Below are 144,179 nucleotides of genomic sequence, written 5' to 3'. Positions count from 1 at the left end.
GATGTTGTGTAGCCCCTAACCAACCCAGGACTGTCACTCAGGAGCGAGTGCTCCCTGGCATCACCACGGCCCCCGGCTGGTGCCCCTCTCTCCCAGCCTTTCACCCTCCTGGTGCAGCCCACTGGAGACCACAGGAGCGCGTACTCCAGGCAGCTGGTGCTTTCTCTGCATTCTTCCATTTCATCTTCTGGATGACATTAGGAGGTGGACCACACTGTCATTCTCATGTTAAGGGTACAGGACTGATGTTTGGAAAGTTCCCCCAGATACCCCTGGTGTCAGCGTCAGAGGAACAATTTGAGTCCGGTTTTACCATCTCGGACACCTAGCTCTAACCACTGTGCCACCCGGTGTGCATGGGTGAGAGTCCGCTGCCTGCCCACACTGGAGCATGAGACGTGAGCCTCCCAGACATGAGGCATCTCTGTATGCCTCACAGTGCCTGGCACAGGTTGGCATATGGTGAGAGCAGGTAGCTAGAGGAGGCTCGGTCAGGCAGCCCAAACTACACTGGAGGCAGAGGCCCGCCGCAGGGGCCCCAGGACGGCCCCTGGCCATTTTTCCTCCTCTCCGGTTGTGCCAGCCACACCAAGCGTAGCTTTTCCCTGCCCCTCCCGGGTCCTTCCTATCCTGGAACAAATCATTGGCTCAGACAACAACGATGTGTTTATCCCACAGGATGTGACTCTGAATATTAGAATGTCAGAAGCAGCTGCCTTCGCAATAAGTTGCTGTCAGCGAGGAAATAAAAGGGGAGTTGCAGTTATTTAATTTGGAGCATGCTGGCGACAGGCTGGGCCTGAAGACTCACTGCTACTCTCCCAGCGGCACCTGCAGCAGACCCAGTAGGACCCTGTCCTTGGTTCTTGTCCTCTCGAGTCTGGGTGGGGCTGCTCACACCTTCCACCAGCCCTTATGTCCCTCCCGGATGCCCAGCGCTGAGCTCCTCTCCTCCGGGGCCCTGCCCTCCTTACAGCCCTCCTGCCCCATGTTGAAGAGAGGAAGCTGGGGCTCAGAAAGGCTGAGTAGCCAGGTCTTCTAACTCCACACACAGAGATGGGGAAGGAGGCCGGTACCAGCGGCTCCTTACTGAGTGCCTCCCATGGGCTTGGCCCAGGAATATCAAGATGAGAGAGATGCAAGGTTTGGACTCTCACAGTGATGGGGTGTGTGTGCCTCTGAGCTCTTGTTCTCAGGGGATACCTGGGAATGGGGTGAGCATCTGCTGGGGGTGGGGGGGTACTGGGGGTGGGGCCTCCCTGACTGGTGAATATTTGGAAACTGAATCTTCCTACCTCCAAAAGCAGGTCATCTCCTTCCTTTGACTTTGACCCCAATCTGCTCTGTGGGATACGGTGTAGGGGAGGAGGCCTAGGGCACCAGAGGGGGGGTGGGGGGATCCAGGCAGGGACTCAGGAGTTGCTCTGGGAGAAGACCTGCCCCCAGCCCCCTCGGGGGAGGCATTTGGGGGCATCCTTGTGAGCAGATGCCCCAGAGAGGGAGAGAGCAGAGCACAGGCTTTCGAGTGGGCCACGTCAGGGTACAGATGCAGGCCACCAGCTGTGTGAACTCCGATTAATTCCTTAACCCACCTGGGCCTCGATTCCTTATCTGGAAGGCATGGGAGTGGAGCTGAGAGTGCAGGGTTTGGGGGTGACTCTCAAGGCAGGGCCCAGCCTGACTTTCAGCCAGGCAAAGGAAGAGGTCACCAGGCCTGGACCCTGAAGGGCTGGCTCAGCTAATGCTCCTGGAAACCCCAAGGTCACCTAGAATCAGCCTCTCTAACCCCAGTCCCTACCCGGAGAGCCCCTGTGGAGGGGTGGAGGGAGGGCATGCAGAGTGGGACAGGCATCCCGGAAAGAGGCCTCACATCTCTGTGGAACGAGAAGGGGGTGCTGGAGGCTCCTAGCCACCTCGGCATTCACCCCGTTTCCTCTCCGTTCCTTCCTGAACCCCAGGCTCCGTCCTGCCGCACTGTTCTCTGGTCCTGCAATCCAGGACCTCAGGAGACCCCAGCATGAAGTCCACCGGAGCAGGCGAGTGTGAGCTGGAAGCCCTCAGAGTGCGGAGGAGAAGCGTGAGGAAGAGGGAACGCGGGTTCCAGTCCCAACTCAGCACTTGCTGGGTTTGTCACCTGGGCGGTTGCAGTGCCCCTTGGAGCCTTTTCCGCATCTCGAGAACCGTGGCTATTGGCCGGGCTCACAGACTGTGGTGAGGCCAATGGGCAGACTTAAGTAGCAGCGTGGTGCCTCGCCACCGTGGGTGTGGGTCCTCCTGGAAGGGCAGCTCTGACCACACCCCTGGCAGCCTCTGGCCTTCCTCCGCCCTGACGTCACTCCCTGACGTCCAGAGTGGAGCAATGAAGGAACTTCGAAATTGGAGGCAGTCCTGCTCTTCAGTTAATTCTGTGCCCTTTCTGTCCTTCCTCTCCTCCTGGGTCTTCCATTGAAGGTGTGTTGGGCTCCAGTTGCTGTCACCCCACAGGTCTCTGAAGCTCTGTTCATTTTCTTTGGATAATTTTTCTTGCCGGGGTTGTTTTATGGGCGCATATTCAATTCAAGTTCACTGATAGTCTCTTTTGACATCTCATATCTGCTTTTGATCCTATCTAGTGAAGCTTATATTTTCAAACTCTAAAATTTCCATTTTGTGGTTTTTCAGTTTCTGTTTCTTTATTGAGATTCCCTATTTAATTAAGTGGTTGTCATTATATATTTCTTTAAGTTTTGGAACATGGTTTATTCATTAAATGCAGTTATATTTTTAATAACACATTTATTAATTCATTAAGCACATTTATAATGGTTGCTCTTGAAGTCTTTGTCTCCTTCATCAATATCTATGTCTCCTTGGAGAGGTTCTATTGACTGCGTTTGTCTAAGTATGGGTCAATTTCTTGTTTCTTTGCATGTTGTAATTTTGTGTTAGGAACTGGACAAGTTAGATAGTATGTTGTACAAATTCTGGAATCTGATATTTCCCCCTTGGGAGGTATTGCTGGTTTTTTTCTTTTTTCTCTTTTTTTTAGTAACATATTTGGACTTAATCTGGGGAATATGTCTCCCTAGCGGTGCATAGCTACTGATGTCTCTGCTCAGTCTTCTAAAAATTATTTTTGTTTTTCATCCTGGCCTCCTAAGTTTGTCTTTATGTCCATGTGGCTTGGTGGTCAGCCAGTAATGAGTCAGAGGTGTGTGCAAACGCCTCAAGTGGGAAGGCCCCCATCCTCTGTGTGTGTACCAAGGGGGTGCACGTCCCAAGTGCAGGCAGCTTTCGAGCCTTTCCTGCCTTTGCTTCCCACCAGGCCACAGGGTCTCCCCTGCATTTGTGCAGCCTCCCAGGATGCTTCGGCAGCCCCTGGTGCCTCTCTGATCTCCAGAGGCTGATTTGTTCCTCTGCTGTTTGCTCCAGTTGAGACTGTCACCTCCGTCCTGCCAAGCTGTAGGCCCTGCACATCTGCTTCCCCACTGTCAACCATTGGACACAGACTCCAGGTCTTCTGCTCCAAGTCAAATCAGCCCTCCCGCAGTGAAGATCTGATTTTATAGTTGGCCTCACTCAGAACCACAGGTGAGTGCAGGGATGGGAGCAGCCTCAGCTCAGAATTTTGCAGACTCTCTCTTTTTTTTTTTTTAAAGATTTATTTATTTATTTGAAAGAGTTACACAGAGAGAGGAGAGGGAGAGAGAGAGAGAGAGAGAGAGAGAGAGAGAGAGAGGTTTTCCATCCGATGGTTCACTCCCCAGTTGGCTGCAACGGCTGGAGCTGCGCTGATCCGAAGCCAGGAGCCAGGAGCTTCTTCCACGTCTCCCATGTGGGTGCAGAGGCCCAAGGACTTGGACCATCTTCCACTTCTTTCCCAGGCCACACAGAGAGCTGGATTGGAAGTGGAGCAGCTGGGCCTTGAACTGGCACCCATATGGGATGCCTGCACTGCAGGCCAGGGCATTAACCCACTGCGCCACAGCACTGGCCCCTCTCACTTTTCTTATTACAAGTTCAATTTCTCATTAAGAAATGGTTCTTGATTCATTGTTTTCCCTCTGGTTGATTCCCAGAGCCCTGAGCTTGCTTTCTCTGTTTTCTTCTTCCCTCCCTCCCTCCCTTCCTTTCCTATTTTGTACAGTTTTAAAAGCGATTTTGTGAAAAGGATTTGCTGACCACTGCCAGAAACCCTGTCTTTGTTCTTGATACCTTTTCAGTGTGTAAGTGGAAGAACACGGCCTGCGCAGTGTCTCCTAACCTCATAGCCTTTGGTGATTGGGAACCTCCCAAGCAAGCCTGATTTGGAGATTGAGAGTCCTGGTTGCCACCTCTGAGTCCAGTGCTCCTTCCAGACGGGAAACCAGGCACCTCCCCAGATCTGGGTCTGAGGGTCCATCAGCCCTGCCTGCTCCGCGTCACTGATCAAATGGAGGGGAGTGGTCTCTGGCTGGGACCTGTGAAGTTGCAACCTTATGTGGTTTATCCCATTTGCCTCACCCCGCTAGAAGAGGGGCGTCTGTCTGGCCTCTTTACCCAAACTACCTCCAGGACCCTGCAGCCTGCAGAGCTGCAAGCTTTGTTCTCTTCATGGATCTTTCTAGAACATGTGGTGGCCACCTCACACTCTTGCTTAACTGCCTAGTGGCTCGACACTTGTTTTTGGATAGTAACATCACCTTCTATCCTGGCATTCAAAAGCTTCCCTGATCTAGACCCCAGCTCGCTTGTGGCTTTAGCTCAGATGCTGCCCACTGAGCCTTGGCCCAGTGGAATGGTTTGCCGCCTTTGGTTGAGCCATGCTCTCTCCCATCTCTGTGCGTTCACCCGTGCCATTCGGATGCCCTGCTGCCTTTTCCATCTGTAGACCCCTCCCCATGTGGCCATGGCCATTGTCACCTTGGCAGGAAGCCCTCTTTAGTTCCTCGCTGGAGGCCCTGTCTTCAGCTCATCTTTATATCCCAGCGTCCGGCACGGTGCTGGGCGCCCAGCCGGGTCCTCATTCGTCTGTGCTGATGCCAGGGTGATCTTTCTACAACCTTTCCCGCCAGAGGTGAGTGCACTCGACAGTTCTCGGTAGGTTTTGAAGCCTTTGGAGTAGGATTTATAATCTGATTATATGCAGAAGTAGGATCCACATGACAACATTCAATTAAATTCAGTTCTAAAAATCATTTTGGGTGGCTTTTAGCTTACTTGATATTCATCGTCAGTAATGCTTGGAGCCCCTCCCCGCCAGCTCTGTACTCAGGCTCTGTGATCGCCTAATTTAGTTTTGTCCATCTGTTGTAAACAGTTGTCTCTGGACCCTGCAGAAACAACCCCCCCCCAGCTTCATCCCACCTTCACCTGTGAAGTCAGGGGTCCTGGTGCTCATTGCTGCCACCGCGGCTTTTCTGGGAGGCTGGCGTGTGGGTGTGCACGAGTGTGTGAACAAGTAGGTGTGCCTGTGTGGGTGTGTGCATGTGTGTGTGTGTGCGAACAAGTAGGTGTGCCTGTGTGGGTGTGTGCATGTGTGAGTGTGTGTGTGAACAAGTAGGTGTGCCTGTGTGTGTGTGTGTGTGTGTGAACAAGTAGGTGTGCCTGTGTGGGTGTGTGCATGTGTGAGTGTGTGTGTGAACAAGTAGGTATGCCTGTGTGGGTATGTGCATGTGTGAATGTGTGTGTGTGAACAAATAGGTGTGCCTGTGTGGGTGTGTGCATGTGTGTGAACAAGTAGGTGTGCCCGTGTGGGTGTGTACATGTGAGAGTGTGTGTGAGTGTGTAAACAAGTAGGTGTGCCTGTGTAGGTATGTGCATGTGTGTGTGAACAAGTAGGTGTGCATGTGTGGGTGGTGCATGTGTGAGTGTGCATGTGTGAGACAGTGTTTGTGCTTAGGAGGAGGGAACTGCGTCGCATGGTGTGGGACCAGCCTGTTATTTTATTATTTCTTCTTTTTAATCACCAAATTACTGGTGCTGGCGAGTATTAAGATTAATCCTGTAAATCCCTCCTGAGCCGTGGCGATCCCTTCACCAAGCCCCTTCCCGGATGTCACACAGTCCAGAAAAGAGGCTCCTGAATGAATCCTGCCCTTGCTAGAGGAACTGGTGACTTTGACTCTCCAGCCAACTCCCAGTACCCTCTGGGGGTACTGGTTGGGACCCTGCCCTCTGCCCGCTTCTCCAAGCCAGTGGCTCCCTGGGTGAAGTGGTAAAGGTGCTGTTGGCCACCCCTCTGGCTTAAGGGATTGGACGTCAAGAGCTTTGAGAAAGCCCCCAAGGGTACGGCGAGGTCTCCCATGTCATTCCACAACTTCCAGAAAGATCCATACTCAATCAGTTCCTAATAGAGAAGTCACATCTCCAGGGATATTGATAGGATGGATAAAAGGCACCCTCCTCGTGTTCCCCCCTTCTCAGGGACAGCTGGACAAAGCCCACTTCACCCTGGGAAGCCCCTTCCCACAGCTTCTCCCATTCACTGTAGTCCCATTTCTACACAGGTCTGACCCCACCTGCCTGTGTCTCACTATTTTTCTGTTTCAGTGCTTATCACTGTGCCTAGAATGTGAGTTGGAGTGCGCCCATAGGAGATTTATTGAATGGAAGACCGAATGGGTGGATTGTTTGGTTAGAGAATGTTATTGATAGAAGTTTGGTAGGTTAAGGAAAAGCAACAAAGATGGCGAAGCCCTCTAGGGCATAGTGATGGGGTGGGGCCTGTTACCACCCAGGCGTGGCCCACGCAGCAGAAAGGAAGGGACCAGCAGGTTGAGAGCTGAGCTGGAGGAGTGCTGGCGTCAGGGAGAGGTCTGGCAGGAAGCCTCTTGTTGTGTCTCCCCTGGTGAACTCTGAGTTACAGTAGAGAGAAAGGGAGCTGGGGTGATGCGACATACCCAGGTGGGCTTTCTGGGACACAGAGCAGCTGGAGAGGGGCACAGGTAGGAGTCGACGGGGAGTTGTGGGTGCCTGACTCTGGGAACCTGTGAGAATCCTCAGGCCTCTACTCATCCAGGGCTGGGCTGCAGGTGGGGAGGTAGGCAGGTGGGTCTCTGAGTCTGTGTCCTGGAAATGCAGAAGTGTGGCCCAAGCTCCGCCAGCCAGCCAGCCAGCCAGCCAGCCCTCCACCTGCTTACCTGGTCTCTGGTTGCAGAGCCCACCAGCCGTTCCCCTTTCTGTTCCGTCCTATTAGACACCAGGCAAGAGTCAGCGGCTGTCAATGAGACACCAATGCAGCATACTCTCCTAATCGATACCGGAGTGGAGAGGGAAACAATTAGTGGCTTCTTATCTTCCAAGAAGTGGGCTGCTCTTGTGCAGGGCAGAGGTGGAGGGTACCTGGCTGGGGACACTGAAGTGCTTCATAAATCAACACTGGGTCCTGTGGGATTCCAGGCCAAGGTGTTGATGGACAGTTGCAGGGCTGGTTGTCTGGGTTTGGTTGCAGGTGGGGAAGGGTCTGGGAGATGGTCTAGATGTCCCTAGGGAGTGAATCTGGAGTTGAGGGAGGGAGTGAGGCATCGTCAGGCTCCAGGAGCTTGGCCTCACAGCCTCCGAGGGGAGCTTTTCTTGGTCCACTCCAGGCTTGGCCATGAATTCCCAGGTCACAGAGCCGAGCCTTCAAGCCTGAAGAGCTTCAGTCATCAGATGGACAAACCATGTCCTCTTACAGAGGGGGACACTGTGGCTTCATGAACACAGTAGCCTACCCAAGATCGCACAGAGTGCCATGGCTGTGCGACACGTTATCTCATGAAATCCTTTTAACAAGTCTGCGAGGTGGGCTCCATCTGCACTGCATCACAGCCAAGGAGGTAGAGGATCAGAGAGGCTAAGGAATTGATGGAGGCCACACAGCCCGAGAGTGGAGAAGCCCAGGTCTGTCTGGCTCTCCTGTCCGTGCCCCTCCATGAGATGTGCTGAGACAGCACGCATCATCAGCCTGGGGTCAGCTCCTCCTCTCACAGCCTGGGAGGATAGCGCGGAGGCTGCACTGCTCTGTGTTTGGGATGGTGCATGAGGGTCAGTAGGGGGATAATTACTGGGACCACCTGCCTTTCCTTGGCTCCTTGGAGCTCAATGTGGGTGACTTTCACTAGTCCATCTGTAGGGCTGACCTCATGCAGGTGCAACTAGTGGGACAGACATACCCGGAGGTCCCAGGTCCCGGTGAAGGGCGGCCCACGTGGAAGGTGCCTGCTGTTGGGAACAGAGGGAAGACACTACTGGATCCTGCCCTGGGCACACCCTGTGCATGGAGTAGCTGTGCCCTCCTCCTCTTGTCTTCCCTGGTGGCCTAGAATCTTGGAACCCTAGGATGAAGGGGACAAGCTTGCTTTCTAATACTTGGACATTTCTGCAGTGCCCTTGCCTAGTCTTTGCATAGCCATAGCAGCAGGAAGCTCACTTCTGTCTACATCAGAGCTTCTCCAGGGTGCTGTCAGTGGTCATGTTTTGTGAATTCATCAGGCTGCCAAGTTGGGTGCCCAGTACCCCACGGCTGGGGGCGCCCTGTGGGTTCCTTTTCCTCAGGGTGTGCTCTCTGTGAACCACAATGTGGGAAGTGACAGGAAGCACTGCTGGGTGACACAGTTGTCAGCCCTAACTTCTGAATCCTTGTGTGGGGCCCAACCCGTCTGTCTGTCTTTTTTCAGATTTATTTTTTTTTATCTGAGAGGCAGAGTTACAGACAGAGAGAGGGAGAGACAGAGAGAAAGGTCTTCCATCCACTGGTTCACTCCCAAAATGACTTCAACAGCCAGAGCTGGGCCAATCCGAAGCCAGGAGCCAGGAGCTTCTTCTGGGTCTCCTATGTAGGTAGAGGGACCCAAGGAGTTGGGCCATCTTCTACTGCTTTCCCAGGCCATAGCAGAGAGTTGGATTGGTAGAGGAGCAGCCGGGACTCGAACCAGTGCCCATATGGGATGCCGGCACTGCAGGCGGCGGCTTAACCTACTACACCACAGCGCTGGCCCCATCCAAACTGTCTTGCATCTACAGCTGAAATTTTATCCTTTATGAGGCAAAGGGTCGAGTCCATTCCCTTGCAGCTCTTTCAGTATTGGAGAGTTTGTCCTTGTGAGTTTTCTGCAGGCTCCATAAGCCTGTTTCCTTGAATCTCTGTCCTCTGACATGATTTGAAGTCTGTCCCCATCCTGGTCACCCTCCTCTGTGTAGATTTCTTAGGCTAGGAACCCAATTCTGCAGGGAGGATCGCCTGCAGGGTCAGACGGGACTGCCGCTGTCCTCATCTGGGGCCTTGGGTCTCCACAAGGGCCCCACCCCATCAGGGTGGACGGCAGCCCCTCCTCAAGGCTGACTTTCTGTCATCAAAAAAGCCCCAAAGTCCTTTGCCCAAGGACTGGATGAGACCGTATTCCAGGATCATCCCTTATGGCCATGGAGATGCCTGTTGAAGGCTGCTGCCATCTCCACTCTGTGCCTTGGTTAAGAAGAGCCAATTAGGGGCTGGCGTTGTGACGTAACGGGTTAAGCCACCACCTGAGATGCTGGCATCCTGCATATGGGCGCCAGTTAGTGTCCTGACTGCTCCACTTCTCATCCAGCTCCCTGCTAGTGTGCCTGGAAAGGCAGTGGAAGAGAGCCTGAGTGCTTGAGCCCCTGCCACCCTCATGGGAGACCCGGATGAAGCTCCTGGTCCCTTGCTTCAGCCTGTTCCAGTCCCAGGTTGTTGTGGCCATTTGGGAGAGTGAACCAGGGGATGGAGGCTCTCTCTTTGTCTCTGTCTCTCTATTATTCTTTCAAATAAAAATTAAAAAAATCTTAAAAAAAACAAAACCAGAAGAGCCCACTGGCAAATGTTTCTGGGTGGTAGCTACATGCTCAGCCTTTTGGTTCCTCTTGTGAGAAGAGAGAGGCGCCGTGAGGGTGCCGTGGCCACCCAAGGCTCCCGAGGGGACAGAGCTGTCGCACTCGGTTCTTGGCCTCTTGGTGTGTCCTTCCACGCTCCCACTGCCCCTGGGATCCTGCCCGCGGCCCTGCAGCTCTGTGCTCGCGCTCTTTTCTGCTTCCTGCTTGCCCGTGGGTCCTGCCCAGCCTCAGGGAGTGTGGAGGCGGCTGAGGTCTAGCCAGCCCTGTCCTCCATCCTCAGGGCAGGCAAGCTGCCCAGGGTGGATGGGTTCATCCCGAGCCGGTGGTCAGACGCTGGGGACACAGGTCCATTCTTTTGGCCTTCAGAGGCTCCTCCCAGCCTGGGCCAGTGGCCAGGGCAGCTGCTGTGTGTGCTTTGGCTGTGACACCCTGAGCTCGAGTCAGGCAGACCCGAGGCCTAACCTAGACTTTACTTACTGCCTGTGTGACCTTGCCATTTCCAAGTCCCAGTGTCAAAATCTGTGATCTGGGCACGGGACATCTACCTCCCAGTGCTGATGTGCCACCATGGGGCCCAGTGCTTACCTAGGGCCCTGCGTGGGGTCAAGCTTCGGTCTTTCTACTGATGACAAAATCTGTGCTGTCCAGGGTGAGGAGTCTGAGCAATGTGGGGATGACTTGAGAGCGGGTTGGCTGTGCACGGTGTCCTCAGCGGTGCCCCTGTCGGACGGCAGGGCTCCCTTCCAGGGCTGGCCTGCCAGGCTGTGGAGCCCGGGAGCTTCCTGCGCGAGTTGCTGTCGCCGCTGCCGCTGGCACTTCAGGTCCTGCAGGAGCTGTTGCCTCTGCCCCTGGCTCTGGTGACACTGCGAGTAAACAGCAGTTGTCAGAGTCGATTTAACGTTGATATTTTTATCACATATCAGGGCCTGGCGCCATGGCAAGGAATGACAGAAACAGAATGCTAAGTAATTTCTCTAAATAATGTACGCTCCCCGGGCTGCCTGGAGGGACAGTGGGGGCCTGGGCTTAGTTTTCGGGATTTATGCAGGGGACACATTAAGTCCCCTGTGCCCAGAGTCCTGCTGCTGACAGCCTCATTTGGGCTAGCTCCTGGGAGAGTGCAGACAATCACCACAGGGCAGCAGCAGGAGATGGACAGAGCCAGGGATTGGGGGGAGGGGGAGAGAGAGAGAGAGAGAGAGAGAGAGAGAGAGACTGTGACTCAATCAGTCCCTGTTGATGTGATTTGAGGTGGAGGGTGCGGTGGGGAAGGGAAGACAAAGAAGCAGAGGGAGGACCTGAGAGTTAGAGGCAGAGGCTGGAGAGAGAGGAGGAGGTGCAGGTGGAGGGAGACAGAGAGTGAGAGAGAAGCAAAGTAGGAAAGACAGAGATGGATGGGAGGGAGGATGGCCTGGGACGGGGGTGCCGTGGGACCGGGCGAGGACAGGGCGGGCAGATTAGGCAGATGGCAGATCAGCACCGGGAAGGCCACGGCAGCGGTGCCAAGCCAGCCCAGGGCCCCGGAGTGTGAAAAGCCTGCCATTTGCAGACCTCTGCCGTCCTGCTCCCCCAGCCCCTGATCCTCAGTTTCCTCTGAGCACCAGGGAATCCCTTGGGTTTCAGGGGAGACAGGGAGGTCAAGATTGTGCAGAATCAAAACGTCCTGAGTGGATTGAGCCACCCAGCCCAGCAGCCAGGGAGGGGAATGTCCCACCTCTTCGCCCCTTCACACTGCCTGGGGTGGGGGTGGGGGGACCAGGGGCAGGGGCCCACCACAGGCCAGTGCCTGGCAGCATGAGCAGCAAGACATCCAAGGGCACTGCCTTTCACCAAGGGGCGTCCCTCTGCAGCCTCCCGTCTCCGGACAGGGAGAGTGTCTTCCTCCTCTCTCATTCCGGCGCCCAGCGAGGTGTCTGGAATACATTAGGTGGCCAGTGCATGTTCATGGAAGGAAGGAAGGAGTAAATGAGCCATCTCAGGGTGAAGGAGACGCAGAGGCGTAGGGAGGTTAAATGACCTTGTCCCCAGCAGTGGAAGTGGAGCTGCCGGGCTGCGGAAAAAGGTCTTCCCATTTTTCCTTAACTGTCTCTGGAGCAGAGAGAAGCTGAGGCCCTGTAACCCTGCTTACACTGGAGCAGGAAAATCTGGGGTCCGGATCCGGGTCTTCCTGCATTCTCATTTCCCCCCGTGTTCCCTCAGCCACTCTTCTCTAGCTCCCTCCTCTGCCAGCCCAATCTGCCAGGGAAATAATGCAGCTGATTCTCATGGAGACCTCACGGCCAACTAAATCCCCCGCAGCCATCATTCATGCATCCTTGGCTCTGTCAGAGACCAGGCCGTGCTGCAGCAAGTCAGCTCCAGTGCACGCACCCAGCGCCACAGGGCTGAGTTCCTGTTTGCAGCAGAGTCTGTCGCGGGCTGGAAGCTCGTCTTCAAGGGATGAGGTGGGGCTCTTGCCCCTTCCGTGGACAACGCTGCCATATTACCAGGGCGTCTCTCAAGGAACCTCGGAGGGGGAAGAGAGAGAAGGAAGCAGCACACGTGGGGCTGCTAGGAAGTGGCCTGGATCACTTCTGCTCACACGGATCAGCCGGGACCCACTCTATCAGCCCCTGTCTGGGTACACAGAAGGCTGGGGAATAGTTTTTCTGTGTTCAGGGAGAGGTAGATGGTGTGGGGTCTGGTGAGCACTGGGGATGGTCTCTGCCACACCACGTGAGATGCCACCTCTGTCCCCACCCTCCACACCATTCCCTCTGCGTTGGGACCCATCCCACGGTGCATGCATCCTCCTGGGTCCTCCACATTCTTCCTGAATGTTCTCTCCACCTGCTGGCCTGAACCGGAGCCAGGCCTCTTCGGCTCACACTGTGCTCACAGCTACATGCTTCAGGGCTGGCAGGTGGAGCTGGTGTCCTCCTCACGCTCCAAAGCCCAGTCTGGACTTGGCTCTCTCATAAGGAACTCAGTTCTGAGGCTGCTGTCCTCCGGCTCCACCCTCCTTGTGGTGGCCACTCACCTGTGAGTCACATGCCCTCATTCACTGAGCATCTGCCTCAGCCTCCACTCACCGGCCAAGGCCTCCCGAGGCCCTGGGATTGTCAGTGTTCCTGTGGAGGACTCATTTAAAATCCCGACCAATCCTTCCTCTCCTCCCTTCACCAACTTCAGATAGTCTATGGAAAATGTGTATTATGAAAAAAATGCGCATTTATGAAAAATTGTCATGGATTTCCAAAAATGTTTTCACCAGGATAAACTTATCTTTTCGTTCCATTTCCCTAACCTTTAAAAAATGTTTGAGAGGCTGGTGATGTGCTATGGCAGGTTAAGCTGCCACCTGCTATGCTGGCATTCCATTGAGCTGATTCAAGTCCTGGCTACTCCACTTCCAATCCAGCTCCCTGCTAATGTGCCTGAGAAAGCAGCAGATGCTGGCCCAAGTACTTGTGTCCCTGCCGTCCACATGGGAGTTCTGGGCTCCTGGCTTTGGTGTGGTCCAGCCTCAGCTGTTACAGGCATTTGGGGAATGAGCCTGTAGAGGGAAGATTTTTCTTCTCTCTCACTTTTCTCTCTCTCTCTCTTTGTCTGTCATTCTGTCTTTCAAATAAATAAATCTTTAAAAAAAAATCCCCTTATCTTTACTGCCCAAAACTGATCACACAAATACTGGCTCCTGAAAATAACTTATTTTGGTACAAAATTTTTGAAATCCATGCATATGAAGGTCTTCAAAAATTTATGAAAAATGAATATTAAGAAAAAATATGCATGGATTTCAAAGTCTTCTGCATTATAATAATCTTATATTTTAATTCCATCATTCCATGAACTCTTTGAGATGCTCTTACATAACAGATGCATGCACACAAGATGGGCACACACATGTCAGTGAGGAATTGGCTCACATACATATGGAGGCCGAGAAACCCAGATCCTCGGTCAGCAAGTTGGAGCCCCAGGAGAGCCAGTGGTGCAGCTCCAAGTCCAAGTCCAAAGACCTGAGGACCAGGGAGGCTGGTGGTGTGAGGTCCAATCTGAACGCTGCAGGCTGGAGGCCCAAGAAGAGCCGGTGCTTCATTTTGGTCTGAGGCAAGAAAGAAGCAACTTCCCATCCCAATGGCCATCAAGCAGAGGGTTTTCCCCTACTCTCGGTGGCTGTCCTTGCTGCTCGTTCAGGCCATTGTTGCATTCGAGAGGACAAGCTTCTTTGCTCAGCCTAGCAATGCACATACTAATTCCATCCAGAAACATCTGGAAAGTGGAAATCATGCATCGTCTTTGCATAGTGTGCATTTTCCATGACCTATTTGAAGACTCCTCATATGTGTAGATTTCAAAATTCCTTACACCCAAGTAGAACCTATCTTTTAATTCTAGTTTCCATGAACTGAGGGTGAGTAAATGCAGTGGGCAGGTTGATCCCTTGTCCTGCTTGACTGTTCCAGATCATGGGATCTGGTGGATACCCTTCTCATGATCGCCTTGCTTGGCTTTTGTGGTACAGTTTCTTCATTTTCTCTTTCTGCCTTCCTGATGGCTTTGTCCTGGTCTCTATTGAAGGCATCTGTGCCTCCCCCTTTGTTTACATTTTTGATATTTCTCAGTGTTTAGTTCTCCGCCTCCTTCACGTTTACCCAGCACTCTCTTTGGGGGTTCGAGTTGAATCCGTGGCTCTCACTAGGATCTGTTGGCTGATGGCTCCAGGGCTGGCATCTTCCCAATGCACAGACCACTTGCACAACTCCAAAGCTTAACGCATTGTCCCTGTCTTCCCCAACACACCTGTCCCTGACCCCTGCTCTGCCCCTCCCCACCCCAGTTCTCTTCCTTTGGTGATTACATTTGTTCAACACACATTTACTGAGTGCCTCTGTGGTCTGGGCACTGGCCAATCCCTACCAGGTGGCCAAGGCCAGAAATCCTCGTCAACTTTGACTCTTCTTTTACCCTTGATCTTCTAAAACACCAGTCCTGCTGAATCTGCCGCCATAGCAACTTTTAAAAAGACTTATTTTATTTACTTGAAAGGTAGAGGGACAGAGAGATGGGAGAGATAGAAAGAGATCTTCCATCTGCTGGTTCACTCTTCAGATGGCCCCAATGGTCAAGGATGGGCAGGCTGAAGCCATGAGCCAGGAACTCCATCAGGGTCTCCCACATGGCTGTCAGAGGCCAGGTACTTGGATCATCATCCACTGCCTTCCCAGGTGCATTAGCAGGGAGCTGGATGAGAAGTGGAGCAGCCGGGACTCAAAAGGGTGCTCTAGTATGGGATGCGGTTGGCATTGCAGGTGGCGGTTTAACCCACTGTGCCACAACATCAGCCTCTGTAGTATCTTGAAAACACCTGCTTCTCTGTCTATTCTTACTGCTTCCTGGATTATTACCTGAACCCCAAATTTATCTCCCTGTTTCTCTGTTTGTCCTTTTAATTATTCATCTCTATTAATAACAGATTGTTTTCACTTAAGCAATTTACCAAAACCTTTGGTGTATTCCCATTGTCCTTAGACTTTGCATGCCACCTGCTTATCTTTCCGACTTCATCTCATGGTTTGTCCCCAGTCTGGCCTATGCTCCAGCTGGGGTGAAATACTTGCTATCCCAGACATACCCTCCATCTGGAATGCCGCCCTCTCCTCCCTGCCTGGCAAAGCTTCCGTGGTGTGGATCAACATCTCAGGGATCTCTTTGCTCAAGAAGCCCCGTGTGCTCTAAGACCAGCCAGGCATTCTGACCTATGTACCCTGTGTTTGCTTTGTCTTGGAAACCACTGCAGTGTGAGGTCACAGCTGCTTTGCTTACTTAGAGGGTCCTCACCCTCTAAGAGGGACCGTGTGTGGCTCACCATTTGTATTTCCAGTATTTCATGTTGTGCCTGGTGCACAGTGGGTGTCCGATCTGTGTGTAAGTGAAAGAGTGCGTGCAGCAATGAGAGAGGCAATGCAATCATTGATCCAACACCTGGCTACGACTGAAATGCACAAGGCCTTTCTGGATGAGGAAGGATTCTGAGGGTAAGACATGCAAATGTGGCCTTCACCACAAATAGATGACTGCTGGCCACTTGTGTGGCAGCGCCACTGGTGGAGGAAATAGTACTGAACTCTGGGTCAGACAGTCTGGATTCAAGTTAGATTTCTGCCATTTCTTAGCTATTAGTGACTCAATTTCCTTAACCTTTCCCAGGCCTTGGTTTTCTCTGTTGCTAATGGGGATATACATGCCCACCTCATAATATAATTAAGAGATGAGCATTTACGGTAAGTGCTATGTAGTTTGTAAGCGTGACAAAGTCCTTCTAAGCATCTGCTAGGGACTTGGGTGAGCAGCAACCTTAGACAGGAGCAACTAACGCAGGGTAGCTGGGGCCTGGGGTGCAAATCTTTGCGGAGTTAAGAGTGGCAGCTGCTTCAAGGCTCCTGCAAGCCCCATGGCAGAAGGAGGCAGCCTGGACTCAACTCCTGCAAGACCAGGCTGCTTGCCTATGAATGGATCCCAGGGTGTGTGCTCCTGGAAGAGGACAAGATCTGAGTGGCTCCCTGGGTACCAGGACAGCCAAATCCTGGTGGGAGGTGCAGCCCCTCTAAGCCTGGCAGGCCCCCAGACACTTGCCCTGGTGTTACCTTCTCCTGGAACTGTACCTCTTCTCCACAAACCTCACCACCCCAAGGAGCCCACCTCTGAGCCTAAAGGGGAACTTGAGCATGGGCTGAATGGGAGCTGACAGGAAGGCTATGAAGAAGTGAAGAGACTTAGGTTCCTATACCAGCCTTGCGCCCTGCAAACTTTGGAGTCTGGGCAGCTGTTTCTGGGCTTTTTCTGCATCTCAAGAATGGGGCTGGGGCCGGCGCTGTGCTGCAGCGGGGTAATGCCCTGGCTTGAAGCGCCGGCATCCCATATGGGTGCCGGTTCTAGTCCTGGCTGCTCCTCTTCCGATCCAGCTCTCTGCTGTGGCCTGGAAAAACAGTAGAAGATGGCCCAACTCCTTGGGCCCCTGAATCCATGTGCGTGGGAGACTTGGAAGAAGCTCCTGGCTCCTGGCTTCGGGTCGGCGCAGCTCCGGCCATTGCGGCCATCTGGGGAGTGAACCAGCCGATGGAAGACCTTTCTCTCTGTCTCTACCTCTCTCTGTAACTCTGTCTTTCAAATAAATAAAATAAATCTTAAAAAAAAAAAAAAGAATGGGGCTGCAAGCCCACCACACAGGCTGTTGTGAGACCAGTGAAATAAAAGCGCTAAAATGACTCTCTGGATCATAGGGATGATCAGTGAGAGCGGGCGGTGGGAAGACTTGTGTGGGATTGGGGCACTGGTCCAAAGACGACCTGGTCACACCTGTGCTATCCTCGGCCCTGCGCCAGGCTGTGTGGATAGGGGATTCATGAGAAAGGCTTCCAAAAAAGAGAATTTTCTCCATATGTGCCTCTGCTATTGGGATTGCCTGGGATGCACCTGTCGGGGTGAGGGGCTGCTGCCTAGTTTTGGGAAGGAGGTAGGAAAGAGGGTGGCCCTAGGAGACAAGAGCCCAGGAGGGCTGGAGGAGGGGGCCCTGCGGAGCTGGCCAGGCTGATGCCAGGACTCGGCTGGGCCCAGGTTTTAAACTGGTTGCTTAGAGTTGAGTGTTCAAAGCAGTTTGCTTGTGGTGCCAACTGTTCTTGGATGATTTTCCCTAAATGTTTTATGTTTTGTACTTGTGCCCAGAGGCAATTCTATCTGGTAGGGGCTCTTCTGTCAATCTGTCACCATGAATGATTGGAAGAAGGGAGGAGGAGAGGGAGGGCACTAAATAGGAGGAAGAGGAGCCTCTGTTCTCCCAGAGAACAGGGGGCAGTCCAGGTACAGTCAATGCCAATCGCCCATTGGTCAGTCCACCTGCTGGACCGAGAGCCCTTAAACTCTTTGGATGCAACCAGATGGGGGTGGGGGTGCCTGAGAAACAGAGGCTAGAGACTTTGCCCTGAGGGTGCTTAGGATTGAGCGGGGTACATGCTGTCTTTGTCTCTTGCTCTCCCTCTCTCTCTCTCTCTCTCTCTCTCTCACACACACACACATGCACACGCACACGCACACGCACACGCATAGTCAGTGCAGCTCCTGGGCCGACTGGACAATGGTCACCAAAGGCCAGGGTGTGACCTCCAGGAGGTGTGGGTGTGTGTCTGGTTTGCCCTGTGCCTGGAATGGTGTGTGTACACCGTTGGCACATAGCAAGTCTTTGTTGCTGAATGGATACAGGAGGAGTCAAGGTTTTCCTGTGTGAGGGAAAGCAAATGCCCAGCGAGATGCAGGGCCCAAGAATGCCCTGAGTGGTGAGAAGCAGCCATCCTTTGAGCCAGACAGAGCAGGGTTAGATTCTCAAGCACTCCGTGTGTGGCCTCAGTTTCTTCCCCTGTGAAATGGGACAAGGATCTCAACGTGGCAGAGTTGTGTTGTGGATGACACGTGTATAGACGTGGGAGTGGGGAGGGAGGGAAGGCCGACAAGAATCCAGAACAGATGCAGGACCGGGAGGAAGGAAACGTATCTTTAGGACACTGCAGCTGTGGGCCGGTGGCAGGGAGCCCCTGAGGTGGGACTCACGCAGCCTGGGGAGGCCTCGATCCTTCAGTGTGGGCGTGCCCGCAGAGCCCACAGGCAAGTGTTCATCCGGACTGTTTTCTCCTCTTGTCACTCAGCTCTGCCTCGCTGCCTAAGGGCTCGCCGTTCCTTTCTGACCCAAGCAATAGGCTTTTGGTAAAGTGAGGGAGAGAAAGAAGGCTTACTAGGAGATCTGGGGTGGTGCCCCAGGAGGCTTAAACAGGTGCGCAGACCCAGGAAGGCCCAGAGAGGGCAGATCACCAAGGAACGCTTGGGAATGGAAAAATCAAAGCGTTGTGGCACTCCACAGATGGCTTTAGAAACTGACACTGTTTCATCTGATTTCCACAGGAGTTCCGAGGGATTTTTCCGGAAGAGACTGTATTCCCACTTCGCATGGGTAAAGCTTCCAGTGCGAGGCTGGGGAGAGAGTGGAGCGCAAGCTTGCTTTGTCGAGGCCCTCTAGTCCCTGGGAAGCATTTCCAGGCTGATGGGGCTGTCCAAGAGAAAAGACCCAAATGACCATTTGGGAGCCTTGGCCACTGACACATGGGTTCTTCCAAGATTGGTTTAAAAGGCTGTCAACAGTGGGGCCAGGGCACACTGGGACAGGCTCACCTCCAGCTCTGCCAGTTGCAATGGGGGCAGCAACAGGTGGGGTAGGTGTTGTGTCACAGATGACACTGAGTGGGGCCTGCGACCAGATGCTCTCAGGGCTGTCACCAGGTCCATCTGTGCCTCTGCCCGAGATGGCCTTGTGATGGTGTCGCCTGCCAGCATGATGGCAGGGTGTCTTCCCTGCTCTGGGGGCCCGGCTCTGGGGTGCAGTCTGCATCCTGCAGCCTCAGTCACAGCCTCTGGGTCCTCCTCAGGAGAGGGAGAACTCTGGGGGAGAGTTTGTGTCTGGAAGTGAGGCTGGACAGGCAGAAAGGACCACCTCACGGAGGCGCTCCTTTGACCACAGAGGTGCTGGGATGTTGGGGAATACCCTCAAGCGTGTGGCACATTGTATAGCTACAGAGAGCAGTGCTTGTGGAGCTGAAGTGAGAAATACCCTCAACAAGACCAGCTTCACAGTTTGTGGGATCTGTCAGTGCAAAATGAAGAGGTAGGTGCTGGCGTGGCTTAGCAGGTAGAGCCACTGCCTGTGATGCCGGCATCCCATATGGGTGCCAGTTCTAGTGCTGGCTGCTCCACTTCTGATCCAGCTCCCTGCTAATGTTCTAGGGAAGCAGCAGAAGATGGCCCAAGTGCTTGGGCCCCTGCTACCCTTGTGGGAGGCCTGGAAGAAGCTCCTGGCTCCTGGCCTCGGTCTGGCCCAGCACTGGCCATTGTGGCCATCTGGGGAGTGGACCAATGGATGGAAGATCTCTTTCTCCCCCCTCCCCCTGTCTCCTCTTTTTTTCTCTCTCTGTGTCTCTCCCTCTGTCTCTGTAACTCTGACATTCAAAATTAAATAAATGCATCTTTTTAAAATGAAACAAAACAAAAAATGAAAAGACAGGGCCCCAGTTCAAAACATATTGAGAATTTCACCCCGATGACAGTAAATCATTAAGCAAAGCACAAGGCCCTCTGAGCAGGGGCCCCTGAGTGACTGCACAGGTCTTAGCTGGGGCAGCCAGCCCTGATCTTGGGGGCAGAGGGCCAGGGAGGGTCTCTCCTTCGGCCTTGGAGGTTTGCATTTTCTTGCAGGTCTTCAGCTTGTCTAAGAGCCAGAGGAGGATGGTACACACTTTCCTTGTAGCCCTTCCTCCCTGATGGCCTGGGTGTGGAGTTGGGGCAGAGCACTGTGGCGGTCAGGGCAGGGGCTGCCTCTGCACCCAGCAGCCGTGGAGGGAACCCGCCCACCTCCTACCCAGCCAGCACTGTTCCCTCCCCACCCCAAAGCTGGCACAAGGTAATAGTTTTCGACACATTTCATTGAAATATAATAAAATATTTGCATGGCGTTATTAGATAAATAAGGGCTGACTTGAGGCAGTGCTTATTGGGAAATGTGATATGAAAATTCATTTAATATGAAAGAACGTGGACGCTTAAGTTTATGGTAATGGATTGATTGCAGATAGTATCTAATAACTCCATACAAATACATTTCAATCACAATATCCGTCGGCCTGGTCCTCGGCTCCGGAGGCGTCAGGGGCTGATTGTGTGCCCCACCTCTCTTCCAGGCCAGATGAGAATTAATTAATTACGAATATGGTGACATTACTTTTGTAATTAAGAAGCCCCACAATTCCCAGTGGCTGTGAGAATGAGAAGTATTTATTATTGTCTCAGAAGGGGCGGGGGAGGAGGAGAAGCAGGAGAGATGGAACACAGGGAGAGTGCAGGCAGGGAGATGGTGGAGTTTTTTCACCGTCAGTGTCTTGTGGCTTTCTGTCCTGCCTGCAGAGCATCGGACCCCAGAGAGGAGGCAGGGGCCCAGGCTGGGCTTGCAGTGCTCACACAGAAGGGCAAGAGCGACCTCTCTCAGACTTGCTGATCCCAGGAAGCCAGGCCCAAGAGCCAGCTGAGCGAGCGGGGTCAGGCGTGAAGTTGCGGCTGTGACCGGTGCAGGGGTGGCAGAGACCAGAGGTGGGTCATGGTTGATGAGCCGCTGACACGCCCCTTCTTCCCTTGATAAACTGTGAAATCCATTTGTCCTTGGCCAGGATGAACTCAGCCAGGCGATTGCTGTCACTTTTCTGGGCGTCTGCAGAGGGGGCTGGAGGAGGAGGAGAGGTGCCTGTCTAAGGCCCAGATGCTGGCCTGTCTCCCAACACGCGACCCCGGGAGTTTGCTTGTCTTTCTGCCTTTTCCCTTCCTGGGGAGAAAATGGAAATAATTTCCTTTGAAACGTGACATTTCCTAATCCGGCACCCGGCCTGGCTGACAGCAGGATTAGCGCACGGGCTGCCGAGCCTGGCTGGCCATATGCGGTTGCTCCTATGGGGCTGTGGCGGCCAGCGCCAGCCCCCTCCCCTGGCTCTGCTCCCATCCCCAGCCTGCTCTCAGCTGCACATAGGGAGCTGGTGGGCTGCGAGTCAGCTGGGGCCCCTTCCTGTTCTGCCGTGGAGGTGGGTGAGGGTGAGTTCTCTATCTCATCCAAAGCTGTTGGTGTTGTTGTGAGTGGAAAGGGGAGTGAGCAAGCTGGAGACGTGGAGATAGGCTTGGGTCTTGGCTGTGAGGAGCAGCCACGTGGCCCGGGTTGTAGTCTTCTTACCTTCAAAATGCAAGTGCTGCATTACACTGTTGCTACCCGTCTGGCGTGCAGGGGTGTCTGACTCTACCCCTTTCTCCAGGGGGTGTGGGATGAATTGGCAGGTGGTGAGATAGCTCCGTAGAGCTGGATGTCCTACAAGGCCCATGTGTAATTCTGTCCTCCCACTTGTCAATCAAAATGCCCCCCCTTCCCAGGATGCACCTGCTTCATCAGGACCTAGAGGGGATGCCACGAAAATATTAAGCTCCATGTGGAACGAGCAGAGGTGCCATATAATTCCCAGATGGCTTCACGCCTGCAGAGGCACTCACACCCCCACCTCATAGAAGAAGCCGACAACTGGGGGGAGCCCTCGTTCTCTTTTGCTGGGAACCACAAGTGGAGGTGCTACAAGGTGCCCTCTCTGTCTCCCCGCCCCACACCTCCTCCCTTCTAGCCATCCTCTGGCCCACTGTCCAGTCATGAGGGGTATTTCTCCGTGTAGGGCAACCCACACGCACACGGTCTGTGCACTCACTTTGAGTAATCTTGTTATCACTTTTTGCACCTAATGTGTGTCTGCACTTAGACTGCTTGTCTTTGTGTGAGGCAAGAGCCTGAGTAGGATTAAAACACCCTTGCCTACAACAAAAGCACTTCTGTTCGTGTGAGGGCAACCCTCTGCTTCCCCGTCCCTGCCTCCAAAGGTGCCCAGGACTGGGGGCTTTGCTCGTGGGGTCTCCTCATCTGTGTGCCTGGCACCTTTCCTGTCACCATGTGCCAAAGCCCATTAGAATGCCTGATGCCAAAATCTTGTAGATAGTGTTTCCTTTCTTTTTACAGATGAAGCAACTCAGGGGCAGCGAGGTTAAGTGACTTACTCAGGTGAGTAGCTCAAGCAAATCTGAACCCAGAAAACCCGCCTCCCATCCCTGCCCCGCCAGTCTGCCTCTCACACTTCGCCACATGGGCCATTCTTCCCAGCCCCACCTGTACCTCCTGCCAGCTGTAGGGACGCTGGAGTTGGGCTACTGGCCCTAGGCCACCCTGGCTGTGGGTGTGATTTTCATTTTTATTTTTGCAGTAGAGCTTGGGATGCTTCCTGTGGGAAGTGGTCTGCTGTACCCTCAGCTCCACAGTCGGGTGTCGTAATCTCCAAGACTGTGGGACTTTTGGAGGTGTCCCTAGAGGCAGAATGCCCTGTCCCAGGCTCTGTCTACAGATGGAGATGAAAGCTGACAATTCAAGTCGAACAACTCGACTGAAAGCGCCAGACTGCAGCTCTCAGTGGTTTTGCAGGGCTTGAGTCTCCCCAGGCATGTGGCTGGACATCTCTTTTCTGGTGAGGGAGCCTTGGCTTTGAGTGGTGAATAAGCAGAGGGAGGAGAAGGTAGCGAGGTGTGGTGGGCAGAGCTCCAGTGGGCAGGGTTGGAGAGGCTGGCTGCGTCTGTCTGCTGTGGACTTGCTTCCTTCCTCTGGCCTCTGTTTCTGCACTGGCCGGAGACTTGCCCTGGGCCCGAGAGTCCAGGTCTTTCCAAAGTGCCTTGAGGCCAGTGGGGGAAGGCGATCACTCTTCCATCTCCTCTGTGGGTCAAGGTGATAACAAGGGGTTTTAAGTTGAGCGTTTGACTTAGGGGCTGGGATGGAGAGAAGCAGTTGAAGGGCAGCTGTCGGTGTACTTACAGGAGAAAGAAGAGCACACAGCCGGGCCCAGCTTGGCGCTCCCTTCCCCAGCACCGCGGCGAGCAGCCCCACCAGAGCTGCTCCGTTTCAGTTTAGAATTACAGACAGGACAAAGCTTTTCTTGTGCAGGACCCAGGAGTGGAAAGAATTCGAAGATAGAATGCCCTTCTTGGAAATTATTTGTTGGAGATGAGAGCAGCAATGCTGAAAACCAAAGCCAAACGCCAAGGGCTGGGTGAGCTGAGCCCACCTGTGTGAGTGAGGTGTGGTCCACTGGGAGCTTCCATCCCCACTTCTGCGGGGATGTTTACCTGGCCTGCTTCTCTGGAGTCCCCAGAGCCGGTTCCGCGCGGCACGGCTGTGTCTTTCGACATCTGTCCGCCTCTTGCCTTGCCTTTTGCTTGTCCTTTCTTCTCGATGTCAGTGTCTCTTTCTTGGTGCTCCTGCCCCTCCCTTCTCCCTCCCCGATCGATCTCTCGACCTCTGCATTAGCATTCACAACCTCCGGCACCAGCCACTTAGGCCAGAAAGACAGCTCCTTGGAAACACAATTGAAATATTTTTATAAATGACCAGCGGAGTTTGAGTGACATGCCCTTCTTAGGCTAAATAAAATTAAAGTTAAACCTTCTAAAAAATACATGAGCCAAACATCCTCTGCACATTTCATTATGCAAATGCAGCTGTCGGGGCTGCACAAATTAGCCCTGCTTTTGAAATTCGCTGCTGCTTCTCCACTTCCCTTCCCATTCCTCTTTTTTTTTTTTCCTCTGGGTTGTAAGGGAAAAGGCTTTGTGAGTTTTAGGCCGGCAGCTGGAGTCTGGGGGAGAGGCAGGAGGCTGCAGGGTTAGGGGGTGACCAACTAACTCCTTCTGATTTCCTCATTGTCCTCTCTTTGTGGGGCAGGCGGTGTACGCAAAGATGCCTCATCCTTTCTCTTTCCAAACTGCTTTGCAGGGTCTGGCCGGGAGAGGTCAGTCTGGGGTTGGGAATGGGGGCTCCCAGGAGCAGGGGCTCAGCAATCTCAGATGCTGGGGGGTGGCTGTGGTCACAGCTTTGAGGGATGGAAGGATTGACACAGACCCACCCCACCCCAAGTCCCGCACGTCTCCTCCAGGGCCTCGGGCATAACAAAGCCAGCATTTGCCCCGTTGCTGGAGTGTGGGACAGCAAGGTCGGGACTTGGTGGCTGTGGTCTCCTGTGTGCCCAGCCTCTGGTGTCTGGAGAGTTTAGCTCTCACGCAGGAAGGGGGCAGGAAGGGGGAAGGATGGAGTGATTGGGATAGATTGGAGATGGCAACTCTTCCAAGGCCAATTAACCAGTCACATGGGGAAGACTATAACCTTCCCTGCACGGTACTGGCCACAGAGTGAAATGCCACCATTAGAATAACTTGTGTGCCCCTGTCTCCTTTGGGGGTAAATACAGCAGGGAAAGGGGGCCAAATAAGCCACAGGATAGAGCAAACTATCTCCCAGAACCCCAGCATTTAGATTTTGTCTGAGGGTCTCTAGTTTCATGCTACAGGTATAGGAACTGAGATCAAAATGGAGGTGGCGCCTTGTCGAGGGCCCAGACCTGCGTAGAACAGACTCCCTGTTCAGTGTCGTCTCCTTCTGTTCAGGCTGCTAGCCCTGGACATCATGCTGATTGGCAGCTTCAACGTCTGGTTAGAATCTACCTTCTGGTTCATAGATAGCCATCTTCTTGCTGTGTTTTGTATGGCAGAAGGAGTCTCTTTTGGGGTCTCTTTTATAAGGGCAGGAACCCCAAGTATGTCCTTATTACTGCCCTATATATGACCTGGTCTCCTCCCAAAGACCCACCTCCTATTCCCCTCTTTTAGGGACTTCAACATGTGAGGGGGGAAGGACATCTAACATTGCATCAGTTGCACATTGTCTTCTCCAAGCAGACGAATGAAGCATAAAACACAGGAAAAAGACAAAAGGAAGGGGCAGGAGCCTAGAGAGAAAGGGTGGCAGCTCTCCCCTGTCCCCAGACATGGCCCTGCCCTGGCCCTTTGAGTGGGGGCAGCACATAGCCCTGCATCTATCAGTCTTAGTCTTTATCTGTCCTTGGTCAATCCACTCTGAACTTCCAGGATTGAGGAGGCATTCCAGATGACTCCTCCCCCATGCCACCTCGAAACAATTCTGGGCCAGTCCATGGATGCATGGATCCTGCCCTTGCTGTCTGGCCCATCACCTCTGTGTCAACTTCACCCCCTGGGGATAGGGTGTGGCGAGGGGTGGGAGGGCAGAGGTGTGGTGGGTGGAAACAGCCTAGTGCGCTAAACCTTTCATAGCTGGTGTGTGTGTGCCATCTTGTTCCAGCTTTTGTCCAGGTTCCCCTCTATGGGAGCTTGATTTGCTCCCACGCTGAGCCACCCTTCCCTCTGGCTGAGATTCCTTTTCTGGAGCCCTAATTTGTGTCACTCACTCTCATGCTCAGAAACTTGACCTGTCCAGCCTGACACCAACACACAATTACTTTTTATTAATTTTTTAAAAGATTCATTTATTTGAAAGTCAAGGTTGCAGAGACAGAGGGAGAGAAGAGAGAGATCTTCCATCTGCTGGTTCACTCCCCAGATATCCACAATGACCAGATTGAGATAGGGCAAAGCCAGGAGCCAGGAGCTTCATCTGGGTCTCCCACAAGGGTGCAGGTGCACAAACACCTGTGCCATCTAATGCTGCTCTTCCCAGGCCATTTAGCAGGAAGCTGGATCAGAAGTGGAGCAGCCAGGACACAAACCAGTGCCCATGTGGGATGCTGGGGTCATACCTGGCAGCTTTACCTGCTACGTCACAACGCCAGACCCCAACCCACATTTATTGAGTCTCTGCTGAGTGTCAGACATGGACTAGGCATGGGGGTGGAATGGGGACACAGACATGACCCCTCTCTGTATGTCCATCTTCTAGTAGTGGTGAGAGACCCAGGCATGTGGAAGGAGACAGTGAGGGTAGCCCAAGTGGAAGCAGGATGTGACCATGTAGCCCAGACCATTACAAATGTCTCTTCTTCCAGGGGCAGATTCAGATTATACTTCCCGACCTCCCTTTCAGTGAGCTGTGGTTTTGTCACTGCTGTACAGCTCCTTGCTATTAGGGACTTGGGAGGAGTGTAAACTCTGAAGCGCCGTGTTGACCAACAGGAGCCAAATCTCTGGGAATGGGTATAAAGTGATCAGAACTGTCTTGGCCAAGGGCATAGGAGAAGTGACATTCTCAGGCAATCTAGTGATTCCAAGTGGGTGCCTTCCTTTTCTTTCTAGTTACCGGATGTCAGATGCATCGAATTGAGTTAATTCTATCCCACAGTATTTAGCATATGCCATCACTCATTTATTTTATTTTTTTATTTTTATTTATTTATTTTTTTAATCTTTTATTTAACGAATATAAATTTCCAAAGTACGACTCATGGGTTACAATGGCTTCCCCCCCCATACCGTCCCTCCCACCCACAACCCTCCCCTTTCCCACTCCCTCTCCCCTTCCATTCACATCAAGATTCATTTTCGATTATCTTAATATACAGAAGATCAGCTTAGTATACCTTAAGTAAGGATTTCAACAGTTTGCTCCCACACAGAAACATAAAGTGAAAAATAATAGATGATTTTTTTTAAATGATGATGAAATCAGATCAGACCTATTGTCATGTTTAATCCCAGTGAGAGTCAAGTTGGGAATTGATAATTTCTTTTCTTTTTTTTTTTTTTTTTTTTTTTTTTTTACAGAAGATCAGTTTAGTGTACATTAAGTAAAGATTTCAATCGTTTGCACCCCCATAGAAACACAAAGTGAAATATACTGTTTGAGTACTCGTTATAGCATTAAGCCTCAGTGTACAGCACATTAAGGACAGAGATCCTACATGAGGAGTAAGTGCACAGTGACTCCTGTTGTTGACTTTACCAATTGACACTCCTGTCTATGGCATCAGTAATCTCCCTATGCTCCAGTCATGAGTTTCCAAGGCTATGGAAGCCCCTTGAGTTCTCCGACTCTTATCTTGTTTAGACACGGTCATAGTCAAAGTGGAGGTTCTCTCCTCCCTTCAGAGAAAGGCACCTCCCTCTTTGAAGACCTGTTCTTTCCACTGGGATCTCACTCACAGAGATCTTTTTGCCAGAGTGTCTTGGCTTTCCATGCCTGAAATACTCTCATGGGCTTTTCAGCCAGATCCGAGGCCATCACTCATTTATAAAGGGTCTCCTTTGTTTTATTTTGTCTCTTTCAACTTGACTCCTATCCTCGCCTTCCTATTTCTACTAACTATATATCTATAACTAAACCTATATATCTATCTCAGAAATAAACCAAAACATATATATTTTCAAAAATCTATCATTTTCTACTCAAGTCAGTTTTTAATTTAATTCATGCTGCCGTACATACATGATCTGATCTGCCTGCTGCATTTCAGCCTACTTATCCACTCGATAAATACAGCTTTTGACTCTCTTATTGACGGACACCCCGTGTGTTAGTCAGCTTTTTGTCACCATAGTGAAATACCTGAGGCAAGTAACTTTATCAGGGAAAGAGGCTTATTCTGGCTCACAGTTTTGGAGGTTTACAGTCCAAGATTGGGTGACTCCATGGGCTCTGGTGATGGTGTCCTTGCTGACAGAGCATTCAACAGCAAGAGGGACGTGTGTCTGTTTGATTGCATATGAAACCACCAGGATTTAACCACGAGGAGGATTTAATTTTGAGGGCTGCACCCTAATGACTCAGTTCAACCCAATAAACTCCAAAAGGTACCATCATAATTGCATTAAGTTTCTACTGCACCCTTGATACAATGAACAAAAGACTTTGGGGTCCTTGGGCCTTTGGGAGACATCCAGCATCCAAACTAATATCAAAAGCATAACACCCGAATTGCCTCAAATTCTAGGCAGTGATGAACAATTTTAAACATGTCTTCCAGGGTCTCTGCAGAGGATTATTGAGGCCAACACCCAGGAGGGGGTGTGCTGGGCCCTCATCAGTTTCACTGAGTTGCCTTGTGGACCTATGCCCACTGTGCCTGCAGAAATCTGTCTCCCCAGCTCATTTCCAACACTTGGTGTTATCTGGTTTTCTAATGGTTGCTAGGCTGATGGGCTGAAAGGGCTACTTCTCTGGTTTGTGTACTTCTCTCATGATTTTGTGGTTGACCATCTCTTTGTGGGGAAAGACTTGATCAGGTTTCCCTTTGTGTGAATTACCTGAATGTATTTTTTGCCTTTCCTCCTTTGCCGTTTCTTGTTGGCTTGAAGGAATTGCTAATATATGTTAGCCATACACATATTCTTCCTATTAATTGTGGTGAGATCTCCTAGTTGGTCACCTGCCTGTTAACTCTATGGTGTCTTCTGTGAACAGAAATCCTCAATTTTATTCTAGTCAAATGCATCGGTTCTTTTTTGCCTTATAGTTTGTGCCTTTTGGGGTCTTATTAAAGAACTTTTCTCACACCAAGGTCACAAAGAAATTCTTTTTACATTTTCCTCTATTAGCTTTATAGCTTTACATTTCACATTTCAGGCCTTAATCTTCTGGGGTTAGTTCACGTTTTTCTATAGAAGAAGGAGAGATTTAAAGTGTTTTTATTTGTATGACGAACCAGTTTCTCACCATCCTGCATTAAGGAAGCCGGCTCTTTCTCTGGTGCTTTGTGATTTCAGTAAATGTACCCAATCTGAATACACACACACCCTCCCCCACAGAGGAGAGTACTTCAAAAGTTTATGGAAGATGGAATTAAAAGAAGTTTGTTTACTGCCAAAATTTGCAGTCCCTGCATTTCTTTTCATAATATGCATTTTCCACCAACTTTTCGAAGACCTCTTTTTTTGCATCAATTTCCTTTTTTTGCACCAAAATAGCCATGTCTTTTAATTCCATTTCTCACATTTTGAAGTACACTTGCATATTCCACTCCCCTTCCCCTCACCTGATTCTCTCTTCTGTCATATTGGTTTGTCAGTCCCAGGACCAGCGCTGACATTTCCTTTTTAAAAATTTACTGTGCTAATTGTTAGAACTGTCACTAACAGTAGGAAAATTGTAGGACTGCATGTCCCTGCCCAGGTGGAGTCCGATGTGGCTATGTGGAGTGTGGGCATAAGTGACACACATCACCTCTGGGAAGAAGCTCTCAGAGCCCCTGTGTCATTTGCCAATGACCCCTTCCCCTGTTATCACAACCTATCATGCTCCCTGGAGAGCAGGTGCTGCCGGAGTGAACCCTAGAGTGAGGACACCCAGAGCAGACCCTTCAGGCCGCCCATGATGGACACGTAATGCGAGCCAGCAATGAACCTCATTCTGTAAGTGAGTGTGCCTGGTGGGTTTTGTTTCTCTCGCCCATCCGGGCTAAAACAATTGCCAAGGCTAGGCTTGCACCCACCTCCAATGGCTACAGGGGCTGTGCCCTTCCTCTTTGTTCTTCTTTTGAAAGTTACTTGTTTCCTGGTGGCTTTTGTTCTTCCATTTCAGAATTTGTCAGTTTTCTAGGAAATTCCAGCTGGAAAAATCCACCCAGGCAAACAGTTTTGAGCAAGATTGTGATGGAGGAGGGAGGAGTTTACGCTGCTGGCATACAGAGAGGTGTGGTTTTCACAGTCAGCTCCACCTCTGAAAGAACACAGAGTGGTGCCACATCTCCGCGTGCCTCACCAGCCCTGTCCTCATTCCAGCTCTTGCCATTTTCTGGCTCCCCCCCACCCCCCACCGGACTTCTTGATTTGCATTCTCTCTGACACTCCTTTGATAGGAATCAGAATTCCTTCTGAATCTCACGCAGAGAGGCTTCCTGTCTGATTCAGAGATTTTTAAAAAAACAATCAAAAATGTGTTTATTTGAAAGGCAGAGTGACAGGCAGGGCAGGTGGAAGCAGGCATCTCTCAGCTGCTGGTTCACTCCCCAAATGGCTACAACAGCTAGTGCTGGGCCAGGCTGAAGCCAGGAGCTGGGAACTCCCGCCAGCTCTCCCGAATGGGTGGCAGGAAGCCAAGTAGTTGAGCCATCACCTGCTGCCTCCCAGGTGCATTAGCAGGGAGCCTGATCAGAAGCAGAGGCAGGACTTGAACCAGAGCAATCCAATGTGGGATGCAGGTGTCCCTAGTGGCACCAGTACTCACCTGAAGTTTTGGTGCCACTGCCTTTTGGACCTCCAGAGGGTTCTCCTTTCACTCCACATTTCTCTAGAAATCTTCCAATGACAGTTGTCCCCTAGGCAAAATTCTTCTGATGGCAGCTGTTACCAGCATACAGTTACCCACTTTGTTACAAATTAAAAGGTGCTGGGAAAAACTGAATAGCTACTGGGGGTGGAGTGGGGCAAGAGAAGGAGAATTTATTCAGATAACCCATTTTATATCATAAAAGAATGCACTTCATATAAATAAGATAAATAAGGTAACTGTACACAGTAGATCACAGAAAAGCAGAAGAAATACCTGACTCCTGTTTCTAACCTTAAAAGTAATGGTGGACATCATACACACATAACCTGATGGGCTTAACTACATACAAAAGCAAAAATCCTAAATGCCCACACCACAGAAGCAGAATAAACCTGGAGGCCGGCTAGCCTGCTTGCTTTGCTGCCTGGCTTCCTCCCTCCATTCCTGCCTCTCCTCTCCTCTCCTCTCCTCTCCTCTCCTCTCCTCTCCTCTCCTCTCTTCTCCTCTCCTCTCCCTTCCCCTCCTCGCCTCTCCCTTCCCTTCCCCTCCCCTCCCCTCCCCTCCCCTCTCCTTCCGAAAAGCAGAGTGCGAGAGACAGAGAGAGAGAAACAGACATAAAGACAGCTCTCATCTGCTGGTTAACTCCCCAAATGCTTGCAACAACTCAAACTGGGCTGGGACCAAGGCTGGGAGCTGGGATCACAATTCAGATTTCCCATATGGGTAGCAGGAACCCAGTTACTTGAGTCATCCCCTGGTGAACATGAGCAGCAAGTTGGAGTCAGGCGCCAGAACCAGGATTCAAACCCAGGTCCTCTTACAGGAGATGTGGACACCTTAACTGGAGACATTTTTTTTTTTTTATAAACATAACAGGAAAAAGCTTATAACTCTACATAAAGGATTCACAAAAACTTAGTAACACTCTTAAGAAAGAATGCAATCCTGGGAATAGGCAATTCTCCAAGGAGGAAATTGGAATAACTAAATAACTAAGAGAATAAAAAAATCCAGATTCATTCATAATAAATGAAAAACTAATTGTAGAAACCATGCTGGAATTTTATTTAGAATTGTATTGAGTTTATAGATTAATTTGGGGATAATTTTCTCTATTAATTGAGGTCTTATGTTTTACCTTTTAATGGCATCTAGTTTGTCTTCTCAAAGCTTCCTTGCATTTTGTGTGGGTCAGTTCCCAGATACTTTATATTTTTTGGTGGTGCTGTGACTAACACCTTATGTCTGGCTCAGTATTGAGGCAGATGAGCGTGGTTGTCTGCCTTGGAGCAGAAGGTGGGCTTAGCTTCCGTAGTGTTTCTAGATCAGCCCCTCCCTCCTGCTGGCAGACTCCCTAACCCAGTTGGTGCTGGAGTGCAGAGATCACGACACGCAAGGGGACAGTGTTTGCCTGAATGACACCGTCCTAAGCCAGCCTTGTGGGTCTGTGCTGCGTGAATTCAGCTCAGCTAGAATTCAGTCTCCCAGAATTTCCCTCCCTGACTGACTCCCAGCATCCACCACCCGAGAAGGGGTCAGACATTTCCATCAGGCTCTGGATGGTGGGGCTAGGGGGTGATGGTAGGGCAGGCCAGTGAGGCAGTGAGGGGCTCTGGTGGACTGGCTGTACTGTTCCTGTTTGCATGTGTGTCTCTGGTGCAAGTGGCTGTTGGAACAAAGTCCCTCGAATTCTTATCTGCACCCTCACCAGTTGGCCAGTCTGGGCTGAGGCTTGCTGGGGAGGCGTGGCCTGGGCTTGGATGTGGAGGGACTGGGCCTCTACCTCCCTCGGGCACGCTGGGTCTCTGGGATATACCAGGTCCCTCCTCCAGCTGTGGGAGGAGGAACATCCCATCCCCCAGAAATCAGAGCCTTTGAACAGCCTTCGTGGAGCATGGAGCATTCTGTCTGAGTCAAAAAGGGCGATGACCAAGCTGGGAAGGGCATCAGTATGCACCGTGTAGCTGGCATGTGCCCTTGCTTTTAGTCTCAAAGTACTCCCATGAGATGTGTTGTGGAGACTCAGTAAGAAACTTGCTCAGGACCAAGCATCCAGCTGGAAGCAACAACCCTGAAGTCATATAAAATCATGTTCCTTCCAGAACAAAGAAAGCCTGGGTCCCCACATTTTTTCCTGCACAAGGATATTGAATGTTTTGGTATTTGATCATCTGTTAGGTAGAAAATGGTATCATATAAGGTTAATATTTCTCTTATTATGGGTGAGGTTGACCATCTTTTCTGGAGTTTAGAAGCCCTCTTAGGTGAACATCTGTTTGTACTCTTTGCCAAATTGCTCATGGATTTGTAGATATTATTTCTCCTTTCAGAAAATTAACTGTTTTTGGTCTGGCATTGTGGCATAGCAGGTAAAGCCACCATCTGTGATGCCAGCATCCCATACGGATGCTAGTTTGAGTCCTGGCTGTTCCACTTCTGATCCAACTCCCTGATAATGGCCATGGAAAAGTAGTAGATGTCCCAAGTGTTTGGGCCCCTGCTATCCAGGTGAGAGACCCGGATGCAGCTCCTGGCTCCTCACTTTGGCCTGGCCCATCCCTATCCATTGTTGCCATCTGGGCAGTTAACTGGTGGATGGAAAACTCTATCTCTCTGTCTCTCCCCCTGTTTCTGAAACTCTTTCAAATAAATAAATCAGTCTTTAAACAACGTATTACTGTGTGGGGCAGGCAACTGGCAGAGTGGTTCAGAAGCCACTTGGGATGGCTGCATCCTATACCGGAGTGTCTGGGTTCGAGTCCCTGCTCCTGACTCCAGCTTCCTGCTGATGCACGCCCTGGGAGGCCGCAGTGGGTGGCTGAAGGAGCTGGGTCCCTGCCACCCATATGGGAGACCTTGATTCACTTCCAGTTTCTGGGTCTGGCTGTTGCTTGCATTCTGGGAGTGAACAAGTAGTTGGAAGACCTGTCTCTGCCTCTCTCCCTTTCAAAAAAAATAAGTAAGCAAGCAAATAAAAATTTTAAAAGAATTAACCACTTGTGAAGCTGTTTTCAAAAAATTTTCCCAGTTTGTCGTTTGCTTTTTGTGATTTTATTTATGCTGTTCCCTGTCCCACCAGCCCTGTGCCAGGCAAATCTTATTTCTGTATAGTGAAATTAATCGATTTTTTTTGTAGCTCTAGGTTTTGGATCAGAGCAACAAAGGTTTACCCTATTCCAACATTATACTTTTTTTTAAAAAAAGATTATTTTATTTGAAAAGCTAAGTTACAGAAAGAGAAAGAGGCAGAGACACAGAGAGATCTTCTAACCACTGGCTTACTTCCCAAATGGCCACAATTGCTGGCACTAGGAAGATCCGAAGCCAGGAGACAGGAGCCTCTTCCAGGTCTCCCACACGGGAGTACTTGGGCCAGCTTCCGCTGCCTCCCCAGGCGCATTAGCAGAGAGCTGGATTGGAAGTGGAGCAGCTGGGTCTCCAACTGACACCCACAGGTGGTGGCCTCACCTGCGACGCCACAGCACCAGCTCCTCTATAGTATATTTGTAAAGTGCTTCCATTATTTTCTAAAATTGTATGGTTTTATTTTGTAAAAAAAAAAAAAAAAAAAAAAAAAAGTAAAACGTTGATTTTTCTTGAGTTGATTCTGGAGCAAGGTGTGATAGGGATCCGACTTGTTTCCCCCTCAGATGGCTACCCAGTTGTCTAAATGCCACTTTAAAAACTATCTTTGGGGAGCGATTTGGCATGGTAGTTAAGACGCTGTTTGGGTTGCCACCTTCCCCTCCCAGAGTGCCTCGTTCAATTCTGGGCTCCACTTCTAATTCCAAAGTCCTGCTGATGAACATCCTTGGGAGGCAGTGGGGGATGGATCAAGCTCTTGGGTCCCTGCCACCCATGACAGAGACAGACTCAGATTGAGTTTAGGGCTCCTGGCTCTAGCCTGGCCTAGTCTCAGCTTTTGCAGGAATTTGGGAAATAAACTATGAATGAAAGCTCGCTCGCTCGCTCTCTCAATCTCTCTCTCTGTCTCTCACTCTCTAACACATAACATACATACACACACAGAGTCCCTGCCTATCTTTCAGATAAAATGAAATAAATAAATAAAATAATAATAAAAAAAAACCAAAGCTCTATTTTCCACCCATTTAAAACTGTGTGTCTTTGGGTCTCAGTTGTTCCATCCATTTGTTCACCTTTGCATGGCATGTATTAAGGTGTTTTCTGTTTGTTTCTTTGTTTTTAAAGATTGATTTATTTATTCGAAAGGAAGAGTTACAGAGAGACAGAGGCAGAGAGAGAGAGAGAGAGATAAGTCTTCCATCTGCAACGGCCAGAGCTGGGACCGATCCAAACCCGGAGCCAGGAGCTTCTTCTGGGTCTCCCACTTTCGATCCAGCTCTGCTGTGGCCTGGGAAAGCAGTAGAAGATGGCCCAAGTCCTTGGGCCCCTGCACCCACGTGAGAGACCGGGAAGAAGCACCTGGCTCCTGGCTTCGGATCAGCACATCTCTGGCTGTTGCTGCTATTTGTGCAGTGGACCGGCAGATGGAAGAAGACTTCTCTCTCTCTGACTCTGCCTCTCCCTCTCTGTAATTCTGCCCTTCAAATAAATAAATCTTAAAAAATAAAAAGAATTTTGTTTGCTACCTTGTATTTTTTTTAATATCTGTTAAGACTACTCTTGCTTCTATCAACCACAATTCTTATTGAAAAAAATATTTTTGGGGGGCTGGCATTGTGGTACATTGGGTTCAGGCGCTGCCTGTGACACCATCATCCCAAATGAGCATTGGTTTGAGTCCCAGAAGCTCCACTTCTGATCGAGCTCCCTGCTAATGCACCTAGGAAAGCAACTGAAGATGGCCCATGTACTTGGGACCCTGTCACCAATGTGGGAGACTTGGAGGAAGCTCCAGGCTCCTAGCTTCTGCCTGGCCCAGGCCCAGCCCCAGCTGTTGCAATCATTTAGGGAATGAGCCAGTAGATGGAGATCTGTTTCTTTCTTTGTCTCTCCCTCTCTGTATGACTACCTTTCTAGTAAACAAAGAAAATGTTTTCAAAAAATTAAAAAACAAAGTAAAAACTATATTTTCTAGTTATTCTTGCTTATTTATTTCTAGAGGTTGTTATTTATTTCAGAATTATTTATACATATATTTAAAGTATTTATTTATTTGAAAGGTAGAGTTACAGAGAGAGAGGTTGAGAGATTTTCCACCTGTTGGTTTACTCCCCAAATAGCTGCAATGGTGTGGAGCTGGGCCAGGCCGAAGATAGGAGCCAGGAATTTCATCTGTGTTTTCCACATGGGTAGCTGGGGCCCAAGCGCTTAGGCCATTCTCTGCTGCTTTCCCAGGCCATTATCAGGGAGATGGATTGAAAGTGGCACAGCCAGGACAAGAACCAGCATCTATATGGGATGCCGGCATTGCAGGTGGTGGCTTAACCTGCAAGCTTAACCATAATGCTGGCCCCCAGAATTATATTTTTCGTTTCTCCTCACAAAATGCCAAAGAAAGCAAAAGCAAAGCAAAAAAAAATTATAACTCTTGTTGTTATTGTGGAGGGAGAGTTACACTGAATCTGTATATTAACACAAGGGAGTTTGGTTTATTTTGTATATTGGATCTTCATATCCACGTCTTCCATTGGTACTTAGTAGTGTTTCTGGTTTTTTCCCTCCTACATTTCCGGTTTTTTAGTTTTAATTTTATGCATCTTATCTTCTTCTGTTGCTATTCTAAGTATGTTTTTGTCTTTCATTATATCTTTCAACTGGTGGTTGTGTGTGTGTGTGTGTACAGTATTTTTAAAAAAAAAAAACAGTCAGCTTAATACACTTTCTTATGGTTTGTAATATTTTTAGTCAATTATTTTGGCTTTTCCAAGCAAACATATCAACTGAAAAGGATGAAAATTTTTACCTTCTCCTTTCTGATTCTCACACGTGTGGAACAATGTTAAATAATAGTGGTGAAACTCAATGTTCTGGCTTGATCTTGACTTTAATGAGAAGGCTTATAGTGTTTGCCCATTAACTGTTACTGTGGTTTTTATATGAGCATATGTATTTTCTTTTGGAATTTTATCATAAAAAGAATTATGAGATTTTTTTTTCTTTTTGTTTACTCTGAAGGAGTTTATAGAGCATTAAAGTCACATGTTTCTTAAAGGTTAGGATACTGTGCTACTACCTGGGGTTGATCAGAGCAGGAGTAGTGCTTGGACAACCATCCTTAGTTTTCTATACAAATAGATCTGTTAGGTTCTCTAACTTTATTCTGGTCGATTTTAGCAGTTTTTATTTTGCTGCAAATTTTTCCTTTTATCCAGGTTCTCACATTATTTTCTATAAAGATTACGTTACATTATACCTTAAATTTTATCAGCTTCATGGCTATTTTCCCATTACAGTTCTTTATTTGGAGTATATCTGTTGTTTGTCTTTGGTTCAATATGGTTAGCTAACAGTGAATCTATTTGATTAGCTTTTAAAAAGTAGAATCAGCTTTTGTACATACATGTATATTATTTATTCTACAATTATTTAATTCATTGTATTCTTTCAAATAATTAATGCCTTATTTCTGTTTTCCTTGAATTTGTTGCCTTTTTTCTAACTTTTTAACAGATTTATTTATTTGAAAGGCAGAGTAGCAGCGAGAGATCTTTCATCTGCTGGTTCATGCCCCAGATGGCTGCAACATCTGGTCTGGTCCAGGATGAAGCCAGGAGCCAGGAACTCTATCCTAGTCTCCCAGGTAGGTGGCAGGGGCCCATGTACTGGGGCCATCATCTGCTGCATCCCAGGCGCATTAGTAGGAAGCTGGATTGACAGTGGAGCAGCTGAGACTCATTCTGGCACTTTAATATGGGATGATGGCATCGCAAGCAGTGGCTCAACCCACTGTACCACAACACTGACCCCTTTTTCTAACTTCTTGAATAGGTTCATTTATTTTCATTTACTTCATGTTTACTCTTTTTTTAAACAAAAGATTTATTTATTTACTTTGAGAGTCGGAGTTACAGAGACAGGGAAGAACAGACACAGAGAGATCTTCCATCTGCTGGTTCACTCCCCAGATGGCTGAAACAGCCAGCACTGGGCCAGGCTGAAGCCAGGAGCCAGGAACTTCATCTGGGTCTCCTATGTGGGTATCAGGGGCCCAATACTTGAGCCATCATCTGCTGCCTTCCCAGGTGCATTAACAGGGATCTGGATGGGAAGTAGAGCAGCTGGGACACAAATTGACACCCATATGTGATGCCCGCGTCTCAGGCAGTAGCTTTACCTGCTATGCCATACTGCCAGCCCCCATATTTACTCTTTCAGCATATATTTTAACACATATCATTTTCAATAGGATTCTTTTAAAGGTATTTTCCAATTTCAGTTTTGATTTTTTTTTTTTAATTTCAAGAGCTATTTAAGAGAATGAGCAGGGGCCTGCATTGTGGCGTACTGGGTTAAGCTGCTGCGTGCCACACCTACATCCCAGCAGTTCCACTTCTGATCCAGCTCCCTGCTAATGTGCCCAGGAAGGCAGTGGAAGATGGCCTAAGTGCTTGGGCCGCTGCACCTATATGGGAGACCTGGAGGATGCTACTAGGTTTGGCCTGGCCCAACCCTGGCTGTTGTGGCCATTTGGGGAGTGAACCAGAGGATGGAAGCTTTCTCTCTCTGTCACTCTGTCTCTCTTTCTCTCCCTCTCTCTGTAACTTTGCCTTTCAAACAGATAAATAAATAGATAAAAGGAGAATGAGTAAAAATTTCTGAGAGAAAATAATTTTATTTCAAATTTCTGCTTTTTATTACATCATATTCTCAGAATATTTTTTGGTATAGTTTTTACTTTCTGGAGTATATTTAGGCAATTTTTTTCTTAGCCTGAAACTTTCAATGTTTTCATTTTCTAGTTTCAGGGTATTGAGTTAATAAATGGAGTACATAAAAAATTTGTGGAAAATAGAGTTAAAAGACAAGTTTATTTTGGTGCAAAATTTTTGAAATTCATACATAGCATATTCTAGTTTCTCTTCAGATCATATAAACTTTTTACTAAAGAAATCCATACATACGAAGGGTAAAAAGTCTGTGGAAAATGTATATTGTGAAAAAACCATGCATGGATTTATAATATTTTGCACACACATAAACTTGTCTCTTATTTTTTTCATAAATTTTTGAAGTAACCGTATATATTAGATAAACTTTATGAATTAGACTTTGGCCCCTCTTTCCTTAACATCGTCATTTACTTCTGTTATGGCCTGGTTGGTTAACTGTGGTCTCTGATTACTAATACGCTTCTATGTCTTCTTGCAGACCTTGCTTGAAGGATGCTGCTGTGAGGATATTTGAAGCCTGAATATTCTGGACTGTCAGAAGCCCATTGGAAGTGGCGCTCCTCTTCGTTACAAAGTTTCCTTTCCTCTAGTTTAATGCTCCTTTGCTTCCCCCCTCCCAGCCCTGATTCAATCTTGACAGCACTAAACTTGTGCTCCTTGATTTCTTTTGCATGTTACGTCTTTTCCCATTTGTTTGTGTTCAGCCTCCCTAAGTAATTGTGTTTTAAGCTATAGAAGAAATCTGAGATTTTTTTTTTATCCAGTCTGAGAGTAAATATTTTTAGTAGGTAAAATTCACATAAATTAATATGACAGACGCGGTTGGTCTTGGCTATTTTTTTCTTTTTAAATCAAGTTTTACGTTATACTGTCTGGCTTCTTTGCTGCTTCATTTTTATAAAAATCTTTCACCCTATATTCTGTTTGACTTGTTTGATTTTTCTGTACGTATTTCTTCTGATAACTGGGAAGGTTTGCATTTCCCCCCAGTCACGCTCTATACCTGTATGTCTTGTCTTTAATATAGATGTGTCTCTCTGCCTTAGCATCCATTGATTGCTTTCTATGAGAATAAATTACTATATTCCTAACCATCTCCCACTGCTTCATTTCAGTTGATTCCATCACTCCGGTGTTTCTCAGTGTTTTTCTTTAAATGCGTAAGTCCATCACCTTGAAGGCCCATCCTTTACAGCCAGTGCTGAACGGCTGCGTTGTCCGCGGCCGGCGCCTTACCTTGTTGCAGTCCTAGGAAAAGTGGCATTGAAGAAAGCAGGAAGCACAGAGGTGCCAGCGCCAGCCCGCCCTCAGCCCCGGGGCGCGCCGCGTGGAGAGACGCCTCCCGCCGGGGAGGCGGCCTGAACCCCGGGGCCAGGCCCACTGCGCACCCCGGCCCCGGCCCTCAGGCCCCCATCTGTGGAGTGAATGTTTGGCGTCTCCACGGCCTAGCCTCTGCCACCCTTCCCCAGCCACGGGCAGAAAGTGGAACTCCAGGCTGGGAGAGGCAGCTTAGGACTGCAGCACGGAGCTCGGCCGGGCCTGCCTCACCGAGACCCAGTGCCTGATAAAGCCCTAAGGCCTCGAACCCTCGGCCGCCGGCGCTCACAGGCGTGCCTGGCACTGGGCAGAGACCTGCATGCGCTCTGTGGAGTCAGGCTCATTTTGGCGGCTGTCACTGCTGGCCTCCGGTGGCTTTGGCCAACCTCGGTGCTTTGTAGGCACCCATGATTAGGGGATCCAGGTGTGACCAGCCTGGGGCCAGTCTGGGTGGCCAGAGGGCTGCCTTGCAAACAGCACCCCCCCACCCCCGACTCCCCGTGTCTTGGGACTCAGTATCGGGTTGGTAAAGCCCGATGTTGGGCAGATCTTAATGGTTTCTTTCCCAAGTCAGGTACCTGTGGACAGAGTCTGGACCTGCCCCATCACAAGGTGAGTATCTGTGCCCTGGTGAGGCAGACTTGTTTTGGTGCGTATCACTGCTAGCCTCTTACAGGCCTGGTGTGCACCCTCAAGGTTGCACAGGACCTGGTGACTGTGGAGCTCAGGTGTGGCCCACCCAAGGCCTGCCGAAATAGCTGAAGGGGTGCCTCTTTCACCCCTCTTACATCCTTGGGCAGACAGCAAGGAATCACAGCACAGTTTTGGGATTCAGTCTTAGGCTGATGAAACCCAGTATTGAAAAGACCATAACGGCCTCCGTCCCCAGGCCAGTGGCTGTAGCTGGAGCCTCTGGACCCGTTTCAGTGCCCAGAAGAGGTCTGTGGTCCCAGTTGAGCAGTCTTATACTCCAGTCGCCATCACCAGTGGCTGATTAGGCACAGCACCATGCAGTAAGCCCACCGCAGCCCAGACGCTAGGAAGGTGAGCTTTGGTTCTACTCCTAGGCTGCATTGATCTTAGTGGGGCTGAGAACTCTGGGCGTGATCTAGCAGCGTGGCATTCATGGACACAGGACAAGGAGTTTGAACCTACCATCAGCCTACCACAGGCCCAGGAAGAGGCTTGTCGGGATGGAATACCCCTTTTCAGGCACTTCTCCAGTTCATACTGGGTAATACAGCAACTGCAGGTTTGGGACAAATTTGGGTTTGGGGAGTAAAAACATTTCAACAGTGGACCTGGGGCAACCTCTGATTTTAGGGTGCTATCTAGTGCTGAAACAGCAGAAGTATCCATAGGCTCAGAAAAAAATCAACAGATGGCTTCGAATTTCTAGAAGCACAGCCACAAAGTCAGGTTACTGTGACTAGTTCTTCACTGCACAGGTGATGCAGTACACCAACAGCATCAAGAACTTCTCAGAACCACAACCTCACCTAAACAGCAAATAAGGTGCCAGAAACCAATTGCTTTGGGACTGAAATTTCTAAATGCTCAGATGAAGATTTCAAAATAGCTATTTTAAGGAAACTCAATGGAATTCAAGAGAAGGCAGGGAAATGATTCAATATTCTAACAGATTTGATAGAGATAGAATTAAAATCAAGCAGAAATCCTTCAAATGGAAAGCACAATAGGTGAAATTAAAAATGTGATAGAAGGCATCACACAGAATAGAATAGATAAAGCAGAATAAATAATCAGTGGACTCAAAGACAGGCTATTTGAAAATACACAGTTGGAGGAGAAAAATAGGAGGAATGAAGAAAGCTTATGGAAAATATGAGTTAACATGAAAAGAGCAAATATTCAGGTTATTGTATTTGAGAAAGCCGAATGGGTAGAAAGCATATTCAAAAAGCTAGGGACAGAAAACTTCTCACACTTAGAGAAACACATAACTATCCAGGTACAAGTAAGTTCAAAAGTCATCCAGATTCAACCCAACCATGTCTACCCCAAGATTTATTATAGTCAAGCTCTCCAAGCTTAAATAGAAGAGTCTTAAAAACTTCAAGAGAAAAGAAACAAATAACATAACAGTGATCCCAATTCACCTTACTGCAGATTTCGCAGCGGAAGCCATGCAGGCCAGGGGAGAGTGGGATGGCGCTTGTATGGTACTGAAGGAAAATAATTGCCAGCCAAGAATACTTTCAAAGCTATTCTTTAGGTCTCAAAATGCACCAAAGCTATCTTTCAGGTATGAGGGAGAGATAAAGACGTTCCCAAAGTTTGACAGAATTTATCACTACTGGACCTGTGTTATATGAAATGCTAAGGAGAGTTCTCTAAACTGAAAGAATTAGGCACCAGCAAGTAAGAAAAAAAAATATCAGAAGGTAGAAAACTCACTGGTGAGAGTAACTATACACAGGACTGGCACTGTGGCATAGTGAGTAAAGCCATTGCCTGCAGTGCCGGCGTCCCATATGGGCGCTGGTTCGAGTCCTTGCTGCTTCATTTCCGATCCAGTTCTCTGCCATGGCCTGGGAAAGCAGTAGAAGATGGCCCAAGTCCCTGGGCCCCTGCTTCAGTATGGGAGATTCAGAAGAAGCTCCTGGTTTCTGGTTTTGGATTGGCCTAGCTCTAGCCATTGGGGCCATTCGGGGAGTGAACCAGCAGAGGGAAGACCTTTTCTCTCTCTCTCTGTCTCTGCCTCTCTGTAATTCTGACTTTCAAATAAATAAATAAATCTCTTTTTTTTTTGTAAAAAAAAGTAACTATACATACAAATTTGGAATGCTGTAATATTTAAACATCTGAAAACTATTTATATTTATTGTGAAGAGTTAAAAATTATAAGTGCCGCCTTAAAACATTAAGAAACACGAAATACTGAAGGAGATCAAGTGCAACATCAAAAATTCAAAACGGGATGAATGGAGTACAAATGTCGAATTCTTTATTAGGATCTCTTTGTTTTCTGTTTATCTCTTTTTTTTTTATTTTTATAATCAGTGTTAAGATTTATCAGTTCAAGACACCACATTATAGCCAGAAGAAGTTTTATAGGTCTCTTGGTAGCCACAATACAAGAACCTACATCAGACATAGCAAAAACTAAAGACTAAAAAACAAAAACAAAAACAAAAACAAAAACAAAAACCAAGGACTCGAAATGCACCACTAGAGAAAATCTCTTAACCACCTGTGAATATGATAATAGACAAAGAAAGAAAGGAGTGACAATAACAAAACAAGTATTAAAATGGCAGTAGTAAGGCCATAACTATTAACAATTACCTTAAATGTCAATTGACTAAATTCTCCAATTAAAAGAGAGTGACAAAAAGGGTTTGAAAACAAACAAACAAACAAACAAAAGCAGGACTTGGCCGGCGCCGCCGCGGCTCAATAGGCTAATCCTTCGCCTGTGGCGCTGGCACACCGGGTTCTAGTCCCAGTTGGGGCGCCGGATTCTGTCCCAGTTGCTCCTCTTCCAGTCCAGCTCTCTGCTGTGGCCCGGGAGGGCAGTGGAGGATGGCCCAGGTGCTTGGGCCCTGCACCCCATGGGAGACCAGGAGAAGCAACTGGCTCCTGCCATCGGATCAGCGCGGTGTGCTGGCTGCAGCGTGCTGGCCGTATTGGCCATTTGGGGGGTGAACCAACAGAAGGAAGACCTTTCTCTCTGTCTCTCTCTCTCTCTCACTGTCCACTCTGCCTGTCAAATAATAATAATAATAATAATAACAACAACAACAACAGGACTTAACTATATGCTGCTTAGAAAAAACTCACTTCACCTCTAAGAACACCCATAGACTGAAAGTGAAAGGATGGAACAAGATATTCCATGCAAATGGAACCCAAAAGAAAGAAGAAGTCACATTTCTATCAAATAAAATAGATTTTAAATAAAGAGCCGTGAAAAGAGCCTGGGAAATTCATTTTATAATGATAAAATATTCAATCCAATAAGAGGAAATAACACTTGTAAATATATTTGCACCCAGTGTTGGAGCACTCAAATACATAAAGCAGATCTTCATAGACCTAAATGGAGAGATAAACTCCAAGACAATAATAGCAAGGGATTTTAACACTTGACTCTCAGAAATGGGCAGGCCATCTATGCATAAAATTAGCAGTGAAACAGAAAATTGAAATTGTACCCTAAATCAACTGGACCTAATAACCAACAGCTGCAGAATACACAGTCTTCTGTATAGCACATGGAACACATTCCGGAACAGGTCATATGGTTCATCACAAAACAAGTGCCAACAAGTCTAAAGGAATAGAAATCATATTATGTATCTTCTCTGACTGCAGTGCAATCAAGCTAGAAATCAATAACAAGAAAAACTTTGGAAACTATATAAATACATGGGAATTGAGCAACTTACTCTTCATCAATTGGTCTAGGAAGAAATCAAGGAGGAAATTTTAAAATTTCTTGAATGAAAATAGAAACACAGTATGACAAAACCTATAGGATACAGCAAAAGCAGCACAAAAGGATATTTTATAGCAACCAATGAATTAAAAAAAAACCAAATATGTCAAATAAACAACTTATCATTGTACCTCAAAGAACTAGAAAAGAACAAATCAAACCCAAAATTGGGAAAAGGAAAGAAATAATACAACTCTTTGAACAAATAAATGGCAGAGACTATATCAATAATAAGAAATGTAATGAGCTGGTTTTTTCAAAAGATAAACAAAATTGATAATCCCTTAACTAGACTAACCAAGGAAAAAAAGAGGATTCATATACACTGAATAAGAGATGAACATGGAGACATTATGACTGATACCACAGTAATACAAAGGATTGTTAGAGATTACTATGAACAATTATATGGCAATAAATTTGATAAACTAAAAGAAATGGACAAATTGTTGGACACATATACTTCACCATGATTGAATCATGAATAAGTGGAATACCTAAGCAGGATGATAATGACTAATGAGATTGAATCAATAATTTAAAAAAATCTCCCAGCAAAGGAAAGCCCAGACCAGGGGGATTCATTGCTGAATTCTACCAAAATTTTAAAGAATTAGCACCAATACTTAAGTTATTTTAAAAATAAAAGAGGAGGGATTTCTTCTAAATTCATTCTATAAGGCCAGAATTACCTTGATATCAAAACCAGACAAAGACACAGTGAGAAAGAAAGCTACTAGCCAATACCATGACAAACATAGATGCAAAAATCCTCGACAAAGTACTAGCAAATTGAATCCAACAGCACACTAAAAGGATTGTTCTCTATGATCCAATGGGATTCATCCTAGGGATGCAAGGGTGATTTAACGTGCATGAATCAAGGAATATGATGCACCACATCAATAGAATGAAGGACAAAAACCACGATTGTCTCAATAGATGCAGAAAAGGCATTTGATAAAATTCAACATCCCTTCATGACAAAAACTCTGACAAAATTAGATATAAAAGGAAAATATCTCAACATAATAAAGACCATATAGAACAAGACAACAGCTAAGATCATATTGAATGAGGGAAAGTTGAAGTCTTTCTAAGATTTGGAACAAGAAAGCCTGTTTTCACTCCCTCCTCTGTTTTTTTTTTTTTTTTTTTAATTCAACTTAGTACTGGAGGTCCTAGCTAGAGCAATTAGGCAAGAGAAAGAAATATAGGGCATCCACATTAAAAAAGAGGAAGTCATATTGTCACTGTGTATAGATTACATGACTTTTATAAAGAAAACCCCAAATATTCTATCAAATAGCTGTTAGAACTAATAAATTTGAAAAAGTTACAGAATTGAAAGTCGACATGCAAAAACCAGTAGCATTGTTGTACACCAGTAGTGAATCATCTGAAAAAGAAACCAAGAAAGCAATTCCATTTCCAACAGCTACCAAAAACAAGCAGAGAAAAAAAATCTGAGAATAAACTTAATGAAAGAAGTGGAAGATCTTTGCAATGAAAACTTTAAGTGACGGATGACAGAAATTGAAGAGGACACAAAGAAATGGAAAGACATCTCATGTTCCTGAATTGGAAGAACCAATATCATTAAAATGTGCATACTACCCAAAGTGATTTTTAGATTCAATGCAGTCCCTATAAAAAAAATCCCATGATATTTTCACAGAACTAGAACAAAGACTACTGAAATTTGTATGGAACCACAAAACATCCCAAATAGCCAAAGTGATCTTGAGCAGAGAATGCAAAGCAAAGGGCATGTGTTACACTCTTTGACTTTAAAATATATTACAGAGCTACAGTATTTAAAATAGGGTGGTATTCATAGGCAGATTAGAGACCTAGAGGTAAACCTATACATATACAGTCAACTTATCTTTGACAAAGGTTTTAAGAACAGGAAAAAGTATAGCCTTTTAAGTAAAGGTTCTGGGAAAATCAGATATGCACATGCAGAAGAATGAAGCTATATCCCTATCTCTCACCATGTACAAAAATCAACTCAAAATGGACTAAACACCTAAATGTGAGACCAGATTGCCAAAGCACAGGAAATAAAAACAAAGACAAATGGGATTTTATCAAATGAAAGAATTCTGGCACCACAAAGAAAACAATCAACAGAGTGAAGAGACAGCCCACAGAATAGGGGAAAATATTTGCAAACTATACATCTGACAAGGGGTTAATATCCAGAATATGTAAGTAACTCAATTCAATAGCAAATAATCCAATTAAAGCATGGGCAGTAGATCTAAACAGACATTTCTCGAAGGAGGATACGCAAAAGGTCAACAGGTACAAGAAAAAATGCTCAACATCACTAGTCATTAGGGAAATACAAGTTGAAACTGTAGTGAGATATCGCCTCACTCCAGTAAGGATATCCTTGGGATGTTTACCATATGTGTACCATGTTTACTGCAGCACTGTTCATAATAGCCATGAAACAGAAACCACCGAAGTGTCCATCCACTGACAAATGGATAAAGAAAGCATGGCCTATATACACAATGGAATGTTACTCAGGCATTAAAAAGGATGCAGTTTTGTCGTTTGTAACAATATGCTGGAACTGGAGGTCATTACATTAGGTGAAAGAAACCAAGCACCGAAAGACAAGTATCACATGATCTTCTTCATGTGGCGTCTGAAAGATGGGTGATTTCATAGAAGTTAAACGTATGGTGGTGGTTACCAGAGGCTGGGGAGGGAAGCGAGAAGATGGGATGGGGAAAGCTTGATATATGGGTATTTGATTATAGCTAGCTAGGACTAAGATGTTCTGGGGTCCTGTCACACAATAGGGTTACTGTGAATTTCTCTATTTAAAAAAGCCATAGAAGATGGGATTTTGGATACTTTCACTATAAAGAAATATTAAATTCTTGAGAAGATAAATAATTACCCTGTTTGGAAATTACACAAAGTAATTATCACATAGTACCCCAAGAATATGCACAATTTATTTGTTAAAATTCTTTAAAAAATTTAAAAAGTTATTAGCACACTTATACCATTTCCTACCTTTTCTTCCCTCTCCCTACCCCATTTTTACATTATCAAGGTGTACAACCTTTATATTTGGTTCTGCAACTATACTCTCCACATTGCTGTATCTTAGGCTTCCTCTCAGTTGTGTGCATTTAATGTCCCCTGGTTCTTCTGTAGTGTCTTCCATTTGTCCTTTCGTTGCCTTCTTGAAGCTATCCACCTGTAAACTTCTCAAGCTCATGAGACTGATGTTCTGATGTTCATGCATACGCATTAATGCTGTCTTCACACCTAGCTGGTAGTTTTCCTGGATGCAGCTTTGGTAGTTTATGCTTTTTATTTCCGTGCATTAAATAATTTGGAGACATCCACAGTTCCCTTAATTTTTTTCTCCTGCTTAAAGTTGCTTTGATCTTTTGGGCTGGATGTTTCAAAGGATTATTTGTCTTTGAAGTCCATATCTTTACTAGATTTGATCATTCTATACCTATATTTTTCTGGGATGTAATAGGCCCCTCCAATCTTCAGACTCAGTTCTCTTTTTATTTGTGGAAGGTTCTAATAAATCATATTTGAAAATATCTCTTCTCTTCACAGGGATGTGAACTGCATATATGCTAGTATGGTTTTTTTATCTATCGTTTCCTCTGTTACACTTTTTTTTTTATTAACCTCTTGTTCATTTCTGTTTCTCCCATTTTTTCCAGTTCTGTTGTCTACTTAACTTCCTATGCTTTCAGCAGTGTTTATGGGGTATACATTTTTCTTCCTCTTATTTTCTGAGCAGCACCGTATCCTGATTTATATCATTTGCTTGTCTTGCCATATTTTTTAAGAAACATTTGTGTATCTTTTTGTCCTCTTGGCTTGTATAACTAATTTCTTCGTTGAGGTTTTAAAATTTCTCTGGTGGTGTTTATTCATTTTTTGATGGCCACATTTTTCTGGAGGGTGATCATCCAGTGTTTACTTTTTCTCCCTCTCTTCTTTTTGTTATAATGTGTTTATTGTATAGATTCTATGATAGTTCCTTTTTAAAAAAAAATAATTATTTCATTCACTTAAAAAATATTTGAGAGAGACAGGTAGAGCTCTCATCTGCTTGTTCACTCCCCAGATGTAATCAATGACTGAGTCTGGCCCCAGGACTGAAGCCAGAAGCTGGGAACAGAGTCCAGGTCTCCCACATGGATGAAAGAGAGCCAAGAAGCTGGAGTCAGGAAGCAGCGCTGGGAATGGAACCCAGGTACTTGAGTGTGGGACACAGGTATTCTAACCTGCAGCTTAAGTGCTGGGCTGAATGCCCAGCAGTTAATTTTTGACCATTCATTTATCTTGCAGTGAAGTGACTTCTAGGAACAGCTATTTGTATGAGGTTCTTGGTGAGGAGAGGTGTTGTGGTGGGGGTGGGACAGGTCAAGTCCTAGGCGATGAGGGATGGCCCTGTAGTGACATCACTGTGAGAAAGCTCTGTAAGCTTCACTCTCTGTGGAATCAGCAATGGTGGCTGCAGACAGGCTCATGGTGCAGAGTCTCCTCTTTCCCGCTTCACGGATGGGCTACTTCCTGCAAACAAGCCTTTTGATATGACTCATCATTCAGCCCCACCTTCCGTGTTTCTATTTGATGTCAACACAGGCTCAGGAAAGCTTTCTTTGCCAGCCCACATACCTGTTCTTTATTCGTGATAGAAGAATATCATTTCTTTGGCTGTAGGGTGAGCCTCTTACCTTGGAGAGCTGTATTTGGCCCGCACTCCCTGAGCTCTGAGCCTCAGCTCCTCTCTCTCTGCACCCTTCTGCAGCCCATTAGCACTTCACTGAACTTCTTCCTGTTTTGTTGTCTGAGTTTTTAGATCTTTGCTAGCCTTGTCAAAAATAGTTTGTATCGGCTGGCGCTGTGGCTCAATAAGCTAATCCTCCGCCTGTGGCGCCGGCATCTCATATGGGCACTGGGTACTAGTCCTGGTTGCCCCTCTTCCAGTCCAGCTCTCTCCTGTGTCCCGGGAGGGCAGTGGAGGATGGCCCAGGTGCTTGGGTCCCTGCACCTACATGGGAGACCAGGGGAAGCACCTGGCTCCTGGCTTCGGATGGGTGCGGTGTGCCAGCCGCAGCAGCCATTGGAGGGTGACCCAATGGTAAAGGAAGACCTTTCTCTCTGTCTCTCTCTCTCTCTTACTGTCTACTCTGCCTGTAAAAAAAAAAAGTTTGTATCATAGGATCCAACAGTCTCATCACTGGGCATATGAATCTGTAGGTTGGAGAGATATGTGTACTTCCACATTTATTATGGCCCTACTCACAGTAGCCAAGATTTGGAACCAACCTAAAATATCCTTCAACAGATAAATGGGAAGGGAAAATATGGTACACAATGGAATATTATTCAACCTTTAAAAAGGAGGATGGCTGGCGCTGCGGCTCACCAGGCTAATCCTCCGCCTTGCTGCGCCGGCACACTGGGTTCTAGTCCTGGTCGGGGCGCCGGATTCTGTCCCATTTGCCCCTCTTCCAGGCCAGCTCTCTGCTGTGGCCTGGGAGTGCAGTGGAGGATGGCCCAAGTGCTTGGGCCCTGCACCCCATGGGAGACCAAGATAAGTACCTGGCTCCTGCCATCAGATCAGCACGGTGTGCCGGCCGCAGCGCGCCGGCCACAGCGGCCATTGGAGGGTGAACCAACGGCAAAGGAAAACCTTTCTCTTTGTCTCTCTGTCTCAATGTCCACTCTGCCTGTCAAAAAAAAAAAAAAAAAAAAAAAGGAAATCCTGTCATTTGTAGTAATATGGATGAGCCTGGAGAACTTAACAGTAGATGAAATAAATCCCAGCTTGGAAAGATAAGTACCCCTACATAGAAGCTAAAAAAAAAAAATCTCTTAGAAGAGCAGAGGATAGAACAGAGGTGACCACAGGCTGGGCAGGATAGGTGTAGAGGGGATCAGAGAGACTTGGTAATAGGTAGCAAAATGGAATTAGAAGCAATAATATCTGGTGATCTACTACACCGTAGGGTTATTGCAGCTCACAATTTACTGTATATTTCAAAATACATCATAGCTGGAAGAGAGGATTTTGAATGCTTCAAACACAAAGAAATGATAAGTGAGATGATGAAATGCTAATTATCCTGATTTAGACGTCACTCACTGGGTACATATATTGAAATATATTGTGTAGCCCCTCAGTTTGTACAATTGTCTGTCAATTAAAAACTTAAAATTTTTTAAATCAAGAAACAAAATTACTTGAAGCAAAAAATATTAGAGAGATTAAAAAAATTCTCCTTATTGCTTTTAGTTAATTTTCAAGAGAAGTATTTTTCCCTTTAGAGGAAACATCAATTTCTCACAATTTTTCTTATGTAAAATACACTAATCACCCTGCAATCGTTAACACATAGTTGTATATACTTTTTTAATTTTTACTTTTACTACCAGCTGCCTCATAAACTCTTCCCATATTTTCCTGTTTAAACTTCTGAGGCGTTTTGGTTGACCTTAGTCATAATCATCTTCCTTAATTGGATAGGGCATGTTGCCCTCTTAAACCTCAGGAAAACCTTTGTGTGAGGGGCTGCCTTCTGGTCAAGTAGGTAGGTGAGGGGTCTTCAATAACACTAGAGAACATGGCCGTCCTAGGGTGCCTCCTCAAGGGTCTGAGGGCAAGAGGGTTTGTTTAGGTTAGCACACTCTGGACAATGCCTTGGGGTCAGGACTGAATCTGGGGAGTGTGGGGTGCAGCCTCCAAACCGAGCTCTGAAGGAGTGGAACCTGCTGAGCTGAATGTGGAGAGGCAATGGGAGGCAGTGGGAGGCCTTAAACTCGGGGGTGAGGAGTTTGGATTTAAGCTCATAGGCCGTTGGGAATCACTGGAAACTGGAGAGAAAATGAAGACTCTAGAAGTGTTGTCTTGTTTCCTGGATTTGCCCTATTATGGGCTGAACTGTTTTCCCTCTTTACCTCCCAGATCTGCACATGAGGTCCTAACCCCCCCAGTACTTCACCATGGGACTGTATTTGGAGATAGGGTCTTCAAAGAGATAATTAAGTTAAAGTGAGGTCATTAGAGTAGGCCCAACCCAATCTAGCTGGGGTCCTCATAAGAAGATATTAGGATAGAGAAGATGGCCATCTGATTCCAAGGAAAGAGGCCTCAGAGGAAACCAATCCAGTTGACACCTTGATTTTAGACTTTCGGCCTCCAGAATCCTGAGAGATTAAGATTCTCTTGTTCAACTCATCCAGTCCGTGGTTCCAAGCTACTACCCCTGGTTTGTCCCTGCAGCAGGAGTGAGCTTTCCAAAGCAGGAAGCTGACCCCTGCTCTTTAGCACCCACATGATAAAGTCTGGTGTGACCTGTAGACCTTTCATCATCTCGCCCCTGCCCACCCCTCCAGCCTGATACCTCCAACCTAACCTCGTGCGTTGAGCTCCTGAGACACTAAGCATTAGAGTCCCCTGGACAGGCCATGGCCCTTTGTACCTCCATGTCTCTGGAGGGCCCTTTAGTCACTTGTCTACTGCCCATTTCCTGACTGCCTGCAAAGCCCACTCAGACTTTACCAGCATCTCCTGGGGGCAACCTTCCTACTGTTCTGTCTCCTGTGCACACTGCACCTACCTCATTCATTGACTGCGTGGATGATATCAATATAATTGCCCCTTTTGATACCTCTCTGCTAGCTAATGAGGGTTTGGAAGGTCTTACTATTTTCCCTACCTCTGGACCTAAGCTGGGCAAGAAGGGTTCAAAAATTTCTGTTGAACTGAATTGAAACGCATTATCTATAGGGCTTATGGACCTGTGCCTTAAGGAGAAAACAAATGAGAGGGGCCTGGTTACAATTTGGCTACAGCTTAAGCCTAGCATTAGCAAATACATCTCCTGAGAGTGTCTGATTGGCTGCTCTGGATATGAAGTGGGGGTGTGTTGGCAGCCTGCATAGCACTGCTGTGGAAGAGTGTCTGTCTCCATTTTCTACAGGACAAGGACACTTCTAATCCCCAGTCATGTCTGCCTCAGGCCTGGCACAGTCCAGTGAGTGCATAAGGAGGTTTATAGGATGTCCCAGAGGCAGAGGGCAAGGATTAGGTACATTGTTTCTTACCCCAGGGAGCCATGGGTTTGGATCACAACTCTGACACTTAGTAGGTATGTGATCTGGGGGCTGGTTACTTACCTTGCTAAATCTCTCAATTGGAGATAATAATACCATCCTTTAGTGGGTTTGAGAGGATTAAATGCAATTATATACCTATTTGTATGCCTTTATCCTTCTTTCCTCCTTCCCATCTAGATACCATCTGTCTATCTGTCTGTCTGTCTATCCATCCATCCACCCACCACCCACCACCCACCATGCATCTATCCAGTATTATGCCCTGTTTCTGGCACACACTGGTCCTCAGTTGATGTTAGTTTTACAAGCTGAAAATGGAATGCTCTGAGCTTTCCTCGGCTTCAATGACAGTGCTCAGTGAGAGAAGGTGTCTCTTCCAAGGCTGCTCAGGCTTCTGACCGTGCCCACAGGTACAGAATAATGATAATAATAACAATAATAGTAGTAGTAGCAGTTGCACACTCTACAGAGTACTTAGTGACTCATAAAATACTTCTTTGTCTACCATTCCATGATATGCACTCAGGAATCCATTCAGCCATGGCCTGGATACCAGGCATCAGAATGAGACCTGGTGAGAGCTGTGGTGGCAGCAGCCCTGGCTCTCGTGGTCCAGCTGCTGCTCCTCCTGTCCATCACATGTGGCTATTTCCTTGCCAGGCAGCCTGAAATGAGAAAGCTCTTCCAGAGGACAACTGAGCTTTTAAAGAGCTTTGACCTTGAGGATCCATTTCCAGGGATTGGAGAGAAAGTGAGGTGGCTTGAACCTGGCCACACTCCCTCCGCCTGCCCAAGACAGTACCTGCCTGCTGTGCAGCGGTCGGCCCTCCCTGGCAGCTGGCCCAGCAGCCGGCCCCTCCCATGTGCCATCCCAGAGGGCCATGTCCTCATTCACGGACCATTGGGTGCAGGCTGCTGCTCTCTCCTGCCTAATTGCGGGTGTCCTTGTTAACACCCTCCCTCTGCCTTCCTGCCTCACACCCACCTGCCACTCCTGGCTCCCCCACAAGTGCCTCCTACTTGATGAACAAGATGTAAGTATACAAGTTATTAATCTTCCTACTGAGGCAATTACAGCCCCGCAAAGTTCCTCCTTGGCCACGTTGGCTCTTCTATGACAACCTTATCAGGTTAGCAATTTCAGATCTGCATTAAGTGTTCAGAAATCAATTTTCAGCTTATTTTGTGTTGCAAAGTTTGCCATGCCTGAAACCGCACTGCTAATTGAACAAGAGCAATTGATGTTTTAGCAGTAATTAAAGATGGTAATTATGACCAAATCTCCCCCATGGCCCTGCCGTGTTTGCTTTTGGACCTGTCAGAATGGCAAGTGGGCCAAATCAATCTTAATAAACTTAGTGCTTCAGAAGTCTCCCCAGGAATGGTGTCGCCCACAGGGTGGGGATGACAGAGCCAGGGGGACAGCACATGTAGGGCTGTGAGGTGGCCAGTCAGGTAGTCATCAGTGGTGGCTAGTTTGGGCCTCAGGGTGCCCAGCCAGCATTGAACTGGGGGAGGGGTTGGGTGGAGGGGCATTTCAAAGACACAGACAAGTATACTTGCATCATCGAGATGTTTAATACCTTTTGGGGAGAAAGGATGCCTGTGTATGCACAAAATAGCTTCAGAATATTTACTTTCATTGATAAAATAGCTGAGGGCCTACTATGTGCTGGGTGCTAGGGGAACAAAAATAAGAGACATCACCTCAAATGTCTGTCTTTTTTTAGGGGGGGATTTTATTTGCTTGAGAGACAGAGTTATAGACACAGAGAAGGAAAGACAAAGAGAAAGGCCTTCCATGCACTGGTTCACTTCCAAAATGGCTGCAACAGCCAGAGCTGGGCTGATCTGAAGCCGGGCACCAGGAGCTTCCTCCAGGTCTCCCACATGTGTGCAGGGAGACTACTACTTTCCCAGGCCATGACAGAGTTGGATTGAAGAGGAGCAGCTGGGACTTGAACCAGTGCCCATATGGGATGCCGGCACTGGAAGTGGTGGCTTTATCTGCTACGCCACAGCGCTGGCCCCATGTCTGTGTCTTTTATCCAGGACTTGAGGTCAATCCTTGTTGTCAAATAGTCTTGGTCTGGTGGTTAGAGAGTGGCTCCTCTCATCTCTCCCTGAGGTTTCTAATCTTCAGAGAGACAGCTGGAAATATGGGCAGAGCTCTGGACATGGGTCAGAGGGCTACAGTCCTGGAGTTGCCCCTCTGTACTGTGGCTGCCCAAGTACTGGATTCCTAGGACCCATTTAGCTTCTAACAGAGCAGAGGCTGCAGCGTGCTGAGGAACGTACAGTTAGTGGTCAGGAGTCTACAGTTTAAAATATCAGAATCAAATTTGTATAGACCCCTCGAGTTACTGCACCATGAGGAGGTTCCTGGGGTGTTAATCACCCTGCGTGCCAGCAACGTGCTTTGTGGATACAAAGATGAGTTTTAAGCCAAATGTTCGGGCACATATACATCCAGTATTGAACTTACAGATAGAGGATCCACGTGACCCTCAGTCTCAAGCATCCTGTGGAGAGGAGTGCTTTGTTTCAAAATGTGATAGTTATTATTGTGCAGGTGTGGTGAGGCCAACATCAGAAGACTGATCAGAAAATTGTGCGCAGTTTGTTAACCACACTTCCCAAGACTAAGGGGCATGCGAGGCCATGCAGGACCACAGGGGAAGTGTGAGGGCCTGGTGTGAGAGAAGGGTGGGCGAGAGCCTTTATGTGATTTCTGTGGGAAGGAGCAGGTGAGGCAGGGTGAGCAGGTTTGCGGTTGGCCTGTTTGGATCGTTTTGGTAGGCTCTACAGCAGAGGGGCTGTCCCTTAGTTGTCTGGTATCTTGTCTTGGGGACTGGGAGAGGGGATAGTAGCCTAGAATATAAGAACCTGGCCTGATAAAGGAGGTGGTTGGCATGAAAGGTGCTTTCACGGGTGAGTGGTTTGCCACCTCTAGGAATTGGCTACTCCAGGAGAGGCAGTGCCTTCAGTCTCAGCTAAACCCCAAGTGTGACAGTATAGAATAAAAGGACACGCCCAGCACAGGCTTAGAGTGGGCAAGCTGATGTGATCCTGCGTGGGGCTCCAGGAGGGGAATGCCACACTTGTGCAAGACAGGGAGAACGTGAGAGAAACTGTGCAAAACCGTCTGAGCATGGGTGCCAGCTGCTCAGGGGAACTGCCTGTCAGAGCCGGGCACCCCCAGTGCCCAGTGTTAGGGCTTCTGCAGGCCATGAAGAACCACCATCCTCAACCAGCTCACTGCCATCTAGAGAGAGCTGTTGGGTCATTGAGTGGATTCCCGCCCACATTTGCACAGGGGCTAGGATGTGGTGCTTAACCACCAGAGCTCAACAGCCTAGTAGGGGACAAAGACCCTTATGGGGCAGATAAGAAAACCCAGTACCATGTCGTGACAGAGGTGTGCCAAGGCATACACAAAGATGGGTCCAGCAGGTGAGGGAAGGATTTCTGGAACTTGAGACTCTCGGGCTAAACAGAGGTGGAGCCAGTTGCATTTGGAGAGTGCATTCAGACAGAGGCACAGCATGGGCAGGGGCATGGAGGTGTGACGTGTGAGACTGGTTGTGGGAGCTGCCAGAGTGCAGAGACTGAGGCAGGTGCTGCGAGAGAGTAGTACAGAGAGGGAGACAGGGCTTGCATGTGGGCACCTGGGTCATGCAATGCCAGGTGGAGATGGGGAGTAGGAAGCCACAGGATGGGTAACAGAAAGGATCAGGTTTGCTTATTTAATTGAGAGATAGGAAGAGTGCAAGCTCTCATCTGCTGGCTCACTTTCCAAGTGCCCACAATGGCTGTATGTGGGCTAGGCTGGAGCCAGGGGCCAAGAACTCAGCCCAGGTTTCCCATATGGGTGTCAGGGACCCAAGTATTTGGGCCATCACCTGCTGCTGTTCAGAGTCTGCATTAGCATGCTGGAGTTGGGAACTCCATGGTACCAGAAATTGAGCCTCCAATGTGGGTCACAGGCCTCTTGATGCCTAGGCCAAATACTTATTTTTTCAGGTTTATTTTTGAGATAGTTCATCCTAACCGTTGGGAGTGGGCGTCGGGGTAGGGGCAGACATAGCACTAAGTGCTTAGGGACCCACTGGTGGAAACGGTTCTTTGGATGATTCTTTACAGAAAGACCAGAGAGATTCCTTAGAAGGTGCTCTCCCAACCCAGAGGGTCAGCGCAGTTGATCAGAGAGCCTGGGCTGTGGCCAAATGACTCCCCTAGCTCCTACACTCAGAATTGTGTTATTGGAGCTTCAGTGGCATTAGGAGGGGACAGACATAGGTTGATGGAAGTCTGCACAGCAGTGATGTTGGGCAGTACTGTGAAATGGATTCTTCCAGAGCAGAGAGCAAGATGAGCAAGACCTCTGGCCACAGAATCGTCCATCAGCCCCTGCCTGGCATGTGGCCTCCATGGCCACAGGTGTGTCTCAGAGCATTTTATGTACCATGCACACAGACCCACCAGAGCACACATGTGTAGATGGACCTGCCTGAATGTGAGCATACTGACAAGAGGCCCACACATCTACACACACAGCAGCACACATAGGCCCAGAGTCAGGCATTTGCACATGCTCATGAAACTCCACCCCTACAGGTGCCATTTGCAAATATACCCAGACACCCAGGGCTGAGTACATGTGCACGCTCTCAACCCTGACGGGAATGTTTGCCCTCTGGTCCAGGTGGCATCAGTTTAAAAAACGAGGTAATTTGGGAGCCAGACAGGTCTTCAATCAGAGGGCTTAGCAGTTCTGGGGGAAGAGATGGGGCTGGGGGTGGGCTGCACATACAGAGCAAGAGGGTGTGGGAGGGGCTGAGGGCTGGATGCCTTGGTCCTTGTGTGGGCATGCAACAATCTTCCCAGGTCCTGGCTCCGTCGGGGGTGTGCATCCTTCTTCAATGTATCTTTGCTTGTCTTTGGACTCCAAATGGTCAGTCTCTTCCCTGTTAGGATCAGACTGACCTCTGCTGACTGCAAAGGAAGGGCTGGCAGTTGTTGTGGGAAGATACTGATGGTTGCATCTGCACAGGGGTGAGACAACTGAATCAGAGTTTTCACATTTAGAGTTCATTTTGACTAACCCCTGCATTGTTTGCCGAGTAGTCAGAGGCCTGGCGGGGAAATTGGCCCACCCACTGTCTTGCTGAAAGCCACACGGGGTTGCACCTTATCATAACTCTGAGGCACCTCGGTTAGCAAACCACATCGTATGGGAGGCAGGAGGCTCTCCTAGGGCTGTCCAGCTCAGGCTGGGAGATGCTTGCCAGCTCCAGCTTGGATTTGATTGACCGTCCAGAACTGTGCCTCTCACAGCACCTTGGTATGGGCCAAGGCTGTAGGACCATATGCCAACCCCCTTGCCGTCAGACACCCTCCTCTTGCTTATCAGATACTGTGCGTCTGGGCTCCTGCTTTCAAAACTCTTTGCTGGTAGTCCTCTCCTGTCTCAGCTAAGTGCTGTCCCTGGAGTCCTGTTTTTTTTTTTTTTCTTCATCAGGACCTTCTTGGAAGTCAACAACCACCTTCTCCTAAGCCCCAAGCTACCTGATAGCTTAAACTCTGCTGCTTTGCTGCCATTTTAGAAAAAGCAAGCACAGCTGACCATTTCTTCCTAATGTTTCCCGATGCTAATCCTCCAGGCTGGTCCCGTTTACAGAAATAAACCTTGCGAGCACTTTCTAATCTGTGACTTCTGGAGGGAGCAGCATCATTAGAGAAGAAACTGGGGGCAGTGGGCGTTTCAGCCACAGGGCTGGTTTCTCAGTCTCTGCTCTGGAGCTGATTTTGTCTGTATCTCGATGGGACCCTGGCTCCTTTTCTGACTGGGGCTACTAAGGCGAGACCACATGGGAGCCCATTTAGGCAGAACAGGGAGGGTGGGAGGCCAGGCTGGGGGTCCAGGAGCAGAGGTGTGCCTGGTGCCTGTGGTGCATACACATCCCCTGGGTTCAATGCCCACTGAGCCTCCTTAGCCCCCTCAAGCCCCCTTCTCTGCCACTCCTCTCCCCTAGCCAGCCTGTCTGTGTTCCTGGAGCTCCTTCCCTGGATGGGTGATTGATTAATTGATTTACATATTTATTAAAATGTATTTTAGTAGCGTCTTTGCCTTTGATGCCAAATCTCATTTCCTATTGTGGGGCTGCTGACAGGCGGCATTGTAAATGCAAAGACACTTTACAAAACAATTTAAATAGCAATTGCCACCAGCTTAAAAATGAGCAAAATAGACAAATAAAATACTGATGAGGAAATTGGCAGCTTCAGGACAGGAGGGCCAGGGGTTTCCAAGCAGCCAGCCGCTCCGGGTGCAGGGTGGTAAAGGCCATGTAATCCTGTCTTTGTGATGGCCCGGATTCTAGGTGTGGATGAAGGAGGTAAACAGTTGCTGTTCCCAGAGCCCAGGGCCTTGCCCTTGAAGGAGGCCTGTCCTTAGAAGACTTGGCTGAACAGAGAGGGCTACAGATGGATGAAGGGAGCAGCCAGGGTTTGAGCCCTCGCTCTTTGCCCTACAGTCTAGACTCATGAGGTGGTGTCTGCCTGTTCCAGGGAGTAGCATGGGCATTGAGCCTGGCCCAAGGAAGATCGAGGAGACCGACAAGCAGATTGGTCTTGCGCAGGCAGTAGAACCGAAAGTGTGTAGACAGGAAATTCAATCTCTGAATTCTGGCCCAAGTCTGGCCCAACTGTGAATCTTGGGCAGGTCACATCCTCCCTCTGGGTCTTCACTTCCTCTGTAGAATGGACTGTGGTAGAAATCCAGGAGCACTCGCCTGGGCCACTGGACATCTAGCCTCTGGTCCTGTTCTTCACTGCCTGGCTGTGTGACTTCCAGCAGGTGGCCTTCCCTCTCTGGACCTCCTCAGCATGAGAGCAAGGGATGTGATGCTATACTAAATTTCTTTTTAAAATCTGTGTGAAGATGATACTACGTGGTCCCACTGATAGGCTGATGGTAGCGAGGGGAAGATAGGTGAGCAGGAAGAAAAGGAAGCTGCAGAGCAGGAAGCCAGGCCCAAGCCAGAGTCTGGAGCAGGACATGATCCCACCGTTTCTGAGAAGGGGCAGAGCTGAAAGATGTTGGCAAAGGGGGTCAAAAACAGGGGAGCGAGATTCACTCTCCTCCTCAACCTTGGTGTCCTCTGGTTGCTTCCAACCTCCCTGCGCCTGCTCTGTCTCCTTTACTGCACTTCCGCCCCCACCTGGGGCTGTTCCCCAAGGTCTCTCCTGGAGCGGCCTTCCCTGCCTCTAGATTAACTTCCTGCAGGAGTCCACTGCACCTAGTCTCTCTTTTTCTGAGATGCCCGAATTTTCATTTCCAGCCTTGACCTCTGGCCAGAACTCTAGTCCCATGAACGCGGCCACCTGCAGGACATCTCTCCTTACATGTCCTGCTGTCCCCATACATGTCTGGAACCAAATTCAGCATCTTCTCTCACAGGCCAGTCTCCCTTGGCGTTCTTTTTCTCATGCACTCTCTCTTACGTTTGCTGCATCCAGACAGTTAACGAGAGAAGCCTTTCCACGGTGTTTACAGTTGTCTGGTAGCTTTCTGTGTGCAACTGCATATCTTTTAGTGAGTACCTATTGAGTACCTGTTGTATGCTAGGCACGGGATGCAGAGACACAGAGCAGACATGGATCCCTGTCCCCTGTGGCTTGGGCCCCTCTGGGTACTCCTCCTGCCTTGGGCGGGGGGGGGGGTCCTCCAACTTGGCTGCATAGTCGCTAGATGCAGAAACACCACTTCCCATCTCTGTGGAAGTGTCTGAATCTAAAGCACATGATCCAGGTGTGTTTTGGCCAGAAATTTGGGAACACTTTGTGTCAGCTCGGTGCTGTGCTAACTGCTGAGAGTATGACGATAGGGCCTTGCCCGGAAGGAACTTGCAAACTAGAGGAACAGTGGATGACGTAGCAAACCAAAGCCACAGTGCAAGATCTTCACAAGGGTGTGTTCTTTCACTGGTTGGTTCATTCACTGGACAGATATCTGTTGAAAATCCAAGATGTGCTAGACACCATACTAGGAGATGAAAGGCATAGTCCCTACCCTTGAGGAACCTCTACTGTAGTGGAGGAGAAAGACATGAGTGTGAGCAGAGATATTTGTGCTGCGCAGATAAGGGTGAGGGAAGCAAGAAGCCTGGGAGGCTGTGGGAGCCGATCTGGAGGGGACACAACCATGGGTGAGTTGTAAGGAATGTGTGCGAAACCTGACGTGCACAGTATGGCTGCTCTCTGGGTAAGATATCATGCTGGGCGGCTGTAGTGAGGGAAGATACCTCTGAGTATGGCAACAGGCCATCGTCACCTGAAGGTTTTCCTTGTATGTCAGTCAGGACCTGCCAGAGTGGGCAGGTGACCTCTTAGATTGGACTGTAGCCCTGAGGGCGTGGCCCCAGCTGTGTTGTGAACTTAGCCAGAGCCTCAGTTGGCTTTGGCTTTCAAGCTAGCAAGTCCTTCCTCTCTCCCTCCCTCCCCCCCCTTCCTTCCTCCCTTCCTCCTTACCATCCTTCCTCCCTCCCTCCCTTCCTCTCCTTTCTCTCCTTTCCTCCTTCCCTTCCTCCCTCATTCACTCATTCTTTCCTCTACTAATTACTGAGGATACACAGGCAATCTGGAGCGCTGGGAAATAAGTTGGTGCTTGCCATTTGTATTTCTTGTCATTATTTACTTTTTGTTTTCCCTGAATATTTGGAAAATTACTTTAAAAATGCCAGCCTGCTTCAGCTCGCCAAAGGGAGGAGCTCAAGTTTTCAGGGCAGGAGCACACCATGGGGACCAAGGGAATGGAGGCAGTGCAATCCCCCTGAGCTGGGGACCTGGCAGGGGAGGTGGCCTTGGAAGGACAGAGTGCATCCTCTTGCCTGAGACACCCTCCCTCTGCTGAGCCTCTGGGCACTGTGACTTGGCTCTTCCCAAGAGTTTTCCCTTGCATGGAGCAGTGTAGTACAGTGGTCTACATGCAGGCTCTGCAGCTGGCACACTCAGGGTTGCCTCTTCCCATGAGCCAATTAAGTAACCTCTGAGCTGGCATCTCCCCCAAAGGGTGCGGATCACAGAGGTTGCGTGTGTCTTGTACAGGCCTGGTATGTCCCTTGTAGTAGGTTTTAAATGAGTGATGGCCGTCATTGTCATTATACAGAGGTTAAAAAGATGAGGGGTTCTCTGTTGTCCAGAAGGAAAGAAAGCAAAAATGCTAAGGCTGAATGCCTGGTCTTTTGTTCTACAGAGGTGCTGGGTTTGCACATCCTCATCGCCATATGGCCCATCCCCCAGTGCCCCTAGTCACAGGCAGCTCAGCCAGGGTGGGGTCCAGACATAAGGAAGCAGCTCTCAGCCCCTGCAGGGAACTGAGCACACAGCCTTGGCTTTGTGAGAAGCACAGCATGCAGAGTGCAAGGGCAGCCCCCCCCCCCCATGCCTTTGAGTCTCGTGGGCCTCTGAGTGACATGGGGTGCCTGGGAGGTGCTGCCTCCCTAGTAGCCTCCCACCACCCTCCAGCTTCTTGGGGAGGGAGCTCCCTCCTGTTTCCTTCTCTGGGAGCACCATCCACAGATATCCCCATGGAAACTGTGACAGGGACTCTGGGGGGGAGGGGGTAAGAGAGGGATGAGGAGGAGAATAATCAAGGATGGTTTGTTTGGGGAGAGAGAAAAAAGGAGGTGAGAAGGAGAGTGGGAGGGAGAAAAGAGAAAATGGCAAGGAGAGACAGAGGGGGGAGAAAGAACTGGGGGAGGGAGGGAAAGGAGAGAGAGGAGGGAAGGGGCGAGAAAGGGAGAGAGAGAAGGAGGAAGAGAGGGAGGGAGGGAGAGGGAGAGGGAGACAGAGAGAGAGAGAGTGAGAGAGAGAGGAGTCTTTTCTTTGGGGAAAAATGGAAATTTAATCAGATCAGTTTTTATAGTGCAAATAGAAAATCAGTTTTAATAAAGCCAAAAGGAAATGCAAAACAGCCGCTTGAGATGGAGATTGTGTTAAACAGACAGCTCTTTAGGAGTAGCCCGACTCTGGGATGTTTATTGTGCACAGGCAGAGCAAGGAGGGGGATGTCTGGCTGAATTTCAAATCGGTCTTTGATTCCGCCCTGGGGGTGGGTGCTGAACCCCTCCTCTCCCCTTCTCCCCACCCCTGGGAAGGAACTCTCCCAAAAGGAGAGGAGAAAAGAAGGGGCCTGGGGGATGTCAGAGTCAAGAGGAGTCCCCTTCTCCTTCTTTTGGGGCGTTGTCCCCCAGCATCCCTTTGTCTGGCCACCCTGGACTCCCAGCGCATAGAGTGGACTGTGCCCTCCCCGGACACACACCCCTATTTTCAGCTCCTGATTCTTAATTATAGTTCTGGCCGAGCTCTCGGTTTTATTGCTTTCATTTATTATAAAAAGACCAGTGTCTGTTTTTTGAAACGGCTATCTGGTCAAATCACGGTTGATAAGCAACACTGAGCTGTCTTTTTAAGACAGGCCAAATTTATCACACTTAAAAAAAAAAAAGGCAGCCTTCGGTGGCCTATTAGAAAATTTCCCCCCCTTTTCCCAGAGTGACATTTTAGTAAAAGGCTTTATTTTTCCCCTCAGCTTTCACAAAGCCATCGCCTTGAAAGAGAGTGGGAGCGGGAGGGAGAGCGAGAGGCAGAGTACTTTTGAGGCTGTTCCATAAAATATATGGAGAGGACCGAGAAGATAACAGGATCTGTCCTAATGGGGCTGTTAGGTCAGCAGGAAAAGAGGGGGCCTCTGGCACGTGTTTGTCAGCTGTTAGTTTTGCAATTACAAGAGCAACTGCACTTTGCATTTGGCAGCACGGCTGTTTGAGGCTGAAATGAGGCTGTGGGAGTCTGGGCCAGAAAGATAGGTCAGGAGAAGGGACCGGGATGGGGAAGGGGTCCTGCAGGGGGCTGCTGAGGTCAATGAGTGCATCTGCAGCCTTTGAAGCTGGCCCAGAACCAGAGAGGAGGGAGGGGTCAGTGTCGTGGCAGAGCTGCCTGGAACACACAGCCTTATCCCATAGCGGAGTTCTGGGATGAGTTCTGCCTCCATTTCAGATTCAGTGTCCCGCTAATGTGCATCGCGGAGGCAGCAGATAATGACTCAAGTACTTGGGACCCTGCTACCCACACAGCAGATCTGGGTGAAGTTCCTGGCTCCTGCCTTCAGCCTGGCCTAGACCTGGCTGTTACAGGCATTTGGAGAATGAATCAGTAGATGGAAGATTTCCCCCTTCCTGACATCTCTGTCACTCTTTCAAATAAATGAATAAATAAATCTTTAAAAATAAAACCCACTAGGGAAGAGCCCTACAGGGTCCTGCTCAGGGGTGCCCCATCCTTGCGACCGGCTGCCACCATATTGCATTCCAGAAAAGGGGTGAAGCTGAGCAGTAAGCCCACCAGGCTGCTGGGGCAGGTGGGGTAGTGGGGGGCAGGGTTCAGCACCAGTTTTCCTGTGATGGAGGAGGCCTCTGGTGCCGCGAAAGCGGAGAGGTGAGGCCATGTAACGGGCTCAGCTAGAGGCCAGTGTCCATCCCTGCTGCTCACTGGTTTGGTTGGAGTAAGAACAGAGGGACAAGAGCTGAGGGTGGCAGCATCCTCGGGGGCTAGTTCATTGCAGACACACAGCATCCAGGGCAAGTCTTTGGAAGGGCGTTGGCTGGGGAAATCAAGGCAGCAGAGGCTCTTCCTGGCCACCTGTGGCCTTCGTGTTCCTATCTGATTGCTCCACCCCTCCCTGGAGGCCGCCCCTGCTTCCCTTCCCTAGCGGAATCTCAAGCCTGTCATTCTGAACACAACAGCTGTACCTGTTAGCCAGCTCCCTCCCTGTATTCTCCCACTGAGGCCCTCCATGCCTTCCCAGCATTGAGCTTAGATGGAGCAGCAGCAGGACCTGATGACTGGCTGCCTTGGGTCCCCGGGAAGCTAGAACTGGAGGAGCCTGGACTGCAGCCATCGAGGGCTGGGGGTATAGTGGAAAGGCCTTGGACACCAGAGAAGGCAGGGTTGCAAGCCAGCACTACCATCTGCTGGATGAGCCTAGGAATTCTCTGACCCTTTGTTTCCTCATAAAAGGACCCAGGAGTGTTGAGAGGCTTAAATAAAATAATGAGTGGAGATCTTGTGTCACAGAGCCGGGGATTCGTGACGTGCTAGTGTCCCCTGTCTGGGATCAGGTAGGTGGGCTGGATGTGTCTGGCTGATCAGTGTCCCCGTGTGGTACTGTGGGCTCAGCAGTTCAACCCGTGTCCCAGTATGGCCAATGCCAGTACCCTTTGCTACCCTGCTATGTCTTTCCATGTTCTGCTGCCATTGTGAATGGGCCATTGCCCATTGCTCCAGGCCTCAGCTTCCTGTCCTTCATGGTTTCAAAGTGTTTCATTTCCAAGAATTCTCCATTCCCATGAATCCGTTCTGGAACTCTGCGCATCCTCGGGCCTGCATGGTCGAATCCATGCCTGGAAGTGTTATCTCCTTCCCTGAAGACATCATAGGCTCTGATGAAGCAGCCTTGAAAGCAGGTCTTGGCCGGCGCCGCAGCTCACTAGGCTAATCCTCCGCCTTGTGGCGCCGGTACACCGGGTTCTAGTCCCGGTTGGGGCGCCGGATTCTGTCCCGGTTGCCCCTCTTCCAGGCCAGCTCTCTGCTGTGGCCAGGGAGTGCAGTGGAGGATGGCCCAAGTGCTTGGGCCCTGCACCCCATGGGAGACCAGGATAAGTACCTGGCTCCTGCCATCGGATCAGTGCAGTACGCCGGTCGCGGCGGCCATTGGAGGGTGAACCAATGGCAAAAGAAGACCTTTCTCTCTGTCTCTCTCTCTCACTGTCCACTCTGCCTCTCAAAAAAAAAAAAAAAAAAAGCAGGTCTTAGGTTATATCAAGACTGCCTTCCTCAGTGCCAAGTGAGAGGTGCGCAGTGTGGGCCACTGTGGCCCCCGTTTCCCAGGGATGGAGGGTTTGCACTTGGTGTGGGACTTTGAGTGCTTAAACTGGAGGCTCTTGGGTGAACTTGCTGAAGTGGTCACCCTAGGACAGCGCTTCAGTTCAGGGCTGTGAAGGTTAGGTGATGCCTTTGTATGGGAGAGGCACTATAGCAGCAATGAAAGATATAGTAAGGGCAGAAACAGGCCTCTGTTTGGAGGTACCCAGAGCACAGAGGAGGAGCAGCTCCATTGACCAATGAATTTCCCCACAGTGCCTATTAAGGGGCCTGCGTGAATGAAGGGTGAACAAGACACCCAGGATAAGGATAATCAGGAAGGCTTCCCAGAGGAGGTGGTAGCTGAGGTGGTTTTTTATTTTTAAATTATTAAGGATATGCATGACTACCCATCTGGGAAGAGGAGCTTTTTTTTTTTTTAAGATTTATTTATTTATTTGAAAGTCAGAGTTACACACAGAGAAGGAGAGGCAGAGAGAGAGAGAGAGAGGTTGAGAGAGAGAGAGGTCTTCAGTCCGCTGGTTCACTCCTCAATTGGCTGCAACGGCCCAAGCTGTACTGATCTGAAGCCAGGAGCCTGTTCTGGGTCTCCTACATGGGTGCAGGGGCCCAAGGACTTGGACCATCTTCTACTGCTTTTCCAGGCCACAGCTGAGAGCTGGATCAGAAGTGGAGCAGCCAGGACAGGAACCAGCACCCATACGGCACTGTAGGCGGCGGCTTTACCCACTGTGCCACAGTGCCAGCCCTGAGGTGGGTCTTGAAGGCTGAAGAGATGTTCATAAGTCAGAGAGAAGGGGAGGAGGGTTGGGGATGGAGCACAAGGGTTAGTACTGGAGAGATAGAAGCAGACGCAGTTAAGCTTGGGGACACAGTGGCATGAGTGGGGGTGTGAGATCAGAGGCTGCCGGAGCCCAGGGCAGGATTTCCCTTTCCTGGTAGCACTAGGTAGAGGCCAGGGCAGGAGGTTGGTGCAGGGTGTGCTTTGGAAGGAAAGCCTCAGTGCTGGGAAAAGGTTGGGATGCTTTCTCCACCTAAGGATGGAGATGTAATTTCTATAAAGTGTCCTGGTTCCATCTCAGCCTTCCAAGGCCTCCGAGAACATTACAGGGCTGCTCCATGCCAGGGCTGCTTGGCTCTCTGGCATGGCTGGGTGCCTGGCCCGTGGCTGGAGGCCAGTGGCCTAGAGCCCAGGGAAGCCAGCTGATGACAGGATAGAGTTGTCCTGGCATTGGCCAGGCACACTGGTGGGCTCTGACCCAGGCCCTGATCCCTGCAGGACCTCCTCTTGGAAGTGGCTGGCTCTGTATAAAGAGGCAAAACCTGTGGTCTGGCTCTGCTGAGAGTGTCCCCTCACTCTGGGCATCCTTGCCCCCTCATGAGGTCGGGGACCCTGAGGACCCAGGCCCTTTGGGGTGGGGCTGAGCTAAGTGACCTGGCCAAAGTGAATTCTACCTGCCTGTCAGAGGGGCTTGGGATAGTTAAGAAGCTGTGGACTGGAGTCAGAACATAAGTAATGGGCCTCCACTCAGCAGCGTAACCTGGGACAGGACTGTTCAACAAATTAAACAACAAATGACTGATGGCAAACCAACTTTGGGTTATTTAGGAGAGAATGCATAGTCTTTTTCCATCTCAGATCTGCTTTTGGAATAACACAGGTTTCATAAACCACTAACCAGTCAGCCAACCAACCAATCACCCATGAAGAATGGACTAGATGTTTTAAGGCAGGATCTGGCAGAAGGGGCCCCAGGTACCAGCAGTCAGGGAGGACCCAGGCATCTGGTTTCCACTCTCAGCTGTTACCTTTTTTTATGCAGCAGCAATGCACTTGACCTTGAGAGATTTGCTGGTGTCAGAGGCTCCCAAATTTGTTCTAACCTACAAATGTTTACCAGTTCGTATATATATTTTTTGGACCCAGGACTAGCAATTAATTTATATGAGTATTTTCTAAAAAAATAGATGAAGATAATGATAGTGATGACAATATAATAATGCCGGGGAGAAAGCCATCACTTGGAGCTCAATGCTGCAGGTGTGAGCCTGCCCTTCATGCCTGTGCTCAGCTTGAACAGTGCCCAGAGCATCCTGTCCCACCCCTGTGAAGTGGACACTTTGTCCCCAGGCTTTTTAGTTTTCTGTTGGCTTAGTAGGTCCCCACAGCCAACTGAACCCCGGAGGAAGAAGGCCTCTTTTATTCTTGTCTGTCTATCCCCAGGGCTTGGTGCAAAGTAGAGACTCAATAAATGTTAGTCAAATGAACGAATAAACGTTTGAATAACAAAAATACCTGCTCCACCGACCTCTCTCAGGATTATTGGGAGGATCAAATGAGATAATGCACATGAAAGCACTTTGTAAATTGCAGAGCACTATACAAATGCAAATCGCTCACAGCTTTGGTGGAAATTATTATTCAAATTATTATTATTATTTTCACTGAACTGGAGGACCGGAAGAGGAGGGCAATAGGATTGTCGGGATGGTGGGAGCTGGGCCCCAGAGGCAGGCGGTGAGGTGGAGCTGGGCCCCAGAGGCAGGCGGTGAGGTGGCACTCAGACCTGTCCGTGCCCCTTATACCAGCCCTCAGCAGGCTGCCTGGGGTGGTAGGCTTGATGGTAGCTGCTTGGGGTTGGGGTGGAGACTTGCATTTGGAATCCTGCCCAGTGTGGGGACTGACTACTTCCACATCTTACCCAGAACAAAATGAATTAAACGCCACTCTGTTTCTTTTTCTCTGCGTGTTTTCCTTTTTTTCCATAAAAAAGTGGGAAAGGTAGCATGCTCTAAATGGGGTACTGGCAAAGAAAGAATGCTGGGCACCCCAAAACCTGACCTTGGGGCCCCTGTTGCCTGCAAGAGCTCCTGGTCCCAGTGCTGTTTTCCTGCCTGTTCTACCTCTGGCCTGCAGGAGGAAAGGCGAGCCGGCCAGGCATCCGGAGCCACGGCGCAAAGGCGTGATTGATAATTGGCGACTGTAATTCTATAATTCATCTCCCTGCACCGCAGTGAAATTAAAAGAGTTTAGGTTCCCAAGCATAATGATCATCAATTAAACGCCGGGGAGATTTAGTGTCCTCATTTGAATTTTGTTTTATTTATTTAAATGTGTCCCTTTTGCAGGGAGGAAAATGTCACAGGAAGTTGGGAGCGGGCAAGTGAGAGCTTGGGCAGTGGGGAGGCTGCTGCGGGGCTGGGGCATCTTGGAGGAGCAGGGTTAGCGGGCTGCCCGGTGGTGTGGTGCCAACTGAGGGTGGAGCGCAGCCCTTGGGGCGACGGGTGCTGTGAGACAGGGGATCCATCATCTGGGTCCTAATCAGTTAATACTGATAAACTGCCAGCAATAACTGCCAATTGCGCTGTGGTCTTGGAGCTGCCAGTTCATTCATTTAGGGAGTGTGGCGTGTATCAGGGCAAGCTGGTGTCTTTTCTGTCTTTGCTGGGGAGAGGGTTGCAGCATCTCGTGGAGACCAAGCAAGGGAAAGCGAAGGGACCACTGACCAGGTTGAGGGTGGCTGAGAAGGCTGTGTACCAGGATCTGGCTAGCAGGGAGCTAGGGGAGAGGCTGGCCTGGTCCTTGCGCAGGGCCTGGTGTTGAGCTGGCACCTGCTCTGAGAATGAGGACAAAGAAATGTTTTCAGGTCAGTCTTGTGCAGGGTCCTGGAAGGAAACCTTGGGCAACAGGGTGTTTCTCGTGGCCTTGCCACTGTCCTGCCATGTGACTCAGTTTCCTCCTTGGGGAAGGGGCTGCAGTAGATGGTCTCGAGGGGACTCCTGGCTTTGGGGCACTACCAAAGCCACCTCTGCGTGCTGGCCTGGGGTGGGGACCAGAGCACAGCCTGGATTGGGGCTAGGTGTTCTCCGAGTGCCAACCCCCACCCTCCCCAGGTTCCTGTCCATTTTTCTGGGTTGGTTACCGCTCCAGTTTCCCGGCATTCTCTGATTCTGACTTCTCACTTGCAATCAAGAAACTAAAAATAGAGCATAAAGGAGCTCTCCCAGGGGGGTGGGTGGGGGCAGAGGACTGAAAAGTGCTCTGCTTTTCCTGTTGGAGAGCGACCTCATCAGCTCTACACGGGGAGCTGGCAATGCAATCCAGACCCTTGGCATGGGGCAGCGTGCGGGCAGGGAAACTTCCAGACAAGGGAGGGGAGCTCGAGAGAAAACCTGTGAGCGCAGGTAGCTAGGGAGGCTGAGGAGGCAGCCAGGGGCGCACTTCTGAGCATACTGTGGTCCTTGGGGACCAGGTCCATAACATGCCCTGTGCAGGGTCCGGGATGGGGTTGCGGGGAAGGGGCTGGCCAGAAAAGAAAGCCTGGTGTTTTAACTCATCTGCCAGAAGGGGTGCTCTGTCCTATTGTTGACAAAGGATCTTTGGTGCAGGGGATGGCTTGTGGGGACTGGTTGTGTAGTTGTCCTACTGGGCTTGAGAATAAACAGGACCCTTGTCATGAATTTCTTCATCGGGACCTCAGAATGGTGTCTTTGGGGCTGCAAAGCAAGGATGTGTACAAGCTCAGTGGGGTAACCCAGGCTACTTGGAGGCACCGGGGCTGGTGCTGGAGCCGATGCTGGGCAGAGGGGTTCTGGGCTGTCAGACAGAATCCCAGAGCGCAGGCACCCCCCACCTTCCCTGTGCAGAGCCCCCTGTGGCTCGGAGAGCTGAGTTAACTCTTGTGAATTACTCCACTGGTCCTGGGGGAGAGAAGCCTGGTTCCGTCAGGTAGAGCCCTGCTGGCAGTCCTGGCTGTCCTGCTCTGCACCATGGGGCGTGCTGCTGCTTCCTCGAAGCCTCAGTTTCCTTCCTGTCTGACAGGATGTGTTGCATAGAAGCTTTTGGGGCGGGGGGAAGGTCCCGGACACATGCAAAGGATTATGCTTATAGCGCTCATCTCTCATGCATAAAAACAGGCAGCAGCCCAAGCTTATCTTCTAAGGGGCAGTGTGGAAGGAGGACTTATCTCTGGCTTGTCTGGTGCTGCCTCACAGGCCCCTTTCTCCTCAGGGGCTATCTTTAGGACCCGTGATGCTTCCCCTCCTGGAGGAGGGCTCAGGAAATGGCTGATATGAGAATCCTGAGACTTGCGGGGTTTGTACCTCCGATTCAAATCAAGATACGGTCTCCCAGGCTCCTCTCCGTCTTGCAGAACTCATTCCCGTTCCCTTACCAAGTTGATTTGTATCGAGAGAGTCAGTCCTTGAAAATGTGATGCCTTTGCCAGTGAGGTAGGGCTGAGATGAGCCATGACGTGCTGGGGCAGCCCCCTGTGCACCCCGAGGAGCCTACCCTGGGCAGCCTCATCTGCAAGGCCATCTCTCTCTAGTTTGAAAGGGCCCCTCATATTGCTCTTGCTTTCAGGAAGGCTGAGTGCTCTCTGGGTTGGTCTGAGGAGAGGTGAAGGTGACCCCAGGTCCCCTGGAGTGCCTGGACCATCTCTCCAGTGGCGTCTTCTTTTCTGTGCTTGCAAAGCTTGTCCACGGCCTCTTTGCGCCAAGTTCACTGGGGACGGGGAGCTCCGAGGGGCACAGACTACACATTTCCTGTGTGAAATCCACAAGAGCACCAAGCCCAAGTGGGCATAAAGCCCAACAAAAGCTTTTTTAAAATTACCATGTGCTGTCCTTTTCTCTGATTACAAAAGCAATACATATTCATGGCCCAAAATTTGGAAAATACAGAAAAGCACAAAAAAATTCATCCATATTCTACTACCCGGAAGCAACCACTATTAATATTTGAGGTTCATCACCTCCCTGCCCTTCACTTTCTTGCTCTTTACCTCTTTCTTTTAATAGGAGACGAACGCAGTCATACTGTTTTGTCACCTACTTGGTAACCGTGTATCAGGAGCCTTTCCCCACACAACAAAAGCCATTTGATGAATGTGGCCAGGTGTCTGGTCTGGGAGATGTGAGACACTGGGCTCTCAGAGGAGATCTCAGTGCTGACAGATCTGGACTGTCTTTTGCTTGCCGTGGACACAGAGAACCATCAGATCCATTGGCTGGAGGGGCAGCCCTCAAGGCAGGGCAGGCTGTGATCCAGTGTCCTATGGATGTCTAAGGACTTGTGCCAGGCTGAGCTGCTGCCTCACCTGAGACCTGTCACTGCATAGGCTTTGCTCCTACGTGGGCTTGTTCAGCCACAGCAGGCCACTGGGAGGCAGGGAGAGGAGCAGGGTGCCAATCGCTTGGAAGCTGTAACAAAACAACACTAGCAGGCAAGCTAGAAACCACACTAGAAATGTAGTCAGTCACTCGGGATGAGGATGGGGGCTGACAGCCCTCTGCAGAACTTGTGTTTAGCAAAGTGGATTCAGTAAGTCTAAGGTCCTCAAGTCACTGGGTCCTGGTTTGAAGCTTCTGCCTGCACCCATAGAACACTAGACTCACCTTCCTTAAAGCACTCAGGTGGGCCATCTGACTCTTGACTCAACAAAGGACTGTCTCTACCTGCCCTGACATTTCTCCCCCTTTAAGCTCAGCTGAAAATGCTCAGCCTTCAACAACAACAGAAGCCAGGTAAAGGGCTTGAGTAGATACTTCTCCAAAGATGATGGCCGAAAATGGCCGCAAGCATATAAAAGATATTCAATATCAATAATCATTAGAGAAATGTAAATCAAAACCTCAGTGAGACACCTCCTCACACCCCTGAGGATGGCCGCTATGAAGAAAACAGAAAATAACAAGTGGCAATGCGCGTGGAGAGAAATTGGAACCCTTGTGCACTGCTGATGGGAATGTCAAATGACATACATGTAAAAAGCAGTACGGTGACTCCTCAAAAAATTATCAGTAGAGCTACCATTTGACCCAACAATCCTACTTCTGGGTATATGTGTCCAAAATATTGAAAGCAGGGTGGTAAAGAGATACTTGTCCACCCACGTCATAGCAGCTATTATTGGCTGTTACACTAGCCAAGAAGTAGAAGCAACCCAAGTGCCCATTGGTGAGATGAACAGATAAGCAAAATGTGGCGTATACATGGAGTGGAATATTGATCAGCCTTAAAAAGGAGGGAAATTCTGCATGTGCTGTAGCATGTATGACCCTTGAGGACGTTGTCTTCAGTGAGATAAGCCCATCACGAAAGGACAAATACTATTCATTCCTCTAGAATAGACAATAGGAAAGAAGACTGAAAGTAGACTTGTGGTTGCCACAGACTGGGGAGAGGTGGAGATGGGAGGTTTTTTTTTTTTTTTTTTTAATGGATACAGAGCTCCAGATTTCAAGGTAAAAGAAACCTCTGGAGATCTGCCGAACAACAGTGGGAATATACTTGACACTACTCAAATGTGTGCTTAAAAATGGTTAAAAAAGGTAAGCTATTTTTTGAAACAATTTAGTAAGAAAAGATGTTACCTTTGCCTGCTCTGGCCAGTCCAGCAAGGAGAAAACTCTGTTTTCAGGACCCATTCAAAGGCTTATGCTTCCTACAGTTGGGCCTGAACTGACTGGTTACGTCTTCACGTGTTCCCATTTACCTCTTCGTGTGTCCTGATTTGTGCTTCTTTTTGGACACCTTGGTTGAAGGCAAGGATAAAAATCTTCGCCTCTCAATTTTCTCCATGACACGTAACATAGTGTCTCAAACATGATAATAATACCGCTAATGTCTGCTGATTGACTGAGTTGTCGCTTCCCTTGATCTGTTTTGGACTGTGAGCTGGAGGGTGATGGCTGGAGGAGGGAGCGAAGGCAGGGAAGGAAGGTAGGAGGGAGCGTGCCTGGGTGTGAGTATTTTTCGCACATTGCCTATGAATTATTTAGGCAGCTGCATCCCACTTGTGGTTAGACTTAACGTGTTCTCACACACTATTTTTACGGGCACACACAGACAGTCAGATGGGGGAAGTGGAGAGACTTGGTATTCCTAATCTTGAGTTAGAAGAGGCATAGGAACACGGTATTGTGGACTCTTACAGAAGGGATTAACCTAAGCCACCTGGGACATGTGCCTCATCTCACTTTTCTTCAGAATTCCTTGTGAAACAGACCCCCGACTCTCCTCAGGAACCCCGAGCATTGTCTTAGGACACTTCGGCCAGGATGTCTCTCCTGGCCTCTCACCTCCATCCCTCCCACCGCCACGTCAACTTCTCTGCCTCCTCTCTTGTAGGCTCTTTTAAAACTTGGACTTCAGCAGAATAAAGATCCCTCACGATGGGTATCTGCAATGTTCTCTTTGTAGGGTGGTTGCCCTGCTAAATTAATTGTCTAGGCTCTTGCAAGGCGGTCTTTTCCCCCAGTTCATGTTCCGGGTTTGACCTAACACGGCCATTCTTGGCCTCTGGAATGGGATTTGCCTCTAGGCGGGAATTCGATTTCCATAGCAACGCTGGCAGCCATCTGTACGTGCACCCCCAGCCCTGTTCCGGAGCTCACCATCCTTCTCACACGGGCAGGTGGCTTCCTGCTTAGCAGCCGTGTGTTTATTCTCATTTCAGGCAGGGCAGACAACAGCAGTGGCAGCTCAAACTCCTCGCAGGATGAACAAAAAAACACATAAAGGGTCTGCCTGCTTTTAGCTCCTGGGGTCCCTGGGCTGCTTAGGAAACAAGGGTGTTTACTTTTTGTCTCAAGCAGTTATTTAAAAACTGGGGCTTGGAGGTTATCATCTTATTTCTAAATCACCTGGGCTTTTGTGTCTCTAAGAAGGGGCACCCTACGTAGCTAGAAGCAGGAGAAATGCCTGACTCCTAGCTTTTTTGGGATTTGTCTGTTTGTTTAAAGTTTATTATTTATGGCTTGTTTTAAGTAAACCAAAAGTAGTGTGAGTTTTTAAATTCCTTTTTTTTTTTTTTGGACAGGCAGAGTGGACAGTGAGAGAGACAGACACAGAGAAAGGTCTTCCTTTTCTGTCGGTTCATTGCTTAGCTCCCTGTCAGTGACTCTGAAAGAACCTTTGTAGACTCAGGCCCACACTCTAAAACAGGGCACCCGAGGCCCTCAGTTTGTGGGCCTCAACCTGCCCTGTACTCCTCTTAACTCTTCCTTATGTTCCCTACCCTCTTGCCAAACAGGATATTAGCACATTGTCAAGATACACCCGGCACTTACCACCTCCCTGCCTTGTGCCTGTGAACCTGTGGCACTCTTCCTCCCATCCACCTGTTGGAAGTTCTGCTCCTTCTTTAAGGCAATGCTTCCCAACTGGTGTGTTGTGAAACAGGTTACAGAGTACTCATTCCCCCTGGCCATCAGGGCAGGCATATGGGACAGGAGCCCCCTACCCCGCCTGGAACCCTTCCTGGCCAGTGCTCCATCCATGGCAGCACTGTCTGTTGTCCCAGTGAGCCCTCCCTCTGACTGTGATCATGTTCTGTGTGTGCTCCATGGCATGAAAAGGTTGGACAGTGCTGCTTTAAGGTCCAACTCAATGCCAGCTCCTCCACCCTCGTGTCTCTGAGACCCTCCAGCCAGAAGGCTCTGTTCCTCCCTGGGACGCCACCCACAGTGCTCCTGGAGTGCCTGTGGTCTGCTCTGTGTCATGAGTATATGTTGCTTTTCGTGGCATCGTCTCTTTCTCCCCAGGGATTGGCAGCTCCTAGAGAATTTGTTCTTGTTTAGTTATATTAAATAGTGTCTGGAAGTGTCTTGCATGTAATCAAGGCTCCCTAAATGTCTGTTGATTTGAAATCTGGAGCCATTGCAACCATAGATTGTCCTTGGAAAGCAACTCCCCCTGATAGGCCGCTCTCATTCTAGTGACCCTGCCACTCTTCAAAATGTTCTGGGATTTCTTCACTGGAATACTTGCAAAGAAGGTTTATGAGCCAAAGAATAAAACTAGTCTGTTTTCTGTAGATTCAAACAATGTGTATTTAATTTTCATTTTGTTGTCATTGTTAGTCAACAAATATTTATTGAGCCCCAGGCACTAGGTTGTTTTTTAAAATTTAATATAAATGACTTGTCTACCTTATTGGTAAGATTTGGCTGCAAATAAGTTTGGTCTTTTTCCAGAAATCAAATCTACCCTCAAAACATTAAAGATTTACCATCTTTGAGCAGATTCACAATAAGAAAAGCAAGGAATACTAAACTCAGAATAAAAAAAAAGGCAAAGCAGCGGCAACAGAACAGTGACAGCACCCCAGGAAGGAGCAAGCAGCCTGTGAGGCACAGGCTGCAGAGGACAGCAGCACCGTGGACTCAGAAATCCTGCAGAGCTTCTTGAAAAGGCTCAGTCTCTCTGGCTTTGTCCCTCCTTGTTCAGGCGTGTGTCATTCAGACAACTGTGGGTCATCAAATGTGGCTTGTACCTTTAAGGAGCATATATATATATATATATATTAATTTTCACTCATTCTTTTTTTAAAACTTTATTTGAAAAACAGAGTTACAGAAAGAGGTGGAGAGAGAGAGAGAGGTCTTCTATCTGCTGGTTCATTCCAGAAATGGCTGCAATGGCCAGGGCTGGGGCAGGAGCCAGGAGCCTGCACGTGGGTGCAGGGGCCCCAGCACTGGGCCTTCCTCTGCTGCCTTTCCAGGTGTATTAAGAGGGAGCTGGATTGGACATGGCACATCTGGGACTCGAACTGGTGCCCACATGGGATGCCAACATTGCAGGCGGCAGCTTAACCCATTACTCCACAATGTCAGCCCCAAGGAGCTTATATTCTAAAACAATACTTCAGTGAGAAATCGTCACAAGAATTGTGTTGGTACCTGAGGACACCTCCAAACTCATGGTATAAATATTATGAGGGCATTTCAGGAAGGTCAGGAGAAATGGAATGAAAAGACACATTTATTCTGATGCAAACATTTTCGAGGAGCTGGCATGTGATTTTGCCATTAAGTCATCTCTTGGGATGCTTGCATTCCACATCTGGGTGCCTGGTTTGAGTGCCCACTTCATTTCCAATCCAGCCTCCTGCTAATGCTCATTCTGGGGGCAGCAGATGGTGGATCAAGTACTTGAGTTCCTGCCACCCATGTAGGAGACCTTGGCTGAGTTCTGGGATCCTAGCCTCAGCTTGGCCCAGCCTTGGCTCTTGTGGGCTTTTGGGGAGTGAACCAGAGCGTGGAAGATCTTTCTCTGTCTTTGTCTTTTCCTTCTCTCTTTCAATTAAATGAAAATAAATAATTTTTAATTAAAAAAAGTTTTAACTTTATGCATACAAGGGGTTTTCAAAAACATTCATATAAAATGCACAGTCAAAAAATATAAGCATGGATTAAAAATGTTTGCACCACAATAAATTTACATTTTAAATTCATTTTCCCTAAACTTTTGCAAGTCCCCTCCTAGGTGGATAATATTATGCCATTTGAAGACAACAGATGCAGTTTATGTCCTGACTCTGTCAGCCAGCTGGGCTACTTTGGGTAGTTTTTTACAGTTTCTGGAGCTTGGTTTATTTGTCTGTATAATGGGAGGATGCTGCCCTGAAAATGAATGTTGAGCTGGCACATAGGTATTCCAATTAAAAAAAAATTATAGGCATTTTGGAGTATCATTATTATTTTTCCCCTGGAGAATGGAGGGCTAGGGAATAAATTGCTACGCTGAGACTTTTGGAGAGCTGGATTACAGACTTGGTTGTAAGATGTTCTCTGATTCCTCTGAAGAGGAGGGAAGATGTGGCAGGTGCTTGCTGCAGGGGCGACAGGGGCTGGGTCTCCTGAAGTCCTCTGAAGATAGCTGGGCAGATAGGTGGCTGCATAAAGCAGATGAGGGGATCATTTGCTAAGCGCCGAGCTGAGGCTGGCTGAGTGCACTGCAGTAATTCCTGATTTCTTCCAGGAACACAGTTGGGATCTCTCCCGAGCAGTGGGCTGCAGCCTAACCCAGTCACTTCTTCTCCAGGCACTGAGCTCTGGAGGCTGCTGCCTGGAGCTCCACGTCATCACAAAGCTTTCCCACAGAACTATGAGCATGCCCATGGCTGAGATCATTTCTAAGAGCCAGGCACCGTTTGAGGCATTTCACACCAATCAGCTGAGTTCACTCCCAGGAGATAGGTACCCTGTGGTCTTTGTCTTATGAATAAAGAATTAAAGGCACACAAAGGTAAACAAATTGACTGAGGTCACGCAGCTGGTTAGTGACAGAGCCCTCCCTGCCACCATCCTGACATTACACAGCCTCATTGACTCCACCTATTTTAGACATTTAGAGTCAGTCAAATGAAATATTTATTTATCATGTTTGTTATTTGCCTTCCTTCCATCAATATCTAGGCTGCGTGAGGACAAGAATTTTTGTCTTTATTTTTATTAAAAATTTATTATTTTATTAAATACAAAATAATATAAATATAATAATAAATATCCCAAGTCCTAGAACAGTGGAGGCACATAAGATATGCATAGTAAATATGTGTAGAATAAATGAGTGGTTAATATATAGTTTTTCTAAGACTCCCTCCCCTCCTCTCCCCTCCCCTCCCTCCCCTCCCCTCCCCCCACCTCTCTCCTCTCCTCCTCTGAGACTTCTCTCCACTTCCTCTTCCCCATCCCCTTCCCCTTCCCCTCTCCATCCCTTCCTCCCAGCACGCTGCTTTAGGAACTCTGCTGTGTGCATCCCTGGATCTTCTGATAGCCCCGTGTTGCACAGGTGGATTTCATATCAACTCTCTTCCAGGGAAAAGCATATTCCCAGCCTGAAGGCCATTGTCTGTAGGCAGTTTTCTCAGAGACAGTCACGAGCCTTGGAAATCAGCTGGCCTGGGGGTCGTTGTGCAGACATGACTTTTTTGCTGTTGAACATCTGTGGGTGGAGGTGTGTGCTTCTCGTGCTTTCCTGCCCTGTTAGGCGATGGCATCCTTCCTTCTTTCTAGTTCCGAAGTTGGGCTTTGTGCTTCTAGTCCAATGCCATCGTTTTGTAGTTGAGGAAACTGAGGTCTGGGGGTGACTTGCCCTTGACAGTGTAGCTGGGATGAAGCTCAGTCTGCCTCCTAGTCGAGGGTGCTTTCCCTACACTATGTACCCACCTGTATGAACAGGAATGAAAGATGTCGGCAGTTCAGGCATGGTGAGCTTTGGGTGAAGGGACTGGAGAAGAGGAGTTGAATGGTGATGAGCACCTTGTCCTCTGCCACCACGTAGTCACAGTGCTCACTGGCAACCCCTCCAGAGGATGGCACTTTCAGCAAATGGGAGGGGAGTGGGTCTCTCTCTTTCCCTCCTCCCACCCCCCATTGTAATTAGTTGTCAAAAAATTTTAGATGGAAGGGGGAATGCTCAGGTCCTGATGAGATGATACAGCAAAGATTTCATTTCATCTTGAATTTGACATTAAACTTTAATAGTCTCAAGGACAAGAAGCCAAGAGATATCAGATGTAATGAGATAAAGCAAAGTTTCTCTGACAGCAAATTTGATCACAAATGGGCTCCGAGATTGCTTCTTTGATATAAATGAAACATAATTCATCTTCCAGCGCCCTGGATGGGCTTTCAGGCTGGGGACGAAGCTGGCATCTCTCTTGCCTGGCGCTGACAAGTGGCAGCACGGGGAGGAGGTGGAGGCTTGGCTGGACCCTGCCTGGGCAGTTCAGCAGCTCTGTCTGGGGAGAGGTGGAAAAGCAACTGCAGGTGTAGGAGGGCATCTGGGTGCAGCCAGTGCCAGGGAGACCCCACTGTTGGCTTGGGGCCTCTTCTCAAATGTGGAATGGCAAAGAGGGGGTCAGGGCAGGAGCCTCACAGGTATGGACTCTGTGCGAAACTGCTCTTTTTTTTTAAAAAAAATATTTATTTATTTGAGAGGCAAAGTTACAGAGAGAGAAATGAGAGAGAGTTCCTCCATCCCTCCATCTACTGGCCTAGTCCCCAAATGGCCGCAATGGCTGGAGCCAGGCTGATCTGAAGCTGGGAGCCAGGAGCCTCCTGGCCCTCCACATGGGTGCAAGGGCCTAAGTACCTGGACCATCCTCCACTGCCCTCCCAGTCCACTAGCAGGGAGCTGGATCAGAAGCAGAGCAGCTGGGTCTTGAACCAGTGCCCATATGGTTTCCAGCACTGCAGGTAGAGACCCAACCAACTATGCCACAGTGCCGGCCCCAACTGCTCTTTTTTTTTTTTTTTACCCCCCAAAATTTATTTATTTGAAAGAGAGAGAGAGGAGAGAGAAATTTTTCTTCTGCTGGGTTATTCCAGTGGCTGCAATGGCCAGAAGAGTTGGACCAGCCCAAAACCAAGCCAGAAACTCCATTCAGGTCTCACAGATGGGTGTCAGGGACCCAGATACTTGGGCCATTCTCTGCTGCCTTCCTAGGCACATTAGCAGGGACTCCAACTGGCACTCCAGTCTTGGGATGCTGGCATTGCAGGTGGTAGCTTAACCTTCTGTACCACCATGATGGGCCCCAGAAATTGCTCATTGACAATTTCCTGTTTTGGGTATGAGAGGCACACAGCAGTTCCTTCTTGAGTGCCCTGTGTTCAATCTCCTCTGAAATGTTTCTTTAAAAAAATTATTTATTTATTTTGAAAGTTATAGTTACAGAGAGAGAGAGGGAGAGACACGGAGAAATCTTCCATCCACTGGTTCACTCCCCAGATGGCTGCAACAGCCAGGACTGGGTCAGGCTGAAGCCAGGAGCTTCTTCTAGGTCTCCTATATGGGTGCAGGGGCTCAAGTACCTGGGCCATACTCCTCTGCTTTTTCCAGGCCCTTAGCAGGGAATTGTTTTAGAAGTGGAACAGATGGGACATGTGCCAGTGCCCATGTAGGATGCCAGCACTTCAGGCGGTGGATTTAACCACTGTGTCACAACAGCAGGCCCAGTGCCAGGCTCCTCTCCTTTTTTACATCACACTGTACCTCATGAAGATGGACACTTATTACATGTCAATTTTGTTGGGTTTTTTTTTTTTTTTTTGCTTTCTTCTTCAATAATTTTTTAATTAAGAAAGATGTCTGCTTGAAACAATTCCTTCCTTTCCAGGACTCCTGCCCCTGCCCTGTGCAGCCAGCGCTGTGCTGAGGTGAGGGAGGCATGGAGAGCTCTAGCCTTCCGTTGTCCCTCGACTCCCTGTGTGTTTTCTTGATCTTGAAGAAATGCCCATGCTGATACCGTCTGGGCCTTTCAACAAGACTACAAAGTTCAGCCGTGCTCAGGTTCAGCAGGGTCTCAGGTCAGGGCCCTGCCACAGCTGCCTGCCGGCCTCTGAGCTGGCCATATTTGCCATTCTGATCCCTCCTCCATGGGTCACAAGCCTGTGTGTCCTTCAGGACAGATGGGCGAGCCCTCTGCCACCTGTGCCTTTCTAGCTCCATCCTTCATACCTCCCGGGTATTCCGTTCCCAGCCACGGAAGCAGGGGTGAGCCCCACCAGGTGCTGCTCTGTGCTTTTGATCCTGGTGCCGGCAGGAAGCCCTTCTCCTGGCCAATCTCACCCTCCTTCAGTTGCTAGGCCTTCTGAAGAGGCTTCCCTCCCCGCTCTTCTGGAAGACATCTCCCCTCCCTCTATGACTGAGAATCCCTCTGCCCTGCATCCTTGCTACTTCGGCACGTATCTGTCTCCCTTTCCAGACTGTTGGCTCCCTGGGCCATGTCCTGTTGCTCTTTGTGTTCCCCAGGGGATGTCATGGTGCCTGGCATGGAGCAGGCACCCATGAGGATATATTTGATGAAATGGAATCCTGGCCTAGGGTTTGGCCTTCTAGAAGCTCAGTTTAACAGGTAACCCTCTCCTGGGGTTGAGAGAATCAGGGCACACTCACATTTCCCTCTCTACCCCAGTGGAACAAACACACCACATACAAGAGCTCACATTAAATAATTCTGTCCAAATTCTCCTTGATTGAGAGTATGGGATTGTAAAATTGAGATGGGTCAATTGCAGTAATGCTTTGCTGACATCATTTCTTTTTCCAGGGGCCAGGGTGAGGGCTCTAAGTTAAAGCATCAACACCTTGCTCACCTGAACACTGTGAGGAAAGATGAGGTTGGGCAGCTGTGTTAGATTAGAGCCTGCATGACAGAGAGGCTAAGTCCAACCTGGAAGGCAGAATCAGAGCCGAGGAGCAAGGACAGGTGTATCAATCCAAGGGGAAGCTGAGTTTAAGAGTTCTGTGTCCAATCAGGAATGTAGATTTAGTCAAAACCTCCATCAGTGTGTAAATGAATAAACACATTGTGACATATACATATCATGGAATATTATCTGGCCATAAAAAAGAGTGAAGTGCTGATGGGTGCTACAATGTGGGTGGGCCTCAGAAACGTTAACTGAGGTAAAGAAGCCAAACACAGACTTCATATTCTGTATGGTAAGTAAGCCCATAGATTCAGGAAGTGATTAGTGGTTGCCAAGGACTGGGAGGAGAGAGGAATGAGGGAGGGTAACTACTTAATGACTATGAGGTTTTGTTTTGGTGTGATAAAAGTGTTTTAGAACTAGACAGAGGTAGTGGTTGCACAACATTGTGAATAATCTAAATGCCACTGAAATTTTCATTCGAGATGGTTTATTTTATGTGATGTGAATTTCACCTTATCAAAAAAAAAAAAAAAAAAAAAAGACATGGGCATTTGGTCCAGCAGCTTAAAGTCATTACTTGGGATGCCTGCATTTCATTTTTGAGTGCCAGGTTCAAGTCCTGGCTCCTGCACTTCTCATCTAGCTTTCTGCCAATGCATATACCCTGTGAGACAGCAGGTAATAGCTCAAGTAGTTGGGTCCCTGCCACAGAAATGGGAGGCATGGATGGAGTTCTGAGCTCCTGGCTTTGGCCTGGCCTAGCCCTGTCAATTGCTGGCATTTGGGAATTGAACCAACAGATGGAAGATCTCTGTTTTTCTGCCTTTCAAATAAAAAAAAAAAAAAAACAAACTAACGTAAAGGAGAATGCAAGTTTAACCTTGAGACAGCTAGTTAAGTCCTTTTTGGTATCTTTCTTGTCATCTTGAGCTCTTTTTTATTTTTACTTTTTCTTACATTTTTTTCAGAGAGCATATGATCCCATCTAGTGGTTTACCCCAAAATGCTTGTAAAATCTGGGGCTGCGTGGGCTGAAACTGGGATTTGGAAATGCAATCCAGGTCTCCCATGCGGGTGGCAGGAACCCAGTAACTTGAGCCATCAGTGCTGCCAGGGGTCTGTGTTAGCAGGAAGCTGGAATCAGGAATGGAGCTGGGACTCAGACTCAGGCACTCTGATACGGCATGTGGTTGTCTTAACTGCTAGGCCAAATGCTTACCCCGAACTGAGCTATTATTAACTGTCCACATTTATGTGAGGGTGTCTACCAAGGGCCACCACTCTGCACATCTCCAGGGGCCCTTGGCCTGCTGGTTAATATGGGCGGAGTATGATGGGCCTGTGTCGGCTTGGGGAGAAGTATGATGGGAGCTGTAGGGATATCCATATCTATCCATCGCTGCTGCTCACATGCGCATACAAGGATTCACTTTCTGCCTGCTGCTGCCAACCATGAGGACTGACACTGGTCATCATTTCTGGTGCATGGAAAGAGGGTCTCCCTTTGTAAGGCATTAGCATTGTTCCTGTTGTCCTTCCTGTCTCTCAACACAGTGGTCATTGCCAGCACCGTGGAGATATAGTAGGCGGGGAAAAGGGAGAGGCCCTTAGGTGATGACAGAAGGGACCCAAAGTCAGTACTGTAATGGAGTCATTGGCTTTGCTTCCAGATCTCCTTATTAATGCTATTACAATTCATTTGATTGCATGTCTCCCTCTTCTCTCACTGTCCTTCCTCATCACAAATGACTTTCTGATGGACACGTTACTCAAGGCGGTGACAGGGTTCCACGTGTTGGGACCCTTGATGCTGAGGTGGCTATGGCTTATTTAGAGTTGACCGTGGAGGCCACATCTTTCTGGACGTCAGCCTCTCTTGCTCTCTGGGCTCTGGGGATGGAGAAGATTATCATAGCCTCAAGCATTTGCCCAGTGGTGTCTTCCCAGAGAAATGAGAAATCTTGTGTGTCCTGCGGCCATCGACTTCGACAAGATTTAAGGACCATACCACTCAAGAATTTTGCTTTGTTTCTTAATGCAGAATTCCTAGGCCACAAGCAATTCTCCAGCCAAGTAACAAATTCCCTTCCCATCCCATCCAGGCCTCAGAGACCAGTAGCTTGTGAGGCAATCTAGAGGGGCTGTGGGGTAGCCTGCATCCCCACAGAGGGAGAGATGGGAGATATTGGAGCATGTCTGTCGGAGGTCAGGGACACTTTGCTAGCAGCCTGGCATCAGAAGGGAGGGTCTGTGAGTATGAGGATGTCTTCACACTGACTGTCTGCTGTCTGGTGGGTGTGGCCCCCACTGGTTCTTGTTACTGTCTCCTCAGAACTGGCCTCCCTGATGCTACAAGGTAAAAGGGCAAACGCCTGCCTTTCCCCCACAAATGCAGTCTTCCTTAGGCAGCCCGAGAACCTTGCCATGTGGTGCCTTTCTGGAATAGTCCAATGGAAAGGGTCCTGGAGTGTTTGTTGACAGCCCAAGAGGGCTGAAAGCCAGGAGAACATGGCATCTACAAACAGCAGCCAGATTTAGCCCATTGACTGCTGCACTGTGGTTTTCTGCCTGGCCTGGTGGTCTTCACAAACTGACTGGTTCTGGGATCTGGAGATGGGTTGCTGAGTGACTGTACCCTCTAGCAAGCACCCTCTTCTATCTGCACTGGAGGAAGGGCTCAGAGCTGCCACCTACTCTGCGTTTCCACAGAGCTCAGGGTCATGTGTTGTTGAAGTAGATGAGACCTAAACTGTGTGGCACTGTGATGGGGTGAATGAGCCTTGGAGAGATTCAAGAGCCTAGGAGCCTAGGTCTGTGCCCTGTGTTGGCCACCATCTGGCTGTATGGCCTTGGCCAGGTCACATTCTCTTTTTTGGGGTTGCATTAGTTGACTAGGGTTGCCATAACAAAGTCCCATGAATTGGGCGGCTTTGGACAGCAGAAATGTGTCGTCTCATGGCCTGGAAGCTGGAAGTCTGAAATGAAGGTGCTCGCAGGGCCATACTCTCACTGCAGCCAGTGAGGGAAAGATCTTTCCTTGCTTCTTCCAAATTTTTGGTTGCCCAGGCATTGCTGACCTTATGACCACAGCACCCTCATCGTCCTGCGGCAACCTCCTGATGTCATTCCTATTCTGTTTCCTCTGTGCCTGTGTCTGTGTCCAAATCTCCACCTGTTATAGGGACACCAGTAGTATTGGATGATGGTTCGACTTAATGACCTCATTTAACTTGACCTCTGTAAAGCCCTTATTTCCAAATAAGGTCACATTCCTAGACACTGGGGGTTAGGACTTCCCCATATCTTTTTTTTTTTCAGGGGAGGGGAACAAGGGAACACATGTCAATCTGTAGCATGGGCCTTGGTCTCCTTACTTGCAAAATGAACGTTGCACTAGATCCTTCCTATCACGGATTTTCTTTTCTTTTTTTTTTTTTTTATAAAGATTTTATTTTGTTTATTTGAAAGACAGAGCTACAGAGAGAGGTAGAGACAGAGAGAGGTCTTCCATCTGCTGGTTCACTCCCCAGATGGCTGCAATGCCTGGAGCTGTGCCGATCTGAAGCCAGGAGTCAGGAGCTTCTTCTGGGTCTCCCACGCCCATCACGGATTTTCTGTGTTCCTGTACCATTTGCCAGTAACTATCCCTCCCCCAATTTTTATTTTTTATTTTTATTTTTTGTCAGTGTAAGCAATGAACATCTACATTCCCAAGCGGAGGTGAAGACAGGTTTTTCATCCATGGTTGTCAGACTGTAGGAGTCTCCTGGAGAGCAGCATCCTGGTTCCAGCTCCCAAGATTCTGGCCCAAGGAGACTGGGTGGGGCCCAGGATCCTCATTTTCACAAGACCCCCCCCCCAGGGCACACCCCCCGTGATTCTGATGCAGATCATCCTGACTTCAGTCAGGGAGCACTGCTTTACCACTTGGTCTACAGACTCAGCTGTTGTCTTCTAAGAGGGTGAATGCAGAGGCTAGGATGGCGGCTTGGGGTAGAACAGAGAGTAGGGGCAGGCAAGGCCCCCCACAGTCCTGCCCAACCTGGGCCTTTGCTCAGGCCCCAGGGAGAGAATGGCTATGTGAAGGAGGCAGGGGCTGGTGGGAAAAGGGGTGGCCCCATCACCTCAAGGCCTGTGACAAACACTTTTCATTATCCCTGGGAAGAATAAGTCATGTCTTGCAGTCTCAGATATCTTTCCTTAATTGGTGAGACGGGGCTGATTTATTTTTTAATTAACAGGTGGAGTGCATGCAATAATGGGTTTGCTTTCTTTATACCTGATAGGGGTGGGTATTTAGAGATGCAGGAACTGCCCGAAGGAAAGGCTGTGATAAAAGTGTGATGGGAAGGTGGCGAGGTGACTCGTCTACCTGGGGGGCCCTCACGGTTATGCCTGTTTCCCCGGTGTACCCCACTGTCCTCTCCTGACGTGGAAAGCAGTTCCCAAGGGGTTGGCCAATTTGAGCGGGTGAAAACACACAGGTGTTATTTATTAAAAAGTTTGGCGTGTTCATCCTTCCTTCACAATGTCTTTATCTTTCTTGCACAGAGGCTGCAGGTCTGCTATGGCCGACTCAGGCACCATGGTACGTACTGGGCAACCAGCAGTGAACAGCCCTTGCTTTCAGAGGTCGATTGCTGTCTTCTCTACAGGGGGGTGGCCTGCAAAGGACTGCCTTGTTTGCCCTGTTCCTCCTTGCTTGATATAAATTCATGAATGGGGGATGCTCAGCAGTAAGGCAGACCCAGCCACTCTGGACACTTGGAAGATGCTCTGTGGGCTCAGCACTGCTGGGAAAGGCGAGTCACCCCAGGAACAGCTACAGTGGACTGGGAGCCTTTCCTTTGAGGAGCTCGTGCAGGAGCAGAAGTCTGGGCCTGCCTGGGTTAGCGCGTGTTCCCAGGCATCTCACTTGAGCTGTGGCCCTGAGACATGCCTCACCCCAGGTCCGTACCTCTTCACTCTCAAGGTTGGTCCCAGGTTTCCAAGACGTCCCTTCCCTTTGATCCAGTTCACACTGTCTTAAAAGACTCTGGCCAGTAGATGGCCACGTTTGGGCTGAATATGAGATACTAATCCATGGTTGCAAATTTTATAATTTAAAGTGATGGTGGGTTTTCTTACAACATTGTGCCTCCCTACAACAGGCTCTCCTGACGAGCCTCTGAAGCAGGTACTGGTCTTATCTTCATGTTAGAGATGAGAAAAGGAGCCTGAAGAGACAAAGGTCTCCCAAAGTCTCCCAGCTGGTGAAGGGCAGAGCCAGGGTCTGGTCCTACTCCCACCTGTTACCCACTCCACTACCTTCCTCCTGGCATGGTGTAAGCCTGTGCCTGGCCAGGTCCATATCCGCACCCGTATCTCCACCTACCTTCTCTATGCATCTTCTGCATACATGCTTTCCTAGATGAGAGTCGGGACAGTTTTGGCTCCTAGTCAAATGTGCTGGGATGCAATGCTGTCTGCCTCTTCCTGGGCTGTTTGTCGTTTCTGCTGCCTTCCTAGTCCTCCTCTTTTGTGTACTCGGGGGCATGTTGACAACATTTTCAGACAGGTTGAATAAAGAATAACAGCCTCTAGAGGAAAAAAAAATCCAGTTGTAGGCAGAGAGCATAATGGCCATGGAGCCACGCTACCTGTGTGTAGAGTCTGTTCTGCCATGTGCCAGGTGTGTGGCCCCTGGGCACATGTCTTCACCTCTCTGGACTTCAGTTTCTTTGTGGGCTACATGGGGATTGTAGGAGTGCCTGTCTCACATGGGTGTGGTTATTGTGGAGAGTGAGTGAGTTACTGTATATCAAGTGCTTATCTTGGCTGCAGGCTGAGTAAGCCATGAATAAAGGGTGATGATGGTAGTGATTATGTAGAAGGCTAAGATAATAGACATGAAGATTGTATTGATGTAGAAGGAGGAAGATGAGGAAGAGGAGAAGGAGGAGAGGGAAGTGGAAGGGGAGGAGAGCGGACAAAGGAGGAACAGAGAGGGAGGTCAGGCCTGGTAGTGAAGGCCCTTATGAGTATCCTCCCACCAGCTTCAGGTAGAATGTGCTCATCTCTCAGGCCTGATGCTATGGAGGAAATACCCCTTAGGACCAATTTCAAAGTCTTCCCTTATCCACATTCTTGCTACAGTCTAGGGAGCAACTTGACAGTACCCCAGGCATGCTCAGTTGCAGTGCCAGCTTCTACAGGGAGAGCTGACTTCTTCCTTCTCCTCAGCCCTATAGAGCACTTGGCTGCAGTCTTTGGAAACAGGTGGTATAAGTCATTCAAAAGCCAAGAAGCTTGGATAACCACCTCCCCCCACCGCCGTCCTGTCCCAGAAGGCAACTTTCTGCTGAGCATTCTTTATAGTGGCCCTTGTGTCCCAGTTAGGTGTCAGGTCCCTCAGGCAATAGTCATGTATTACCATTAAAGGGTGAGTCAGAACATGTATCTTTGCTGCTCAGTATTATACAAAGGGATCCCCCTTTTCCCAGAAAACAAAAGGCCAAAGCCTTATGGTGACCTCTAGAGCCCTTTGGGATCTGACCTCCCATTGTAAGACCTTACCTCCTACTGTTCTTTCCCTCTGCCCCTGGCTGCAGCCACACTGGCCTTCTCTGTACTGCAGATAATTCAGGTGCACTCCAGTCCCAGGGACTTTGCCCTCTGCCTGGAGTGCTCTCCCTCTAGATAGCCCCATGGTTCACTTCCTCACTCCTCTGAGTTACTTTTCAAACGTCTCCTCTTGGGGCTGGCGCCGTGGCACAGTAGGTTAATCCTCCACCTGTGGCGCCGGCATCCTGTATGGGCGCCAGATCTAGTCCTGGCTGCTCCTCTTGCAATCCAGCTCTCTGCTATGGCCTGGGAAAGCAGTAGAAGATGGCCCAAGTCCTTGGGCCCCTGCACCCGCATGGGAGACCCAGAAGAAGCTCCTGGCTCCTGGCTTCAGATCGGCGCAGCTCCAGCTGTTGTGGCCATTTAGGGAGTGACCCAACAGAAGGAAGACCTTTCTCTCTGTCTCTTCCTCTCACTGTCTGTAACTCTACCTCTCAAATAAATAAATAAAATCTTAAAAAAAAATACAAATAGTCTCCTCTTTGTGAGGATGACTCCAAGCACGTATTTAAAATGTAGCACTTCCCCACTCCCTTACTGTACTCTGTTTCCCCCCGGAAGAACACTTACCTTTTAATGTTCTCTATACTTACCTAGTTTATTATGCTTGATCTATTTTCTCAATTACAATATAGACTCTAAGAAGACATAGATTTTTATCTGTGCTTACAGTGTAGTTCCAATGCTTGGACCAGTGTCTCATGCGTAGTAGAAGAACAATAAATACTTACTGATGTGAGTGCTGTGTCTGTGTATTCTCTTACTTCAAGACTACAACAACTCTACAAGGTAGATGCCATTATTATTCTCACATTACAAATAAGGAAATTAAGGCCCAGAGAGAGTAAGCAACTTATTGAAGGCCACACAGCTAAATGATGGAGGAGCTGGGTCTGGAACCTAATATCACTTTAAACATACACTATTGTTAATTATGCTGTGTTGCTTTATTCGTTCACCTGTCCATCTTCTATCATCATCCACCCATTCATCCTCCATCCATCATTCCATTGTCCACATATCCACCTTTCCAATCTCTCCCTCTGGGAAAGTCTGTGTATTAGGCACAGTATGGCATTTGTGGATGCAGAGAGGAAATGACACATAACTGAATGATCACTGCTTTCAAGAGCGCAGTACATAAGGGCTGGCCTCTCGGGGGCTCAGTTTAGGTGTGTAGGAAGGAAGGTTGGTTCTAAACACAATTAAGCTGGAGAATTTGGGAAGATCTTCCCTGAGTTATGGCTTGTAATAAAATCAGTCCATTTTCATCTTCTCCATGTACCACAACACACACAAACTGCCCCAAGTCCCTACCTAGGAAGGAAAACATCTCAGTGTCATGTATGTCTCCTGAAGGCTCTTGGTAGAAATTACAGGAGGTGGGGGATACTCGAACTTGGAGGTGATCATGCCTTTTCTGCTTTAGTAAACTATAGGCCTGGATGAAAATCACAAGAGGGAATCATCAAATTGTTTTTCTATGTATGTGCACTCCCCATGGCTGAACCTTAGTGTTTGATCTTGACCAGTGAAGTGTCTGCATGAACGGATAATTGAGCCAGGTTCTTGGTCTAAGATGCAAATTTTGTGAAATGTTTTCCTATTAGTGAAATGTAAACACAATCTCATCTGTTAATAATCTTGCTATTATTTGTAAGCATAATAGTCAACATTTGAGCATTAACACTATGCTAGATCTGTGTTAAGTGCTTTACATATATTATTTGGTTTAATGATCACAGCACCCTCAATGTGTGGTTAAAACTGGCTTTAGCTTATAGAGAAGGACACAGAATTGGAGTGATTAGTAAAATAGTGTATTCAGTCCAGCCCAGTGCTGGGAACATAGAGGGTGCTCCAACGATGTTAGTTCCCTTCTTGGCTACTCTCCTTAATACTACACTATGGTTGTAGAAGCTTTGAACTTTCCTAGACACACCTGGAGTCCATTAGTATTTGCTGCCTATACCACCTCTTGGGTTAATGAGTTTTATAAGCTGACAACCAGCTGTGCAAAGCAGTAGTTCTTCCTTTCATTTGTTTTAAACTACCTATTTTCAGGCTTCAAGTGGTGCCTCTGTAGACCTAGTGATTCAGGAGTTGATGAGCACATTCATGTTCATCTTTAATAGCCTTTAATCTTGCAGCCATTTCTTGTGCACCTGCTATGTGCCAGGCGCTGTGCTACTCTCTGTGGATACAAAGATGAAATCTTTCCTGACCTTAAGGAGCTCTTACTTAAAAGATCTTGATTACTAGACTTGGTAATACCAGTTGTGAGGAAAGTGGATTTTGGAAGCAAGTGAGCAGGGACCCTAAAGTTAAACACACAGGTTGTACACTGCTGAACTCCAGGTGGTGCCATGCACATCAAATGCAGCCATTCACTGTGGAGTTGTGCTGTGCATGACCTGCACATCAGCATACAGTGCCCTTGTAGCGGGGGAGTAGGGAGAGGATGGAGATCATGGGAAAGTTACTGATCTTTCCTTTAAACTTTTGTTTCCTTAAGTGTAATATTGTAATCCCTCCACCCTCCTCACCTGAGGATTAAATGAGATCATTTATACCAAGAGAAGATTACAGGGGCTGGCACATGGGGGGCTGCTGAGCAACGGAGAGCCTTTAGTATCTCGTCTTTTGATATGGAGGTGTGTGCTTTGCTGTGCAGTGAGCTCTACTTAAGCCGTGGGCCCTGAAGTCCTCCTTGAGAACAGGCGCATGGCTTGTTAAGGACTCGGCAGTAGTCAGTAGGAATCGTGTTCTCAACTGGAAGGTGAGGCATCTCCTCTGTGATCCTAATGCAGAAGTGGCTGCCCAGACCTCTGTCCCTCCCTTTTCTTTCATGACCAGACAAAATAATAATACTTGTTTTTTTCCCAAAGATTGATTTATTTATTGGAAAGGCAGAATTCCACAGAGGCAGAGGAAGAGAGAGACAGAGAGAGGTCTTCCACCTGCTGATTCACTCCCCAGATGGCTGTGAGAGCCAGAGCTGCGCCGATCCAAAGCCAGGAGCCAGGAGCTTCTTCTGGGTCTCCCCCATGGGTGCGGGGGTCCAAGTACTTGGACCATCTTCCACTGCTTTCCCAGGCCATAGCAGAGAGCTGGATTGGAAGAGGAGCAGCCGGGACTAGAACTGGCTCCCATGTGGGATGCTGGTGCTTCAGGCCAGGGCTTTAACCTGCTGCGCCACAGCGCCGGCCCCCTGCCTATATCTTTTAATAAGTAGGAGGGTACAGCAAAAACTGCACAAAAAGGGGCAGGGTTGTGATGCAGCAAGTTAAGTCTTGCTTGGTTTGCCCACATTCTGTATCTACATGCTTGGTTCAAGTCCCAGATACCCAGTACTTCTGATTCAGTTTCTTAGCAATGTGCCTGAGAGGCAGAAGATAATAGCCGGCACCGCGGCTCACTAGGCTAATCCGCCTGCGGCGCCAGCACACCGGTTCTAGTCCCAGTCCGGGCGCCGGATTCTGTCCTGGTTACTCCTCTTCCAGTCCAGCTCTCTGCTGTGGCCAGGGAGTGCAGTGGAGGATGGCCCAAGTGCTTGGGCCCTGCACCCCATGGGAGACCAGGAGAAGCACCTGGCTCCTGGCTTTGGATCAGCACAATGCGCCGGCCGTGGCGGCCATTGGAGGGTGAACCAACGGCAAAAGGAAGACCTTTCTCTCTGTCTCTCTCTTACTGTCCACTCTGCCTGTCCAAAAAAAAAAAAAAAAATGATAGACCAAGTAGTAGGGTTCCTGCTACCCATGTGGGAGACTTAGGTGGAGTTCCTGGCCTAAGTGTCCCAGGACTGTATGCGGTTCACAGCAGCCAGGACTCTTGGGCTCAGCTAAAGCTCAGATTCTGCACATCTCCTTCTCTGACTTTTTATTTCCTCTCCAACCCTTCTTCTTGCCCTCTGGAATCCACATCAACCATCAGCAAAAGCCCTCACCCTCTCAGTCTCTTCTCTGAACATTCCATGGTTCTCCTCGTAGGACTCTACTTCCTGGTGGGCCTTTTCTCTCTCACCACCATCAGACCTCTTGGCCTGGAGGTAGTGTGGTAAACCACTCTGCTTCCCATTGCTGCCTCCCTAATATTCTTTGTCCCCTCCCTACAAGACCCTAGTTGTAGAATTCACATCATCAAAAGATGCGGTTATGTAATGATCCTGGGTGCCTCCCTCTTTGTCCTTCAGCATTTTGGCTCCTGGCTCACTGTAACTCTATTAGTAGCTCTCCCATAATTCTTGGTTATTCCAATATCCAAGATCCTTCCAGTACTTTAGCCTCTTAAGTTCTTTGCCCTCCACCTCCAATGTTCTTATTCTCTATCCTACCCTAGCCACTCATTCCCATGCCTGTACCCTAGACTTTGTTGTGTTGTTGTTGGTAACTGTCACCCCTCCGAGATATGCATACATGACCCTGCTCTCATCCTTCTTTCTTACAAGCTCTATCTCCCTGACTGTTGAAGTCTTTTCCCCTATAAAAATGCACAATCCCTTCATCTAAACACTCTTTGGTGATCCCTTCCCAAGGTCTGCCTTTTATCCATTTCCAAATTAAATTTTATAGTCCATCTTTGTAACCGCTCTATTGAATACCCTCAGCTCTTTTGTTCCTCCTCTCACTGTATTTGAGGAGCAGAACTCCCAACACTCATCAAGTCAAACGGTTGACTCTGAGCTGACATCGTGCCTCCAAACCTGGCTAACTGATCTGACTTCACCTTAGGCAGGCTCCTCAACCCCACATACTTTGCTATCCCCAGATCGCCTCCATGTTGATTGCAAGACTTTTCCCTCTCCCCAAAGCTTCAGCACTTCTCCCCTGTGCTCACTCTCAGCTGATGACTTTACCTCTTACATCACCACATCTACCCAAACCCATGCACCTGTGCTTATATGCCCACCTCTTTCCTGTTACCCTGAGTGAGTTGTTCATGCTCCTGGCCAAGGTCAGCCCTTCACAAGTGTTCTTGATCCTACCATCCAACCCCCCCCCCCCCAACAAACAGATTTTCAAGGACAGCACTGCAGCTCTCTCTGTTCTTGCCTGCATCGTCATTTTCTCCCCCTCTATTGCATCATTTATTTCTATATAAAACATAGTGGTATTTCTCTTTTAAAAAGTTCTCTCTTGATCTCACATCTCCTTTTAGCAAAATTGCTCAGTAGAGTTGTCAACACCTGTGCTTCCAATTCCTCTTCACCCCTTCTCCCTTAGTCCATTCTAATTATGCTTCGCTCTCACTTGTGAAAGTGCCACTGTCAAGGTCACAAATGAGTTCTGAGTTGTTTAATACAGTGGTCAATTCCTCATCTTCATCTAGCTTGACTCATGGCTGACAGTGGGCAGAGCTGATGACTGATTTCTTCTCAAAACATTTTCTTCACTCACTTTTCAGATGTTCACCTCTCCTGGTTTTCCTGTTTCCACACACCAACTGCTTTAACTCCCTGTTTGTTGTCTTAATGGTGGAGCGTTCCAGACTCCATCTTCTCCAGGTGATCTCTTAACGGATAACATGACTCTCGGATGTGTATATGCAATGCAGTCCTCATCCCTGGACTCCAGACCCATACCTACCTGTTAATTGACGCCTCCACCTAAATGTTTAAAATTGCTGACTGTACCTTCATTACTTGCTGTGAAAGCTGTGCTAGGGCCGTTGTAGCCAAGTGTCACCGAGCAGCAGAGACTCACTGGCTCCTGGCTCTGGAGGCTGGAGGCCCGAGATCAAGGTGCTGGCGGGGCCACACTCCCTCTGGAGGTGCAAGGGAAGGGTCTGGCCCAGGCTTCTCTTCAGCTTCTGTTTGTTTCTAGCTCATGGCAGTGTTACTACAATCTTCATGTGATGGTCTCCCTGTGTGCATGTCTCTCTGTCCATATTGCCTGTTTTTGTAAACACGAAAGTCATTAGGCATCCCCTAATGACCTTTTCTTAATTTCACTACATCTGCAAAGACCCTATTTCCAAATAATATCACATTCTCAAGTGTGGGGGTCAGAACTTCAACATAGCTTTTTCAGGGGATCACAATAAAAAAAACCCCACAATTCAGTGAATGACATTTGACTTGCCCCCTTTATTCTAATTCTGGTAAAAGACAACTTCAAGCTTCTAGCTAGTCAGATCAAAATCCATGGTGTCATCAGTGACTCCTCCCTTTCTTGTGCATTGACATCCGATCCGCAGTGGAACCTGTTGGTTCTCCCTTCAGAATGCGCTCAGTCTCCAGGGTTTGGTATTGGGTGCAGCAGTTAAGATTCTGCTTGGGACTCCTGCATCTGATACTGGAGTGCCTGGGTTTGAGCTCCTGCTCTGCTCCCAGGTCCAGCTTCCTGCTAACGTGTACCCTGGAAGGCAGGAGGTGATGGCTCAAGAAGTTGGGTTCCTGCCTCCAATGTGGGTGACCCATATTGAGTTTCCAGATCCTGGTTTCTGCCTGACCCAGCCTGGCTATTGTGGGCATTTGGGGAGTTAATCAGTGGGTAGGAGATTCTCTCTTTCTCTCAGTCTGTCTCTCTGTCTCTGTTTCTCTCTCTTTCTGTCTTTCAAATAAGCAGAATACATACATTAAAACTATTTTTAAATATTAAATAATGTTACTGCTCTGCCCAGAAACCTCCTGTGGCTCCCCGTGGTGCCTAGAGAAAAGGCCAATGGCTTATACGGGATTACATGGCCCAGCCCCTGCTTTACTTCTCTGGTCTCATCTGTTACTACTTCCCCCTCCCTCTGTTCCATCCACTCTGGCCTCCTTGCTGGTTCTGCTTCAGGGTCTTTGCACTTGCTGTTATCACTACTTGGAATGCCCTTTCCTGATAAGGGCTTGGCTTTTCTCCCACGTTCTTACACCTTTGCCCAACTATCACCTTCACTGTGAGGTCTTCCTGGCCAGCTAATCTAAAATTGCAGCCCTCCCATGCTTCATATTAGCTGCCCCCCCATATTAGTTCCACTAAAGCCCCAAGCTTCGCCTGATGTGTATTTTACTTGTTTTTGTCTGTCTCCCCTTCTTGAAGGCATGTTCCTCCAGGACAGGGATGTTGATCTGCTTTGATCACTGTTGTGTCCTCAGCCCGAGAGCAAGGCTGGCACATAGAAGTGATCAGGAAATGTTTATATAAGGATTTAATTGAATTAATAATAATTATTATAATAACAGTGAACTGACAGTGATTTGCAGCTTTCAAAATCCGATCACTGCCTAATTTCTCCTCCCAGGAGCCTGGTGAAGTAGATCTTATTATCCTCACTTTGAAGATGAGGCAACTAAGATTGCCTGTGATTATATGACAGGTCCCACGCTACACAGCCAGTAACAAAACAAGACTTGACTTTGGAATTGAGCAACCCAGGTTCCCATGCTCACCTTGCCTCTTTCTATGTGTGCATCCTAAAGTCCCTCTGTAATCTCGTGAAGCCTCAGTTTCTTTTTCTATAAAGTGGGATAATAATTATTTCACAGAGGTGCAGGAAAATTAAATGAGATAATCCTTGAGAAATGACTTAAAAGTAGTCAGCACTTGGTGGACATTAGTTTTTTTTTTTTTTTTTTTTTTTTTTGACAGGCAGAGTGGACAGTGAGAGAGAGAGACAGAGAGAGAAAGGTCTTCCTTTGCCGTTGGTTCACTCTCCAATGGCTGCTGCGGCCGGCACGCTGTGGCCGGCGCATCGCGCTGATCTGATGGCAGGAGCCAGGTACTTATCCTGGTCTCCCATGGGGTGCAGGGCCCAAGCACTTGGGTCATTCTCCACTGCACTCCCTGGCCACAGCAGAGAGCTAGCCTGGAAGAGGGGCAACCGGGACAGAATCCGGCGCCCCGACCAGGACTAGAACCCGGTGTGCCGGCGCCTCAAGGCGGAGGATTAGCCTAGTGAGCCGCTGTGGCGGCTGGACATTAGTTTTTATCATTACTATTTTCTCTGTTATTGTACCCCACTTATGAAGCATGAAATCACATTGTGGAGGAGGAATTCTCTTTTAGAACTTTTATTTTCTTTTGGCTTTAGCTCTGGATCTAGCTCCTGTGTTTTGAGATCTGGGAGTTTAGGATTTAAAAAGAAACAGGCTCAATCTGGCCCCAATCTCAACAATTGTATGTGTGTGAGTGTGTGTTGCTTGTGCCTGTGTGTCTTTATTTTCCATTTACCTCGAAAATTGATATATTTCCAATTTAGAGCAAGGGGGGAATCAGGTGGGAGAAGGAAAATGGAGCTGCCCATCAAAATTAGCAGGGAAGTGGGTAAAGGTCATTTGATCACAGCTTGGCTGCGCTCTGAATTAACCTGCATAACAGAGACTTGTTGAGTTTGCAGCTCTTTAGGGCGCATATTAACACTGGGAGGGAGGCAAGGAGACACCCTGAGAGAAGGTCAATTTGTGGTTGCTCAAATCAGCAGGGCTCCTGTGGAACTTGGCGGGAGAAGCCAGGTCTGGGCCACTGGGGTGAGGGCCCAGAGAGGAGGGGAGCCCAGCGCCGCTCCTGCAGTCTGGCTCCCTGTGAGCACCACAGCTGGGAGGGGCCCCCTGCAGGGCTGGAGCGGCACAGACCGAGAAGGAGAGCAGGGAGCAGTGTCCAGTGGCCATTGCAGATTCATTCATCGCCTGTGGGGAAAAGAATGGGAAGCATTTCTATGATAAAGATGCCGGGAAATCAGAAGGGCTAGCAGGGCTATGTACTGTTTTTATTTTATTTTTATTATCATTAAACTGCTTCCAGTCACCTGTAATTTTCCTAAGCTGTCACAATTACAAATCTTTGAGGATTACACAAGACACGCACAGTCAGAAAGGTATAATTTAAACCTGCCAAGGTCTAAGGGCCTCAGCTCTTTTCCATTACCTCTCTGGCAGCTGGTCCTGATGGGCGGAGTTAGGTGACCACCAAGGCAGGTTCCCGTCCCCAAGGCTTTGTAGTTTTACCACTAACTTGGACATGGTGGATGGGGAGGCTGCTGAGCCACGGAGGGGAGAGGTATGACCTGAGGCCAAGGTCCTGACTTCATATTCCTGCCTTGCCCCAGAACAGCTCTTTGCCTGTGGACGAGTCATTTACCCTTCCTGTTCCTCAGCCTCCCCTCTGTAATGTAGGGATGTTGACCCACAACTTACTAGTTGTGGTTTGGCTTATATTCCTGTAAGACTATGATGCTAGGGAGGGGTGTTCGGCACAGCTGTTACGACGCCAGTTCAGGGCCCCACGTCTTACATCTGCGTACTTGTGTTCGATGCCCAGCTCCAACACCTGGCTTCAGCTGTCTGCTAATGTGCATCTTGGGAGACAGCACATGAAGACTCAGGAAGTTTCTCAGCCATGTGGGAAACTGGGCTGAGTTTTTGGCTTCTGGCTTTGGCCGTCATGGGTCCAGTCCCAGCTATTGCAAGCATTTGGGTAGTAAACCAGCAAATGGGAGTTCTCTCTCACTCTATTTCTGCCTCTCAAAAACCAAAACAAAAGAACAAAAACAAAAAGACCATGGTTCTTGTGTTCTAGCAGTGACTCTGATACCAGCAAAGTGTCCTGCAAGATTGCCCGTACATAAATGGGATTCCTACTGCAGGGAAAGAAATGTGATATTTTTTCTTACCCATTGCAAAGATCCCAGCTGAGATTCCTATAACAAAAGACAGATTCATAAGAGAAAAGCATACAAATTGATTCAATAAATGTTTCACACGTCATGGGAGCTTTCAGAAATGAAGGTCCAAAGACCCAGTGGAAAACGGTTTTTACAGACAATTGTGCAGAAGTGTGACTGGGGGACAAAAGTGTGTGCTCTAGAGGCAATGAACTGGTGGTGGAGTGGGAGGATGTTTAGCAAGGCTTCTTCTGTTCAGATTCTTCATAGTGTCCCTGTGGGACATTTCTTCTCTCTGGTTTAGGTAGGGCCGCCTGTCGTGTGATGGTCTTCGGGGGAGGAGAGCAGAGAAGGTCAGGGAGCGACTCCTGGTTCATGGCCTGCTTCAGGGAAGAAGGGGATGAGAGGGCTTCTAGTTTCCGTGCCTGCTTCAAGGTGGTGGGCAGGTAAAGGCCAGAGAGCGCTTCCTGCCACTGCAGTTTTCCCAGCTTCTTGGAGCTTCACATACTCAGGAGGCCAAGGTGCCGCATTTCCGAGGGGCACTTCCTACACCCCATCATTAGCCTGCCTGCCCTTCTTTCTGATGTGGCTACACATTTGGGGTTCCCATGATCCCCTTCAGGTTTAATGCTTTCCTGGAAAATCACGTAGACCTCACTGGGAGCACATGTCCATGATTAACAGTTTGATTACAGAGGTCACAACTCAGGAACAGCCAGATGGTGGGGGCGGGGGTGGCGGCAGAACTTCCATGCCCTTCCCCCGTGGAGTCCGAGCATATCACCCTTGGGCACCTCCGGGAAGGTCCACTGAGTTTGGTGCCCGGAGTTCTGATATGGGTTTCATTATGTGGGCATGAGTGAGTCAGTCAACGGCCACAGGATTGAACTCAGTTTCTAGTCCCTCTTTCCTCTCCAGAGGCTGGAGCTTGGGCTGTGTTCCAAATTTATAATCCCATGCTTAGTCTTTTTTTAAAAAAAAATTACTTATTTTAATTTTGGGGGGTAGAGAGAGAGGATATGAATCTCTCATCTGCTGGTTCATACCTGAATGTCTTCAACAGCCAGGGCTGGGCCAGGCTGAAGCCCGGAGTTCAGAACTCCATCTGGTCTCCCACATTGAGGGGGAGGACCCAAGTACCTAAGCCATCATTCAATGCCTTCCCAGGGTGCACATTAGCAGGAAGCTGGATTGGAAGCAGAGTAGCTGGGTCTCGAAGCAGGTACTGTGATAGGGGATGCAGGTATCCCAAGCAGCATCTTAACCACTCCCCACAGTGCCTTATCCCATGCTTAGTCTTTCTGGCATGACCAGCCTCTCCCTTGAAAGTATCTAAGAGCTCACCTTTAGCATAAAGTTTGGTGTGAGTTTTGGTATGAGTAACAGAAGATGCTCCTTCCAGAAAGCTCCAAGAGTCTCTGAGGCACTGTGCCAGAACCTGGGGACAAAGAACAGATACTTTTTTTTGTTAGATCACAGTTCCCAGGTTGTAGTTTTCTTCAGAATCAGTCCAGAGCATGCTCAGTTTTCAGGTCCTGGCATCATCTCCAGGTGATGCTGAAACATCTGTGGCTGGGACCCACAGATCTCCATTTCCCCTCCCAGATGGCGTCAATGCTGGTGGTCCGTGGGTCTCTCACTGAGAAATGCAGATACAATGTAAAGTACAGAAATATGCATGAAATTGCTCTGAAACCTGTGACATTCTCCAGCAACATTAAGCATTATCACAAAGACAGTCTCCTCCTTTGAACAAATCTGATTGTTAGATATGTTTTAAATGTAATTGTAATTCAATCTTAGAGTTGAAGGAAACTTGAAAGCCTTAGGAAATCTAGTTCCCTGGAATGTGTAGTAGGGTTTTCAGGGGTTGGGAAATGTTGGAAGATGATTAGAGTGGAAGCATTTTCAATGATCTCTAGTGATTCCTGCAATACTCCCTTCTCTTCCTCCACTGCTCCTTCATTCCCTCCTCTTCATCCAAATGACAGGTGAGTCCCACTTCCTCATTCCCATTCCTAGGTTGAGAATGAAGGGTGTTGCCTTATTTATTTATATTTATTATTTATATTTATTTATATTCTATAAATCTGGGACCTTGGCTGTGACCTCAAAATGCTTGCAGGTTTTTAATTCATTTTCTTCAACTGTTGTCCTGGGACATCTCTCAAAGATCTAGCTGGCAAATGGTACTGAATTTGTGTCTTTGGGGAGTGGACAAGAGATTGGCATTTTAAGCAAGTTTCCAAAGACGCATCTCCCTTAGCAGATGACCTTGCCCCTAGCTTATGGGAAGTCCAATGCAAGCTATCAAGGGTCAGCTTGCTGTCTCAGATGGGAAGTACTCAATGGAAATTTATGAAATGAATGAGAGTATCAGTGAATAAGTTAAAATTTCCTTCTCTCCAGCTTAAAATTTCTCTGTGTCTTCATATGTCTTTCTGCCCTACATCATGTCCTGACAGAGGTGACTTCTGGCTTTGCCTAGTATCTCGCTCTTTCAGTTCCTCTCTTCTGCACCTGCCATCTTTCTTTCCATTAGTTTTCCCTCTGTGAACATATCTCTCTGTCTTCCTTTTAAGATTCCCTCCTGTTCTCTCTTTCTCTTTGTCCCAGATCAACATTTGTGACTTTCCCTACTTGGATCAATGGCATCACCATCCTCTCCTGCATACCTCACAGCTACCTCTGGCTCCTCTTCCTCCCTCATTTCTGTATTCACCCTATGGCTGGGTCCTCTTAGTAACATTGTGTCTTTGGTCTCCGGTTTGTATCCACTTTCTTCTTGCTCTCCCAGGTTACTCTGCTGGGCCTTCATTTGCTCAAGTTGGGTCTACTGCAATAGTTTTTTTGAAAAGAATTTTTTAAATTAATGTGTTTTATTTATTTGAAAGAGAGAGAGAGAGCTCCCATCCTCCTGTATGCTGGTTCACTTCCCAGTTGTCTGATGGGCCTGGGCCAGGCAGTAGTCAGGAGCTGGGAACCCAGTCTGAGTCTCTCACTGGCTGGCAGGGATCCAACTACTTGAGCTATCACCTGCTTCGTTCCAGGGAGCACATTAGCAGGAAGCTGAGTTACGAGCAGGTGTGAGACTCAAACCCAGGCACTCTGTTAAGTGATGTGGGAGTGCCAAGCAGTGTCCAAACCACTGCACTAAATACCCTCCGATACAGTAGCTTATTGCTTTCTGAAGTCTACCTTCCAAGTTATACTGAACACATAGCCCAGTTAATCCATGTGAGTCTTAGCACTTTGCCTACCAAGATTCCATTCAAGATCCTTCTTTGAATCCCATTGCTAGCCGGATAAGCTCCCTAATCTTTGGTTTACCCCCTACCTATTTTTCTAGATTTATCTTCATCTACTCCTCTAAACTCCTATTTTCCCCAAATCCTAGGCCCCTGAGCTCCTGGACTAAATACTTGCTGCATTCTCTTTCCTCCTCTCCTGTCTCCTTGCTTTTCTCCCAGAATCACCATTCCCCCATCAACCTGTTCAACTCCTTTCAACCACAGTGGCACTTGTCCCAGCAAGTCCCTATCATCCCTGGCTATAAGGGCTGTCCCTGTGACCATCCATAGCTCTTCACCAGTCTCTCCTATGCTCTTCACCAGTCTGCCCTGCTTTGTAGTTACTTATGTATGAGTCTTTTTTTATTATTTTATTTTCTGACAGGCAGAGTTAGACAGTGAGAGAGAGAGAGAGAGAGAGAGAAAGGTCTTCCTTCTGTTGGTTCACCCCCCAAATGGCCAATACCGCCAGCACGCTGCAGCCTGCGTACCGTGCTGATCCGAAGCCAGGAGCCAGGTGCTTCCTCCTGGTCTCCCATGCGGATGCAGGGCCCAAGCACTTGGGCCATCCTCCACTGCACTCCCAGGCCACAGCAGAGAGCTGGACAGGAAGAGGAGCAACTGGGACAGACTCCGGTGCCCCGACCGGGACTAGAACCTGGGGTGCCGGCGCCGCAGGCAGAGCATTAGCCTAGTGAGCCGTGGCGCTGGCCAATGTATGAGTCTTACATTCTGAAATCGTCAGCTCTCTGCAGGCAGGCAGCAATGTCAATGACAATGGGTCCAGCGACAGGAAGTACTGTAATGGACTGAGTGCCTACCATGCGTAAGAGGCCCTTCACTTACAGTAACTTTAAAACTGGTAACCATACTTCAATTTAGTTGTGGTCTTCATTTTAAGAGATGTGGAGGCTTAGAACAGGAAAGACCAAAAAGCTGATAAATGTCAAGGATCAGAGTCAAACCCAGGCTGACTCTGAAACCAACTGCCCTTCTACTCTAACATGGTTCCCAAGGCAAGGAAGAAAACCCACACTCATTGAGCAGCTTCTATGTGCTAGTGCTGGCAGGGATCCAAAACTGGGCAGGCCAGCCCTGTGAAATAACTTACATGAAAGTGACTGGCATAGCATCTGGCACGTAGTTGGTGCTCAATAAATGCTACTTGAGAAATTGGATGGACTTGATGCATTCCCCATGCCTGTGCTCTCTTCCGGAGTAGAGATTGACTACCACCCTGAACAGAGCATGGACAGAACCAAGCACCTGAGGTCTTAGTCTGGCTCAGCCACATGTGGTTCCACTGAACTCAAACAGGTCTCATAGGCTCCCCAAAACTCACTTCCTCCCAGTGAAATGGAGAAGCCCAGATCCGTTTCTTCTAAGGGCCTCTCAGCTCTAATAGATGTCTATTGTAAATAAACAAAGCAAGTCCAAACGAAAGATATTTTCATACTTTAGATGCTCCTTTCTGCAAGGACATTTCTCTGGGGTTTCAGAAGTCAGCATAATTCCAAGTTTCTGGGCCCAAGCCTCCAGCTCTCCTGGGCCAGCAGGGACCCAGGGACAGGGGACAAATAGCCACTGCTCCCCATTGCATGAGCTGGGGACTCCTGTCTTTTGGGGCATTCCTAAAGTCATGCTTGGCAGAGAGGTCATTAGTGCCTGCAGAGTGAGGTAGCAGAAATAACCACTGCTTTGACTAAGCGAGAAAAATATGACCATGAGCTTTGCTTCAAGTAAAATGGACAAAGAAGTGACAGGAAATGCTCCACTTCACCCCCAGTGCTGGAGCCCATTGGTCTGGCCTTCCTCTGTCTTGGCTGTGGATGCCTCAAACTTCCACCAGGAAATACCAATCCCTCCTAAGTTGTGCTTTTAAATGACCATTGTTTTGTTGTCACCATATATAAGTACTTCCATGGGTTTTGTGAAGATGAATTTGGAGAGGGGCCAGAGCTGGTGAACACTGGATGAAGTCATGGGAAAGACACCAGCATACCCTGGGCCATTAGCATGGCTCATCTTCACCAGGGCTGCCATGTGCAGGCATTGTCCTGAGTTCTTTCCCTGTATTTTCTCATTTAATCTGCATATTTATTCTCAGAGGAAGGGGGAGCCCTCTGGTTCAGGGCACTGGGCTTGTGAGCGATGGGGCCGAGAGTCTAAGGCTAGTCTCTAGATCTTGGGTGACAAAATGATTACCCATTACCATTGTTCTCCTCCTGGGCAAGCAGAGTACAATGAGGATGGAAAACATTAAGAACAAAGAACAGGGGCCAGTTCTGTGACAGAGTGGGTTAAAGCCCTGGCCTGCATCACCTGCATCACATATGGGTACTAGTTTGAATCCTGGCTGCTCCATTTCTGATAGATCCCTGCTAATGCACCTGGGAGTGTAGCAGAGGATGCCCAAGTGCTTGGACCCCTGAACTTATGTGGGAGCCCTAGAAGAAGCTCCTGGCTCCTGGCTTCGGATCGGCTCAGCTCTGACCATTGCAGCCATGTGGGGAGTGAACCAGTGGATGGAAGACCTCTCCTTCTGTCTCTCTCTACCTCTCTAACTCTTTCAAATAAATATTTTAAAAAAGAACAAAGAGCAATTGTGGGGAGTGGGCATTTACCCTACAGGTTAAGACACCACTTGAGATACACTCATTACATATTGGAGTTCCTTAGTCAAATCCCAGCTCTGTTCTTGGTTTGAGCTTCCTGCTAACCCTGGGATGCAACAGTTGATGGCTCAAGTAGTTGGTTCCTGTGGGAGACCTGGATTGAGGTCCTGATTTCTGGCTTTGACTCCACTTGGAGGCAGTTGTTAGAATTGGGGGAGTGAATCAGTAGATGGCACATCTGCTTCTCTGTGTGTCCTCCTACCTCTCTAACTAATTAACTAACTAACTAAATAAATAAATAAATAACTAAACTAAGAACTGTGCGCTTAAGAGGGGAAAGGGGGCAGATTTTTAGTCTGATGGCTGATGAAGGCTTCCATATCCTACATCAAAATACCTCAGTTTGCTACCCAGCTCTGGCTCCTGATTCCACTTCCTGCTTATATACACTCTGGGAGGCAGTGGTGATGACTCAAGTTATTGTGTCCTTGCTGCCCATGTGGGAGACCTGGGTTGAGTTGCTGGCTCTCCCTACCACATACCTGACCTTTGCTGGTATTTGGAAAAGAACCAGGGTATTGGAGCTCTTCCTATGTCTATTCCTGCCCCCACCCCCCGTCTCATAAATAAAATAGAATAAATGAAAGAGAGGGAAGAACTGAGCCCAGTAGTCCTCAAACTTGCCAGGTTGGCTGCTGGAAGCTTCTAATACTGACATATGTTGAGCCCTGACTGTGAGAGGCATGGTGTTAAGGAGTACCTTATGTACCAACTAACTTAATCCTCACAGTAACTGCACATGTTAGATACTTGTGATGATTAATTTCCTATGAACTTGACTGGGTTCAGGGATACTCAGCTCGTTGGTAAAGCACTCTTTCTGGGTGTGCTTGTGAGAGTGTTTCTGAAGAGATTTGCACTGGGGTGGTCTAAAGGAAGACGGCCTACCTTCACCAATGTGGGCTGTCATCGCCTCATTTGTTGAGGGTGCAGATAGAACACAAAGATAGAGGAAGAACAAATTCCCTCTCTTTTCTTGAGCTGGGGCATGCGTCTTCTCCTGTCCTGTTGTCAGGTAGATAATTAGATGTGTGCAACTGGGGAAGAGCCACAAGACCCTCCTGCAGAGATGAATCTAAGGACCCTGCTCTCTGCCAGGATGCACCTAAGACTGCCCAATTTGTGGTTTAACTTGTGGTCAGTGTATCCTGCTAAAATGGAAACTTAACTAAACTGGAAAAGTCTAGTTTATACTAGATGCATGCAGAGAGCCCAAGGGTAGGCACCTTCCAGATGTCTATCACAAATGCCAATCTTAGCATCACAGCTACCTTAGCAGGTAATGCCTTTCATACTTTAGGGATAAAAGCTCCAAACCAGGAAGAACAGTGCCACATGTTCTCTCAACTGGCCCATTCCTCCCTTGGAACGTATTTCAGTAAACTTTTGCTTTATTTAGTCTCCCTACATTCACCTCTCTGAACCTTGATTTGTTATTCCATCAGCAAAAAGGAACCATAGCAAGCTGGCCTCAGCCAGTGACACTAAAACATCAGAGCTCCTCATTTTTGGGTCTTCAGATTCTAGACGTACATCAAAGTCCCCTCACCTTTGACCTCCCCTGAGTCCTCAGGACTTTGGGCTTGACTGACACCATCGGTTTTCCTGGCTGTCCACCATGCCCAGATTGTGGGACTGCTTAGTCTCCCCAGTCATGTAAGCCAACTCCCATAATGCCTCTCCTCTTATATATCCCTATATCCTATTGGTTCTGTTTCCCTTAAGAATCCTGACTCATACAGTGTTATTTTACATCAGAGAAGATTAACATATGGGAAGGATGAACACCCTGTCCAAGGTCACAGTGCCAATGCGAGCTGCCAGAATTCAAACCCAGGTCTGTGCTATCCTAAAGGCAGGCTGGTCCAAACACCCCACACTGTCTGCCTCTCTGCAGCACATCCCAAAATGTTGATGCTAAGCCTTGGCATACAGCACACCCCTCAGCACCATACCCATATCCCCTCGGGAGCAGGAAGAAGGGAAGGGGTGAAAGAGGCTGTGGAGAGATAGAATACGGCGTACTTATTGAGCACTTCGAAACACTTGCCACTTGGCTAGGCACTCCATGGCTTAATCTCATTTAATTCTCACAGCACCCGGGCGGGGAAGCCATAATTGCCCACATTTTGTAGATGAGTGTGTTGAGGCTCAGAAATGGCAACTGATTTGCCTAAGGTCACAGAGCTAGAAAGTGGTGGACCACGGATTCCTATCCAGATGGGCCCAACTTCAAAGCCCAGGCTCATTAAAAATATAATTCTGTGCTAAATCAAATAGCAGCTCTGACTAGATTCTATTAAAGGCAAGCTGTAGCAGAGGCCAATATTTAAAAATAAATTTATGGTTGAAAAATTTACAGTTAAGGCAATCATCAATTAACTTATTTTTCTGGGAATAGAGAAAGGTTTGCTGTTATTAGATTTTAGCTGCAGTAGAATCAGGAGCCTTGTTTAAGAACCATGGAGAGTGTTCAATAAAGCAAGAGTTAGAGCAGCTCAGGGAAGCTGACCCAGGCCGCATGCCCAGAAATGGCACTTGTTCGAGAGCTTTCTGGGCATGGAGAGCAAGCAGGAGGCACAGCCAGGTTAGGCGCTGCCCGGGAAAGTAGTTTTGGCTTCAATCTAGACTCGATGTAATATCTGCCAGAAAAGATCATATGCTCTCAAAAAACAGGGACAGGGAGTAAATTAATGTGATCATTTCTCTTCCTTGCTCAATAACCTTCAATGACTCCCCATTGTATCCTAAATAAACCTCATAGGCTTTACCTTGACATTCAAAGCTCAGCACAATCTGGTCCCAATTTACTTTCCTAATCCCATCTCCTAGTAATTCCCCTGTAAAAACTACATGCTCAAGTTAAACTGGTCTGCATTTCATTTTTGGTCTCTGATTATATATTTTTTCCCCTGTCCTCCATTTTCCCTCCAAATGTATAAATTAAAACCCAATTTCTTCAGATTCCCTTGTAAGGTTCCCACCTCTGCTTCCCACCTGTCTGTTTGCCCCTCTAAAAGCAAATTTTCCCTCCCTTGGTTGACACCATACCTAAGAGACTGATCACATGGGGCCTTGAATTGAGACAATTCATGTGTATGTCTGTTTTCTTTCTAGGTTCATCTTCCTTATGGGCAGAAGCAATAACTCATACTTGCAGGTGAATGAATTAATAAGCTACAAGATTAGCTTCTTGTCTATGACATCATTGTATTTAAATAATGCTCAAGATTTAAACTCAACCATTTAAAAGGTCTTTCCTTGAATTTATCTAAAAGTTAGAAACTTGAAACATTTGAACAGCTAGTTTACTTGGAGTTTATCAATGATAAATATTCACACATTTATGCATCCATTCATTTAAGATCCTCAGTCTGGATTTTTTTTTTCCTGGAGACTTTGAGAGTTTGAAGGTACAGTTCCTTCACTTAGATTGGGAGTAACTAAAACCTTAAAACATTGTAGGTCCTCAGTGCTGTGAGGACTGCAGGGTATGTGTGTGCACAGGCACATATGCCCCATCTGCAGAGTCCCCCATTTTGGGAGTTGCCATATTTGAGGCTTGATTTGTATGACTCCACCTCCAGCTGCAGAGCATGGTCTACTGGGTGAGATGCATGACTTGCTGGGTGTTTGTCTCCCACTGTGTTTGTCTCCAGCCAAAGGAGAGAAAAAGATGCCACTGTTTAAAGAACTTGGCAACAAGCCAAGTAATTCATCCCACTTTCAACTCCTACCTTTTTCATGACTGGAAGGGATAGGAATTCCCAGTTAAACAAAACCTGCTGGTTTGCACTGCAGGACTGGAGCCTGCCTTGTCTCTAGTATACAGTGCTTGTAAGTTTACAAAATCAAGGCAGTATTGTTCCAGCTTGGACCAGTCACAGTAAATTAGAGAGACAGCCACACTCACTGGCCCACAGCCAAGTGTTTCTCAGTTTTATTATTCTTGGCACAAATCTGGACTTACCCAGATTTTTTTAAAATCATTCTTTATTGGCTCTCTCATTTTTGGAAAGTTGGAGAGCAGCTTCATTTTGAGTGGTTAACTAGATAACTTTTGCTCTACTTGCTACTTCTGTATGCTATACACACAGTGACTGAGAACATGGGCTTTGGGGTGAGTACAAATCTCAGCACTATTCAGATTTTTTTAAGTGGGGTTGAGGGGTTAAGTGGGGGCCCAGTTTCTTAATTTTGCTGTGCCTTTGTTTCTTCAGCTATAGAGCAGAAACTGTTAATAGTACTTTGCAGTTGTCCCGAAAGTAAGGTGCACTAACAGTGTCAGACCAGGAAGAGGCACTTGGGGAGTGTCATCTATTAGACTTACACCAGCCACTGAGGATGGAGCTTAACTGATCTGCAACCTCTTTATGCCTTGTACTCATCAGGGTACTAACAGGCTATATAGATATTTTCAGAATAAGGTTTGTTATGAGGGATTGATGAGTATCATTACAGAGGTGAGGATTCCTGCCATATGCAAGCTGGAGACCCAGGAAAGCCAGAGAGGAGGCCTTGCCCTGGCTGAGTCCAGGAGGACCAGCATCTGAGGACAGGAGAGGATGGACGTCCTAGCCCAAGCAAAGAGGGAATTTGTCCCGTCTCCTCCTTTCTGTCCTTTTCAGGCCTTCAGTACCCACCTGCACTGGTGAGTCTGCTGAGGCCAACCCTAATCTCTACTGGCAGCACCCTCACAGACGTACCCAGAAGTGATGTTTTACCAGCCCTCAGGACATCCCTTAGTCCAGTCAAAATGACACATAAAATTAGCCATCACAGCCCCAAGACATAGGCCTAGATTCTTTGCAGCTTTTCCTTGAATGGCCCTTCAATGAAACTCAAACTTGAATATGAATTTTTAGTATTTCCAGTTGGAATGTGATCCTAATGCAAGATTTCTTTATTATTCAGGTTTATGTAACAAACATGCACTTGCTGTTTCCTTTCAGTGCGGTGCTGTGCTAGGCTGTGTAAGTTTCAAAGGTGAAAATGCGATAGAGACTTATCTTTACACTCAAGGAGCTTGTAACATGGTTGTACCAAAAGGAAGACTCGTGATTTCTGTTGAAGTGAGAAAACTTGAGAGTGAGATGCAAACCCACCAACTGGGTTATTGTCATTAAACCACATCACTGTCCTGCCTTATTTTAATTATAGTTTCCCTTCTCTGCTATCATCAAATTAAAAAATCCTTGCCATGGTAGTCTAGCAACATTGTTATATTGTCATTCTGCAAATTATGTGGAAGGGACAAATTGTTTTCAGGGTATGTTTCAAGTAAATTTATGAGCTTATGGACAAATTGCCCATAATTGCTTTCAAGAGAAAATTTAAATACTAAGTCAACTGACCAATTTTCAGCCTTCAAAGATGAATACCATCTCCTGTGTTTCTGGAGCTTATAAATCTTGCTGTTGTACATTTTCCCCTCTGAATGCTTGTGATGATGCTATGAAGGTAGGATTATATTCAGCCTCAAAATAGAGATGTAGGCAAGCAGAAGCTTGAAAAGGTCAAGTTCATGCACTGAGGGGGCCTGGCAAGGTTTTGGAACCCAGGACCCCTGACTTCAGATCCAGTGTTCTTTTTGCTACATTACTCTGTAGTCAACTTGTTATGCACCATTTAACTAACATTTAATTAGCTGAAAGTGGAAACAGATAACCTTGAAATTAATTCAAGTTAATGTTAAATGTTGCTAACTTTTTATTAGTTGAATGTTTCCATTAACTTTTCCAGTGGCTGCCTTTTTGTACCCCTCACAGCAATGAATAAAATTGAGTAAGCGTTCAATAAGTATTTATCGAACAAAATGCATAGCTTAGCTGACTGGGTTTGGCTGCAGGGTGGGGTTAGAAGGTTGAATCACTGAAGACAAAGTTGAGCATTTAATTTACTCTTTCATTTGTCAGGCATTTATTAAGCCTCTGTGTACAGTGTTCCATGGAGTAGAGTATTGCACACATGTGGCCCTTGACAAGTTGTTTCACCTCTCTGAGCCTCAGTTGCCTTGACTTTAAAAATGTAGCATGACAATACCTAGTTGGCAGGATATTATTGGGATCAAATATGAGCACAGATTTAAGGAGGCTAGCGTGTGGTGGTGCTCAGTCAAGGGTACGGATGCTAATTATCAATCTCTGGGCTATATACTTATGTGTGGATCATGCTCCAGGGGCCCAGAGCCTGCAGTGAAGCAGTTTCTTGCACTCTGAACAGCAGGCAGAGAAAGCCACAACTGATAGCTTGAAAAGCAGAGGGGAACACAGACAAGCTATACAAGCAGAGCTGGGCTCCCCAGGTCCCTACTGAAGAAAGCGCCCCCCTTCTTAATTTTAAGTGACAGTAGGGGAAGGGACCCAGGTAGCTTGGGTGTCGGTCACGTGCCACACTTCACATTGGGCTTCAACAGTGTTCTTAGGGAATTCTGGGTCCTTGGGCACTTTAGCCAGCTGCCTGGATCAGTTGTGTGTGCAGGGATATGGGGATGGGGACTGTGAAAACAGGGACATGCTGGATTTGTGCTATAGAAAGACAAAGCTGGCATAGCCAGGTGCACAGAGATTGGCAGAGATTCCTCTGCCAGGCCTCTGTGCCTTCTATACTCTTTCCTTCCACTTGCTGGAAGGAGAGAGACCTTCCTGGGGCTCTGGATCACTCCTACCTATGTCCTCACCTTGAGTGGGATGTCTTGAGTAGGTAATACTGAAACTGAGCATTGGGGAGGCAAGGGAAGGGTCACAGAGAGTGCTGACCTCATTTCCTGCCAGACAGGGAAGGGATGGGTATAGGCACGGAGACCCTCCACTCTGACCCAGCCCAGCCCTGCTTGCTGTCTGGATAGCAGTGCTGGATTGAGTTTCTCTGATGAATAAAGCTGCTGGTGATCTCACTGACAGCCTGACATCCCTGCTGGCTCTGCAGCAGCTGCCTCCTCCCTCTGCAGGGGAAACCACTTAGGAAGAGCAAAGTAACCTGCCGCGTACGTGTTAGCAGTTGGCTTCCATTAGGGATAGGAGGGTTGCAGAGGTGTGAGTGGACCAGGGTGGGAAGGATAAAGGGAACTCAGCACTGCCAACAATCTCATCTTACCAGGTTTCCAAACCTTAGAGAGATTCCTGGAGGAGCCTTGGTAGATTGGGCAAGTGGTGGACTGGCTCCATCAAGGTGGTGGCAGACTTCATCCCTCACCCATGGAAAGAGAAAAAGAAGAAATGTCATTTTTTTGGGTAGAATCCTACCTGAGTGTGTAGGGCGTGCCGTAAGCTGCTCCATATGTTTACTTTCCTTTTCCCACTACTGCCTGTTCCTGGGATGTCTTGTTTCTCCATTCTCAGCCTGTGTGTCTCCTGATCTTTCATGCCTGTCCCTCATTTTCCTCTCAGCTGTAGTTAGAGCAGTGGTCTCCACCTAGGAAGGGGCCTTGCACATTGGAGAGGTGGTGTTTGGAAGCATGGATTTTGGTTGTCTAAATGACTAAGGGTTGTTGTGCTGTCAACAGTCAATGGGCAGGGACCAAGAACGCAACACATCCTACAGTGAGCAGGACAATCCCACAAAACACTCACCCTACCTCAAATGCCAATAGTGGCCCTGTTAATAGTATAGTGAAAGAGGGGTGAGTATACTTAGGGGCTGTTGAGCTCATGAGAGGGTGACTCATGCTAACCAGACTCACAAGAGATGGACAAACAATTGCAGAGGAATAATTGACAAAGGAGCTCTTTTTAATCGTATAGAAGATTTCTATCTGCTGTTTGGAGCATCCTCTTATACCAGGCCAGTAGAAAAGTGAATGAACAATGAGCATGGATTGGGGGCTATTGGAGAAAACATGGTAAAACCCAGTAAACTGATGACTCCCTTGTCACTGCCTCCCTGTAGCCCACAATACTCAAGCCAGTCAGCATCTCTTCCTTTTAGCCAGTACGGGGGTAAAGCAGCAACTCCCTGCTCTTTGGTATTGGGATTCTTGCCTTGGGCTTGTACTTTTAGGAAGCCCTACTCTGCCCCTCCTCCTGCCTGAGAACTTGGAATTCCTTGATCTAACAGCCCCAGTGTGGCTCCCAAGACCTTTTGCCCAGGCCTGAGGCAATGTGTGTATACTGAAGCCTGAGGATAGCCACGAGTAGTTTGCATTGCAGGGGTTAGGGACAGAGCATAGACATGTAGTCTGAGCTCTGGAATAAGGCAGCCTTCACTCCCCAGGAAACCCCAGGATTTTAAGTACAGTCTAATCCAGTTTTCTTAGGAACATGCTGGTGTTGCATTGCTTGGATTTGGGACCATTCATTCATGAGATCTTTGGTTTCTTAGAAGGTTGATCACACCCATTCTGTTGGCTTTTAACATGCATCCATGTGTCTTCTGAGGGTTCTTTGTGGCAGATGGAGTGGGACAGGTAGGACTGGCTCCCTGACAACTTCCCTCAGTTACAGTTGTGTACCATTGTGATGTGAGAGGTGTTGCCTGTGGCCCCTACCACCACTTCCTACCAGATCCCTTTCTGTGTCTGTTTGCCTAAGTGTTTTGTTTATTCTGTTTTCTTAAAATTTCTACCTTTTGGAGACCAAGGCATACAACCATAAATGTATTCCATCAAGTCATAAATTTGCAGAGTTGGTATAGCTTCCATATAAACATTAGAGGTTTGATGTTCCAGGCTGCAGTTCTAGCAGTTTCTTTGATCTTTTACGGACCAGTAAATTATTTATGGGGTCTGTCATAAAGATAAACCAAAGCCTATAAACTATATTTATAATATCACAAAGATTTCTCCTCCTACTTGCATCTTTAGAAATGGACTATGGTCTTGATGATAATGTGGGAGCCAGGGCTGGAGCAGATCTAGTGTGGTATCCACTCTCCCTCCCCTTCAAAACCTTTTTTTCTCTCCTCTCTTTTGAGCTGTTTGCTTGCTTTCCTTGATTTTGCTTCAGTTCCCTTTCCATTCTAATTTTGGGGGCTTCAAGGTAAGATTTTTCTGGAAGCTGGCCTCTCCATGGCTACATCTCTTCTTGGCCTGAATCTGACCAAGGCAACTCTAGCTCCCCCTTAGAGAAACTCAACATCCCCAGGCCTCAACCCATAGTTCCAGGCCCAACAGCTGATCTACGCCCCTGCAATCCGTCTGCCTTGAAGGTCTAGAACTCCTAGCAGCCTCTGGGAAAATGAACCACACCCAGTCAAGTGCCAGTTGCACCTGATCCTTTGGGTTGTCATGGAGACAGCTCATTGCCAAGAGAGTACAGGCATGTGCACCTGAGTGTGTGTACACAGGGACAGATGCATGCCAGCCATTTAGGCGCCTCATTTCATTTCATTTTCCCCTTAGCTTTTAACCAGCACCTTCCTCAATTAAAGTAGCGAGGCAGAGCAGATGAAGAAATCAGTGGATCTCTTCCCGAACATCAATAAAACAAATTTCTCTCCGGGATTCCTGTTTGTTATTTGGATATCAGACTGACTGTAATCTGTTTCCATTTTCCTTCTACGTGTCCCCCGCCAGAAGCTAGAAGCTCAGCCGTGGGTATCCTGCTGTTTCCACTTGGCTGAACAAGGGGATAGATTAGATTCCTATTTGCCATGCGAATGCTACCATCTGATATCCATTAGATGTGTCAGGAGAGCCCAGAAAATGTGTCTCTCCTACCTATTTTGGGTGTGGTAGGGCACGACAATGACTGGGGCTCTTGGAAGATGTCACCAGCTGTCTTGAAAATGTATTCTCTGCTTGAGAATACATCATGGCCCAAGTAGTTTTGGTTCTGAGAGATATAGAGATCAGGGACCACTTCCTGAGGTAACAAGAAGAGAATAAACTAGACTCTGCCTGAGGGTGTGCAGAGTGCCTTTGATGCAGCACCCTAGAAAGCCTGGAGTGCAGGGTATTTGCATTAGTTAGCTTTTTATGACTATCATAAAACGCTTTAGTCTGGGTAGCTTTATACAGAAAAGAGGGGGGTCTACTGAGCTGATAGTGCTGGAGGTTCAAAGGCATCAGATTAGCTCCAGTGAGGACCTTGTGGATGGCACATGTGGGAGTGTGGGAGAAGGAAGTCACATGACAAGATGGGAAGCCAGAGAGAGAGGCTGAGGGCCCATAGTCTCTTCCAAGGGCATGCCCCCAGTTGACCTAAGGGCCTCCCATTAGTTCCCAGCTCTTTTTTAAATTTTTTTTTAACTTTTATTTAATGAATATAAATTTCCAAAGTACAGCTTATGGATTACAATGACTTCCCCCTCATAACTTCCCTCCCACCCGCAACCCTCCCCTTTTCCGCTCTCTCTCCCCTTCCATTCACAGCAAGATTCATTTTCTTTTTCTTTTTCTTTTTTTTTTTTTTGACAGGCAGAGTGGACAGTGAGAGAGAGAGAGAGACAGAGAGAAAGGTCTTCCTTTTGCTGTTGGTTCACCCTCCAATGGCCGCCGTGGCCGGCGCACTGCGCTGATCTGAAGGCAGGAGCCAGGTGCTTATCCTGGTCTCCCATGCGGGTGCAGGGCCCAAGGACTTGGGCCATCCTCCACTGCACTCCCTGGCCACACCAGAGAGCTGTCCTGGAAGAGGGGCAACCGGGACAGAATCTGGTGCCCCAACCAGGACTAGAGCCCGGTGTGCCGGCGCTGCAAGGTGGAAGATTAGCCTATTGAGCCACAGCACCGGCCAATTCATTTTCAATTTTCTTTATATACAGAAGATCAGTTTAGCATATATTAGTAAAGATTTCAACAGTTTGCACCCACATAGAAACACAAAGTGAAATATACTGTTTGAGTACTAGTTATAGCTTTAAATCACAATGTACAGCACATTAAGGACAGAGATCCTACATGAGGAGTAAGTGCAGAGTGACTCCTGTTGTTGACTTAACAAATTGACACTCTTGTTTATGGCATCAGTAATCACCCTAGGCTTTTGTCATGAGTTGCCAAGGCTATGGAAGCCTTTTTAGTTCACCGACTCTGATCATATTTTGACAAGGTTATAGTCAGAGTGGAAGTTCTCTCCTCCCTTCAGAGAAAGGTACCTCCTTCTTTGATGACCTGTTCTTTCCACTGGGATCTCACTCACGGAGATCTTTCATTTAGGTCATTTTTTTTTTTTTCCCAGAGTGTCTTGGCTTTCCATGCCTGAAATACTCTCATGGCCTTTTCAGCCGGATCCACATGCCTTAAGGGCTGATTCTGAGGCCAGAGTGCTGTTTAGGACATCTGCCATTCTATGAGTCTACTGTGTATCTCGCTTCCCATGTTGGATCATTCTCTCCCTTTTTTATTCTATCAGTTAGTATTTGCAGACACTAGTCTTGTTTATGTGATCCCTTTGGCTCTTAGTCCTATCATTATGATCAATTGTGAACAGAAATTGATCACTGGGACTAGTGAGATGGCATTGGTACATATAAACATGCTACCTTGATGGGATTGAATTGGAATCCCCTGGTATGTTTCAATATACCGTTTGGAAGGCCCCAGCTCTTAAATGGTCTCAACATTGCCATAGAGAACCAAGCTTCCAACACATGAGCCTTGGGAATACATTCCAACAATATCTAAACCATAGCACTGTTCCATTGTACAGATGAAAAACTGAGGCTCAGATAAATTACATAGATTGTTTTCATTCCCTTCTTTGTCTTCTTTCCTGTTGCCTTTCTCTAGAGGAGTGCCTTCCAGCTTAATCACTCCTTGCCAACCCTTTCACAAACCCTGAGAAATCAGGCATGGATGTATCACATAAAGCTGTATATGTATTTGTAGCCAAACAGGAAGGCAGAGGTCATCTCTACTATTTGGCTGTGTCCTACAGTTGCTGTGTATAGCACTGGGCACAAGGCAGCTCATGGTATATCCTGGGTGACTGAGCCCTTGAGTCTCCTTTGAGTCATTCATTGTCCTCTAACGGACAATATTTTTTTGACAGGCAGAGTGGACAGTGAGAGAGAGAGACAGAGAGGAAGGTCTTCCTTCTGTTGGTTCACTCCCCTAATGGCCACCACGGCTGGCGCTATGCCGATCCGAAGCTAGGAACCGGGTGCTTCCTCCCGGTCTCCCATGCGGGTGCAGGGACACAAGCATTTGGGCCATCCTCCACTGCCCTCCCGGGCCACAGCAGAGAGCTGAACTGGAAGAGGAGCAACCGGGACTAGAACCCGACACCCCAACCTAGACTAGAACCCCGGGGTGCCGGCGCCACAGGCAGAGGATTAGCCAAGTGAGCCACGGCGCTGGACACGGACAATATTTTGTTTATTGATCCTTCCTATACATAGATATTTCCAAACCTTCTTGCTCTCTGAGTTGCTCAGGTCTCATGAGCCTCTTTCCTGTCCACCTGGAGGGCCCATTCTTTCTGTATTGGCCAGCAGGGCTTCCTCGCCTCTTCTTTCCTGCTTGTCCCTTTCCCATCCCACTTCCATCAAGGGACACAGTTGGGGCAGCCTTCCATCATTCTCTTGGTCATGCCCCACCCCTCACCTCCCACCCCCATTCTCCACCTGCTGCTGCATTTCAATTTCCCCCACATCAGGGGGCAGGGATGGCTCCTTTTCAGAGTGTGTTTTCCTTAACACCGACAATCCTTTGGAGTTGACAAGACCTACTGCCTCTGCATCTCCTAGCCTGCCACTGGGCTCTCAACCTGGGGCCTAAGTGACTTGTCGTCTTCTCTTGTCAGTTGCCAGCTCAGCTTGGCCAGCTTTCCTGCTTCCCTCTCCTCCCAAGCCATAATCCTCTCCCTTTGGTAACACAACTGTCTCCATGGCACTGAGCAGTCCTCCCGGCTTGTAGGGCTCTCAGTCAGTGGAGGGAGATGGAAATAACAGCAACAAAGACTCCTTAGGAAAAGAATCATGTCCATCTTCAGGTCTGCTTCCCACTCCTCTGCCTCTTCCCTTCCTCTGAAGAGAATCGCCAGCAGAGAAGGTTCAGCGACTGGGAGGAGGTCAGAAGGGCCCTCAGACAGGTGTGCTATTGGCCACAGCCCTTTGTCACCCCAGAGCTGGCTCCTGCTTTGTGCCATAGTGGGAGCAGGGTGTTCCACAGCAGGACAAGTTCCGCTTCTAGAAGCTGCTGGGACTCGGGGTGGCCCTGTAATTACTCCTCCTTTCAGTGCCGTAGGATACAGCTGTAGGCGGCATGGAGCGGGCAGGGATGGAGACCTAAGGCAGGATTTGGAATTCCCTGTGGCCTCTCTGAGGTGCTGATGGCTTGGCATGGAGGACGGAGGACACATCAGCCTTTGAGTTTCGTGGCCACACAGGAATGCCTCTGAGGGTCTTTCCTGGGCTGTGGGACCTGCCATGCCCACGGCCCTGGGCTGGTTCTTGGGCCCTTGGGGTGGCTCCTCCTCCTGTGCAAAAGGGAGTTTGGTGGAAAGGTCCCTGGACCTGTGCAATCACTCCCTGATGGGTGAGCACTCAGTAAGTTTCCATCTGTAGGTTTCCTCACCTACAAGCACTCTAGGAATGGGCACATAATCTCTGTAAAGAACAAAAACAAACCATCTGCATTAGAAAAACAGAAAGCTCTTGATGTACTCTGTGTATTATGTATTGTGTTGTGCTGTTGCTGGCCACTTTCCCTCCCTGGGTCTCAGTCCCCTCATCGCCAGTGTGGAGGTCATTCTAGCTGTCCTGCTGACCTTTGGGTTATTATGGAATCACATGAGGAGCTGGACTAGGAAACTCCTTTTGAAGTATGGAGTACCTGAGGAGTGGTTAATTGTACACTTCCTGTACATCCATGTGTGTGTGTGCCCCTTAGGGGAGAGAAGAGATGGGATTTGCCTTCAACGCACAGAAATGGTTTCCAGGCCACCCCAAGCCCTTGTTATCCCTTTCTTGCTACTCTCCGGGTCCCTACTTGGTTTTCCCAAACTCTCTTGTTGCTTGCCTTGCTTAACCTCTTGCCTCCGACACAAGAGGCAAACACCATGCATGGTTGACAAGCAAAGCTCTTGGAGAGAGGGCTCCCTTCCACTTTTTCTTCTGTTCTCTCACCCACAGCTCTAATCAACCTGAATTTTTAACTGGTTAGGAAGCACCCTTTTTTGTCTTCTGGGCCTTTTTTAAAAAATATTTTATTTATTTATTTAAGAGGTAGAGTTACAGACAGAGAGAGGGAGAGGCAGACAGAAAAGTCTTCCATCTGCTGGTTCACTCCCCAAATGGCTGCAATGGCTGGAACTGAGATGATCTGAAGCCAGGATCCAGGAACTTCTTGTGGGTTTCCCACATGGGTGTAGCAGCCCAAGCACCTAGGCCATCTTCCACTCCTTTCCCAGGCCATAAGCAGAGAGCTGGATTGGAAGAGCAGCAGCTGGGACACGACCCAGCACCCATATGGGATGCTGGTGCCACAGGTAAAGACAGCATACTATGCCACAGCCCCAGTGTTGTCATCCGGGCCTTTGAATGTGCTGTTTCCCCTGCTTGCTGACTCCTTCTCAGCCTTTAAATCTTGGTTCAATTGCCAGTTCCTCCAGGAATCCTTTTGTGTTAAGCTGGGTGTCCCTGGTCCAACCCCCAGCAGTACATATATCTCCCTCTGCTGTAATTGACTTCTCTCTCATTTATGTTTTCTTCTTGACTGTAAGCTTTGGGATTGAAGAGGCCATACCTGTTTGGTGCTTTGTGTATTCCCATAACCCAGCACAGTTCTGATAGATAGATAGATAGATAGATAGATAGATAGATAGATAGATTAGATAGATAGATTAGATAGATAAACAGATAGATGGACAACTAGATGTAAAGATGGATAGATAGGTAGATGGATAGATGGATGGATGGATGGATGGATAGATGAATGAATGGTTGGACAGACAGATGAACGGATGGATAGATAGATGGATAAGGTGGATGGATGGGTGGATGGGTGAATGGATAGGTAGATAGATAGATAGACAGACAGACAGACGGACGGACAGGCAGGCAGGCAGACATATAGAACTATATAAAGGAATAATACAGTGATTTTGGACAGAAAAATTAGTTGGACTCTGCCCTAGTCACTTTATTTAGAGCTGTTCCATTCTTTGAGTATTATTAACTCCCTCCATGAGGCAATCTGTCAACTAAGACTAAGGATTTCCTGGGCTTCAGACCTGCCTGCAGAAGTACTGACATTGTATGGACCAACATAATATTGAGCAAAGCAGGTAAAAATGGGATGAGGCAGCTCTGGACAGAGCCCTCTGCAACTGAGGCTTGACCCCAGGCCTCCCAGCCTTTCTTTCCAAGCCCAGACAATTCCCAGACCAGGCAGAACTTGGTTATTCCCAGCAGAGGCACCTGCCCCAGCCCAGGCTTTGGCCTGGTTTCTACCTGTGCATGTCTTGGCTGAATAGCATCAGTGTGGGAGGGATGCAGCAGGACTATACCCAGCTCATATATCAAGGGGCTCCTGCCTGTATCTGGGAAACCCTGTTGGAATATAATATTCTAAAGAGGAAGCCAGTGATGACATTTTTGACTTGGAAATGGGAGGTAAATAGACTTTGCTGAGGTGGGACAGACAGCTGGACGGAGTGAGTGGAAAAAGCAAGTAGTGGCACGCGGTGATTAAGGAAGACATCTGCTCCCCCAGAAAGGGGGCTCTCCAGGGCTGCTTCCTGGTGAGAGATCTTTGAAGTGAATTCCTCCTGGCAGTTCTTGCCTTCCTTCAGCGTAGAAGTCTCTGGCCTTCCGAAGACCAGAGGTGGGGGAAGGTTGTACCCAACACCAGGAGTACATACACTCACTCATGTGTCCCATGGGTCTCTGTTTAATTTATTCATCCATTCATTAACTCCCTCAGTTACCTTAGCAGGAAGATGGATCAAAAGTGGAGCAGCCAGTACTTGAACAAATTCTCTGACCCACTGCACCAAAACACCAGGCCTACCTTTCCTCATCTCCAGTAGAGGGTGCTCTTTACTTCCTGGAATCCCCACAGCATTTGGGAATTACCTTTGACCTTGTGCCAGGGGTGGTTTGTGCCAGCTGTTCAGGCTGGAATCATGTCTCACTCTCCTGTGTGGCCCCAGAACCAACAGCGCAGAGCTAACACACAGGGGCTTATTAGGATCCGCATGGGTCATGGATGTACACAAGGCAGGACCTAAGTAGAGCATCTCCCTCCCCTTAGCCCCACAGTGTGCTGTCCTCCCCAGAGCCCTTTGAGCCGGGGCCTGGTGTGTTTCACTGCCCCAGAGCAGTGTTGGCTCTACCTCACACTCACAGGCATCTGACTAAGCACTAGCTCATCTGCTTGCAATCCCTGCACGCACACAGGTGCAGACAAGTGTGTATGTGCGTGTGTGTGTGTGTGTGTGTGTGTGTATGTCTATGTTTGTAAACACTGCAGAACCTGTAGGGTTAGAAATACAGGGGTACTTCAAAATTTCATGGAATATGGATGAAAAACTAAGATTACTGTGGTCCAAAAATTGTTTTTGTAATACATTTTCCATGAACTCTTAGAAAACTGCTTGAATGCACAAATTTAAACTTTTTTTGCACTGAAAGAAACTTACCTTTTAATTTCACTTCTTTGAACTTTTTGAAGTATCTTCATGGAAGGGGGCCCTCAGTATTTTTTGTTTGTTGGTTTTAGAGGTTTATTTTATTTATTTTATTTTTTCTTGTTTATTTCTTTTTTCTTTTTTATTATTTACCTTCTTGTTAACATAAAGAGATAGATTTCCTTTAGTTCATAGATACAATCCCCCCCCCCCTTACTTTCTTAAGGTTTATTTATTTGAGAAGCAGACAAATAGATAAGGACAGCTCCCATCTAGTTTATTCCCTAAATGCCCACAATGTCTAGGGCTGGACTGGGCCAAAACCAGGAGCTGGGCATACAATCCAGGAGCAATCCAGTCAGGAGCCTGAGCTGGGAATTGAACCCTGGAACTCTGATGTGGGATACAGGCATCTTATTCACTAGGCTAGCTGCCCACCCCACAATATTCCTTTATAGCAAACCTGGATTTCCATTTTTTATTGGATAAACCCATTGCTATGCTTACTCCCTCCTTTGTGGACAAAGGAATTTCCAGCCAGAGATTCTAGCCTTTAAATTAAATTACGAGGCAATGAATCTTACACAGAAATATTTCAAGAATTTCTCCAAAGAACTTGTGAGTGTTGAAAGTCAAGATGCCATTGTTCTTGGCTATTTGCATTTGTCTGGGAGGTGATACTGTCTGTCCCCAGCATGGAGTAGAGGAGAGATATGGATAAGGAAGAAGGGAAAGAAAATTAAACCTTTCAAAGATAACTTTGCACTTTCTCATTACTCAGATTTTCACACAGTTTGGAAGAGAGCAGACATTGGCCCTCACCTTACCTCCTATTAATAGAACTTCAGAAATATATGCTAATCAGAAAGGTGAATGTGGCTTCTCAGGTGTTGGGGGCTGGACATACCACTGCACCTTTCTCTGAAGATATTAGTTGTTGTTTTTCAAGACTTATTTTATTTATTTGAAAGGCAGAATGACAGAGAGAGAAGGAGAGGTAGGGAGAGAGACTTTTCATCTGCTGGTTCACTCCCCAAATGACTGCAATGGCTTGGCCTTAGGCCAGGCCGCAGGCAGGAGCCTGGAACTCCATCTGGGTCTCCCATGTGGGTGGAAAGAGTCCAGCTGTTTGGGCCATCTTCTGCTGCTTTCCCAGGTGCACTTAACAGGGAGCTGGATCAGAAGTGGAGCAGCTGGGACTCTGATATGGGCTGCCGGCATCACCAGCCATGGCGTAACCCACTGCTCCACAATGCTGGCTCCATCTCTGGAGATATTTTCTAGTAGACAGCCCGTGGGATGGCAGGACTGATCCTAATAATGGAACAAGGCCACAGAGGGATAGGCAGGTGACATACGGAGGAAATCTAGTGGGTACCATCGCATTATAGCTGTACTGAGTTTATGCATTTGTGCTGGTTTCCAGCAGATGGCAGTGACAATGACATGTCTTGAGGAAGGCAACCTTGTTTCTGTCTTGCACCAGGCACTGTGTGAGCCAGGAGCAGCACTGCACCATTCAGAGTGTGGCGTTCACCTGAGTGCCTTGGGGTCTTCTATTCAGAGGAATGGTGCTGGGACGACAAAGATGGTCAGAGAGCCAGACTGCCCCAACCTGTGGCCATGTGATAAGTCCATTATGCCATCCTTGGTTTGGGATAGAAGAATGACCTGGTCTGAAAAAGACAAAAGGAACCGTGGAGTATGTTCCAACCCCCATCCTTAGCCAGAGCATGTCCTGATGTGCAGGAAAAGTGGAGAATGAGGGGGCTGGCGCTGTGGCGCAGTGGGTTAAAGCCCTGGCCTGAAGTGCCGGCATCCCATATGGGTGCTGATTTGAGACCTGGCTGCTCCACTTCTGATCCAGCTCTCTGCTATGGCCTGAGAAAGCAGTGAAAGATGGCCCAAGTGCTTGGGCCCTGGCACCCATGTGGGAGACCAGAAAGAGGCTCCTGGCTTTGGGTTGGCGCAGCTCTGGCCGTTGCGGCCACCTGGGGGGTGAACCAATGGATGGAAGACCTCTCTCTCTGTATCTACCTCTTTCTGTAACTCATCCAAATAAAAATAAAATAAATCTTCTTAAAAAAAAAAACCACTCAGTCCCCTTGATAGAAAGGAAGGAAGGAAGGAAGGAAGGAAGGAAGGAAGGAAGGAAGGAAGGAAGGAAGGAAAGAGGGAGGGAGGGAGGGAGGGAGGGAGGGAGGGAGGGAGGGAGGGAGGGAGGGGAGAATGAATGTTGTCATTGCTGGTGTATCCCCAGGGCCCGGTATCACATCTGACACAGACAGCGTGCACCTTCAGAGGGCAAGGCAAAATTTTTTCTTGCCCCTGCAACCCAAAGATGCCCATGTTGTAATCCCCAAATCCTATGAATATAGTGTCTTTATTAGTCAAAGAGACTTTGCAGATGTGATTAGAAGTGTCTTTGATGGGGAGATTTATCTGGATTACCAGGTGGACCCTATGTAATCCACAAGGATCCTGGTAAGAGGGAAACGTAGGGTCAAAGGAAGGATCAGAAAGTGGGATGTGGCCACAGATAACAAATAAGGCATCTTGTAAGAGCCTGAAGAACGAGTTCTCCCCTGGTGCTTGCAGCAGGCGCACTGTATTGCTGACACCTTGACTTTAGTCCTGTAAGACTCATTTCAGGGCTGGCGCTGCGGCCTAGTGGGTAAAGCTGGCATTCCCTACAGCCGATGGTTCAAGTCCCGACTGCTCCACTTCCGATCTAGCTCCCTGCTGATGGCCTGGGAGGGCAGCAGAGGAAGGCCCAAGTGCTTGGATCCCTGTACCCACATGACAGACCTGGAGGAGGCTTCTGGCTCCTGGCTTTGGATCGGCCCAGCTCCAGCTGTTGCAGTCAACTGGAGAGTGAACCAGCAGATGGTAGATCTCTCTCTGTCTCTCACCCCCTGCCCCCTAACTCTGCCTTTCCAATAAATAAGTAAATCTTTAAAAAGAAACTCATTTCACTGGGAGTGAAAAAATTCTTGTTTGTCTAAGCTACTAAATTGGTGGTAACTATTGACAGCTATGATATGAAGACTAATGCAATTGGAAAAAGTTCTCCAGCTGTTGTGGCATCTAACCTAAGTGAAGTTATTTGAATTTCCTATCAGATCCTCATCTTTCAATGGGTTTAAGCATATGACTTACACTTAGGGATTTGAAAATAACATGCAAAGCACTGTGGATAGTAGGTTAAACTGCTGCCTGTGATACTGACATCCCATGTGAGTGCTGGTTCAAGTCCCACTTCTCCACTTCCAATTCAGCTCCTGGGAAAGCAGAGGAAGATGGCTCAAGTACTTGGGTTCCTGGATTCAGCTCCTGGCTCCTGGTGTCGGCCTGGCTCAGCCCTGGCAATTTTGACCATTGGGAACTAAATCAGCAAAAGGAAGATCTCTGTTTCTGTTAATCTCTGCCTTTCAAATAGATAAATAAATATTCCATTCTCCCTCCAATAATACAGTGACTTCAGTCCCATGAGCCACTGGAGCCTCCTGTTTTGCTCTGTGTTTCAGGTGAAGACTTCACTCAGGTCACATAGTGGGGAGGCTTATATGCCTCTGATGTACCTGCCTTAAGATTAAAATCTGTTAAGTTATTGACAGGAGAGGGAATTTGGCACCGTAGTTAAGGTGCTGCTGGCTCCAGTCCCAGCTCCCTACCTGATGTAACATTCCTGCTTGTGTGTACCTTGGGAAGAGCAGGTGATGGCTCAGTACCTGCATTCCTACCACCGATGCTGGAGACCTAGGTTGGACTACTGGCTCCTGGCTTCTGCCTGGCCTAGCCCTTACTGTTGCTGGCCTTTGGGGGAGTGAATTAGTAGTGGATGGGAGTTTTCTCTCGCCCCCCTCTCTCTCTTTCAAATAAATAAAATAAGTAAGTAGTTATTGACAAAATATAACATTTAAAAAAAACATCTATGGGTAGGTTTTGGCAGAGCAGTTAAGTTGCAATTTGGGATGCCAACATCTCACACCAGAGTGCCTGGTTTGAGTCCTAGTTGTTCTGCTTCTGATCCAGCTTTCTACTAATGTGTATCCTGAGAGGCGGCAAATAATGGCTTGGGTCCCTGCCACCCATGTGGGGGACTTGATGGGGTTTCCTAGCTCCTGGCTTCAGCCTGGCCCAACCCTGGTATTGTGGGCATTTGGGCAATGAAACAGCAGATGAAAGATCTCTCTTTGTCTTCAAATAAAATGAAAATAAGTAAATAAGAATTTGCAGAAAAAAAACCTAGTTATATTGTAAGCACAAATGAGAAAATATGTTTATTTTAGCTATGACATTTAATAAGTGTCACAATCAGATCTTTGAGAGAGCCACATGGAGTTTGTGTGGCTAAATTCAGGGCTTGGAAGGTATACACAGATTGTGCTAGAAGTCTGTCCCTGTGACAGACCCTAAAACACATGCAGTTTTTATAAACACGTCTTTTGAAACAGCTTTATTGAGGCATAATTGACATACAGTAACACATATTTTGAACGTGCGTAGCAAGCTTTGATGTGTCCATATCTCTAGGAAATTATCACCACAACACAATTAAGATGAGCATATCCATCGCCACCACTCCCCTCTGCAAATTTCTTCACATCCTTTTATAATCCATCTCCTCCTGCCGCTGTCTCCCTTCTTGTCCATTCTTCCTATAGCTCGTCACTGGCCTGCTTTCTGTCACTACGGATCAGTTTGCATTTTCTAGAAGTTTATAGAAATAGAATCAGAGTATGTATTCTTTTTCATCCGGCATCTTTCAACATAAGTGACTCATTCATGTTATAATGTGTTATTAGTTCATTGCATTCTGTTGCTGAGCAGTGTTCTACAAAATGGGTGTAACACAGTTGGCTTCTCCACTCCCCTGTAAAGAACATTGTATAAAAATGTCTGCGTGGATACATGCTTTCATTTCTCTTAGGTAAATACCTATTAAGTAAAATGTATAGGAGGCCATTAGTGTGCACTGAGCTTCTGCAGTGGCCTCAACCTATCTAACCAAAACAGAGTCACTCGTGGTGAAGTTCTATGTCACCAAGCAGAAGCTAAGTTGTTTGTCTCACCATAGAAGAAATCAAGAGTGAGAGACATTCGAAACCAGTTCTAACTGCCATGAAGGAATTCCTTCCACTTTAACCTTGTGAGAGGCCAGAGCCACGCCATGTCAGGCTTCTCACAAGACAAAGGAACTGGCTAGGCCCAGGATGCGCAGGGGTACGATGAAACCTGACACCCGGCAGTCCTTGGTCCAGCAGGGCCAGGTGGGGGCAACCAATGGCGGCGGCAGGGTGTGTGTGTGTGCTTGATGTATGGCCATATGAGGAAAGAAGGAATGCTGACATAATACTTGTTTGCCCGGAAATTATAAAAACCCTGGGAACAAAGAAAGGGGGTCTTGGTCTCCCAGCACTGTGTTGCACAGGAGGCCAAGGCCCCAGCATGCTGACCTACAAGTACAGTCCCTTTGTTCTTCGCATTTTGGTGAGTCTTGCTGGTTCTTTCTATCTGGGTGATCTGGAACACAACAGCCTTTCAAAGGAAAGTATCTTTGAAACAATCAATGAGCTTTTTGCTGTCTGTTTCCTGTTTCTCTCTATAAAACTAGCTACCTTTGCTTAGATCCTTGAAATACTGCTTTTTATTTTGTGGCAAAAAGGGTTACCTAATTCTGGAATTGTAAATGAAGCCAATTAATACCTTTGCATGAAGTTTGTTGTGGGTTTGTCTTTGGGTGTTTCAGGCAACTGACTAGGCACACAGAGGACCATGCTGATGACCCCCAAGGTCCCTTGAGGAATGAGCAGGAGGTTCTGTTGACCCATTTTTGGATTTTTGGGCCCTGAAGATCCTTTCTCCCCCCGCCCCCAGGAGTCCCAAGAGTTGTAAGTTCCTTTCCAGCTGAACTCTGTTCCTTTTGCACTAAGCCTCTACTTTTTTGGCTTCAAATTCAGAGTGAGTTTGTGCTGTGAGAGCATCTGCTCTTTGGGTTTATGGGAGCTGATGTGTCACTGGCAAGGGCCGAGGTTTCAAAGGTAACTGGCAGCAGTTGAAGTACATGCTTATTACTGCGAAGGGCAGATTCTGGCTTTCAGAACTCATAGCTATTTGGGTTCTGACTTCCTTTTCTTGTGCACTTAGGTAAGGGATGGCTCTGGTATGCATCTGGGTCAGAGAGAAACTGGGAAATCATTGGGTAGGTTGACCAACGTGGCCTCAGCACCACAGCCACAACCTGACAATGAGGATAGTTGGGACAACTGAGAGCTGTAGAGTGCTCCGTGGTGAGATCCTTGTGCTAGGATAAGCTGGTCACAGAGTGGGCTAGTTGACACTGGGTCATCCCAGTCTCAGGAGGACATTTGTGAAGGACACTGTGAACGGAGAATGACCAAGCCCCGTGCCTTTAATCATAGCTCTGAGACGTCTAAGATTCAGAACAGAGTACTTTATTTTCGGCTATGCCTGCCTTTTACATGTATAAGCATTAGGCCCTAGAAGCTGTAAATATTTACAAAAATAAAATCTTGCTAAAGATCATTTAAAATTATGACAGTGAGGGGCCGGTGCTGTGGCATAGTGGGTAAGGCTACTACCTACGTGCTGGCATCCCATATGGATGCTGATTCGAATCCTGGCTGTTCCCACTTCTGATCCAGCCCTCAGCTATAGCCTGGGAAATCAGTAGATGGCTGAAGTCCTTGGGCCCCTGAACCTGCGTGAGAGACCTGGAAGAGACTCCTAGCTCCTGGCTTCAGATTGGCCGAACTTCTACTGTTGCGGCCATTTGGGGAAGTGAACCAACGGATGGATGACTTTCTCTCTCTCTGTCTCTGCCTCTCTGTAACTTTGCAAAAGAAGGAAAGAGAGAGAGGGAGAGTGCCAGGGAGGGAGGGAGAGAGAGAGAGAATAAAAAAGAAAAGAAGGAAGGAGGAAGAAAGAGAGGGAGGGAGGGAGGGAGAGAGAGAGAAAGAAAGAAAAAGAAATAAAAAGAAAGGAAGGAAGGAAGAAAAAGAGAGAGAGAGAGAGAGAGAAAGAAAGAAAGGAAGAAAAAGAAAGGGAAAGGGAAAAGAGGAACCGGAGCTGTGGCGTAGCAGGTTAATGCCCTGGCTTGAAGCGTCGGCATCCCATATGGGTGCTGGTTCAGGTCCCGGCTGCTCCACTTCCGATCCAGCTCTCTGCTATGGCCTGGGAAAGCAGTAGAGGATGGCCCAAGTCCTAGAAGAAGCCTAGAAGAAGCTCCTGGTTCCTGGCTCCTGGCTTCGGGTTGGCGCAGCTCTGGCCTTTGCGGCCAATAGAGGAGTGGACCATTGGATGGAAGACCTCTCTCTCTTCCTCTCTCTGCCTCTCCTCTCTCTGTGTAACTCTGACTTTCAAATAAATAAATAAATAAATCTTAAAAAAAGAAAGAAATCTTAAAAAAATTATGGTGATAACCTAGAATGTTCCAGATGACAAAACTGCATGTTAAGACTGTTCCTTGGGGCAGGCATTTGGTACAGTGATTAAGATGCCTGCATCCCTACCAGAGTAATTGGTTTAAGTCCTGACTCCACTTCTGATCCAGCTTCCTGCTAATGCACATCCTGGAGGCAGCAGCTGATGGCTTAAGACCTTGGGAGGCCCAGATTGGGTTCCAGGCTGTTGATTTGAGCCTGGCCCAACTCTGGTTGTGCAGAACTTTGGGAAGTGAACTAATGGATGGAAGAGATCTCTCTCTTTCTCTCTTTCTTTCAAATAAAATAAAATAAATATTCCTGAAATATAATATTATGGAAATAAATTCATTTTTAAAAAGAAGGAACCTGTTCCACCGAGCAACAGTCATTGCTTTCCTTTTTATCTCATTTTATTTTTTTTGAGTTATGTCCTGAGAACTTGGTTTGACTTTCTGTTTATTAGGGGCACACAGATTATGGTGAATCATTGGACCTTTGAGTGTAGATGGTCAGTCAAAAGATTGGAAGCCCTATGGCCAAAGAGATGCAAATTGAACTCCATCTGTGACACACACGTCAACTGTTACTAAGATTTTCTTTCTTTTGGCTGTCTTTGGACATAGTTCGTGAAAGGGATCCAGGTTTTTGCTCCCTCTTTGGAGATTTTTAGCTTGGTCTTGAGTCACTTGTTAGGTATTTAGAACATGATAAGAACCTTTTTATGGTTTGACCCTGTCTGCTAAGCTGAAATGGAACTACAGGCTCAGAAAGGAAAAAAAGTGTTTAATATTGCCTATTTTTTTGTTCCAGATAATGAGATATTTGAAAAGGAATTTTAAAAAATTTATTTGAGAAGCAGAGAGACAGAGAGAGTGTGTGTTCCCGTCCAATGGTACATTCTCCAAATGCTTACCACAGCCAGGGCTGGATCAGGCTAAAACTGGGAGCTCGGAACTTAATCCAGGTCTCCCATGTGGGTAGCTGGACCTCGATTACTGGAACTATCAACCACATTAATAGGAAGCTGGAATTGAGAATGGAACTAGACTCTAACCCAGGCACTCTGATATGGGATTAGGGCATCCCAATCACTGTCTTTAGCACTAGGCCAAACACCTGTCACTTGAAAGATTTTTATTTATTTATTTGAGAGGCAGAGTTACAGTGAGAGGGAAGAGACATAGAGATGTCTTCCATCTGCTCCTTCTATTTGGAGCTGAGCCGATCTGAAGCTAGGAGCCAGGATTGTCTTCTGGGTCTCTCAAGTGGGTAGAGGCCCAAGCACTTGGGCCATCTTCCACTGCTTTCTCAGGCCATAGCAGAGAGCTGGATTGACCTACAGACCTACCACTAAGCCCTACCTCTTCAAGACCCCCAGTGTCAACACTAAGGTCCAAGCCTCCAACACATGAAGCTTTGGGGAGACAAATCACATCCAAGTCACAGCATGTGACTTGGGTACATCTCTGATAGATAAGACAAGCTTAATATTGTTCATTTAGCAAAACATGGCTGTGGCTTCTGAGTTATGAACAACAATAACAACAACAACACCCACCCACACACATATACACACACAACCATGTTTAATGTTAGGGCTCTTATGTTGATGACTGCCCGACACACACATGCTGTAAAAATGATTGGTAAGGAAATAAGTTGAGATGATGGCTAGTTTTGTCTAAAGTCTAATGATACTATCGTGAATAAACCAAGCATAATTGCTAAAACCAAGTAAGTAATGGGATAAAGCTTATAAATAAACATTTTAACAATAATATATTTACTTTTAAAGTTCTTAAATTTCCTTGGTGACTATACTTTAAAAGTTTTGCCAAGTTAAATCAATTCATTGAATATCTAAATATCTAAATATTCATTGAGTATCTAAATTGCATCTACATAAGTTAAAATAATGAAGCATTAGTTGCTGAGTATAACTTTAAAATATATGAACTTTAACATGTTATTTTATATGGTACAGAGAAGTTAAATCTACTTGGATCTGTTAGTAAACATGGAAAATCGCTCTATGAGGAGGCGTATGTTTTTTGATTTGAAATGTATATTCATGAAACATTAGTATATGATAGTTGAAATTACTTCCTAGGATTTTCATAGAAATTAAGTTTACCAGCAGTTAAAAGAATTCCAATTAATATGTGGCAATTAAAATTTGAATTAAAAAGGTAAACTGTAAGACAAATAACTGAATGAATTTAAGAAAGTTGGAAGACTTATGGAAGATGATTCTTGTGAAATGAGTTTTATGTGTGATCAAGTTGTCTAAAGTAAGAAGGCAATGCTTTATAAATTTTTCTAAAAACTGAGCATTAATATCAAAAATACACTGATTTATATTAGAGTTTGGTACTCTCCATTAAAATAACAAAGCTAGGTACCAGCGTTATGGTGTAGTGGGTTAAGCCAGTGCTTACAACCCTGACATCCCATATCAAAGCACCAGTCCCAGCTGTTCCACTTCTTGTCAAGATTCCTGCTAATGTGCCTGGAAAAGCAGCATAATATAGCTCAAGTGCTTGAGCCTCTGCCACCCAACGGGTGACCTGGGTATGGAGTTCCAGGCTCCTCCTGGCCCAGCCCCAGCTGTTGTGGCCGTTTGGGGAGTGAACCAGAGGATGGAAAATCTCTCTGTCTTTCCCTTTCTCTCTCTGTCATTCTTTCAAATAAAGAAGATAAATCTTAAAAAAAAAAAAATAAAGAAAAGAAAAGAAAAATAGCAAGGCTGTCTGGGAATATTGATCTACTCTTTTTAAAATTTGTTAATCTCCCCCAAAGAAATGTTTTATTTAAGGAATGCAGACTTCGGCCGGCGCCGCGGCTCACTAGGCTAATCCTCCGCCTAGCGGCGCCGGCACACCGGGTTCTAGTCCCGGTCGGGGCGCCGGATTCTGTCCCGGTTGCCCCTCTTCCAGGCCAGCTCTCTGCTGTGGCCCGGGAGTGCAGTGGAGGATGGCCCAGGTGCTTGGGCCCTGCACCCCATGGGAGACCAGGAAAAGCACCTGGCTCCTGGCTCCTGCCATCGGATCAGCGCGGTGCGCCGGTCGCATCGCGCTGGCCGCGGCGGCCATTGGAGGGTGAACCAACGGCAAAGGAAGACCTTTCTCTCTGTCTCTCTCTCTCTCACTGTCCACTCTGCCTGTCAAAAAAAAAAAAAAAAAAAAAAAAAAAAAAAAAAAAAAAAAGGAATGCAGACTTCATGATTTTAATAAGTACAACTTTAGGAATATAGTGATTATTCCCGTCACACCCACCCTCCTACCTACTCTCCCACCCCTCCTCCTCCCTCTCCCATTGCAAGTTCCATTCTCCACTAAGGTCCATTTTCAATTAACTTGATACACAGAAGACCAACTCTACTAAGTAAAGAGTTCAACAATTTGCACAGAAAAACAAAACAAAGCAAAACCTATTCCTTAACAGTTGAGACAAGCGCTGTTCAAAGTCATAGAGGACAGAGGTCTTGCATGGGAAGTTACTGCATAGTGATTCCTGTTGTTAATTCAACAATTAACGCTCTTATGTATGATAACAGTGATCACCCGAGGTTCTTGACATGAGCTGCCTAGGCTATGGAATTCTTTTGAATCCACAAACTCCCTCAGTATTTAGACAAGGCCATAAGCAAAGTAGAAGTTCTCTCCTCCCTTCAAAGAAAAGTACCTCCTTCTTTGACAACCACTTCTTTCCACTGGAGTCTCACCCACCAAGGTCCTTCATGTAGGACATTTTTTGCCACAGTGTCTTGGCTTTCCATGCCTGAAATGCTCTCATGGACTTTTCAGCCATACCAGAATGCCTTAAGAGCTGATTCTGAGGTCAGAGTGCTATTTAAAGCAATGGTCATTCTGTGTGGACTGCTTCCCATGTTGGAGCATTCACTCTTTTTTAATTCTATCTATTATTATTACCAGATGCTTAATCCTATCCATATGATCACTTTAACACCTTATTTTTTATTTGACAGGTAGAGTTATAGACAGTGAGAGGGAGAGACAGAAAGATCTTCCTTCCATCGGTTCACCCCTCAAATGGTCGCCTCAGCTGGCGCTGCGCCGATCCAAAGCCAGGAGCCAGGTGCTTCTTCCTAGTCTCCCATGCGGGTACAGGGGCCCAAGCACCTGGGCCATCATCCACTGCCCTCCTGGGCCATCATCCACTGCCCTCCTGGGCCACAGCAGAGAGCTGGACTGGAAGAGGAACAACCGGGACTAGAACCCAGCGCCCATATGGGATGCCGGCGCTGCAGGTGGAGGATTAACCAAGTGAGCCATAGCGCCGGCCCCACTTTAACACTTGAAATGATATTTTTACCACCCAACTTAAGGAGATTTGGGGTCCCATGGCAAGTTTTTAAACTGTACCCTTAGAAGTAAGTCCATAGGAATGGATGCAGAACTATACAGCTTTAAGTTAGAAGCTTCATATACTTCATAATTACAACTTGATGAACATGGTGATTCTTCCCACTGTGTCCACCCTCCCACCCATAACCAAATTTCCTTTCCTCCTCCTTCTTTTATTCCCACTCTTATTTTTTACTGAGATCTATTTTCAATTGACTCTATGTTAAGAGTTCAACAAATAGTATAAAAAAAAAAAAAAACTGTTCATCAACAGTCAAGACAAAGCCTGTTCAAGTCAATGCTTCTCAAAGTATCAATTTCACTTCTACAGATTGCCTTTTAGGTGCTCTATTAGTTATCACAGGTCACAGGGACAGAGTAGTTGTCCCTTTGGGACTGGATTATTTTACTAAGTATGATGTTTTCCAATTCATCCATTTTGTTGTAAATGATGAGATTCCTTTCCTTTCCTTTCCTTTCCTTTCCTTTCCTTTCCTTTCCTTTCCTTTCCTTTCCTTTCCTTTCCTTTCCTTTCCTTTCCTTTCCTTTCCTTTCCTTTCCTTTCCTTTCTTCTGCCGTGTAGTATTCTACAGTGTACATAACCCATAATTTCTTTATCCAGTCTTCAGTTGACCGGCATTTGGGTTCCATGTCTTAGCTATTGTGAATTGACTTGCAATAAACATGGGAGTGCAGATAATTCTTTCATAAGCTGAATTCATTTGCCTTCAGAAAATTCCCAGGAGTGGGATGGCTGGGTCATGTGGTAGGTCTATATTCATATTTCTGAGGTATCTCCATACTGTCTTCCATAGTGAGTTTACTAGTTTACATTCCCACCAACAGTGGATTAGGGTGCCTTTTCCCCCACATAATTGCCAGCATTTGTTGTTTGTTGATTTCTGTATGGATGCCATTCTAATTAGGGTGAAGTGAACCTCACTGTGGTTTTGATTTGCATTTCCCTGGTGGATAGTGATTCTGAGAATTTTTTCATGTGTCTGTTGGCCAATTGGATTTCCTCTTTTACGAAATATGTGTCTTAAGTCCTTTGCCCATTTCTTCACTGGGTTGTTTGCTTTGTAGTTGTTGAGTTTCTTGATCTCTTTATTTTCTGGTTATTAATCCTTTATCAGTTGAATAGTTCACAAATAATTTCTCCCATTCTTTCAGTTGCCTCTTCACTTTCCTGAGTGTTTCTTTTGCAGTACAGAAACTTTTCAGTTTGATGTAATACCATTTATGAATTTTGGCTTTGATTGCTGTGCCTCTGGAGTCTTTTCCAAGAAGTCTTTTCCAAGAAGTGTTTGCCTATGCCAATGTCTTACAGGGTTTTCCCAATGTTCTCTAATAATTTGATGGTATCAGGACATAGATTTAAGTCTTTAATCCATTTTGAGTGGATTTTTGTGTAAGATGTAAGATAGGGGTCTTGTTTTACACTTCTGCATGTGGAAATCCGTTTTTCCCCAGCATCATTTGTTGAAGAGACTGTCCTTGCTCCAGGGATTGATTTTAGCTCCTTTGTCAAATATAAGTTGGTTGTAGATGCTTAGATTTACTCCTGGCATTTCTATTCTGTTCCATTGGTCTATCCATCTGTTTTTGTACCAGTACCAGGCTGTTTTCATCATAACTGCCCTGTAGTAAGTCTTGAAATCTGGTATTGTGATGCCTCTAGCTTTGTTTTTGTTGTATAACATTGCTTTATCTATTTGGGGTCTCCTGCGTTTCCAATGAATTTCAACATCATTTTCTCTATATCTGAGAAGAATGTCCTTGGTATTTTGATTGGTATTGCATTGAATATATAAATTACTTTTGGAAGTATGAACATTTTGATGATATTGATTCTTCCAATCCATGAGCATGGAAGATTTTTCCATTTTTTGTATCTTCTTCTATTTCTTTCTTTAATGTTTTATAATTCTCATCATAGAGATCTTTGACATCCTTGGTTGTGGGGAGCAACTGGGAGCAACTCGGACTAGACTAAGTTACTGGAATTAAGACTTATTCTATGCATCTGCTCTCCCACGATATGACGCTGAGAAGGGAGAAACAGCTTCTACTCAGCTGCCTCCAGTTCAACCAATAAACTGTAGGACCTGCTCCTGATTGGAGGAGAGCAGCGTACTCGGCGTGTGGGTAGCAGAGTTGGGATTGGCGGAAGAGGACTATAAAGGAGGAGAGAGACAACATGCACCAGGAACATCTAAGAGGAACATCTAAGGGGAACACCTGTGCAGCCCCCGAGAGAGCCGGCCGGCGGTGTGCCGCTCCCCCGCGGAAGTGGGGAATGTGGCAGGGGGAACCGCCCTTCCACGGAGGTGGAAGGGACGGTAGCCAACCCGGGAAGGACCAGCAGCCAACCCGGGAAGGACCAGCAGCCAACCCGGGAAGAACCAGCAGCAAACCCGGGGAGGGCCGAGCAGACAAAAGAACAGCACAGGGTCCTGTTTCGTTCCTCCACGAAGACGGGGAGCGACACTTGGTTACATTTATTCCAAGGTATTTGATTTTTTTTATAGCTACTATGAGTAGGTTTGATCTTATAAGTTCTTTCCAAGCTATCCAATGTCTGTGTATACAAAGGCTGTTGATTTTTGTGTACTGATTTTATATCCTGCTACTTTACCAAACTCTTCTATGAGTTCCATTAGACTCTTGAGTCTTTTGGATTCCCTGTATATAAAATCATGTCATCTGCAAATAGGGATAGTTTGACTTCCTCCTTCCCAGTTTGTATCCCTTTGATTCCTTTTTCTTGCCTAATGGCTCTGGCTGAAACTTTCAGGACTATATTGAATAGCAATTGTGAGAGTGGGCATCCTTGTCTGGTTCAAGATCTCAGTGGGGATACTTCCAACTTTTCCCCATTCAATAGGATGCTGGCTGTGAGTTTGTCATAAATTGGCTTGATTGTGTTGAGGAATGTTCCTTCTATACCCAATTTCCTTAGAATTTTCATCATGAAAAGGTGTTGTGTTTTATCAAATGCTTTCTCTGCATCTACTGAGATAATCATATAGTTTTTGTTCTTCAGTTTGTTAATGTGGTATATCACATTGATTGATTTGTGAATATTGAACCATCCCTGCATACCAGGGATAAATCCCACTTGGTCCAGGTGAATGATCTTTCTGACATGTTGTTGGATTCAAATGGCTAGTAATTTTTTTTGAGAATATTTGCATCTGTTCACCAGGGAAATTGGTCTGTAGTTCTCTTTCTCAGTTGCATCTCTTTCAGTTTTAGGAATTAAGGTGATGCTGACTTCATAGAAAGAATTTTGGAGTATTACATCCCTTTCAATTGTTTTGAATAGCTTGAGAAGAATTGGAGTTAGTTCTTCTTTAAATGTCTGGTAGAATTCAGCAGTGAGGCCATCCAGTCCTGGGCTTTTCTTTGTTGGGAGGGTTTTGTTTTTTTTTTTTTTTTTTTTTTTTTTTACAGGCAGAGTGGACAGTGAGAGAGACAGACAGAGAGAAACGTCTTCCTTTGCCGTTGGTTCACCCTCCAATGGCTGCTGTGGCCGGCGGGCTGCGGCTGGCGCACTGCGCTGATCTGATGGCAGGAGCCAGGTACTTACCCTGGTCTCCCATGGGGTGCAGAGCCCAAGGACTTGAGCCATCCTCCACTGCACTTCCCTGGCCACAGCAGAGAGCTGGCCTGGAAGAGGGGCAACCGGGACAGAATCCGGCGCCCCGACCGGGACTAGAACCCGGTGTGCCAGCGCCGCAAGGCAGAGGATTAGCCTAGTGAGCCGCGGCACCGGCCTGGCAGGGTCTTTATTACTGATTCAGTCCACCTTGATTATGGGTCTGTTTAGGTTTTCTATATCTTCATGGCACAAATTAGGTGGGTTGTATGTGTCCAGAAATCTATCCATTTTTTCTAGGTTTCCCAGTTTGTTGGCATACAGCTATTTATAATACTTTCTGATGATTATTTTTATTTCTGTGGTATCTGTTGTTACATTTCCTTTTTCATCTCTAATTTTATTAATTTGGATCTTTTTTTTCCCTTTTTATGGTTAGTTGGGTTAGTAGTGTGTCAATTTTGTTTATTTTTCAAAAAAGATCTCTTTGTTTTACTGATCTTTTGTATTTTTGTTTATTTCTTCTCTAATTTAATTTTATTTTTAAAGATTTTATTTATTTATTTATTTATTTATTTATTTGAGAGGGAGAGACAGAGCAAAAGGTCTTCCATCCACTAGTTCATTCCTCAAATGGCCACAATGGCCTGAGCTGGGCCAACCTATCTGAAGCCAGGAGCCAAGCCCTGCACCTGGTCTCCCATATGGGTGCAGGGTCACCATCTACTGCTTTCCCAGGACATAGCAGAGAGCTGGACCAGAAGAGGAGCAGCTGGGACTATAACTGGCACCCATATGGGATGCCTGCACCGCAGGCAGAGGATTAACCTACTGCACCACAGTGCCAACCCCTTGCTTCTCTACTTTTGATTATTTCTTTTCTCCTACTAGTTTTGGGCTTGGTTTGCTGTTGTTTTTCTATATCCTTGTGATGTGCTGATAGCCCATTTATTTGGTGGCTTTCCAGTTTCTTGATGTTGGCACCTATTGCTATAAACTTTCCACTTAACACAGCTTTTGCTGTATCACATAAGTTTTAACTTTTTTTTTTTTTTTTGACAGGCAGAGTGGACAGTGAGAGAGAGAGACAGAGAGAAAGGTCTTCCTTTGCCGTTGGTTCACCCTCCAATGGCCGCCGCGGCCGGCGCGCTGCGGCCGGCGCACCGCGCTGATCCGATGGCAGGAGCCAGGAGCCAGGTGCTTTTCCTGGTCTCCCATGCGGGTGCAGGGCCCAAGCACCTGGGCCATCCTCCACTGCACTCCCTGACCACAGCAGAGGGCTGGCCTGGAAGAGGGGCAACCGGGACAGAATCCGGCGCCCCGACCGGGACTAGAACCCAGTGTGCCGGCGCCGCAAGGCGGAGGATTAGCCTAGTGAGCCGCGGCGCCGGCTGTATCACATAAGTTTTGATATGTTGCATTATATCTTCATTTGTTTCCAGAAATTTTTTAATTTCTCTTTTGATTTCTTCAGTGACCCACTGTACATTCAGGAGCATGTTGTTCAGGCTCCATGTCTTTGCATATGTTCTAGAGATTCCTGAGTTGTTGATTTCCAGCTTCATTCCATTGTGGTCTGAGAAGATGCATGGTATGATTTCAATTCTTTTGAATTTGCTAGGACTTGCTTTATGGCCTAGCACGTGGTCAATCCTAAAGAAAGTTCCATGCACTGGTGAGAAAAATGCGTGTTCTGCAACTGTAGGATCGAAAGTTCTGTAGATATCTGTTAGGTCCATTTAGTCTATAGTGTTGATTAATTCTGTTGTTTCCTAGCTGATTTTCTGTCTTGTTTATCTCTCCATTGCTGAAAGTGAGATATTGAAGTCACCCATTACTATTGTATTGGAGTCTATGTCTTCCTTTAGATTCCTTAACATGTCTTTTAAGTAGCCAGGTGCCCTGTAATTAGGTGCATATATACATTTATAGTAGTTACATCTTCCTGTTGAATTGATCTCTTAATCATTACATAGTGCCCTTCTTTGTCTCTTTTAACAGTTTTGTGTTAAAGTCTATTTTGTCTGATATTAGGAAAGCTACCCCAGCTCTTTTTTGGTCTCTGTTGGCATGGAATATCTTTTTCCATCCTCTCACTTTCAGTCTATGTGCATCTTCTTTGGTGAGATGTGTTTCTAGTAAGCAGCAAATGGATGGGTTTTGTTTTTTAATCTATTCAACCAGTCTCTGTCTTTTAACTGGAGAGTTGAGGCCATTTACATTCAAAGTTACTATTGATAAGTAACAACTTTGCCCTGCCATTTTCCCATAAATATTTCTATTTTTTACTTTGGATTTCCTTTGTACTTTTACTGGGAGATTTTCTTCCTTTACCCTCTTTTGTAGTGATAACCATTTTTCTGTGTTTCTGTGTGTAGCATATCCTTAAGTATCTTTTGCAAAGCTGGATGGTGGTGACAAATTCTTTCAATTTCTGTTTGTTATGAAATGTCTTTATTTCACCTTCATTCATAAATGAGAGCTTTGCAGGGTACAGTATTCTGGGTTGACTTTTTTTTTTCTCTTAAGACTTGGAATATATCTTGCCGTTCTCTCCCAGCCAAAGGGTTTCTGATGATAAGTCTGCTGTGAGTCTAATAGGAGATCTTCTGAAAGTAATCTGACATTTCTCTCATGCACATTTTAGTATCTCTTCTTTATGTTTTACTGTTGAGAGTTTGATTACAATGTGTCTTGGTCAAGATCTTTTCTAGTCATGTCTATTAGGAGTTCTATGTGCTTCCTGTACTTGGATGTCCTCTTCTTTCTCCAAATTAGGGAAGTTTTCTGTTATTATTTCACTAAAAAGGCCTTCTAATCTTTTGTCTGTTTCCTCGAATGTGTATGTTGGGTCATCTCATAGCATCCTGTAGAATTGCACCGGTGTTTTTTAAGTTTCTAATTTCCTCTTTTTTTTTTTTTTGTCTGAGTGTATAATTTACTTAGTATAATTTCATTAGTTTGTGCATTTGCTTCTGAGTACTTCTAAGTAAATATATGATCATTTTTTTGAATTCGGTTTCTGGCATTTCTTCAAATTCTGCATCTTCACAATCTAATATTGAAGTGTGGTATTCTTTTGAGGGCATCATGTTGTGTTCCTTATTTGTGTTTCTTGAATTGGTGCGTTTATTATTTGGTATTTGTGGAGACACTCATTGGTTCCTTTGGTTTTTTTTTTTTTTGCTGTGACAGCTTTTATCTTTGGACTATGTCTGTGTGGATTAGTGGAGTGTCTGTTTTCAGGGAACATCTAGAGGCGTGTGGTGGGTGTGGCCAGGGAACTCTGTTTAGTGCTCCAGTGTGAAGTGTTAAGGTAACACGCAGGTTGGGTGCGGTAAATCTCTCTCTCTCTCTCTCTCTCTCTTTTTTATAGATTTTTCTGTTCTGTTGGCATAGACTCAGCTCAGTTCCTCTCCTCAAAGGAGATCAGTGGCTGGGCGCTAGCCCCAGTGGGTATAATATTCATCTGCACTTCCACAGGGAGCACACAAAAGATCTGTGCGGTGCTCAGTGTAAGCAGATTCCCCAGTAACATCTCTCTCCAGGGAACCATGGATCCCTGAGTGTGTGGAGCCTCCCACAGTGGCTGCCCAAAGTTACAACCACAGCCTGAGCCTTCCCATGCAGCCTCAGTGTTTTCAAAGCCCCACAGTCTTAGTGTTTTCACAGTCCTGGCACACAAGCCTCCCACAGTCATGAGCACCCAGTCCCCCATTAGTTCTCCCCGGTAAACTTAGGAGCCTCCGCTCAGCTGGTTGCTGGATGTGGACATGAGCTGGTGCAGCTGTTATGATGTCCAAAATGGCACCTGCTCTCTATTGGTTTGTTATAGGATGACGATGAAGGGTGATCAGGGAGAGAAAAACGTGCCCCCCCCTTTTCTCCTCTAGTTTGGCAGGTACACTATCCCCTTCAGGGCTCCATCTGGATTCCTCCAAGCTTTTCCTGCAGCTTTATCACTAGTGGCTTGGGCTGCTGCAGTCTGGTCTCACCTGTCTCCAGAACTGGTGCAGAGGCCGGGGTCCTTATCTGTGTGTGTCCACACTCTCCACATAGGTCCTCTGTGTCCCTCTAATTTGTGTGGAGTTTCCTCTGCTGTATTTCTTCCTAACTCTTCCCTGAGACTGCACTCTCTCCTCTTTTTTTAAACTATCTTCTCCTATACTAGAGAGGTAAGCTCCCTACTCTGCCATCTTAATCCAATCTCTTGATCTACTCTTAACAGGAAATAGTGAAAAGTTTTTCTTTGTCTTTTAGGTAATTGGTTTAGGAAACAAAGATTCTGTGTTTTATCAAGATGTCTTGTGATTTATTCCATTGGCCATTAGGTCTTTGATTACTTAAGAAAAGGGAGTTTTTTCAGTACTAAAAGAGCTTTGGGTTTTCTAAAACTTAGTTACTCTTCTATATTTGCCTTTGAAATCTTTCATCACTCTGATTTTAGTTTATAATGATCTATGATCTTATTTCATTAAGTGTTTTAAACCTTTAAGGTTTTTGACAGACTTCTGCAAATAACTATCTGAATTAAATCTTTCTGACCTTGAAATAACTTTGGAACATTCCAGAAGGCCCTCAGAAATCCAAAAGGGATATATTAAATGATTGTGTTGATTTGGTATGTTAAGCTATTTGGGAGGCATTTTCAGACAAAAAAAATAGTTAAGCTTCTTTGAGTTAAATTTGTATACTTGTGCTAGTATATGTTACAGGATCTGTATGAAATTCTTAGAAATCTGATATGATCAGTTATAATATTAACATGTGATGGGCCACAGAAATAACCAAATTTCCTTGTCAGTTAATGATTATAATGAAGTCTCATCGTTATAACAATGACCATTTTAAGTCTTGCCCGAAACTCATTGCTTTATTCTAGTGCCTTTCTGAAAGCTCTGTTGTGAGCTCTGTTGTGTGTGTGTCTTCAGGGGTTCATGGAAGGTGCAGAGTTCTGGCAAGTCTGGGTTTCTGGTAACTTTGAGCTTGTACTATTGGACTGGAATTTCTGGGACTCTACTGAAGAAACTGATGGGTTTGTGAAACCAAGATCAAGCAGAACAAGACCCAGTTCCATGAGGTTGGATAAATTTTGAAGAATTATGAGATTTTATGAATTCAGTAAATTTGAAACATTATTAGTTCTTTCAGTATTTTTCCCCAGTCTTAGGGAAACCTTTAAAAAGTTTATCTGTAGCTTAAAGCAATTTGGTAAACTATAATCTTGTGAGCAAAAATTGAAACATTTACTTTTTTCCTCTACTTGATTCCTTTAGATTCCAGAAATTATTCATGAGTATTCTTATTTTTGTGGCAATGCAGTTATTTGCATAAATTTGATAAGAATCTGTTCTCTCTATATCAGGATACAATTGGAAATACTGGTTATAATACTAAGGCTTTGACTGGGATGTTATATTTGAGAATGTACATTGTAATGCACATTGAGAATGAATTTATGGGTACTGCAGGCAAAGTCTGAAGTCTGCCTTGCTTTGGCTTCCTAGCATTAAGAAGTTTTCAAAAATTCAATTTGAAATTCCTTATCAAGATTTCTAGCAAAGCAAACTTTAAAAGTGCCTATCTGGCCAATCATTCTTATAGCATTCATGTAATTAATCAAACCAAGCTTAATGAAACTAAATTTACTTTTGCAGACAAATTAGCCATACTCTGACTAGCTTGGGGTAGGGGGTGACTGAAAAGAGAAAAATTATGTTTCAGAAAAAAAAAAACTATAGTGCTCCTTTTATTATATTCCCTATTTATGGTTTTTGAGTTTTTATTATCCACCTCTTGAGTAGAGTAGATCCTGAATTCTAGTTTCCTTCAATCCAGTGTTTTCCCATGGAATCACTAAGAGTAAGAACTGTCTGTCACTGAAGCCCTGTAAACTAAATCTGGGTAGCCCAGTATAAATCTCAGGGAATGTGTCTCATGCCTAATATGTGGGCCACACAGAGTTCACCAAAACACATGAAGCCATAGTTAGAGACACTCAAACTGAAAACCAGGATGAGAAATTGTTACCTGTGTGCCATGGACAGCTTTCCCCAAGAAATCAAAACAAGATTGTTCATCATAATGAGAATCTTCTCTCAATTTTTTTTTTTTTTTTTTGCTTATGTCTACCTCTTTTGCTTGGCAGAAAAATGAGGTAGTTAGAATTTCACAACCAGTAACTTCTTCAGGCAATTTGGTGAAATGCTGGATTCGCAGCTGTTCTTCATACCCTATTTGTGGTCCCTCTGTAATATATAATCAAACTTCTGGACCCACTTGTTCTCATTTTTTGCTTTAATTTATCCCAGTAATGGGATACTTGATTACCTACTAGCAGAATGAGGAAGGATCTGTGTAGTTGTTGATATTTTGTGTTGCATAGGGATAAATACACTGGTTATTGTAGGGACTCAGTTGCAAAAATTGGCATATTATGTAGTTAATATCAGTACATTACTCATTTGGCTCCTTTTTTGATCTATTTGATTTTGGTTCATGGGAACTTTAAGATGTATACTCTAAACTCTTGGTATTATCCTCCAGGTAGTCATAATAGTAGTTTCCCTGGTGTGATATGATATCTATATATATAATATATTATATTTATATATATAATTTATATATATAATATAATATATATTATATATATATATATAAATTCTCTCAAAAGGCTTAAATGTTCATAATAGTTATACCTCTGTCAAATGTCAAATGGTCTCTCTGGCTAGATCAACAAAAACTCAAAGAGATGCACAATTACGAGGATACTGTAACCTATGATCAACTTGTTGACTTTAGTTGAGATATTTTTCAAGAACACACAGGTCATACAAAGTAATAATCTATCCTTGGACCCTGATAGACTGGAGCCTACTTTACCATTCCAAAGGAAACATGCTGTCCCCTGTTGCTGGTCAATCAAAGGAAGACCATGCACACTGAGGGCAAACCAGAGGCCCACGCATGAGCTGATCATGTACTTCTCACCCCCCACGTTGAACTGTAAGATTCACTGCCTTCACTCCCTTGGGAGTCTGGGAATTAAGCAGTACTTGCCCAACTCCCTGCTCTGTGCTTTGCAATAACTATCTACGTTTTTTCCTGCCACCCTGGAGTCAATGACTGACTTGCTGTGCGTTAGGCAAGGCCTAGTTTTGGGGTTCTATAGCAACTCCTCCGATTGTTACTGGTGATTGGTGGAAATCAAAGCCTGGCACTAGCGACAAGGCAGGGTAGGAATTCAGATGGAGCAGAGGTTGGCAGTAAACAAGCTAGTGAAATGTAATGAAGCAGTACATCTGACAGACCAAGGTAGGCAGCTCAGTAGAAAGCTGAGTGCTCCAGCCACATTTAGATTGGGCTTTTTAGAGTTATGAGGCAAATTTCTTCCCACTGTTTGTCCTCTTTCACCTCTTCCGGGATGTTGCTGGGTGGAAGGCTTCCTGGTCATGAGGGGTTATTGTGGAATGTTATTGAACAGAAATCTCTGAGTGCTGGGCCATTCTGGGAATTTTTTTCAGAGGTAGGCATTCCCTTCCCCTGGAGTGTTACTGGACAGGAAGATTCTTGATCTCCCCTACAACACTGTGGGGTGAGACTTTTGGTGTGCAAATGTTGGGTTGCTTTCAGACTGTGTTCCTGATATATCTAGGTCCCTTCCCACCCTCACTTAACCACAAAAACTTCCCATTTTGTTTTCTCTCTCACAGACATGGGCTCATGTCTGTCTCCCTCCCTAACAACCGAGTTTGGGTTTGTTCAGTAGCAGAGTCAGGCACTCCAATATGGGATACAGTTGTCCCACGTGGCAGCTTAACCATGCCAAATGCCTGCCCCAACAAATTCCTTTTATAATTTAATGTAAATTTTATGTTACACAGGAGCTTTCACAGGGCAAGTGCATTTTTTTTTACTTAAGTTTGGTGAACAATTGTGCAGAAATATGATTGGACTAAGGGTGTATGAAATGTTAATAAACTGGGAGGATTGTAGTGTTACAGGTGAAATGGTGGCAGAGAAAGATTACTTTGGCTCTTTGTCTTGCATAAAATAAAAATTTCAATGCAGACAAGATTTCCACACAGAGAGAAAAATCCAAATTTATTTAAGTCAGAAACTTCCTACTGAAGTGGCTGGGCTGGGGTGGGGTCCAAGAGAAGTAGACCCCCTAAACTGTGAGGGTCTGAGTCTTTTAAGCATACTTTTGGAGGGAAAACAACAACAACAACAACAACAACAACAACAAAAAACCAAAAAAAAAAAAAAAAAAAAACCAAACAAAAAAAAACAAACCCAGAACAGTAGCTAACAAACAGTTAGAAAGCAGGGATAAAGCCCATCAAAAGTCTAGGTCTGTAGCATTGGCTGTCCTGTCTAGTTTGTTCATTATAAGACAAGGGTAGAATCACCACTCCCTTGCTGTTATCGTGATAAGACTAGAAGCTCCTAAGGAGCAGGATAGGCACTTTGGTCTTTTGGGGGAAGCAAACATTTTGTACCCTCTTAAAGGCACCAGCCTAACTGCCTTTTGACACATCTGACTCCTCACAGCAGCAAGGCCTAGTTGTCTTCTCTGTGTCCCTGTGTTTCTTGTTAAAACTAGGCCCAGGCTGCTCAATGCTGGATAGCCAATATACCATGGATGAGCGTTGATCCAAGAAACAGGTTTACGCAAGTGGTCAATGGATAAAGGTGGTGAGGGGGTTGGGATTTGGGGTTGTGAGGAGGTAGGGGAGAGGACTCTATTCTCAAATATGCTCATCTTCATTTTGCAAGTCGTCAGGAGGAGTGTTCAAGGAAAAGGGTTGTGGGGGGCAGTATTGTCAAACAGGTTTCTAGGATAAGCATATCACTTAGGTGGGGGCTGCAGGGATATGAAACCTGACTGGCTTTTGGCTGATGGTAGTGAATTCCACCATCTTCTCCTTCCAATCAGCTTCTGAAACTCTTAGTGTTTATCTTAATGTTAGCCGTCACAAAGCACACCGGACACCGGAGTAAGGGAAAGGGTTATTGGGGAACACCCTACAGACCGGAGT

Source organism: Oryctolagus cuniculus, chromosome 1, assembly GCF_051225735.1.
Source record: "Oryctolagus cuniculus isolate XC-2025 breed Fujian yellow rabbit chromosome 1, ASM5122573v1, whole genome shotgun sequence".
NCBI lineage: Eukaryota > Metazoa > Chordata > Mammalia > Lagomorpha > Leporidae > Oryctolagus > Oryctolagus cuniculus.
This window is presented reverse-complemented; position numbering follows the sequence as displayed.